Source organism: Callospermophilus lateralis, chromosome 5 (genome assembly GCF_048772815.1).
Source record: "Callospermophilus lateralis isolate mCalLat2 chromosome 5, mCalLat2.hap1, whole genome shotgun sequence".
In the NCBI taxonomy this organism is placed as follows: domain Eukaryota; kingdom Metazoa; phylum Chordata; class Mammalia; order Rodentia; family Sciuridae; genus Callospermophilus; species Callospermophilus lateralis.
This window is the reverse complement of record NC_135309.1, coordinates 124,216,116-124,360,294: the sequence shown is the minus strand read 5'-3', so window position 1 is coordinate 124,360,294 and position 144,179 is coordinate 124,216,116. Positions and strand designations below refer to the sequence as shown.

At 40.5% G+C, this 144,179-nt stretch overlaps 1 protein-coding gene and 1 pseudogene across 1 annotated transcript; one reads left to right on the top strand and one right to left on the bottom strand.

Moving 5' to 3' along the window:
* Positions 1-36,563: 36,563 nt before the first annotated feature.
* On the bottom strand, positions 36,564-92,304 carry LOC143400502 (chondroitin sulfate proteoglycan 4-like). Its single transcript, XM_076857699.2, has 10 exons — positions 92,286-92,304; positions 89,541-89,704; positions 84,606-88,166; positions 82,670-83,140; positions 78,668-78,844; positions 66,603-66,801; positions 62,651-62,782; positions 53,217-53,389; positions 40,175-40,361; positions 36,564-39,542 (listed from the first exon to the last, which is right to left on the bottom strand). The coding sequence occupies exons 1-10, from the start codon at positions 92,302-92,304 to the stop codon at positions 37,489-37,491; spliced, it is 7,137 nt and encodes a 2,378-aa protein (XP_076713814.2). The 3' UTR covers positions 36,564-37,488.
* LOC143399434 (acylphosphatase-1 pseudogene) lies at positions 88,347-88,646 on the top strand (annotated as a pseudogene).
* Positions 92,305-144,179: the final 51,875 nt, after the last annotated feature.

Genomic DNA, 144,179 nt, shown 5'->3' with positions numbered 1-144,179 from the left:
ATAATCTAAGAACCAAGAAACCAAAAGGTTTCTGTATGTTTGAAAAATAATGACCCACCTGTCCCTTCCCCTTTGGCCTTCCCATTCTCCCCAAACCTAATCTCTTATCCCCCCACCTTTTTTTTTCCTGATCACTTTATAATACTTGTGGCAAAAAAGAAAAAAATGGCAATGCTTCCTGAGTTAGTCATCTTACCGTTGCTGTGGTGGAATACCTGAGATAATCCACTTATAAGGAGGAAAGATTTATTCTGGCTCATGGTTTTAGTCTGAATGAAGCCGTGGTTGCTGGGTCGTACTGTTTTGAGCCTGTGGTGGCACAGTGGCAGGAGGAACTGCTCACTTCATGGCTGCCAGGAAGTGAAAGAGAGAAATGGAAGAGATAGATGAGAAGGGGCCAGGGTGCCAATATCCCTTTCAAGAACACATTCCCTGTGACTAATTTCTTGCCATCAGGCCCCACTTCCAAAAAGTCCCAACACCTCCCAACAGCACCACTGACTGGAGACCAAGCCTTCAACACATGGGCTTTTGGGGATTCAAGGTCCAAACTACAGTGCCATCTTAACCAAAACCAAGTGAAGTAGGGAAGCTTGAAAAATAATTTTGGAGAGGGCCAAAATATATTTTTTGAGCTGGACACTGTGTCACTCACCTGTAATCACAGGGACTTGGTAGGCTGATCCAGGAGGATTTCAAGTTCAAGGCCAGCCTAAACAATGTAGTGAGATCCAGTATCAAAATAAAAGATAAAGGGGCCAGACTCAGTGGTGCACACTTGTATTCCCAGCAGCTCAGAAGGTTAAGGCAGGAGGATCTCGAGTTCAAAGCCAACCTCAACAAAAGCAAGGCACTAAGCAACTCAGTGAGACCCTGTCTCTAAATAAAATACAAAATGGGGCTGGGATGTGGCTCAGTGGTTAAGTGTCCCTGAGTTCAATTCGCGGTTCCAAAAAAATAAAAATAAAAAGGGTATTAGTTCGATGGTAGAGCACCTCTGTGTTCAAAGTAATGCAAGTGCATGCTCACGTGCACACACACACGTGTATGTATTTATAAACTTAGTGGGCTGGAGTTATAGCTCAGTGGTAGAGCCCTTACCTAGCATGTGTGAGGCACTGGATTTGATCCTCAGCACCACATAAAAATAAATAAAATAAAGTTATTGTGTTCATCTACAACTAAAAGTAAAATAAAAAAAAAAACTTTAAATGAGTGATTCTAAAGCATGGTGTGGGGATTGATGATTATTTTAGAGACTACTGGGCATATGATAAAGCACAGAGATCACATACCCTGTTGACTAGATCAGAAAATATGTTTTGTCCCAAAACAGCTAAAATAGCTAAATTTCAAAAATGTCAGGACAAAATATCTCTGGTAATGTTATTTTTCTAGAAGTTGTCATTCTACTTCATGGGAATGGGAAGGGAGAGGAATATATAGGCTGTATATACATATACATGTTTTCACATACACACACTACATGCCACACACACACACACACACACACACACACACACATTTTTTAACTGCAAAGGAAATAAAAAGGAAGGTCCTTTAATAGGAGCTTCACTTACTTCCTCACAAAATTTTTGTCTCCAGCTAGGCATGTGTATGTCCATAATCCCAGTGATTAGGGAAGCTGAAGCAGGAGGATTGCAAGTTCAATTACAAGGTCCTAAGCAACTTAGGGAGACCCTGGGGATGTGCCTCAGACATAAGTGTCCTGGGTTCAACCCTTTTTTACAAAACAAAAACAACCTATTAAAATAAATTAAATAGACACAAAATTAGTATGTCTGTCGTCAGTTCCCTTCTCTCCCACCCATCCCAAGTGATATCATGTGCTGTGCTAAGCCCCAGGCTTCCTTCAGTGAACCTACTTTGGATATTGTTCCCTGACAAAGTGTAATAGCTTTCTGTTGCTCTGACAAACTACCTGAGACAATAAAATTAAGATTTGATTTTGGCTCATTGTTTCGAAGGATTCACTGCATGGTCGCTTGTCTCCAATGTTTCTAGGTCTGTGGTGAAGCAGGGCATCATGGCAGGGATCTCGTGGTAGAGCAAAACTGCTCATCTTATGGCAGCTAGAAGCAGGGCTGGGGCAGAAAGAGAGAAGGTGATACTGCCTAACACCTATTTCTTCCAACTAGGCCCTCTCTCCTAAAGTTTCCACTACCTCCCAGTAAGCTATGATGAGTCCATCTATGGATCAATGCACGGATGAGGTCAGAGCTCTCATAATCTGATCACCTCTCAACAGTGCACCCTCCCTCCTCCGCTCCACCTCCCAACACTGCAGCACTGGAGCCAAGCCTTCAACAAACAAACTTTTGGGGAACATTTCGGATCCAAACCATAACAGAGTAAGAGGTCCAGAGCCAGGGCAGGCTTGAGTGCTGGGCACCGCCCCACAGGTATCCTTTGAAGCAGCAGAGCATCAGGAAAAAGCAAGTAGTGGAGTTTGGCTCTCTTTCTACAAAGATTATCGTGAGCCATTGGGCAGGTGGTTGCTCTTAGGGATCCCAGGCCAGCGAGTTCAAAGCCAACCTCAACAAAAGCAAGGCACTAAGCAACTCAGTGAGACCCTGTCTCTAAATAAAATACAAAATGGGGCTGGGATGTGGCCCAGTGGTTAAGTGTCCCTGAGTTCAATTCGTGAAGACGAACCCCAGCTTTTACCCAGAGCTGCCTCTATTCAGTGCCAAACCAGGATGAGTCTGAGTTACCTGCTCTTCTGCAGCATGGAGCCTCCTGTAGAGAATACAGATCTGCTGATTTCTATCAGCTTCCCAATAACACCGTGAGTCTGGCCTACAAGATTAAATGGCCCAGGGCCCATGTTTAGAGGGCAGCAGTCCCTAGTCTTTTGACATGGTTTTTTAATTTCTTTAATCCCTCCTAAGGAAAAAGGGTGATTCTCATCCCAGTTTCTGATTTTCCCTTCACAGACTTGCTCTCTGGTCTAACTCAAGGGTTTCCTGTGGTGTCAGTAAGAGAGAATACACAGGCTTGCAGAGAATATCTGGTATACTGTCTTCCCTTTACATGACGGTTAAGGACACTTGGGAATGCCTCTTGTTATTTGATTTAAGGACAGTAAGTCAGGGTTAAGGATAGGGAAACAACTATTTTGAGCCCAGAAGAGTTTGTTTTCACTTGAGTTGTCCCAGGAGATGAATGTCCTGTGAATCAGATGTGTCCCAGGGAGAAGAGGCCAGGGGTTAAGCTACAGGGACTTGCATGGACAACACTGTCACCACCTCTGCAGGTACCACTAATGGGACAGGATCCTGGAAACATGGTGTGCGCATCTATTAAATATTTAATGAACAGATTTATACACAATCCATAGAAAGTGCTCAATTAATATTGCCTTTTACTATTATTACTTTTTTTCAGTCTTCACAATGACCCCATATGGTGAATGCTATCATTTTTCTCATTTTATAGGTGGAAGAAATAGGTTAGGCTACTCTCCCATAGCAATACAGATAAGGTGTAGCTCTCAGCCTCCAAGTGGTGCTCCACAGAGCAGAGAGCAGTCTGAACAGCGACCTTTATTCATCGAAGCATCAAATATTGGTGATACTGTTATGAGGAAGTAAGTTGGTAGAGGTCGAAGATTTCTAGCCAGGGGCACCAACACCTAGAGACGAGGGAGAGCAAATGCCATGAGATATATGAAAAATGAGCTCTTAGCAAGCAAGTTCCTCCCCAAGGGCTTCCAAAACTCATCAGAGAGTATATAGATGGAACATAAGCATTCCGTATCTTATATTAGTTAGGAATAGATTTAGCTGAAAGTACAAAAGACTCCCAAATATCAATGGCTTACCCGAATCCAGCCAAGTGGTCTAAAGTTGACAGGGCAGCTTCATAATGATCAGGGACTCAGGCTCTGGTATCTCATTGTCCCATCATGCTTAGCATACCTTCTGTCTCATGGCACAAGATGGATGTTTGAGCCTCAACTGTACATCAGCATTCCAGCCAGCAACGAGGTGATATATATGTATGTATTTATGTAATATATATTCCACATATATAATTTTAATATATTACATATGTATTATATAATATTATATATGTATATATACAATATATATATGGTTGGCAATGTAGCCCAAAGGTAGAGTGCCCTGTAGTGGGGGGAAAATTTAGAGGAGATGTAAAAGAAGAGGAAACAACCATCCCACCATGCAGCATGAACCAGGATCTTACCTTCTTTACGTTCAAGAACAATGCTCCTGTCCTGTGATTTGTTCTAAGAAGGTGGCTTGGGGTTCCTCTCTCAGAAGCAAAATCCAAAAGCTGGGAATGAACAACAGAATGAGCAATAAAGAAGACTTATACCCGCTTCAAGAAATTTATTAGTATTGCTTTAAATATTCCTTTTACTTCTACTCTTTTCTTTGTAAAACATTAAAAATGATTCTAGAGTTAAAACAAAGTGAGAGAGTCCTCTATATTTTAATGGTTAAATTAAGTAGAACCCCATTGTATGTCCTGGATCTCACTTTCACTTTGTATCTTCTTTCAAGGGAATGGTGAGAGATGGGTTGTATAATTTTGCAGGACTTACTTCTTTGTTGAAGAACTGAACCATAGATGTTAAACCAGGAAAAAATTTTTGCAAAAATAAAAGGTGAACATGTCTACACAAAAGCTCAAAAAATGGGTATGAAAACGTTTCTACTGACAAGGTAAAATTTTGTGGGGGTGAGATTTGGGTCAACTCTCACATAAACATTCATCTGCTGTAATCTCTTTCTCTCCCAAGCTCAAGATTCCCATTGTTCTGAAATAGTTTGCTGCTTACCATCCTTTTCCCAAAGCAGTATCACCTGGATGTGCCACTCTTTTTCAGATGCCCAAACTTGAAGCCTTCTTCAGTCACTAAACGTTAACAACCAATCTCCATACCCACTGCCGAGTCAGTTGGCAAGGCTTCTGCCAGGCTTCCTTGTAGTCATTCCATCCCTGCGCTATTACCCAGTAGGGTCCACTTCAGAGGAACATACACCATAACATATCAACTGGTCTCCTTGCCTCTGACATTGATTTATTTTACCCATCTACACCCCTGTACCCCTTCTTATCTCCTCTCACATGGGGAAGAAAAAATAGCTGTAGGATTGAAACTTCATTCAGAGGATTTTGGTCAAGGGCAGGGGCAAGCATAAGGGCTTTAGGGTAGGAGGGAAAGTGTGTTGGATGGATCTAGGCTAGCTAGTCTGAGAATGAGGCCAGAAAGTCTTAATGACTGGAAGAAAATCAAAGAGATCAAAGGATTAAGTGACCTGTATGAGGCTAAAGATCAAGGAATGGGGAAGTGAAGAGAGAAGAGAGCTGAAAATGTAAGACACCGAAGTAGAAGGGTTCTGGGTGATGATAAGAGCCAGGACGTGTGGGTGGGACCAGGTGGGTTAAGTGGAGCAGGAATGATTTGCTGTATTTGAAGAGGTCCAGAAACTGGAAGGAAACATGAAGAATGAGTCACCCCTTTACCCCCCTGACATCAGCAAAGAGGATAAAGGTGCAAGCTGGTGCTGAAAGAACCATGAGCTGGGCCCCAAGAGGACAATGAATCAAGGAGTTAACTGGGCATTTAGTAGCTGACAATGGTGGGAGGGACATCACAGGTTTGGAGGAGTGGCTTTTAAGAACTCATGTGGCCATCAGAGCAGAATGGATTAATGCTGTCATCACCGGAGTAGGCTCTTTTAAAAGGACAGGCTCAGCCCCTCTTACGGTCTCTCTCTTGCCCTTCTGCCTTCTGCCATGGGATGACTTAGTGAATTAGGGTTTTCCAGAGACACAGATGGGTGGAAATATAAGAGGGATTTATCAGGTTGATCTGCATGATCAAAGGCTAATAGTCCCACAATGGCTATCTGAAGTCTGGAAAGCTGAGGAAAACAGTAGCTGTTCAGTCCAGGAATCCTAAAACCTCAAACCCAGAGAGACCAGTGGTGCAGCCCCAGATAGAGACAAAGGCCTAGAAGGGCCCTGGAGAATAGCTGGTATGAATCTTTATTCAAAGCCTGAAGAATCTGGAGTCTAACTTCCAAGGGCAACCTCAGCAGCAAGGAAGCACCAGAAACAAAACCCATTCAACAATGTTGTGCATGCTTTAACATCAGTTTCCCCTTTCTTTCTTGTTTTTTGTTTTGTTTTGTTTTGTTGTTCCATCTGAGTCCCAAGCCTCTTGGATGGTGAAGCTCCCATTCAGGGTGAGTCTTCCACACTTAATTTGCTGATCCAAGTGCCAATTATCACTGGAAATACCCTTACAGACACACCCAGAAGTATGCCTTACAATTTTCTAGGCCTCTCTCAATTCAGTCAAGTTGACAACCAACATTAGCTTACATACACAAGAATAGCCTGGGATGGAGATATAGCTCTGTTGGTAGAGTGTTTGCCTTGCATGTACAAGACAAGTGGGTTCAATCCCCACTACCACCACCATCACCACCACCACCAACAACAACCAAGAAAACCAGAACCATAAGCCAATAACTTTCCGTTCATTAGAAATTACCCAGTCTGTGGTATTCTGTTACAGCATCACAAAATAGACTATGACACCATCCTTAGCCTGAAGGGGCCAAGCAAGGAAGGCCTAACCCAAGCCACAATGAAAAAGATCCTATCAAGGATTACAGGAAGAAGGAGACAGGAACCCTGCAGGGCAGCAGCTGAGGAATATGTTCCTCAGACTCACTCTCCTCCCTCCCTTTACCCCTTCTTCCCTCCCTCTCTCCTTCTTTGTTCAGGCTCTGCATCAGCTAAGCATAGCAAAAGCCAGAGGGTGAGGGAGGCTCTTGATGGAGCCCGTGCAAGTCAGCCTTCCTGGGCACAACTGGGCAGAGAGAAGAGGGAAGTGTGGAGTCAGCATTCAAGGGAACAAAATAAAGATAACCAATGCACCTCTATTGCTGTGTAGTATCCCATAATGTCCTTCTCATTCCTCTTTCAGATAATATTCCTGAGCTCAAGCAATTCTCCCGCCTCAGCCTCTCTAGTAATGGGGACTACAGGCATGTGTCACCACACTGAACTTTCCTGGACTTTCCCCCAAGCCTTGAATGATTTTTGTAGAGAACGTAAGGCTTGGATTTTAGCCACAAAAGGCTGTTGACATTTCCTTAATTTTAAGCCTAATAGGGACTTAAATCTGTAACACTTGCAAAATTTTTAAAGTTGGTCCTGACTTTATACTTTGTTTCATTGTTTTATAGCAGGGCTGAAATAACCCTCTGCCTTGGGGCATATTAACAGTGGTTTTATTCCCTGGGGTAAAGTGAGAAAATGCATAATGCTCACACAAAAATGGCCCTTTTGGTCACATAATGCTATTTTTTAAAAAAAAAACTTCTGAGATCTATGACATTTTCATGAAAATACATAGAATTCTTGCTTAATGAGCATGTTAAACTGAACACACATGTTTTAAGGTTTCATTCTCAGCTCACCAGGAGAAAACCAACATCTAGCTTAGACTTGTACCAGGATATTTCTAGGAGTTTCTGTATTGTCATGAAAGTCTGAAGAAATGACTGTTACATTCTGAATTCTGGCATCTTGGACAAGAATTTGCTTTCTCTGGATCTCAATTTCATTCATCTATTCATTCACTCACTCACTTGTTCAAGAAAATGTATCTGTCATTTATACCAACAATAATGGTCCAAAGCATAATTAGACCCAAATGTTGCCATTGAGTAAATTCATAGAATAAGAATATTGTACTTTTTGATGACAGAAATTCTTCCCAGTCTAACTTTTGAGAAGTGGAGGAGTGCCTGAGTGGACTAGGTTGAGAGTGTTCTTTCTCTATCATGCAAGCTTCCCTGAGATGTGGTCTTACTCTACCTAGGAAGTGGAAGTGGTAGGGAAACAGCAGTGATGATGTTAGTGTGGATGTTCTCTTCTGTCCCCGGTGGTCATTTTGGGCTTTGAACTCTGTGCCCTACTCTGACCAGTCTGCATCCTCTCCTTTACTTGCTTGCTAAACAATTCTACTGCAATAGGCCCTCTCCCCGGCAAAACAAAGGTCAAAACACAACTCACCCAAACAGTTTGAATAAATAGGCAAGATTCTACTTCCTTGTCTGAGGGCTGGCTCCTCCCTCTAAATGGAGACACACAACAACACGTGGGTTTTCAGTAGAGTGTTAACATATTTCTGAAGGGATGCAGTTTGTCGGCAGGACATCTGAAATCGGGTGCAGATTAAAGAGTGCCACATGCAGCAGCATCTGCTTCTGATTATGTATTCCAGAAAACCAAAATGCAGTCTTACGCATCTAAAAATACTTCTTAATGTTTGCCAAAGATGCATTTATTCTTGGATTTATAAAAATGCAGGCCATGTGAAATATGTGGGGGGCATGCACTCTCATAAAGGGAAAAAAAATTGACCAAGAGGAGACAGACTTCAAATGAATTTCTAAAATCCTTTATTGAAAGGAGTGGGGTGGAATGGTAAGGCTTTGGAGTGTGACTGTGAAGCAGAACTCAGAAGTGTTGCCCCCAGGGAAACGATGTTTCCAGGACCAGGCTGCCCTGCATTCCCCACCCCATCGCCAGGAAGGCCCTGAGCATCTATGGGCCAGGCCCTCCTACTTCTGCCCACTTGGGGGGATTAGTAGAGACAGAATCGAGGTTCTGTCACAACTCATAATCTTGGCATTGTGGTCTGAGTGGTAATTGTCAAAGTGTCGGTGAAGATGAACCAGTTTTTTTTTTTTTTTCTTCTCCAATCCATGATTGGCCAGTATCTTTTAAAACACTATTTTAAGACTTATTTGTTTTTTAAAAGAAGTAAAATTGACATGTAAAATAAACCTTCACTTTTAAAAATTATATTAGCTGCAACAGACATAAAGTTATCTTTCAAAGTCACAATCAGAACAGACATAGGAAAAACGAAAGAATTCCCCCAAAAGTTTCTAACTACTTAATATGTGTGTGTGCTGCCCTGTGAATCAGTGGCAGTCATCGAGCACATTTTGAACAATGCTGGAGCTCACAGAGTAGTGGATCTGAGCAGTCCGAAGTCCAGCTCTACAACTCACTAATGGTGTGCCATGTCCTTTGATCCCTCTGACCCTCTGATATCTTTTCTGTAAAATGGGGTGATACATTTTATAAGGACAAGGAAGGATAAATGTTAGAAGGAGGTACTAAGGAGGTGCAAAATCTATCATCTGATTACCAACTATGTGAAAAGATGGTAGTCCATACTGATTAATAACCAAAGCACAAATGTGGTCTCTTTTTCCCTGATTCTCTTTTAAAGTGTCTCCACTTGTGATAAATCTGAAACTAGAATTTGGGTATTTTCATAAGCTACTTTATTTACCAATCAACAAAAATGTATTGAGTAATAGTACTGAAGAGCAGGTTGGTGGAGAAAAGAGGTCTTTGTCTTACTCAATATTTTTATTGATGACTTGAGTGATTTTTTTTTCATAGATTAGTCAATAAGGAAGTCAAGGAGAAACAGGACAAACAATTTAGAAGAAAATTTTGGCCAGAAACATTGGCTCAAAAATCAGTTATTTAAGCCAGGCGCACACCTGTAATCCCAGTGCTTTGGGAAGTTAAGGCAGGAGGATTGAAAGTTCAAAGCCAGCCTCAGCAACTTAGTGAGGCCCTAAGCAACTTATCAAGACACTGTCTTAAAATAAAAAATAAAAAGGGCTACGGATGTGGTTCAGTGTTTAAGTATCCCTGGGTTCAATCCCATGTAGAAAAAAATCAGTTATTCAAAAGCAATCAGGTTAATTCAAGGATATGGTTAAACGACAACTTGGTAAGGAGCGACTATTTCTGACTGCAGACCTCCTTCCCCAACTGGAACAGAGCCACTTGGTGGAACACCATAACATATTTTAAGAAAAAGGGAGCTCCCAGGTGTCCTCTGTGCAACAGTCTCTTGGAGAAGCCATAGTCCCAGCAGGAAAATATCTGGCACCCCTGTAGGACCTTGTCCCCTTTCCCATCCCAGTTTGTTCAGCAGGCCACTGTGACATTATGCTAAGTACAATCAACCAGTCACAAAAGTTCAAATACTATATGATTCTATCTTATGTGGGGTGATAAGAGGAATCAAATTCATAGAAACAAAAAGCAGAATGGTGGTTGCCAGGGGCTGGGGTGGGGGAATGGCGAATATGGTTAACAGACACAGAACATTAGTGTTGCAAGATGAAGAGTTCCAGAGATGGATGGAGGTGGTAGATGCACAGCAGTGTCCGTCTACTCAATGCTCTGAAAGGTGCACGCAAAATTGGTCAAAATGGTAAATTTTATGCTATTTTAAAAATCTAGTACTTAAATGAGCCCCAAACTTGCAAAAGATTCACATGGCAAAATACTCTCAACACAAGTTCAGAAAGCACATTTAGTCCTGCTGAGTTATGGGCTGGGCCATCTCACTTCTGTTTTCCTATAGATTTAGATGACAAATTTCCCTTAAAAGAGGGACAGAGCAAAGCCTGTTTGCATTTTGTTGGCAGCACTTTTTTTTTTTTTTTTTTTTTTTTTTTTACCAAAAAAAGTGGTAAAGAGAGGCAGGGAACACTTTCAATTCTTGTCCTATCTCCAACCAGAGAGCTGGAGGTCAGTGAACTTTACCTTTTCTCTCTTTCCCAAATCCTGCTTTCTCAGAGGCACAATATTTCAACGCCCACTTTCTTACTTCTTTTCCACAGTTGAGTCCTCATGCAGGTGGCTTTTTTATTTCATAACTCAGCTCCTGAAAACAGTCTGTGGTCTCTCTGGCAGCTGTCATTTAAATTGACTGCAGAGAGAATTTTTTTTTTTTTTTGAAATGTGGGGTAGAGCACATTTTCATTATTGCTTAATTTACAGTGCTTCCCTTTGTGTTTTACAGTTTTCACAACTGATCTAATACATAGGGGAATGTTCATCAGACATTTATGGAAACAATTAACCACAATAAACTTTGAGAAATATTTGGGAAAACTATCTTTTAAAAAAATATCAAAACTCAAAAACATTCTGGGAATTTCCAGAAGGCATACTTTCTGTTGTTGACGAGGAATTAAGGTCCAGTCTGCCATTATGCAAACTCATCATGACACAGTGCAGAAAAATGAACATGTTTCTTGGATTGCTTCAAATTGGAGCAAACAGTGGAGAATTTTGCCAGGAATCAAGTCTTGAAAGTGGTCTCTCAACCCTGCTCGTGGAGGGCCTTTCCTTAAGACCATCATGGAACCCCTGTCCCAAAGCAGTACTCACGCTCAGAGCCTCCTAGGTTATAAACCTGAAATTCAACCTGTCCCTAAAACTTTCCTTGTAACACTTCTGAAATCTCATTTATTGTCTAGAATCAATGCCTAGACAATAAATCTGAGAAAGGAATGTAGATTACCTCAACAATAATGAACTTGTTCATGATGTAGAAAAAAGAATGACATAGGAAGATCTTTTCCCATTTTCTGTTCATAATAATGACTCTGGCTTGTTTTTATACGTATAAGTAAAAATGTGTATATATTTGAAAATATATTTTATGTATGCAAACATGTATGTATGCATCTTCATATATACAATCTATTTCCTCTTGGTGACATTCATGGGAAATCAACTTATTTTAAGATAATTATAGTGGATTTTAGTGTCTGTTCATCTTATCTACCTAGCAATATTTCACATTTTTCTTCTTCTTCATTAACACACTTGTTCCCCTGCCCTATGGAAATATTGTTTACTACTGCTGCATAGCAAATTATTTAAATTTTATGACTTAAATCATAAATGATTTATTTTCATTCATGGGTGCTGTGAGTCAAGAATTCAGCCAGGGCAGAGCAGCATGGCTTGCCCTATTTCACAATGGGTCTGCCCCAGCTGGAAATAGCAAAGACCAGGGGATGACATCATGTGAAAGCTCCATCACTCACATGCCTGCTGGTCATTGGCAGGGTCACCCACACATTACCTCTCTGTGGCCTGGTGTTTCTCACAACCAGGAGACTTGGACAAAAAGAGGATGATCTCAAGAGAAAAAGTGTGCATGACATTGTCTCCTTTTTATGTCCTGGCCTCAAATATCCCCAATTTCTTTGATACTTTGGTTGTGGTCATCATGGTCCCAGAGTCAAGGGGAAAGAACATCTCTTGGAGAGAAACGTGTTAGTCACCCTGTAGGAAGAACATATGGACAGGAATAAATATATCGATAGGCTGTCTTTGGAAGACACCATCTGCCATAGTTGAACACGTGACCCAAGCGTGTGCACACCGCACTCTCTCTTCCTCCCCCTCTACCCCCCCTTTCTTTCACTGTTTTTAGCATTCCTAAGCTGAAGAGTGTAGATCCAGCTTCTCTACCATATATAAAGAATCTAAATACAGACCACAGACCAAAGAAAAAGAAGTTGAGATGAGAAATAGTTCAAGAGAAAAATCTGGAGCATTATCTTCAGCATCTGGCACAGTGACTTAGTAAGTGATGAACAGTATTTACTAAATAAATAAATGAAAATCTTAATAGCTGGAATACATTCGAATGTGGGTAATATCATTTAAAGTGAGAACTCAAAATACTGGCAGCGATTATTAATCTGTGTTCCTTTTCGTGGGCATGTTCTCTTTGTCCACATATATCCCTGCTCCTTGGGTCTAATACTACCTCTAGCCTTTCTGTTTTACATCTACCAGTCTTTTTAGAATGGCCATCTCTACTTTTGTGCTGCAGATTTCCACCTAAAACAATTTATGTTCCTGGGATCTTAAATTTCATCCTTAAGGGTAGTTCTGACACATACATATCCCAGCTGAGAAAACTGGCAAAATATGAATCCCCTGCATGAAAATCACTTTGCTTGAACTGTATAAAATGAGGGTCCTCGATGCCCTTCCTACAGAATTAGAATATTTGACATACAGTGTTTGTATTTATAAAAAGTTCCATTGGTTATTTCAGTACATAGCCAAGAACCACTGGGATTACAGGATACTTGGGATTAGAAATACAGATTACTTGTTGACCATGGGGTCTACAATTGCCCCATTCTCAAACCTCTACACCTGTGTACAGCTACCATCCTTCATCCCAAGGAAGATGGCCTCCATCATCTCCCACAGGACTGGGCTGGGAGTCCCTTGGAGATGGTCCCCTGAGAAGTCTGTGTATTTCTGACCAGTGGGGACAAATGGGCTCTCTGAAGACCTGGTGCAAATATGATTATACTTCTTCCTTTTCTCTTCCCTTTCCAGAGTGAGCCTTTACGCTAGATTCCTAATATTCCACATTCCACCAAGGGGGTGAGGAGGCACAACCAAAGCCTGAAGCAAATACATATTAGGCAGAAATAGCTAGAAACCAACTTTCCAGGGTTGTTTCTTAGGACACCAGAGGAAAAACCCTTAGCTGGCCAACTCTGCTCTAACCAGGCAGAGGTGGAAGAATCATGGAGAGTCCAGAGCAAAAGCAGGAAGGGCATTTCATTTAAACTTTAAAATTAAACTTTAGACTTCCTTTTATTTTGTGGGGACTGAAAAAGAGCCAAGTAGGAAATAGACTTTTTTCCCCCTCTGAATATGGCCAAGGGAACTGTGGGTCTAGTGCAGCTATAGAGGGAATTGGGCATGCGCAGTGCTTCAGGGGCAGTTTGCACAGCTGCAAATGGGAGTTTTCTGGATGCTTACTCTAGGCTGAGGTTGCGAGGGGGGTGCAGCTGGACATCAGCAGTGCCTCTGAGCATGGAGACAAGTCCCCAACCTCTTCCAGGACTCACAGAGCCCCCTCCCACTCCACCCTGGCTTCTTGTTTCCAGACATGGAACCTTCTAGAAGGTGCCAGAGTTCTGCTTATGAAAAAGAAACCATTGCACTAGAGGGTGGGGCATGGCATTTGGGCCTGGAAGAGAGACACACTGGTTCACGTTGCTGAGCAGACTTTGAAAAAGACGAACAGACTCTGTGGTGGTTGGAGTTTTGGCATAAGACTTTTGTTTCCATCTTTTCTTTGAGCTGATTTAGAAAGTTTCTCTTTCTTAAATAGGAATATATTTTAGATGTGTAAAATCTGGTTACCATATTCTCTTGGCCCTATTGCTTCCAATACAACTTCAAAAATCTACTTTGTTCTAATTGTGCCAGTTTGTAGGCCACCCAAAGGTCCACTTTCCCAAAAGATGCAAAGTTGAGTAGACAGAAACATCTCGTTTCAGGTGAAGATTTTCATAGCAGGTAGATTGTGAGTTTACTGGGATAATGTAATTCTAACTTGGCAGCATGCATAGTGGTAAGGAGGAGACTGTACCCCCAGAATCACAGTATAAGCATACATTTCTCAACCTGTTCTGTTAGTTCCCAATTCATCTGTTAACAGTTCTGCCACTAATATTAGTTACTGTATCTAAACTTAGCAAGTCATTTAAACTTTTAGAAACTCAATTTTCTCATTTATTACAATGAAGATGATAATTTCTTTTCCATGACCAGGTTGTTATAAATTTAAGATGCTATTGTGGGAGTGAACATGATCTACAAAAGTTAAACATGCTAGACAAATGTTTAAAAGTATTCAGGGATGGACAAATGGAGATCATGAGGAAAATTCCAAGAAAAGTCAGGAGTTCAAAAGCACCATCTGCTAAATACATGTTCCCTACAGAAACATGCTTTCAGACTCCATGAACCTGCAGAGAAGTGGAAGGTCCAATTAGACCTGCTGTAGAAGGGAAAGGAAAGGTGTTAGGAAGGGCATCACTTTTTTTTTTTATGATTTTTACTTTACGCAGCTCACAGACAGGAGAATATAGCACCCCTTCTCTGAGTCTGGGTCTCCTTTGCTCCAGTTTGCTCTGTTCCCTGCATCAAACCAGAAACGATTCTGATTCTAGAAGTCAGGAATTCTAGACTGAAAGACATCTGTGAAATCACTTCCTAGGTAAGCTGGTCGATTTGGGGGCACACTGCTAACACTCTCTCCATACACCAGTGGCTACCCCAGATAATTTCTACCTTTCATCATCTGAAGCCAATTTTCTTATCATTTTCCTTACCAGTCCTATGCTACAAACTGAAATAAAGCCTAATCTTCTTGCTGTGTCCTTACTTGGCAGAGAGAGAGAGAGAGAGAGAGAGAGAGAGAGAGAGAGAGAATGCAAAAGACAGCCCTCTGAATGTCTTTTTTAAAAGAATGCTAATCCTACCTGATAACCCTATCATGATCTCATCTAACCCTAATCACCTCCCTCCCAAATGCCCAAATGCCTTATCTCCATCTATCATCACAAAGGGAGCTTAGGGCTTTAGCATATGAATTTGGGGAAATGGGTATAACAGATGACTATGATTTAGAAAGGTGGAAAGAAAAGAGCAGTTACAGGTGCACAGAATTTTAAAGCAGGAAGAAAGTTCAGAGTTTTTCCCCATCCAGTGATTATTAAACTTCATTTTGCAGATCACTGGGAGTTTCATGGAGCATCCTCTTTCAAACCCAAGGTCATGTGAAGGCAGGTGGAGAGTTAGGGTAGGGAGAGCTCCAGTATGGGAGAATCTACATTCTATATTTGTTATCAATGGAAGTAACTTATTTTAAAATCTGCTTTAAAAGATTTCATTTGAAGAAATGTTTTTTAAGCCAAAGACAAGCAAATGAAGATTACAGAATCCAAGGATATCAAACAGAAGGGGCCATTGTAAAGGGAGACATTTTGGTCAAATCAGAAAATTTTCCCCATATCTTTCCCCTGTAACTCTTATTCACTTACTCTGCCTTGAAGTTCTTTCACCTTTTTTTTTTCTGTGATTCTAATTCTGATTAATGCCCAGATATGGAGTTAAAAAAGTTTCAAAGGTGGGTGTGGAAACAGAGTTGGCAAAATAAAAGAATGAGACACCAAAATGAACAAAGAAACTTCCATGTAAGAGAAGATAAAATAAGGCTCTGGCTACAACAGAAGAAAAAAATCAGAGAAATATTTCAGAAAAAATTTCATTCTAAATTTCAGGATGTAGACAAAAGGAAAAAATCCAGAAGGAGTTATCAAAATTTGGGATAAAATGAAGATGTAAAATGTATCAGATCAAAGCATTTGAAGAATGTAAACTTTCTCTGCACCATTAAAAAATAACAAAATTGGTTGACGTACTTTATATGGTAATCTTTTACGTTGTTTTAGGCACATAAACTGATGCAAGAAGCTATATAGACAATGTCCTAGAGATTGTTTTCATAATTTTAAAAAAGGCATAAACAGAGAATTACTAGAAGGAGGGATAACTCCACTTATATTATCACATTAAAAATTTCTTTTATGTTGTGATATTCTCAGTGGAGAGCAGAAAAGAGTTCAAGTAAAATAAGATGACACTTCTCCTCCTCTCTCCCCTCCCCCAGAGTAAATGCTTTTCTTCTGTGTTCCGAATGAGGATGTCCACAGGGAAATTTTTCAAAAATGGGCCAGCATTATACATACCTGACCTGAATTAACATCATCCCCAAAGGAGGTCCCGGTTTGATGTTTAACTCTGTGTTCCCCTTAAAGAGAGAAAAGGGTAGCAAAGCAGAATCTGGGAGGAAATCCTCCCTTACCAGAGGCACAACCTTTCCAAACAATATTTCCAAATTACTCTGAACAGAAGGTAGGGGTCATTTCAAAGTGTTTGCATGGAAAGCCTCACAAACAATAATCCATACGTACTCAGTAAGGAGAAAGCTGCCTCTAGACACTGGAGCTGCCTATATGTAGGTATTTGCACATAATACTCACAGCGACATCTAAAATGAAGACTGAGAATCATCTTAGCTGTCAAGTCTTAGCTAGAAGAGCCTGGTGGACAGCATTTTTCTGAGTACCAGGAGCAGTGTTTCAGAGAAGGGAACCAAAATTATAGAGAGGAGAGATGGAGGTGCGGTACCCAGCCTCCAAAATGGTACTCTCCAAGATGATCTATCATTTCTGGTAACCACGTCCTTGTGTAGTCTCTTCTATATTGTATTACAGTTTGTCTTTGCAATCAATAGACTATGTAATATTCTAGTAATAGAATATATAATGCAAGCAATAGAATGTGACTTCTGAGGCTAGGCCACAACAGACATGTGGTTTCATTCTCCTTTGGATTACTTAGCTGGGAGAAGCCAACTGCCACATCATGAGGACACTCCAGAAAGCACTATGGAGAGACATATATGGTAAGAAGCTGAGGCCTTCAGCTAACAGCCACAGGATTGATCTTGGAAGGGGGTTATTCTAGTCCTAGTCTTCAGATGACTACATCCCAGGTCAATATCTTGATTCTAAACTCATGAGACATCATGACCCCCAACATCTAGCTAAATGGGTTCTAAATTTTTGACTTACAGAAACTGAGGTAATAGATTTTTATAGTTTGAAGTCGCTAAAATTTGGGCTGATTTGTTGCACACGATAGATAACCAATACAGAGGAGCTCCATGGCCAGATAGCGAGGAACTTATCTGATAGGGATTTGACTAGAAGTGATATTTTAATTTTTTTTAAAAAAGAAATATGATTTGGAAGGTTATTTAGAAGTCAGCATATCTCTTATACTAAAATCCAACAAAAATAACACAACCAAGTACAGAAAAGTCTCACTTAAGAATATCCAAGCCAGGTACAGTGGAGCAATCCTGTAATCCCAGTGGCTTAGGAGGCTGAGGTAGGAGTATATCAAATTCAAAGCCAGTCTCTACAACTTATCAAGGCCATAAGCAACTTAGCAAGATCCTATCGAAATTAAAAAATAAAAAGGGCTGGGGATGTGGCTCAGTGGTTAAGCACTCCTGGGTTCAATCCCTGGTACCAAAAAAAAAAAGAATATAAAAAAATATAGTGAATATGATATCAAAAAGTAGAATTAATAATGCATAACAATCATAATTAACTAGGGTTTGCTCCAGGAATGCAAAGGCATTTTTATTTATCTATTTATTTGCTCAATACATTTTTTAACAAATTAATTAATTAAATGTATTACTTTTTATTACTAAAGAAATTGTATGATTATCAGATAGATGTCAAAGATGTCAGTGAAGTTTTCAACATCCATTTCTGATAAAACCCACATACACATAGATTACATAAAAATTTAAAAATAGATACAGAAGTAGATTTGTCTATTTTGAAAAAGAATTACCAAACATATAACACATACTTAAGTGAAGATACCTCAAGTGTTTTTACATTTCAATAGAAAAGGGTAAATATGAACAATATAATACTATTATTTATACCTTATCTATATCATAATATATATATTATCTAACATTTTTCTAGAGGACATGGCAAATTCAATAAAATAGTTATAACTATTGTGAGAGAACGGACTGGTGATCATTATTTGAAATATGATTATGTCTCAAAAACAATTAGAACTAACAAGGAAAAGTTTAGGCAGATGTTCATATAAAAGATAAGTAGTAATCTAACATTTTTATACAGATGCATATTGGCAATAATTTACAAATTTATAGTTATCTTACGAAGTTCCAAAAATAGTTTTTATGTTATTATAAATGGTTTGTTTATTAATGTAATTAAATCAAATCTTTCAATATGAGGGACCAATAAAAAAAGTGTTATGATATATTTTCAGCATATATCATAAGGGCTGATATTTGTAATATATAAAGAATTATAGGGGCTGGGATTGTGGCTCAGCTGTAGAGCACTCGACTAGCACATTGGAAGGCCCTGGGTTTGATCCTCAGCACCACATAAAAATAAATAAATAAAATAAAGATATATATATATATATATATATATATATATATATATATATATATGAAATATATTAAAAAAGAATTATATTTACACACACATATGTTAAATAAAACAAATGATAATGGAGAAAAATCAATTAGATTTTTCTAATTGATTAAAATTAAATTAAAATACAAATAATTGCTATTATCTGAAAAGATGCTGTTTAAATTCAGTAACAACCAAAGAAATGCAAATTTTGTAAAGCAAATTTTAAGTTTTTAAAGCAATAGGAATGGTAATAAAATATGCTAATAAGGGTGTGACAAAACAGGCACATGTTAATTGGCGGGAATATAAATTCTTGTGTCATTTCTGGAAGACAATTTTAGTTTGGAAATTTTGTTGTGCTTATGTTTTGAGTTAATATTTCTAATTCTATTTATTCCAAACACAGGACAGGTATGCAAACATATACTATATAAAGATATTCATTAGAGCACTGGTCATAATAAAAAATGAATAAAAATATCCTAATGTCTAACAGTGGAGAACAAAGACAAAGACCATGGGTCATCCCCATAGTTGTACACTATGCAGATATTTGAAAAGATGAGATTGATCCTGCTGGCATACAAAATGTTCTAATATCTTAAAATGAAATAAAAATGGAAGCTACAGAAATATATATAAATGCATACATATGTGTGTGTGTATATATATATATACACACACACACATATATATATAGTATGATCCTACATTGTAAGAAATATGTAGATGTATATAAGCATAAAAATGTGGAAGACTATATGTCAAACTGTTCATCTGTTAGATCTGAAATTAAAAATGACTTATTTTCTATCCTATTGCTTTAATTTTTACAACTAAATACATTAGATTTTTTAAAAAGGGAAATTTCAGGAAAATAAAGGTTTGCCACAACATTGCTTTTGTTTTATATATAAAAAGTCAAGCCTTGGTAGATTTGCTAATCTCATCATGTGTTAAGACATCTACAAGAACCCAGCGGAAACTGTGTTATTACTGGTGACAATGGAAAAGGTCAGCCCTATTATCGGAATTTCTCGTGTTATCTGTGTCTACAATGACCACAGAACCACCATCCAGCTGTATCACGTCCTGTCTTCTGAAGAGTCTACATGCAATGAAACCACTAACTACAACTATAAGTACTCGTCTTTAGCTGAAGCTACATCAAGTATGGGCATGACACCCAGGATGTATGTCAGTGACAATCTACTGGGAGTCTCTCTGAAATCAGACACCAGCAGCAGGAGAAAGACATGACACTGGGTCTCCATCAACGCACCATTCCACAGTGGGCATGCCAGGCTCATTGCCAGGAAATACAATGACATCCAGGTCAGTTGACTAGAATTCAACATTAGGCCAGCAATCCACATATTAATTTGAGGCCCCAGACCCAGAAGTCACACACTGATAGCCACAAAATCAACAACCCAGCAGAGAGGATGTGCTGCCTTTCCTCTGTCTTATTTCAGAGTGCTGTCTGGAGCTACAGCTGTGCTCAGCCGGGGAAAGTGGTGTGAGTTCAGAACCAGATCCTGAAGGCCCTCTGTAGGTGGGGACATGAAGTGGGGTCTGGAGCAGAGGTTTCATAGAGAAGTGTCATGGGTGTCAGTTCCTCCTATCAGTTCCTAGAACACCTGATAGAGGGGAAGCAGCTGTGCACAGACTGAAAAGGCAATGTGACCACAACCCCTCCCTGGATATAGAAAGAGAACTGAGATACAGCACACGAGAGCTGCCTGATCCATGGGGGATCTTACTTTCTAAAGAAGAATAAAAAGGTATACTCAACCAGAAACCACCATCCTTGTTTCCATCTCAGAACTCCTGCCTTCTCTCAGCTCTTCTGCCTCTGAGTTAAGCAACAAGGGCCCAAGGATGAGTGCCACGTTCCTTTGACTTTTTACAAATGGCGGACTGCCATTGCCAAGACTTGCTCATTAGATCTAGTTTAAGCAAACTGGTTCAGAAGTAGAAACCTGTCAATTTGGGTTAGCAAATACTAGTTGTCTTGAAGGTCAAACTCCTGGTACCTCTGCAGCTTAAGAATACAGTAGCATATTTCCTGCTTGTTTAAAGCCTCACATGGGTTGGAAGGCCTTCATCCATCTTGTAGCTTTAACATGTGCTCCATCAGATCCACGGATGCCACTGCAGGGCCTGTGAGAGAGTGAGGAGGAACACCAGTCTTTACTCACTGGCCTGGAAGATGCATGCACTTCGTTTCTATTCACGATCCAATGGCAGGACAGTAATGGGATTCCAATCAAGGTACAAAGGAAGCTAGGAAGTGTCAGGAACACATGGAATAGTTGCGGTGGCATGGCACATTCATGTACTAGAAATGCTTTATGAAATTTTAAAACAGGAGAATAGAGCTATAGAATTACCCCTTGAATGGCAGTCCAGGCACAGGGTTTCAGAGCTACCTCTGTCACTGATTGGCTGTGGAAATCCTCTGCTCCTTCATACTCCAGTGTCCTCAACTACACAAGACAAAGTGGGGTTGTGTCATCCACAGTGCTCTTTCCAGTTCAAAAAGACATAATTCTCTGAGCCTGTGGCCTGGGAAGACAATACTAATTATCTCTCAGCATTTCCCCCAAGGATTCCACACCTAGAAAGCCCTGATAGACCAAGAAGTGGTGGCTTCCATGCTTCTAGTGTCTGCCCTTTGTTGAATCATTTAGGAGGCTCTCACTTCACAGGAGCCTGACTTTCACTGAGCTTAAACTCATTGGAAAATCATAGAGGATCTCAATTCTTCGGGTCAGAACAGCAATAAATCTCTCCTTGTGAAAACAGATGAGACTAGAGAGAGAAACTTCTCATTTCCTAGACTTTACACACATATATGCGGCCTCTCTGTTCACAGAGTATCTGTTATGGGCAAGATTATCTTTTTCAAGATTATCTTTTTTTTAAAAGAGTATTATGACTTTTAGGCACTAACATGAGGTTGCACTACCTGACTGTTAAGGTCCCTTCCAACTTGAACAACTATCCCTCTCTTGAGAATCAGCAGAATTCACTGGAGAAGAGCCTGGTTTGTGGAGCCAGATGGTCCAAGCTCAAATTGCAGCTCCAGAACTGTCAAGGCTCATGTTCCTAGGAAGCAGACTCTGAGTTGAGGTTTAGAGTATGGGAGATTTACTAGGGAATACTCAAGGGATTCGCTGCTATGGAAAGAGAAAGAAAGACATAAGATGGGACAGAAGGAAAAGCTGAGTTGCAATGTGATCTCTTGCAAAGATCCCTTGGGTACTCTGAGGCTGAGATGGATCTTCAGAATTATCCTGAGATGGAATGATGGGGCTGAACGTTTGCACTTCTAGGTGAATCAATTGTTGGATGTGAGCTGCCCTTGAAAATGAGCATAGCCTGGGCTAGGCAGCAATCTGCAGCCAAGGCCATTACCAAGGAGAGCTGACAGCTGAGGTCTGTCTTCCAGCCACACTCCCTACAACAGGAGCTCTTCCTTCCAGAAAGGAAAAAAGATACTTAGCCTTTTTATCTAAATTTGACAGAAGAGAAAACTGAGGTACTACTGAGCAGCATCTACTTCACAGAGTGTTTGTGATCAAGAAATGAGTTAACACCCATAAAGTATTTATTAAGTACTAAATGCCTGTCACTGTTGTGAGTGCTAGCTATTATAGGCCTCTTATAAGTTCCTCGAGAACAGGAATGTTTGGGGATTGATTGGTACTGTGGAGTCTTATGGGAGACCAGAAAAGGAGGATATGCCCTTCAGATGCCAGGGTGGGCTTGCTGCCCAGAGGCCAAATTACCCAGCAGAAAGGGCTTTACATCAGTTCACACTCATGTCTAGTATCAAAAGCAAATAAATAAATAAATAAATCCCCAGGAAAAATATAATTTTATCTAAAAATGTCATTTTTAATGCTTATGTTGTTATTTTAAAAAGTCACCCCCAGCTTTTCTAGTCCACAGCCTATTTTGTCATCAAGGCATTTCAGATGGAAATTTATTTTCAATGGAAACCTCAACTTATTTTCCTTTCTTCTAACCTATAAACCTTGTTTTTCCCTTGCCTTGGCCCAACTACTGTCTTCCCTTCCCCTTACCAAAACTATTTCTCTCTACCCGCTCCTTGATTAGTTGCCAAGGCTGGTTCCAACTCCCCACATATTTCAGTAGAAGCAGAACAGTTGTTTTCAATTACATTCCAAAGCATAGGAGAGAATTTCTGAAAGCGGCTTCCTAGTTTTCAATTGACCATGGCAATAGCAGCCTCAGAGAAGAAAACTCTTTCCAGGAAGAATGCAAACCTCCCTCTGAAAGCAATTTGAGGCTTCTTTTTCCATTGCACCAAATATATATCTTTGGAGGACTTTCCTGTGCTCATTAGGAGGAATTGCTTGGCAAAGCTCTCTATCTAGAAGCAGGGCCACCAGGGATCAGGATGAAAGGGAAGCAAAATAGACTTCAGGCTTCCAGAACTGGAAGGTAACCCAAGAAAAGCAGAAAGGATTCAGGTATTTCTCTTGTGTAGTGTTGTGTAAAGTGCAAGCCAGAATGGGACCCTCACGGTGTGCAAACTGAGCTCCCCTTCATCTGAATATGGAAAAGGCAGCTTGGAGTAGTAGAAAATAAGAAGGTGGCAGTGTGATAAGGTGAAAAGAGCATGGTGGCCCAAGTCAGGAAAGTGGGTGATGAGGCAGCCTTAGTCACACTTGTGCCGGACTCTGCTATGTGTCCCACCAACCACCCTTCCCCGTGCTGCCTGCTCTGGGGGGCTGCTCTCTCTGGACTGAGTCAAGAGCAAGCCAGCCCTCTGGCTTCTGCCTGGATTCAGTCAATGAAAGCCACTGGCAGAAGATCAGAGGAAAGGATGAGAGTGAGATAGGAGTGTTGGCTCCCCACCTCCCTCTCCTCAGCTCTCTAGGTTCTACCTCTAGCTACTGAAGGCCATGGATACCATCAGGTGGCTCTGGCCATTCAGCCACCCTTTCCAAGTTCCAGGAACCAGTCCTTTCTTTTGTCTTTTTTTTTGATTCAAGTTCTCCCTGCTATTGCTAGCAGAAGGGCTAGCCTGAAATGCTTACTTTTCCTGAACTGCTCACATCTGCTCACATCTCTATAGACTTGGTAAGTAAATGGATCTCAACTACCCAGTTTGGATGTGCCTTCTGTTTCCTGCTACTATATTCATCTTTATGATATTCTTAGGGCAGGGGCTCTGAGTGATTCTTGTAGAGGAAGATGATGTGTGAAATCTCCAACTGTTCATTCTTCAACTTGGAAACCAAGTTGAAGAGACGTAAACCATTTACCTGGTCCACCCATGGAGGAGATCTTGGCAGCCTCTGCAGAGTGGGTAGTGAGGCGGAGAGGTTGACATGATACGCCCCCTACCAATGCTTCATTCAACTAGTGTTTTAGTCAGCTTTTTCACTGCTGTGACTAAAGGATCTGACAAGAACAATTTTAGAAGAGGAAAAGTTTATTTGGAGACTCACAGTTTCAGAAGTTTTAATCTACAGATAGCAGGCTCCATTCCTTGGGGCTTGAGATGAGGCAGAACATCATGGCAAAAAGAGTGTGGTAGTGGAGAAGCAGCTCACATGATGATCAGGAAGAAGGGGGGGCGGGGGGGGGGAGAGAGAGAGAGAGAGAGAGAGAGAGAGAGAGAGAGAGATCCCCACTTTCCAGATAAAATATATACCCAAAGCCATGCCCCCAATGCCCATCTCCTCCCTCCATACCCCATCTGCCTTCAGTTACCACTCAGGTAATCCCATCTGGGGATTAATTCACTGATTGGGTTAAGACTCCCACAACCCAATCATCTCTCCTCTGAGCCTTCTTACATTGTCTCATACATGAGACAATGGGGGACACCTCACATTCAAACTATAACAACTACTTCAGCTCTACTTTATCTACTTAACAAAATTATAGGTAATACTCCAAAATTTTAGAGAATGAAGAAGATACTGAAGAGTGTACTGAGCAGTAGAATCCATATGTGGACTTTGAAATAAACATAATCTCGATGTTACTTTGTTATCCCAGGAAGAACTGAAGCAAACACTCTGTACAACAGGACATTCTAATGTGCTGACCCACCGTGCTCCTCTTTAGAATGACACCATCTTAGAGTTCTGACAAGGTGGGGATAAGGCCATCATACGTTTCACAAAGTAATTCCATTCTACTTCTGGTCACAGTAATTGGACTCAAGTTGACAACTGGCCCAGAAAGAATGAATCTGTAGTTGAAGCTGAGAAAATGACTTGCTTTCTCTGAAGAATTTGCACTAAGTAACCCATAATTGTAGTTGGATGGTGTTATGTCCTGGAGGGACAGAGTCATGAAGCATGGGACAGAAGAGATGCTCAGGCTACCTAGAGGCTTCAAGCTAGGAGGAAACTGAAACTAAGAACTTTGTGGCAGAAAAGTCTGCCACAGAGAGTGCCTCTTATTTTACCCACATAGACTCTTGTCTCAGTTTCTAATATCACTCAGGTTCCACCGTGCTGGTCATCTTTAATGCCATTGGGTTCCAATGTCCTTTCCTTGTGCTAGACTGAGAATTGAATAAATGAATCAATGAGGGAAAAGGACAAGTCTTTCTTGAGAAAATTTTTGAGTATGTATATAGATAGATATGCCCACTCTTGCCTGTAGTAAGAGAATATGGAAAAGAAAGAATAGCAAGTTTATAGCAGAAAAACTACTTTAACCAACTGATCAAGGTTAACATCACCATTGATAAGTCAGGTGGATACCATTTACTCCCTGATATAATGTGATAAGGATACTTGCCTCTGTGGTATCTCCCCCAAAATCCATAACTCCAGTCTAATAAAGAGAAAACAAAATAGCCAATCAGTACTATTTAAAATATACAAAGACTGTAAGAAATCATCACAAATTAGAGCAGACTAAGAAATGGCAAACAAAAATAAAGTGGTAGCCTGAATTAGATTCTGGAACAGAAAAAGGACAGTGGTGGAAAAATTGAAGAAATCCAAATAGACTGTGCAGTTTAAATGGTATTATATCAGTGACAGTTTGTTAGTTTTCATAAATGTACTGTGATTATATAAAATGTCAACTTAAAGGAAGCTGGGTAAGTGTACATAAGGACTCTATACTACTTTTGCAACTTTTTTGTAAGATTAAAATTGTTTTTAGAAAAAAAGACAGCTTAGGGGGCTGGGTTTGTGGCTCAGCCATAGAGTGTTCACCTAGCACAGGTGAGGCCCTGGGTTCAACCCTCAGCACCACATAAAAATTAATTAATTAAAGATATTGTGTCCAACTACAGCTAAAAAATAAAATATAAAAAAAAAAAGATAAGGAAAAAAGACAACTTAGGAGCTCACTGAATCTCCAGAAGCACTGAAGAATCAGTTTTGAACAAAGTCAGGAACTGTTGCTAAATTCATTCTGCACAACTGGTCAACAGAGATTCCATGGCTTCTACTGGGCACTGACATTGTGTAGGCTTCCCCACCAACACCTTGCAGCATTCTCTATCATTGCTGCCCCTGGAAACTGGATGTGGCTTCTGCTATTGCCACTTGTCACCAAACTTGGCTACAGATTTGCACATTAGCTTCAGGGAGGTTGGGATATGAGTGCCTGACATTTCAGTTTCTATCCCTGAATGTGGGCTCTGACTCATACAGAAGAGATTTCCCAGACATTGAGGAGGTGGTTCTGATATTTAGAGGCCAAAAAGGAAAAATGTCCATTCTGGTGAATGAGGCCACATCTAACTGGGGTAGTCAGACAAAGGCTCCTTAAGGAAAGAGAATATAGATAGATTTGTTTTGTGAAAACAAATTTGAAGTAAAAAAGGCATCAGCCTCTGGCACTCAACCCTTCAGAAGAGGTAAGATTCTGAGAAACAGAAATGCATCATTCTCATGTAAACATTATGTTGAACAAGCAAGACATGGAGTGTAAACAGAAAATTACTTTTTCCTCCTGCTGTCCCTTTCAGTCAGCGGTAGGGCCACACTTCCTGTTTTCCATCAAGGTCAGGGGAAATCCTTACAAACTTTCTGGTCACACTTGGGTAATATTGTTCTAGGGTTACTTTAAGTAATAATAATTTCAAGTTAGCCTTAAAATGTCCAGCCTCATGTCGTTCTCAAAATTTCGAACTTGTTTTTGATTTGATGTACCTCTCCCTCATAGAGTTTGGGCCTGAAGTTGCGGAAGGAAAAGGTCTCTCTTTCCTCGTGTTTGTCCTTTCTCCTTTGGCTAATGATGGCTTCAGCATAAGAGAACAGGTTGGGGAGCAAAAATGTTTCAACTTCAGCACCACTGCCCCAGGTTTAGATCTCTGTTTTTGCAGATATTTAAGGATGACTTTCTTATAAGTTCTAATAAGTTCTAACACAGTTCTTTGGGGATTTTGGAGACCTCTCATCCACAAATCAAGGCAAATATAACCCTTGTCTGGCTGGTCACTTCCTTTGTGCTTATCCCCTAGAAATCTGGCAGTCCACTAGCTCCTCTCTACTTAGGTCCTAGGTCTCTATATCCCCTAGACCACCTCTTGGATGAGACCTAAGTGACCCCTATCAGATTGCTTTCTGTATCCACAGGACACACTCATGTATTCACTCACTAGCCTGACAGAACCTAGAAGAACTGGCCTCCTGTCCATTATTCACCATTGAAACAAGCAGTAGTTCTCTCTCTCACATCCTTCAGATGATTCTATTTTCCTGAGATGCAGGGGGCATGCATTAAGCTTTCTACAATGGCCACTTGAAGCTTTCATACTTAAGCTTAAGTTAAAGTTCTTGCATTCTCATCCCTTACCTTGAAGGCAGAGGTGGAATAGTACTAATGGCAGAAACTAAATGGCCTTCTCTAAAATTTTTCTTGATCAGTTTCCAAATCCTAATTTTTTTTCTACCCAATATGTGAATGAGATGTTTAAGAGTTATCAGCTTGTTTTCTATCACTTCCTTTGAAAATAGTTTATCATGAAAAAGTTCTTAACTTTGAACTGTGATGTCAGTTTTCTTTGTTTTTGCTCATTTCACTTCCTGTGATGTTTGGATATTCCATACTCAAGGAAAACACACAAACTTGTAAAGTCCTTCCTGGCTCTTCCAACCTGCTAAAACAACCTAACTTTCAACTCTAATGTAGTGTGTGCTGGGATAGGGGAGCAGCAGACACAGCCACCTGATGTAGAACATTACACAGTGGACTCCCTCAGTATAGTCCTGGTAGATACTTCTGCCCCAGAGACCTATTGAAAAGCCAGTGACCCTACCAAGTATGATCTGTGCATTAAACCAAGACAAAATATCTCAGCTCCCCTTCATAAACTCCACAATTTTAGAGAACAAATCCACTCTATTTCTGTTCCACAATAAAACCAACCTTCCTAAATAAAAAGTCTTTGATATCTGTCCAGCACACATTCTTTGCTTGAGCTCATGCCCCTGAAATGAGAGACTTGAATATCAAGATTATCAACAAGGAAAATTTCCTAAAAACACTAGCAAACCAAATCTAGCAATATATAAAAAGTATAATACACCATGACCAAGAGGGATAGGTTGTTTAATATTCAAAAATCAATTAGTGTAAACACCATACCAACAGAATAAAGGACAAAAAACACCTGACCATTTTAATAGATCCAAAAGCTCATCATTGCTTCATTCAAAACAAAACACTCAACAAACTTGGAATGAAAGAGAATTTCCTCAAACTGATAAGAGGTATCTAAGGAAAACCTACAGCTACAAAGAGTGAAAGTCTTGTCTCTTAAGATAAAAATGAGAGAAGGAAGTGTACTCTCACTAGTTCTATTCAACATTTTACTGAAGGTTCTAATGGGTAATTAGGCAAGAAAGTATGTTGTTATATTGTGCATGCATATGAGAAGGTAAGAAGTCACTGTTATGTAGAACTACAATGCACCATTATATATGATATAATGTGTGTGTATATATACATGTGTATATATACATATGCATATAAATATACATACACACATTCTATATAATGAAAAAAGAAAATGAAATAAAAGGCTGGAAAGAAGGAAGTAAAAGTATCTTTATTTGCAGAGGACATGACCTCATATATAGAAAATTCTAACCAATCCACTATAAAACAAAAGTAAAGAAGGTTTCAGGTTACAAGATGTATAAGCAAAAATCAGTTATATTTCTCTACTAACCAAAAATTAATTGAAGAAAACAATAGATTTACAATAGCATCAAAAAAGAATAAAACACTTAGAGAAGTGCTAGACTTGTACATTGAAAATGACAAAAAACGTTGTTGAAAGAAATGAAAGATCTAAATATACAGAAAGGCATTCCATGCTCATGGACCAGAAGACTCAATATTGTTAAAATTTATCTACAGATTCAATGCAATTCCTAACAAAGTTTCAGCTACCTTTTTTCAGAAATTGACAAGCTGTCTAAAGTTCATGTGGAAATTAAAGGAAGCCAGAATAGCCAAAACATCTTGAACAAAGCTAAACAATGAGCTCTCCTTCATTTCAAACTTACAGTAATGAAACAGGATGGTTCTGGCATAAGAGCAGACATTTGGATGAATGGATTAGAATTGAGAGTGCAGGGGGAAAAAAAACAAACTCACATTTCTGAGTTAATTTTTAAAAAAATTTTTTTAGTTGTAGGTGGACACAATGCCTTTATTTTTTCATTTTATTTTTTTTAATATGGTGTCAGCGATTGAATGCAGTACCTCACATATGCTAGGCAAGTGTTCTACCATTGAGCCACAACCCAGGCCCCTGAGTTCATTTTTGACAGTTACAAAACAATTAGATAGTAGAAACTATTTTCCTCAACAAATGGCACCAGAATAACTACATATCCACTTGCAACAGAATGAAGTTGTACTTCCACCTCACACCGCATATGAAAATTAACTTGAAATGTATCACATATTTAATTGAAAGAGCTAAAATAAGAAAATGCTTTAAAGAAACATGAACATAAATTTTCATGATTTTAGATTAGATAAAACAACAAAAGTGCATGCAAGAAAAGGAAATAACAGGTAAATTGGACATCATCAAAATTTGAAACTTCTGTGCTTTCAAGAATAGCAAGAAAGTGAAAAGACACAAATAGTGGAAGAAAAAAATTGTATATCACATGTCTGATAAGAGTTAGTATCTAGAACATATAGATGTCTCCTATAACCCCAAAATAGAAAAAGAAATGGTCCAACTTTTTTAAACGATCAAAGGATCTGAACAGTTTCCAAAGATATGCAAATAGCCCGTAAATACATGAGCACACATCATCACCATTAATCACCAGGAAAATGCAAATCAAAACCACATTCAGATACGACTTCACACCCACTAAAATGGAGAAAATAGAAAAGACAAACAACAGCAAGTATTGGCAGGGATGTGAAGAAATGGAAACCCCTGTAAACTTCTGGTGAGAATGCAAAATGTGGCAGCCATTTGGAAATCAGCCTGGCAGTTGCTTAGGTGATCAAACAAAGAGAGTTACCATATGAATCAGTAATTCCATTCCTAGGCATATATCTAAAAGAAATCAATATGTACATAAATGTTCACAGCAGAATTATTCACAATAGACCAAAAAAGGAAGGGAGATCAAATTTCCATTAACTGATGAATAGATAAATAAAATGTGGCATATCCATATAAGACATTATTTGGCCACAAAAGAAACATTCGTGCTACAACCTGGGTAAACCTTGAAAATATTATGCTGAGTGAAAGAATCCAGTTGTAAGTGATCATAAGTTGTATGATACTATGCATATGAAATATCCAGAATAGGCACACCCATCAAGGTAGAAAGTTAGATTAGTAGTTGCTTAAGGCTCTGAGGTCTAGGGTAAACAGAAAGTGACTATTAAGGTGTAGTGTTATTTTAGGAGTGATAGAAATGTTCTAAAATTTATTGTAGCAATGGTTTCACAACTCGATGAATATACTAAAAACTGTATTTTAACTGGGTAAATTTCATGGGATATAAATATCTCAGTATAGCTGATATTTAAAAAAAAAATGCTGACATAGCCTTTGCTTTGTAGAGACATGTGCCACACTGAAATAAAATGCAGAGAAGACTTTCTAGAATACTACAAAATGCAGCAAATCTTGATCCTGCTAAAAGTTGTGGGAAAAGGGTTGCTCTTTCAGGGACCTGACATGACCAGCAGAGAAACTACAGGGAACAGTAAAGAAATGTTCAACCAGAGGGGTACTGTGGAAGCCAGATTACTCAGAGTGACTCCAGAAGCAGCCTTGGGTCAGAGCCTCCCAGGAGCACTAGCCTGCCTCACTTCAATTGCAGACAGAGGGCAGTGCCTTCAGCAGATTTGAGCTGCAGGAGATAAAAGGCCTATGGGGTGGGGAACCCTGAAGGCAAGTGATGCTAAGGGACATACAAGAGCCAGGAGGCAATGGACTCCTGACCACAGGGCCTTTAGGCCCTGGGCACATAACACAGGGAAAATGTGAGCTATTGCCTTAGTCTGGATATCCTCAAAAGCAAAGAGTCATCTGTAAGGGACAATAAATAGGTTAGGAAGAGTCCACATGCTGGTGTAGCATGCTCAAAAACCTTCAGATCTTTCTGAGACCTTCATAGACGCCTTTTTAGAACTATTTACATGAGAGATGAATGAGGAAGCATTTATCCTATCCATAGGATCCACCTGCTGTTCCATGGGGAATGAACTCTCCCTCCTCAAGCATTGTGCAAGCACAAGTTTCTGCAGGCAGGCTCTGGAGTCAGAGGAGTCCAGGGATGTCACTTGGGTGGCATGCTACACACTCAGTTTTAGCTGCAAACATGCTTGATAATAGTAGTCAAGCTATAGCTAGAATAAGAAGCAAAGTTGAAGTTGAAACAATGCTTAAAATGTGTCTGATGCAACTATCAACTGAATTCTGTCAGGACTCAACTGGCTACATCATTTATGGAGTCCAGTGAAAAAGAAAAGGTAGGGCCTGCTGCTCAAAATTTTTGGACTTTCAAGATGGTGACACCAAATCCAAGGAACTTCTGAGAACAGGTCCTGTGTGACTTCACAGGTAGCATGCCCACAAAGTTGGCCTCATTTGGACACTTAAGTAGCCAACTTACCCCATCCCCATATCTTTCCTAATACAACACACACACACACACACACACACACACACACACACACACACACGAGCACATACCAGGGCTCCAGACCACATCTTCTCAAGGAGTACCAGCACCGGAAGAGTGAGTTCCGCTCTTCTCCAACCTCTGCCTCTGCTCTAACAAAAACACCCACAAATACAACCTCCAGAGCCCCCCACCTGCCCCCACCCTCCCCCTTGCCCTCCTCCGCCTCGAATTTGTGGGGGCCAGGGATTTCCCTGGCCAAGGTCAAATTGAGGCAAAAGAGAAAAATTTGCATATGGGCATATAGGGTTCTTTTTTTTCCTCCATAAGTTTTTTATTCTAAGACCTGCCTTCACTTTGAAAATGAAAGTATGGTGATGGTTGGTAGTCTTTTTTATTTTGTTAAGGATATTTTAAAATTTTTGGAGTGGTAGTCTTTTGTCAACTCTACAATTAAAAAGAAGCCAGGCATGGTGGTAAGAATTGCAAATTTGAGGACATCCTGAGCAACTTAATGACCTCCTGTCTCAAAAAAACAACAACAAATAAACTAAAAAGTTAATCCATGAATGCCTGAGAATTTGCTGGGTTGGGAGTAGAGAAATACAAGCAGGTTAAGTTTCCAAGTCCAGAGCCTGACATATATACATTAAATCCCTGCCAGAAGAAGGGAATGGTGCAGGGCCTTGTACCAGTGGCTCATCATTCTCCATGAGATAGAGAACTGTCAATCCCTCTGAGCTTCAGTCTGCTGCTTGAAAGTGTTCCTGGAGTTCTTCCCTTCATCCTGTTTCTCACCAAGTCTCCATCCAAGGACCAAGGAAAAGGCCATCCATGCCAGGTATTTTGAGCATCTGGGAATTTTCCCTCTTTAAAACACCTCATCTATTCCTAAATCACCCACTGGAAACTCCACTTTGTAATAGTTGGTATAGTGCCTGATGCACTGAGAATGCTTTAAAAATGTTATCATCCCATGAACATCAGGTGATTATATCACAAAACCTCAAGGTGTGGGTGCCAATATAATTATTATCCTCATTTTGGCTGAGGAGAAGAAACCCCAAGGAAATTAAGTAATCATTTGAAGTCATGTTGCTAGGAAGTAGAGAGCCAGGATCCCAGACAGACCCAGAATCCATTATTTAACCACTCTGGCCTGTCACCAGTGGCAGACACCAAGGGACAGGTAGTACAAGGTTAGGTGGAGAAAAGTACAGGTTGGGAGACATGCCACAGTGGGTCAGCGTGCACCTTAATTCTTACTGCACCATTATTCAGCACACACCTCTGAGCACTTTGGGTGCAATAACAAAATCCTTTTCTAAGTTCTGTTTCTTTTTGTTCTGTTTCTCCTGTACACTCATCTTCCTGGCATGCCCCATGTAATTCTTGAAAAATCACCAAAAAGCTTCTTACAACACAGCATCTTGCAGTTCAGCCCAGGGGGAGAATCTAGTAGTGTCTCAAGTGCATTTCGTGCCTAATAAATGTTTGTGGATCTCTTGGAAAAGGTGGCCTCTTCCAGGACTCCATTAAACAGCCAATGGTGCTCTAAAGAAAGCATCCAAACCAGAGGACCCATCAGTCAGCCAAACAGTGGGATCTGTGCCCACTTTCATCTCTCATGCCTCTCCGTATTCAGGGCTGGACCTCATTGTTAATTACAATGCCTTTGAAAGATGGAGAAGATGAATAGCCCACTTCCATCCCCCAATTCAGGGATTGTTACCCAATATGTATTATCACCTCCCATTCCTTTCAATGTGTCTATTTCAGCCCCAGAAATCTAAAGAACCAGAGGGTAGGATGTGTCACACCAATCCCACCTAATTAATGCAAGAATATGAGGAAATGCATCCAGGTGTTCAAGGAGGAACCCTAAAAGAATTTGCCAAAACCCCCAATATTAAAAATATTAAAATTTTGGAGGTAGGAAAAAAAAATAAGAAACCCTCCACTCCAAGCCCACCTCAAACAAAAGTCTCCTAAGCAAAATTAGCCACTCTTCTGATTCTAACTTCTAGTATGCACATATTAATTTACCAGTCATTTGTTAAGCATCAGTGGATTTATTATGACAAAGAATTGAAACTATTCAGTCATAGTTTTGTATATGGGAGAAACCATCTCAGACTGATTTTCAATTTCCAAACTTGAATTTTTAATACTGCATAAGGCTATGCCAAAACTTTTCATTTTATGCCTTCTTTGAGCCAGCACCAAATGGTAGACATTGTTTCCTTTTAATTGAACCCATCTGCAAACCCGTAGAATATTCCAGAGTTTCTGGGAAAAAAAAAACTTTCCAAACTCTCTATTAATTACTTGATTAATCACTGAAGTTTGACATCTGGGTCTCACACTGTTCTTGCTCTAGCAAACACTCAGAAACAAGAATGTGAATGACTGTCTTAAAGTGTTTGGGTATGTCTCCTTCCAACATGAGCAACAATGTTATTTGTCTGGAGTTGCAAAAAATCAACCGGAAAACAGAGGTGAAGAAATCAGACATTTTTGTTTGGCCAGCCTTATACTCCTAGTTCCAAATATCTTATGACTGAAGCAAGAAAGAAAACAACATGCTCACAGAGCCAAGGATGACTGGCTCTTCCACAAAGATAAGGCATTCTCCTAATCGAGTCAAGAGGGAGCACAACCCATATACTGAATGCTAAGATGCTCTTAAGCCTTCCCATAGTGTGTGCAGAAGCCAGCACACAGCCATTCTGTGCCCTCTGTGGGCCTGGATTAGAACAGGCTCAAGAACAATTCTGAGTTGCACACAGATAAAGTAATCTTGATTTAATACTCTATTTCTTCCTCTTTTCTAAAAACAAAAACACTGGGGATACAGAACTTATAATTCAGAAGTTCAAACACACAGGAGAGGAACCCTTTTGGAAGAAGAGTAGAGAAGTTTTCTTCAGCATCAGATGTCCATGGCCAGGAACGTGGATCTAAGATGTGGGGGGCTGTCTCTAGGCTCAAACATGCTATGCCTATTCTCTATATTGTGAAATCTGTTTTCACAAGAGAAGTTAAAACTGGGTTGGGAAGGAAATACTACTTAGAGTAGCAGAAAAGGAAGATGGTGAAAGAAAGAACTTTCTGTATGAAACAGATCAGAGGCATCAGACTTCTGGGGACAATTTGACCTCATCCTTTGGAAACATCCTATCTCGATTTTTTTTTCCTCCTGATGTGTTCCAGACCTGTTAACATAGGCAAAATCTTTTCCTTGGACAAAGGATATATAGAAATGAATCTGCTGTCAGGTTTTGTTTGGTTTTTAAGACATCCTCTTTAAAAAAATGTTCGTGTGTACCATTAGCCAGAGTTTAAAATCTACTGTGGAATTTTCACACTTCATTGTTTTTAAAGCAAAATTTTTGCCCAGAGTCTATAATGAGCTTATTAAACCTTCCCTGGGTATGCAAGAAACTCTTCAGTATGACTTAAGCCAGAATCTCTTGTCTTGGCATCCTTGACCCTTGGGGCCAGATCATTCTTTGCTGTCTTGTGCATTGTTGGATATTTAGAGCCACTAGCCAGTAGATGCAAGAAGTTCCCTTTCCCAGCAGTTTTGGAAATCAAAATTGTCCCCAGCCATTGCCAAATGACCCTTGGGAACACATCTTCCCTCACACTCACCCCCATCATAGTCCACTCCACCTCCAGCCCCACACCTGGAATACTAGCCTCTGGCTTCAAGAAAATTATTAAATGAAAAGGAAATATTAGAATCCAATTTGAATGGTCAAAGTTTTTGTTTCTCAGGTATTTTAATACCCAAAAAGTATTTTAATAGACATAATTCACTGGCAATCTAATTGTGATCCCCTTCATCCTTCTCTAATTACACCATGGACTGAGCTAGTGATCCACTGATCTCAGATGTGGTGGACTCTTCTCTCAGGCCCAGCAGAGATGATCAGTCATGAGAATCTCACTTCCTTTTGCTGGTATTTGGGACGATTGGTGGAGAGTTGGAATTCATGTTGCTGAATTCTAGACAATGAGCCACAAAAAGAATAATAAATGATTGGGGAGGAATTCTCCTTGTAAGATTAAAATAATAATACAAGTAAAATAGGAGTCTCTCTAAAAGAAATGAGATGGACATTATTATCCCAAGTACATGTATGAAGACATGAATGGTGTGACTCTGTGTACAATCAGAGTCATGAAAAATTGTGCTCTACATGTGTACTATGAATTGAAATGCATTCTGCTGTCATGTATAACAAATTAGAATAAATAAATAAATTTAAAGAAAAATAAGAGTCTCTAAGAAAAAGTCATTTTGTCCTTTCTCTCATCCACTGTAATTTGTCTTGAATGTGCTTGGAGTTTTGGCAGCCATCTGACAAGCACAAAGAATTGGACAAAAGAGTGAGATGCTAAGGAAGGCATGATGCTTAGGAAGGTAGGGCAGAGGGAACAAAAGAGCTTCCGTCCTTGATAACACCCTTGAATTGCTGAGCCAGCCTTGGACCACACACTTCCAGAACGCTAATTGAGATATTCGCATATTATGGTCTACAGGGAAAATTCAAGAACTAAGGATTATTTTTATATTTTTCAAAGGCTGATTTAAAAAAAAAAAAAGGTGAATGAATAATAGAGACTGATTGGGGCCCACAAAACCAAAATGTTTATTAAGTTACTCTTTACAGAAAAAAAAATTGCCAATCTCCAACATAAACCACTTATACTGAAGGTCTTGTGACTGGAAATCCAAAGCAAGTACTCATACAAGTACTAATATATTCTTTTTACAGTTACAGAAACTAGTATTTGATCAGTGCAACAGAAACTAGTATTTGATCAGTGCAATTAGAGAATTCAAATACAAATTTGTCATTATTTCTATTCGTTAAAAAGTAAAGCCAAATTGAAGGTCCACAAAAGCATTTAACAAACTTTTTTCTCTTAGAGCTTCCAATAGTATTTCTACTACTGTTAGGCTTGATTTCACAAGTCAGAAAAGATAAAATCTTTGGTGAAATATAAAGCATGCAGTGAATATCTTCAAAGGAGGATCCACTATCTGGATCATCACCGCATTTTCTGCAATAGGAAAACAAACCTAGGGACCTCATGGAGAAGGCACTGCAGAAAAACACCACATAAACTCACTGGGGTGATAAATTGCCTCTCCTATTGCTGAGATGGTTCTTGCACTTCCTGCTGACTCACTCAGAGCAAATCCTCAATGAAAAATATTCAAAGCTGTAACTCCATGTCCCATTAAGACTGCTGCTTTTCAGTGGGGCCAATACGTTCAGTAGCACCTTGGTAAAGGGTTTAAATATTGACAGAAGCTTGTGAATCATGTCCAGCAGAGGACATACAAAACCTGCCGTGGAAAGCCTATGAGTGCTGTTCAGAAGTTCCAATAAACACCCACCAACCATAGGGTCATGACAGTGAGTGGCTAGCAAGGTCAGGTTGGTTTCCTTCCTTCTTCCTTCCTTCCTCCCTCCCTCCCTCTCTCTTTCTTTCTTTCTTTTGTGCCTATCCTAGTACCTGGTACATGTAGGTGGTCAATAAGAAGCACAGCCCCCAATCTAGACCCAATACTGGTTGTGCTTCAGCGTTGGGTTGGTTTGTCGGCAGAGCTTGATCATGTCAGGATCCAGGTTCATCCACGTCTCCCAAGGAGCACATCTTTCTGTTGGTTCAGCCACTGGAGAGGCCATTTGTTCACATGGAGGAGTCCTGAAAAGACTGGCTGGGGGACTGCTGGAGCTTTTCATGAGGGGTGTCACTGTGACGGTAGGAACTGTTATACTCCTTTCTGGCCTACAACTTGGGGTTGTGGGTTCTAGGTTGGCCTGGGGCGCAATAAGAGGTTTTGCCTTTTCTTTCCTCTGGCCCAGCAGCCACACACACAAGGCCACCACAGTCACCATTAGCAGAAGGAATACTGCAGCCAAGGGTATAATGACGATCAGCGGGTAACTGCTTTCTCTGAGCTGAGTGGGTGCCCCAGAGCTGGCTTTGGTAGTAGCTGGTGGCCAAATGCTAGTGGTAGGAGAGACCTTGTCATCCAAACTTGGCTCTTCACCACTGAAGGGTCCCCAGGGATCTGCTCTGTTCCATCTAGTCTGAGTCAGCTTCCCCAGAGTTTCCATCTGTGTCAGGGCCACGGGTCCTGAAGAAACCACAGGCTTTTTCTGCAAGAGAACTGAGGTCACGAGGTTATCACCAGTGACTAGTAAAGGAACATCTGATGTAAGAGTCTGCAAAAGCCAGGGGTCAAGTGGCATGATGGTGAAGGGGAGGTGACCAATTGCTGGCTGTACATGATCTGCCCTGAGCAAGAAAGTGAAGGAATCATTCAGCATATCAGTGCCTGATAGATTGGCATGTGGATCGAGCATCAATAGCCCTTGGTCAATGTCCCTCTGAGTGAATAGAGTTGCATCTTCCATTATGGTGCTGTGAATCACTCTTCTTATAAGTCTTCCGTGGACAGGGGGTTCTGTCACTTCAAATTTGGGATCACTGTTAGTCATGTTAGCAAGCTCAGTAGCATCAAGGTCCTTTCTTCTCAGCTGATGAGCCACCCTGTTGGCAATTTTCAGATTTGATGTAACCCTCAATAACGGCTGCACTCTGATACCCAGGGTTTGTCCTGTCAGGTTGCATTCTGATGTAAACAGTGAAAACCGTAACTGGTCCTCTGAGGCCGTGAGGTTTGTCATGTGGTAGGAGAGTCTTCCTGAATCCAAATCCTCCTGTCCAAAGCTGGTGACCACCTGGTTTCCCATCAGCAGGTGCCCATGTTGGAGAGGCCATGTTATTCGGTAAGTGATCTGGGGACTCCTTCCATTTGTCACTGCTGACAGGTGAGCATTGGTGATGGGGACCGTTGTCTGGCCTTGTGGGACAAGAAGGTCTGTGAGGTTCATGAGGGAGATGGAAATGGGAATGACGTCCAGGTGGAAGAGTTTGTATAGAGGGCGGTGTTCACCATCAGTCACACTGAAGTAAAACACTCCAGAGGATGGGCTTCCATCTTGTGTAAACCACACCTGAGAGTTATCGATGTCAGCTTGGGTGAATTGATGAACAGGTGTGTCTGGAGGGTAAGTCATTGCCAAAAAGCCATTATTGGGGTTACGGATGATCGTATATCTGATCTCATCTGGAGGGCTGTCTAGATCTTCCACTTTTAGGACTTCAGGACCTACAACCAACCTACTGCCTTGCAGAACTTTCAACCGAAGTCCTTTTGTCTTTAATTCTGGTGCCTGGTCATTCACAGGAGTGATGGTGATGTTAAACATCTCCTCAATAAAGTCAGCCTCTGGCTTGGTGACAGACTTATGCTTTTCATTTGACCAAACAGCAAAGGTGAAACTATCAGCCAGTGTTTCAGAGTCATCGTGGAGGTATGTGATTTTAAGTTTATTAATTAGAGACTGGGAGAAATTAGGTTTCCCTTTGGTAAGGTTTCTTTCTCCAACCATAATGGTTCCATGATAAGGAAGAGATATTATCTGGAACCAAATTTCACAGGAAGAACGCTGGGATTCAGGTAGTTTAAATAAGAGGTTGGAAGCATCTAACTTAGATTGGTCAATTAGAACTTTGTCTCCCTCTTTTACAGCAGCTCCTGTTAAAACATAAAGAACAAAGTGACATCTCATTAGAACATTCAGATGATGGCTGTAAAGCACTTTCTCCTACTAGATTATTCTAAACACTTGGTTGTTTATGTATACCTAAATTAACATTTCTACCCAAGGCATGTGAAAAAAAATAAATTTTAAATACAAACCCACAGGTACACAATTAGGAAAACATTTCAGGCAAGTAAGCCCTAAAACTTTAGATTCACTTACTAAATGGTAATTTCCTAACTTATCTACTACTGGTCTTTCTCTTGCTATGGAAACAAATGCAGCTTTCAATACCTCTTTCCTTTCAAAAACTTACCTAAATTGTCATTTTCGTTTCCTATCAACAGTTTTCAGTCACGGGCATTGTGAAGTCCCCTTTCAGGGGTATAAATAAAATTCTTTAAAGCCAAGTTGCCATCCTTTCCCCAATACAGCCATTAAAGTTATGAGAGAAAATAGAAGAGGCTCAGAGAAAGAGGACATATAACAAAATAACAGACTGTTATAACTGTATTAGTTTTATTTCAAAGTTGGCATCATAGCATTGACAAAAAGTGAAAGATTTCTTTCCCAATTGTTCCTATTTTAATATAGGTAAGGTACTGACCATATCCAGTAGCATTACCTGTGTTGGCGAGCAGGCAACTCTGCCGACCAGGCTCATGAACTTCATATGAAATGCTAATGCGAAACTCCTTGGGGCCTAGAGCTGCGGCTGGTGGGGAGGACGCTATGAATGTGAAAGAGTCTTCTGCAGTCCAGCCTGTGTTCACTCGATCCACATGCTGGTATAATATCAGCCCTTCACTGACCTAGACAAACAGTAAGAAAAATCATCCCCTAGCTTCCAGGGTGATGCAAGGATTAATATGTACCCTACCTGGAGGACATAATATCTTTTCATGTCTTACTCTATTCAGGCTCAAATAATTGCACATATCCATGTAAAGCAGGGACACAGAAAAGGTGGTAACTTGTTTTCCAAATCAAGGGGATTCTAAATTTAAGTGGGTCTCATTAGTGCCCAGGTCAAAACTGCCCAGGATAAACTATCATATAATTTACAGAACTATTGAGTCTACTGCATCAGTCAATATATGAAGTCTGACTCTCTGAATATGTATTGCTCTGGTTCAGTGCTAGTTTAGTGGATATATACAGAACCAGAGTTCTAGGAAGTGAGTGTCTACGGAAGTTAAGCTCCTTGTCCCAGAGTGCCCCAAAACCGTTGGTGAGGAGATTCTTGTTCCTTAAACTATTCAAGGATGAGGCAAGGATGGTGTAATTGGGGGATTTTAAATGGGGATGAGAAATCACCATCTCTCCACATTTCCTCAGAAAGGAACAGATTGCTTATGAGAAATTGAATTACTCTGATTAAAAGAAATCCAATTTGGATTGGAAATTGGAAACTCTATTATCCTCTTCAAAGATGGTCATTTCTGGTACTAATAGCAACTCAGCTCCACAGAAGTTCCTGGAAAATGAGACTTCTTTATTTAACAGTCCTACCATTTCTATTCCTAGCTTCAGATTTGTGACAAAAGGTCATAAACATATTCCTCCTCCCAGAAACAGGAGATTGTGCCATGAATTTTGGACCTGAGGATGTTCCTAAAAGGTCCCTGTTCTGCTTCATAAGGCAAAAGAAATCCAATTTCTTTATTTTTTAAAATATTTTTAGTTGTAGATTGACACAATACCTTTATTTATTTATTTTTATGTGGTGATGAGGATTGAACCCAGTGCCTCACACATGCTAGGCAAGCACTCTACCACTGAGCCACAATCCCAACCCAAGAAGTCCAATTTCTTATAATTGTAAGTAAACTAGTATTTTAACCAGGAGGAAAGATTTTCTTGAAAACTGGTCACTCTTGTCCATTAGTACTTAGATGTAAGTAATAATTAGCTTTCCTAAAAACACACAAACACACACACACACACACACACACACACACACATATATATATATAGAGAGAGAGAGAGTTATTGAAATAATAAAATGTACCAAGGAAAATAACTGGAGAAGTGTCCTAGACATGGTTTATATTTCAAGAGTCTAGTGGAGAAGTCTCATCAAAATTCTATTTTTGAAGAAGTATTTCAAGAGTGAGAAATGAGATGTCAAAAACCAGTTGACTCATTTTGCACTGGAGAGTGAGAGAACTGAATCAGAGGGATCTTGAGCATCTGGATTTTAAGACTGGATAGAAAGTGATGAAGTGAAGGGGAATAAGAGTGACTGTGGGATTCCCACTTGCCAGTCACACCCTGAAGGAGGACTGCAGGGGAATTAGAGTCTTTAATGTTGAGAAGAGGGTTTTAGCCTCTCCAGCTTCAGGAGCCGGATTCTAAGGGCTATGTATGTGAGCATGCAGGTTTGCAGGTGGGTATGTGTGTGTTTGTGTGTGTGTCATCAGGAAAGGGCCCAGAAAGGGAGAAGGAGGCCAGGACTTGATGAGACAAAAAGTATGCAGTGAACCTGAGGAGAGAAGGATCTCAGAGAAGGTTGGGGATTTGGTCACCTCAAGTGGAAAAATGGCCTTAGGAACAGCTTCCAACAGCTCTACATATTTCCACTGTATTAAAAATGGATGGATAAGCCACTTAGCTGAATACCTGAGCTCTAGGATTAAGAAGGGGAGGGGAGGTTTTTATTCTCTGAATTTACATTAGCCCAGATATTTTCCTCTTTTAAGAAAGGGTCTTTCTGGAATAACATTAAAACCAATTTAGAATTCCATCTAAGAAACATAGTAGGAAAACAATATGAGAAAAAATCACCATTTGACAACTATAACAGCCATAATGTTTTAGGCAAGATCCTAAAATGATTGCTAAAATAGGCTAAAGCATGATGAGAAAGAGGATTTTTAAATGGTTACGAAGTGTCTCCTCAAGACACTGATTTATCACAATAGGGAGAAAAGCACTTGCTCAATGGAGAAACCCAAAAGGCAGTGCTCCACCAAGCAATGAATAGATGTCTTCACTCCCTGACAGAGTCAACATCAAAGCCTGCTGATAGGAAGTTCTGAGAAGAACCAACCAGCTCCCGTGGCACTCCTGCCCAGAATGCACATGCTGAATGTGATCACAAGGAAACATCAGATAAAATATCAGATAAGATCAAACTCAAGGGCATTTTACAGAGAACTGGCCTGTAGTCTTTAAAAAAAATTTAAAAAGGCAAGATCATAAAAGATAATATAATAGAACTGAGAAGTGTTTCTACTTTTTAAAGGAGACTAAAGAAACTTGACAAAAAATGCTATGTTTCATGCTGTGTGTAATTTCTCTTTTGCTATAAAGGACACTTACTAAAACAATTTGGGAAATTTGAATAAGATCTATAAATTATATAATAGTATTATAGCAATGTTAATTTCACAATTGTGAAAATTATACTGTGGTTATACAAGAGAAAACCTTGTTTTTAGAAATTGTACATTGAGGTATTTAGAAGAGGCATATCAGCTACAGGCTCTCAAAATTCCAGGAGAGAGAGAGAGAGAGAGAGAGAGAGAGAGAGAGAGAGAGAGAAATGGATGTGGGGAGAGAGAGAGAGAAAATTAAAAATTAATTGTGGTTTAAAGCTAACTTATGGAAAAACTGTATGAGACTTCTTTGTACCTTTTTGCAATTGTTCTATAACTTACTACACAATACAAAGTTAAAGAAATAATTTCTAAAGGAACTCCTGTAGTATTTTACTATATCAGCTTCAAGAAAGGACCAATAATCCCTATTCTCTGATGACTCACATATGCAGAGGGACAGAGACCAATCCACAATGCCTTGGGGACTCTAAAATCAATAAGTGTTTTTTTTTCCTATCCTGAGTTAGTCTATCCCCCTCCTCCCAAAACTACCTCCCACTCCTACAGCCTCAAACTTGGGCTAACAAGGCTGTCATCCTGTGTCACCCAGGAATGGGTAGATGTGGATCCAAATCTTAGAACTTCTCAGAGTAATGCTTTTATTTGAAGGGACAATATTACAAGATCCATGGATGGCAGAGATCTAAACCTTCTGTATCTCAGACTGTTGATTTCTAAGGAACCACAAAGAACTTTTGTCAGATATTAAAAAGGGATTTGACTCTAAGGACAGGGCCCTACTGACCTTTCTGTGATGCATTAAAGTTTACAGCTGAGTGGCTGCTGAAGGGTTAGAGAAGTTGGGAATGGATGGACCCTTGCCCTCGCCCCATTGCAGGGCTGGTTGGTAGCACAGATGGGGACAGAAGCCACATCTCCCACATCTCCAGGCACTCATATAGTACTTTACTGAGAGGAACTCTTTGGCTCAAACTGCTTGAATTACTGCTCTTATTCCTAGAAGGAAGAAAAGGACACTTAATATGAAAATGAAAGCAGAAGAGTGTAGTAGATTTTGAGCCTTGGATCAATGAGAGTTAAATTCAAATATAAATGCAAGCAATTTTCAGCTCTATGGTCTGCATGCCACTCATTTAACCTCTCTGGACCTCCATCTGTGCATTAAAATACAGAATAATGTCTTTTAGATGTGCATTTAATTTAATTGGCTTATAACAATATCAGTGCTCAAAATGGCAGGCCTTGGGCCTTCTAGGTCTTTCTAAAAAGTGTCTGAGTCCTCACTGACCAGGTAGCTGCTCACTGGGACATGCGGAGATTTAGTTAAGATGGAAGGCTATACTCATTTTTTGTAGTGAATCCCTACACGAAGATATTAGGCAATCTGAAAGTCCTAAAACATGTCTAATAAAATAAATATTTTTTCTCATAAAAATGAGAATTTGTATAATTTGTAGGCTGAAGTTGTTGCACAAATTCTGGAAGCTTAGTTCTAACTCCTTTGTAATTAAGTATTTTTTTTACCATTCTACTACTGGGCATTTCAATAAATATTTGTTTAATGAAAAAAATAAACTGCTTTTTATAAAATTTTTTGAAATTTAATTAGAAAGTATATATATTTATAATCATTAAGCAGTGGAAATAAGGCAATCCAGGATATTTCTTACACATGGAAAAATTAACAAAAACACATGAAAATACCTAAGTTTTATTGAACCCTAAATACAAAGTCCAGGCATTCTACAAGGCACTTAACGTAACTCATTTTATTTTATTTCTTTTCTTTTGGGTGATACTAGGGATTGAGCCCAGAGATACTCTAACACTGAGCTATATCCCCAGCCCCTTTCTAAATTTTATTTGTTAGGGCCCACTTCACAGATTGGAAAAAACATGACTCAGAAAATGTAAATAAACAATAAATGGGACAGCCTAGTTTTGAACCTGGTCCTATGTAACTCCAGAGTTCATGCTTTTCCCACTAAGAGTTGCATTCACAGTCAGTGAGCTTTTAGGCAAAAAAGAACTTCCCAAGATAAGCTCTCCGACTTCAAGGAGACTAGTAATTGGGAAAGTCAGTGGGTAAAGATGACGAAGGCAGACAAATACTACTTTGTGGTCTGGCCTGGCCAGAACAGTCAGTATCAGCCGGAGGTTGTCCAGACTTGTAAAGATTCAAAGAAATAGTTCATTCTATAGACTGTGTTTGTTATAAGTGGCAAAATTAAAGAAAGGTAGCATTCCAGTTCTTCTACAAGAGGGCCATTTTTTAAATCATAAGACACAAGGAGAAAAAGGGTGGGATGGAAGGAAAAGGATTTTTTCACTGGGGATCATTCCTGTTTCAAGGCCTTCTAGGTGACTAGCAGATACCTGTGTGCAGGAGGCTAAGTTTTTTAAACCTGAATCCAGAGAGCTAAGGTCATGTGATTGTCCTTGGATGAATCCAGTGAGCAATAGGAGCTCAGATACACCATGCGTGATGGAGTCACCATGTCGTGGAATCTGACAATTTCTTTTCTTTTGGGTGATACTGGGGATTGAACCCAGAGATGCTCTACCCCTGAGCTATATCCCCAGCCCCTTTCTAAATTTTATTTTTAGACAAGGTCTCACTAAGTTGTGGGAGCAGCCTCAAACTTGTGATCCTTCTGCCTCAGCCTCCTGAGGTGCTAGGCTTCTAGCACCCGGCTTGACAATGTTTTTCTTTTTTCCTAAAGACATTTTATAGGTCCGTAAAAGTACACGTGGACAGGACTGAGTGTAGAAGAATGGAATAGTCAAACATGCCCAAAAGACAGGGCTGGAATACTCAAGAGAATATCTTCACTCTGAGGGTCTTTCTAAATATAGCTCCTCAGGATCCTGATAAGAAAACCAGAGCACAGGTCTTTTATACTGATCCTTCCCGTAGTGGGCTTAAATGTCAAACATAGCTTTGAAATTCCAATTGGCAAACAGAGTAACCAAATTATCTCAGGGTCAGTCTGGGGATGGGGAGGGAGAGATGGAGACAGAATCCACCCACTTGGTTCCACAACACAACGGCTTTGCCCAAAGTCCGTGTCTCTGGGTAGGATAGTGTCTGGCCAGAGGAGCAAAGGAAAGAGAACTGATCCCCAAATTTCTATCTTGGGCAGGTTTTCTTTCTTTTATTTTTTCAATGTTATAGTTGGACACAATACTTTATTTTATTTTTATGTGGTGCTGAGGATCAAACCCAGCGCCCTGATTGTACTAGGTGAGTGCTCTAACCACTGAGCAACAACCCCAGTCCCCTGGGCAGGTGTTCATAGGGAAAAGAAACTTCAGAAAGCCAAACAATTCAAGAAGATAACGCCTCCAAGGTTCCGTGAGGATTAACAAAAAAACCCCTAAAAGCTATCCCCCTGAAGGCACCAAGATCCTGGGCTCCTGAAAGGTGAGCTCAGAGGATGACTCCCCTCTGTGTGCTCGTTCTCTTTTCCACCAGGACTGGCCCCTTGTGGCTGCAGAAAACAGCCTGGTCACAAAGTTTCCAGAAGAGATCAGAAGTCCAGGACAGCTCAGGGTGCCAAGGGTTAGAGAGTTCCCAGGTATCAGGTTAAATAACTCGGGCTGGGTTAAGACCCAGGAGTGATTACCCCACTGGGAATGGGTAGAAGCCATTTCAGGAAACCTGAGTTCCTAAATGGTTCTATCTGTCTTCTCAAAGAAAGAGCCAACAATTCTCACAGACAGAATCATCTCTGGTGATTCAAAGTCTTTGGGCCAAGACCCAGCAGTTATTTCCAGTTCGAACAATGAGCAGGTGACTAGGTAACAGCACAATAATTATTACACATGGAAAAACACTCTCTGTGTAATTCAGTGACTTGTAATGGCAAAAAAAAGATTGCTGAAACAACAACTACAACAAAAAAAAACTGGCAGAAAATGTCCACAATGACTACTGAGTCTAGCGCCATTGAGCTAGGGGTCCCAATTAGGCAGAGGTAGGGGTGAGGTAGATTAATTAATAACAGGAGACACTGATCCCTCCCCGATAAGCAAATTCAGGGACCAAATCTTAATGAGCCATTAAGTTGATTGCATTCACCATTAAGTAGTAATAAATTAATTTCTATCCCATAGGGAAGGTGTTCACCATTTCTTAAAAATTTTAAGTGTTGTCTGGAGCAACAAACCCAGGTTCTGGGAGAAGTAATTTAGACGTATTCATAACCCAGAAATGATTGTATAATTTTCTAAATGTGGCTCTGGGAACCTGTATCTGTGTGGCAGCAGTAGGAGAGCCTAAGATGGATGAGCTCCCATCCACAACAGCACAATAACCAAAATGCAATTACTGGCTTTGTGGAAAGAGGCCAGGCATCATAAACGTCAACCCCGGAACACTTTGCTTTTTAATGACTCTAAATTATCTCAACAAGCACTGGAATGAAAATCACTCAATTAGCTTACAGCTCTACTTGGAAGAGCTCAGTGCTTTATAAAATTAGATTCTTATTTTGTCCATATACCCTTTAAAAGGAACAATCATTTCTCTAAATCTGTTTTTTAAAAAGCTGTCATTTAATTTTAAAATCTGATGATTTACTCTCTTGGAATGCTCATGTTTAATCCTTCAGCAGCAGATTTTCAGCAAAAGTTTCTGTGGTTTATCTTTTTTCCATCTAGACAGATATAATATGGCAAATAGCAGGAAGGTTACTTATATATCTTGGTAGGCTGACATGGTATGGTTTTTAAAAATGGTGAATTTATTCTGGAATAAGAATATTTTTGAGTAATAACATAACAAAATTTTTCCTCCTGATTTTTTTGCCAAAGTGTGATATTAAGCACACTAGAGCCAAAATTTCTTTCATAAGTTATTTCTATCCAAAGTCACTGATTAAAATGTTCATTTTCAATTATCCATCATAAGCAAGAAAGAAGGTGGGTTTTATGATAGAGTTGTTTTGCCTCCCCTACTGGAGGGGACACATGGAGAACTGGGAACAATTTAATGTTCTCAGGGACAGGTGTGAAAGAGCATGCAACCATCAGTCACCTAAAACACTCCCGCAATTGGCTCTTGTGATTAGAAAAACTGGCCTAGGAAGCCAAACCTAAATCAAATCCATTTGATAACTTAACACTTTCAGAGCTGAACTTATCATATATTTAATTGGTTCCCAAGCACTCCCTTTTTTTGCCAATAAGACTGAAGAAGTTATGAAAGTGCATAGTACATTAATGTGTGTTAATAAGTATCTTCATTGAATATTTTGGAGAAAAGTACCCCTACCACCTCCAGGGCTGGGGATGGAATCTAGGGCCTCATACATCCTGGGCCAGTGATCTACCTCTGAGCTATGGTCTCCAACTCAAGAAAAAAGCGTTTGATCCTCTTCACTACCTCCATAACCTGTCTCAATCAATTCTTTTTTTTTTTTGGGGGGGGGGGTTGAGTACCAGGGATTGAACATAGGGGCACTTGCCCACTGAGCCGCATCCCCAGCCTTATTTTGTATTTTATTTAGAGACAGGGTCTCACTGAGTTTCTTAGTGCCTCACTTTTGCTGAGGTTGGCTTTGAACTCATGATCCTTCTGCCTCATGCTCCAGAGCCACTAGGATTACATGTGTGCACAACAGTGCCCAGCCTACATCCCTTCTTTTATTTCCCAAAATTGTCTGGATAATAAATCTGAGTCATCATAAAATGGTTGGGAGCTAATCTGGGTCATATTGACAGAAGACATAAAACTGCAGACTTTAGGAAAAGATAACACATTCCATATGCCTGTGAAAACGGAGACAGGATCTGGAAAGGGCAACACCAGGAAGACAAGAAATGTCTTCCTCTTCCCAAGTCACAAATAAAAATGTCCATTTTTGACCACACAAGCCAACCAGAAGTGGAATGCCTTCAGATCAGCACTTGTTGTGCTATATTTTCAGGTGATGATCTGCTTTTGCTCAGGAATTTAATGTTTTAATACTTTCTCATTTTATTTTTTAATAATAAGCATGTATTACATTTTATATTCAGAAAACAATGCACATACTGAAACATCAAAATGAGCCACTACCCTGAAGGAGTCAGAGTTTACATTTTGTTTTCTATCCCTCCAGAATTCTCTCTGCATATTCTCTCCCCTACCCACATTACCTATGTTTTTTAGGATGGCCGAAGTGGGAAGAGAGTCAGGGTTTTCCAGTGACATGCAGAGAGAGTTAACAAAACACATCCTGTTAAAATGACTCAACTTGGCAGCAGCAGCTCTTGGTTGCTCCTATGAAGAGTCCTTCCACCATGCCTTTTTTTCTCTGACCACCACTGTGGAGCTCTCCTGGCCCTGGGCCTTATTCTTCCTCCAGCCTGTGCACCATGCAAAGATGGAGTGTACAATCCCTGCACGGGGCCTCTTAGGTATTTCTGAGCCCTCTCCTCTCATCATCCCTTGGGGACATGAATTCAAGAACAACCAGGTACTCTCCCCAAAAGGAAACAATAAATGGGTTATAAGGTGAAGCAAATGTCTTTCTCCTCTGACAACCTCATTCCCATTCACTAAATTACTGTAGCACATTAAAGTAAACACACTGGCCAATCCAGCGTCCCAGAAAATTGCCTTCCCTTGGGAAATTAGGCTTTTAGCTACTAGGAGAAAAAAGGGACTTTTCATATTTCCAAGAACAAAAAGATAATAACATCAGCCTTAGCTACCATTTAATTAGTGATTGCAATTCTCATAATTTTCTATTACCACTCATTTTTATTATCAGTTGGACTTTCTCATACCAGAAGCAGGGCTGAGACACCATTGACAGAGTCTCTAGTTTTACCCGCTCCCCAGCTGATCCATGTGGTCAACCTAGTTATCCACCTTATGCAGCTGCTCACTGGTAATCAAGAGACAGGCTGTTCCTTTAATGCAGCCTGCATGACTACCCCACTGGACCTTATGCCCCACATAGACTGAGAAAATATGCCACCGTAACCACTTTTCAGTCACTCTGTGACCTCTTGGAATTTACATCTGCCTGCTTTAAACCCACCAATTAAAATTCCCTTAGGAAACCTGTTTGAAGGACTCTGAACATAGCAGAAGCATTGGGGTCCTTTTCCTTCTTCGTGAGCTTTTTGCATATATAGCTTCTGGGTGTGCCATATACTCCCCAGGACCTATAAGTAATAAAATTTCTATTTCCATCTAGTATCTCTCCTAATCATGGGAGAGGTGCTCTCCATTTAAAGACCCTAACACATCTATTACCTGTCTTATTCCACACTTAAACACCAGGAGCAAAGCAGGGCTTTGTTGACAGGAGCTTGACTTAGAGTTGAGTCCCTGAGTTCAAATCCTGTCTCTGCTGCTTAAAAACTGTGACCTGTGGGCAAGTTGTGTAAACTTCTAGTGGTTTACAATCTGAGTCTCTAAATGGGGAAGCAATACATTAGAAAGCTTAGAACATTGCTTAGTGCATAGTGAATGATCAAAATGGTTTCAATGATCATTACTATTATATTTTCCATTTTACAGATGAGAAAACTGAGGTTTAAAAGAGATGTAATTTGCCCTAAGTCAAGAGCTAATCTAGATTTTCTGACTTTAAAGGTCAGTCACTCATAGTGCTCAGTCACTAGTTGTCAGCAGTAAACATCTAATAGGTGCCAGATTTTGAAATTAGAAGCTCTCTCTACATACCACATGCCCAAAATGCAGAAAGCATGAGCTGCTGTGCTGTATTTCTATAGACTGCAAATATATATGATATATTGTTTTAGGGAAAAAGGAATTGTCATATCCAGAGTATGCCTTGTGTAAAAAGCCTGATACACAGTCCTTGTACCCAACCCTGCATACAACACAACAATCTCTCCTTTGTCTTTTGAGTCAAAACACTGGACCAGGCACTGTGTGGCTGTGTCTGCTCAGAAGAGGAAAGGGCTGTGCAGTCAGAAGCCGGCTTATTAGGGAAGGAGGGTGGAACTCCTCTCTCACCACCCCTGACTTGCAGGGTGGTCAAGTTGTGCTTGGAGCTGGAGCCTGCTCCAGTCTCCACAGGGACAAAGGGCCCTTCATTTCAGGAGCCCCAGCAGGACGCTTCAACAGTTCTGGCCAACACCTGTCCTTGCTGTGTTTTTCTGGTTACTTGCCTCTTTGTTCGTAAAGGAGAAGAAATTACAAGGGGAAAAATATGAGACCGTCATGTAATGACATTTTAATCAATCAAAAGTTTGCTTATCCTGCGGCCTTATATCTAGCTTGAGGTATTAATTTCCTGTGTACCAATATGTTGTATTGTTAAAGGTGGTTTATTTTCACAGGAAAATGTACCCTGACTTCCATTATTATAAACAGTTTCGGATTACCAGGCTAGTCTACTGAGGGAGATTGTCTTACTACCCCAATCATTCAGTGCCCCCTCCCTATAAGATTAAATTTCTACATCCCGTTGACATCAGGTTAGCTCATGTGGCTTTCTTTAGCCAATGAAATGTGAGAACAGCTGACATTTTCGGTCACAAGCTGTAAATCATCACATGGTTCCACCATTACTTTTTTCTCTCTGCCACAAGTACAGAAATGTTCAAGAGACAGCTCCTTTAACTCAGGTCCTGGAACAAAAAAAGATAGTACAGCAGACCCACAACCAACCATAATACAAGTAGTAAATACATTTTTATTATTGTAAGTCAATAAGATTTGGAAGTTGTTTGGTATTATAGCAAAATCTAGTGGATTCTGGCTACTATAACCACTAAAGCCTATTTTGACTAAAATACCATATATTAAATAAAAAATAGTATATTTTTGCAATCAGAAGTCATTGAAAATAATGCTTGCAATGATCATAATCAAAATTTAAAAAAAAAATCAGGACCAGAGCCAAGGCATCTCTACATAATTGATGTAATTCTTATTAGTATTCAAAATGCAAACTGACCTCGGGCATGGGGCATGTTTTGATGCCTCTGGGCACATTCAGGTCCCCTACACAGTGTAATTTTCATCCTAATCCTTTTTTTCCCTCTCATAGAGTGCATCTGTGAACCAGAGAAATCATACTTCCTCTTTTTAGCAGCACATTCAGAGCTTTTGCTAGCCTCATGACCTGTTCCTTTAAATGCATCCCAGACAAAGGCAACTGCAATGCAAAAGCCAAATTCAATCCTGCCACATTGTGTTGGAGAGAAAAGGCTCAAAGGTTAACAAAAGACCTACACTTTACTCTTGCTGTTTCCTCTAAACTGGATTGTGGATGTTTTTATTCTTTAATCATGTAAATCTATAGCCAAATCAACTGTCAGATCCATGTGTACACTGTTTCAGAATAGGAAAAGAAAGTTGAAGAGCAAACAAGAGGAATGGATATAGTCAAGAATTCTATTTTGGAAACATAGACTTTCAGAGAATTAATTAACATAAAGAAAATATGTCTGGTCAATCCAGTTCCTAGCTGGAATATGAAAGAAAAAATAACCAAGAGTTTGAAGGCTTATCTATTTTAATAAGAAGGTAAAGAAGATATGTGGATGCTAGTACTGGTGATAAAGTGCAGTGAAGTTCAAAATAGCTCTGGATGCAGATTACAAACACAACACTCCCACTGGATTAGACAAAGGGGAATTAAGGGAAGGGAGGGGAAATGGGAAGGGGAAAAACAGTGGAATGAATCAGACATAACTTTCCTATGTTCATATATTAATACATGACCAGTGAAACTCCATGTTGTTGTACAAACACAAGAAAGGGAAGTTACACTCCATGTATGTATGATATGTCAAAATACATTCTATGTCATATATGACTGAAAAGAAAACACACACATATTCATATGCCCATGTATACATTAAATTATGTAATGTATGTAATATCATATATTAATTATAAATATACACATACATATATCCTATAGGATTTACTCCAGTAACTACCCTTTGAATTTCCTTTTAAGTTAGTCTTTAATGATAAAAGATCCCCTTTAAAAAAAATTTTTTTAGAGTAGGTAAACACAATGCCTTTATTTTTATTTGTTTTTACGTGATGCTGAGGATTGAACCCAGTGCCTCACCCATGCTAGGCGAGCACTCTACCACTGAGCCATAACCCCTGCCCCAAAAGGATTCCTTTTTATTTATTAAACTCAGAGTTTAAGTGAGTAGTGTTTTCTGACAATTATGTCTCTTCTTGCACTCCTTACAAAGTGTCTGGTTTCATAGCTACAATGAATAATGGCCTGGGCAGAGGGGCATGTCTGCTTGGATTAGTGGGATGAAGACAAATGAGAGGCCCACCCTGCATCCATGCTAAGCCCTGCTCCCAGCACAGACTTCGGAACTCACCAGATATTGGGTAAAAATGGAAACCTTCTCTGTGCTGTTGTCAGAATTCATTCTCAGCAACCTCCCAAGTCTAGGGGAACTTACAACTGTGAAAGTAATAGATCTGTTTCCTGCGTTGTCTACATCATTGGTCACAGCTTTCAGGTCACGAGGTGAAAGAGGCTTCACAGAACCTAAATAAAGATTAAAACGTGAGTGCAAGTATAAAACATAGGAATAATAGTCTTTACAGACCCCTGACATCTCTATCAAGAGCACATGGGTATAAAAGAAGGACTGAGGAATTCAGCTTGAAATTGAGTTGCAAGGGGCTAATGATCCTTGAGGCATCTATTCATGGGCATGAGTGGCTACTGGGGACCCAGGAGAAATCAGCTGCTCCCCTCCCCTCCCTCAGCCCAGCCTTGGTGTCCAACTGATCCCTAGAGAAAGAAATCAATGCCAGGGCACGGATGGCCCCTTGGCTCAGCATATGTGAAGGAAACGCAGATTGCGTGGTGCTGAGAACATAAGAGACAGCACTTCCCCTTGCAGGGTGGAGAGGTCCCAGTCTGATGGAGCTGCAGGTGCTCAATGGAGTGCCCTCCACCTGCTGATACCGGAAGGAGGAGTCGGCTCCGGATCAAACACCAGACGTGTTCATGCATGAGCAAAGGGCTGTGTGAACGTCTACTGGGAAGAACTAGTGACACATGGGTTTTGATGCTATTATACCTTATTGGTAACCATTGGCCAGAGAGGCTTGGGACACTCAGGCTAGAACAGTGGTTTTTCCAATGCTCTGTGGTAAAGGATCAGCATTTTGTTCCCATTCTAATAATTTTATAAAATACAATAAAAAATGTCACATTGTTATTAAAATTTCTATACACTTCCTTTTTCTTTTCATTCTTATTTGCTCACAGGCTAGAACATCCACGGACCACACTTGGAAAAGCAGAGTCTGAGTGTATTTCCCATTACTTTGCAGTGATTTAGAGAACATCCCAACTTTATAGGAGAGGAGGTATAAATCAGATTTACATCATTCTTCTGGCCAGAATCTTACCTCATCTCTTCTGTTTTAGCCCTTGCTAAAGGGTTTTTTCAGCATTAGCCCTCTGAGAAGGCCCTTTATAATTTATGAAGTTGAATCGATCTTCCAGTAGTAACCAAGCTTCCTGAATGACATCTTTTTTTTTTTTTTTTGGCTTTCTTTATTTAGCCTTTATAATCTTAGAGAGAAGGGCCACCAAATGTAGTGTTTAAACCACATTAGGCATTTGCAGGAAGCCAGTTTGAAGCAGGACAGCTTCGAAACTTGCAAGGATTGTTTTGAGCCCTCAGTTTGGAGGGTCCATTTATTTCTTTTTTCTTTTATTAATTTTTAAAAAATATTTATTTTTTTAGTTGTAGTTGGACATAATACCTTTATTTATTTTTACGTGGTGCTGAGGATCGAACCGAGGGCCTTGCACGTGCTAGGCAACCGCTGTATTGCTGAGCCACGATCCCAGCCCTGGAGGCTCCATTTAAATTACCTCAGCCCCTTGAGATAAGCACTAGGTCATGGGGTTCCTGGGGATGAGGGTAGGTGAGTCTGTGAAAGCCAGCCTCAGGAGCATCGTTCCACCACAAGTTTAGGTCTGCCTTGGCACAAGTTCGGTCATTACAGAAAGCATCATGTGATGTTTGTAACTGTCTCCCACATCCCTCGTACTTCATGCTGCTGACATTTTTGCAGTAATTGCCACTTCCTGGTTTCTGGAGCCAAGATCAGGCAGGCCAAGAGGAGTCTCTGTGTCCCTGGTCAGTGCTATAAAGCTCCTCTGTTTCCTGTCAAGGTAGGGTCCTTCCTATCAAATGGATTATGTCCCTACATGTGTGGGTTCTGCGCACTCCAATATCCAACCTCTCCATCCTCAGTTTTTCCTTGGAAAAATTTCCCATGATGCCTTCTTCATTACTTTCTTCTTATAAAGGATCCTAGCTTATAATTCCCTTGTTCCTTTACTCTCAGGGTTACCTCTGAGGCAGGGGCAAAGTTAACAATAATCTTTTTTCTGAAAAAAGTTATTTTTCCGTACAAGAAGATATGAAATCAGTATGGCAAAAGGTATTTACACCCATGTTTATTGCTCTTCAAAATATGTCAAGATATGGAATTAACATAATTACCCATCACTTTATGAATGGATAAAGAAAATGTGGTACATATACACAACAGAATACTATTCAGCCCTAAGAGAAGAAGGGAAGGATGGGGAGATGGGGACAGAATGGTTAAAGCCAGGTACAAAAATAAGTTCTGGTATATTATTACACAGAAAGGGTACACTTGTTCATTGTTGGTGGGACTGCAAATTGGTGCAGCCAATTTGGAAAGCAGTATGGAGATTTCTTGGAAAGCTGGGAATGGAACCACCATTTGACCCAGTTATTCCCCTTCTCGGTCTATTCCCTAAAGACCTAAATAGAGCATGCTACAGGGACACTGCTACATCGATGTTCATAGCAGCACAATTCACAATAGCAAGACTGTGGAACCAACCTAGATGCCCTTCAATAGACGAATGGATAAAAAAAAAAATGTGGCATTTATACACAATGGAGTATTACTCTGCATTAAAAAATGACAAAATCATAGAATTTGGAGGGAAATGGATGGCATTAGAGCAGATTATGCTAAGTGAAGCCAGCCAATCCCTAAAAAACAAATGCTAAATGTCTTCTTTGATATAAGGAGAGTAACTAAGAACAGAGTAGGGACGAAGAGCATGAGAAGAAGATTAACATTAAACAGGGATGAGAGGTGGGAGGGAAAGGGAGGGAGAAGGGAAATTGCATGGAAATGGAAGGAGACCCTCAGGGTGATACAAAATTACATACAAGAGGTAGCGTGGGGAAAGGGAAAAATAATACAAGGGGGAGATATGAACTGCAGTAGAGGGGGTAGAGAGAGAAGAGGGGAGGGGAGGGGAGGGGAGGGGGATAGTAAAGGATAGGAAAGGCAGCAGAATACAACAGACACTAGTATGGCAATATATAAATCAATGGAAGTGTAACTGATGTGATTCTGCAATTTGTATACGGGGTAAAAATGGGAGTTCATAACCCACTTGAATCAAAGTGTGAAATATGATATATCAAGAACTAGGTAATGTTTTGAACAACCAACAATAAAAAAAAAATTAAATAAATAAATAAATAAATAAAAGGCTACTAGGAATTTTGAGTGAGTTTAGCAAGAATGTATGATGCAAAGTAAAATCAAGTATATTTCTACATACTGGTAATAAACAATACAAATTTAAAAAAAAGAAAGAAAATAATTTTATGTTATATAATTAAAAATCCCTAGAGGAGATGATTTGGGATGTTTTCATCACAAAAAAATGGTACACATTTTAGATGATAGATAACCAACGTATCCTGTGTTGATCATTACATAATGTGTAAATGTGCCAAGGCATCACACTGTACCCCATAAAAATGTATAATTATTATCCGTTCACTAACAAATAAATTTAAAAAGCATTATTTCACTCATCGTAGCCTTTTGGAGTAGAAGACTCACCGGTGCTGTTTCAAACCAAGATGGCTTTCTCTCAGCCTGGGCACATCAACCTCTCATTGTCTTCTCCAGCTACCTAACCCAGGAGGACATTGAGGCTTAAGTCAACAACAGTTTGCCCCATGCCAAAACTGCCAGGTAAGCATCTCTTACTGCCCAGCCCAACTCACCCAAAGCCGAGCATTATTTCCCCCACCTGCCTTATTTCATCCGCATAGTTGATATTTCCATCATGGAGTTCCAGGCACTTACTTTGGGAAGGATTTCCACATAAATCTTTATCCACAGAATGACAGTCCCACAAGGGGTAGGATCCTAACAGTGCTCTCTGGCACAGCTGTGGCAAGTCCTTACTCCCTTCGTACTTTTTGGAGATTGGAAAAGCAAATCAGCATGTTAACACCTCTGGGAAACCTCAGAGTAAAGAAATCTGTTTTCTCCTCCTTTTAAACACAGCATTTCTCAAACAACACTTGTATCCCAGTTCTTTGTTTCATTAAAAAAAAACTAACCACCACCAAAACAGCAAGAGTTTCATTATCACTAGACTTAGAGGTTTTATACATTTCTTCCACAAACATCTCAAATACCTAAATGTAAAAAGCCCTACATCAGGGAACAGAGATACACCAGTCTAATCTGTATATCTCTAATCTGAAAATCCAATATCTGAAATGCTCCAAAAATTTTGAGCATCAACATGACCCCACAAGCATAAAATTCCACACCTGATCTCATGTAATGAACTGTGGTCAAAATAAAGGCACATTAAAGATATTGTATAAAATTATCTTCAAGCCATGAATATAAAATGTATATAAAATATAAATGAATTTCATGTTTAAACTTAGGGCCCATCCTCAAGATAGCTCATTATGTATATGTCAATATACCAAAGTCCTTAAAATCTAAAACACTTCTGGTCCCAAGTATTTCAGATAAGTGAGAGTCAACTTGTATCAAGAAACAGCACAGACACAGTTCTTGCCCTTTCTTTTAGATACCATGATAATGGTAAGAAACGTGTAGTTGTTTCATTACGAAGAAAGGATGATAAGCTTGGGGAGACTAAGCAACTCGTAAATCCACTTACAATTGACTCAGAAGTGAGTATAATTTATACACTCAACACTGTGTTGCCTAAATAGTTCTACTTTGAACTCAATGGGTGAAATGATATCTAACTTAGGAAATCCTGTAATTAAGCAGTCAATCTCTCTGAGAGATGGTTCTCTCCACCTTCCAAACACATCCTTCTCTTCTTTGGTCTTCATTTTGCAGCCTGCTACCCTTCCTGGCCTGTTCATTCTAAAGGGGCAGCTCACGGTCTGCCTTGAGGAAGAAGCTCTCCCAGTCAATGGAAAATTCCCCTTCTCTGAATCCATGCAGCCCACCCCATGTGTGCCATTCACTGGAACTGAACATGATATACTTTGCATGGGTACTACACTCCTAAGTTGGAATTCTTATTTCACCAATTAACAAGCCTCTAAGTATTTACTTAAGAATGGAAAATCTTTTCTTACAATTCTTGCTTATCTCTAAGTCTTACAATATTCAGTGTTTCAAGATCCACTGACTGAAAAGATTTTATGAATCTGTGCTCTAAACCCTACAGCAACACACAATAAGTCCTTTCTCCTTTTTTCTCTCCCTTAATTCCTACCACAGAGGATAGATGGGCCTGTTGATGAGATATTATTCCCTTTTTATAAAGACCAGGGACTTGAGTCACAGAGTTTACCAGGAAGACCTTTTGCTGATGGGCTGCTTAACTCTGCATCAATGTAACTTTATATTCTAAATCGTTGTAGCAAAACTCTCAAAGTCAATCCCTCTAACACTCAAGGCCGCACTCCTGAAAAAGAACCATGTACAACTTGGATACACAGGAAAAACTAGATTCTAAGGTCAGAGTATATTCCAACATGCCACCACTAAAGATAAACTCAGTGGCAGTACTCAATGTGAAAAAACTGGTTATAATTTTTTTTTCTGGGAAACAAACTTCACAAAGAAACAGAACTAGTTTTAATTTTATATATATATATATATATATATATATATATATATATATATATACACACACACACACACACACACACACACACACACATATGTACAAAATATACACACGTATGCATGCACACATACATATTACATATTGTACAAACATATATGTACATATATTGTACAGAAATTCCTGCACATTCATATTCAAAATATATATAATAAGTTAGACAAGATGGTGCATGCCTGTAATCCCTGTGCTCAGGAGGCTGAGGCAGGAGAATCTCAAGTTCAAAGTCAGATTCAACAATTTATCAAAGCCCTAAGCAACTTAGCAAGATCCTGTCTCAAAATAAAAAATAAAAAGGGCTGGGGATGTAACTCAGTGGGTAAGTACCCTGGGTTCAATCTCTGGTGAAAGAAAGAAAGAAAGAAAGGAAGGAAGGAAGGAAGGAAGGAAGGAAGGAAGGAAGGAAGGGAGGGAAAAATGTATATGTATGTATATGTATTACACGTGTAATACATATAAATATCTGCATGTATTATCTATAATACACAAATATATATAAAGTGAAATAAACTAAAAATCACACAATGGAAATATACTCTGGGTAGATTTCTTTCTTTACTTCACAGAAAAATAATTTCATTAAGAACTAGCGTCCTTCCTACTTTAAAATAATTGAGTCAAAAACTGATTTTCCAATTTGGCAGGGGATAGAAGTCACGATTAACCTTAAGCATTCACCATGCTACATATTCTAATAATTATTTTGGCTTACCATGCAAATTCCTACAAGTCTCAAGCCAAGGCCATTTTTTAAGACTGAGTGTACAAAGGAGCCAAAACAGAAATAGCCGAAGTCTGACAAGCTAGCAGAAAAAGCCCAAATGGTATGGGACCAATGTAAATTTAATTTTTTTTCATGTTAACTAATGCTAAGTTGCAATATTTCCCTAACCAAAGAGAGTAAAATATACATTTCTACATAATTGTTGCTTTTTATTAAATTGCTATGCATGTTTTCCTGGTTGTGCATGTCAACACATCAATAACATTGAGAAAGAGGCAAAACAAACATTTACCACAGTGGCTCCATTCTCAGGGATCTGACACTCTACATAGGGACAGCCCAGGGAACACAGGCCCACACATAAAGGGAAAGGAAGCGGGCTGCTTGGTGTGAACATGGACTTTTAAAAAGGTTTTTTCTCTGCCAAACAGAGATGGACCAAAAGTAGTATTTACAAACATTATTTCACTTAAATCCTTAAAATAACCCAAGTAGTAGATTAAAGACACAAACAGTATAAAAACACAAAGCATCAACAAATCCAAATGTCCAATCTATAAATGGAATAGATTTTCTACTCCTATAATAGTTCTAAAAAAATGATAGTCCTATAAAAAGAATAGATTTTCCCTGATATTTTAGAACATATAGGTGCTGAACACATAGGTCAGCAACAACTGACAAATGACATCTTAAATCACATGCTGAGGCAAGACACGGCTTGCTTTCCTTCCCTTAGCATGACAATTTGAAGAGGTGGGTGCTGGGGAGGCCTAGGAGAAGAAGCAGTGGGATATCTGTCATCATCACCCCATGATGCTGACACAGCATCAGGGACCAACAGTCCTCGAGTGGCTACTAGTGTGGATGCTCACACTAGGGGATTCTGATACAGAAGGGGGTGGGTAACTGTTACTCAAGGATTTTAGGGTAGAAAAACACCAAGAAAAGTGAACTGAATGATCTGTAAGTCTACCCAACTCTAAGATCTGTGATTCCAGAGTTCTTATTTCCAAGTTCTTCCAAGTGGAGATTTTATCAAATAAAAGAGCAGCCAGTGGAAATATGTGTGAAAATTCATCTTCCTTCCCTCTGACCAGGAGTTGGAGCAGGAAATAAGTCACAGTGTGGGGACAGGGGCTGACACAGAAACCAAGAACATGCACAGAGCTAATGTGTCAGGAGGAGCTTGGAGAAAGGTGCAACACACTTTGGGATTTGAGGATAATATACAAGAAGTGAGTTCTCCAACACACAGAAGCAAGGGCCGGGAAGATGTGAGGCTTGTTGGAAAAGGAAAGAAGACAGCTGCTCAAGGCTGTGCCCAAATATTAAACAGGGAATTATGCAACTGAATGTTTTGCATAATTCTATAAAGAAGAGAAGGGCATTCTGTACATTTTAAATATATTTTTCCTGTCAAACTAATATTCAGTAAAACAGGCTCCAAGAACTTTTTCATTTCTAAACTATAATGATTCTGTCTCTCTCTTAATATAACTGTCTTCAATTATTAAACCAGAATCCGTTTACCCTGAATAGATGAAAGGTACTTAATCTTTTACAGCAACCAGATTTACCTTGATTTTTGAACTTTTTAGAAATAGATTGCCATGTTTTTCAGATTGCTGGGAAATGTAGTATTTTTCAGAATGCCTGTTTCTGAAAACACTAAATGGCAACCTTGAAAAAAATGATCAAAGCATTTTACTTATTCTCAGAGAAAAATTAGAAAATGTTTTAGAATAGAAGAATCTTGGCTACCATATCTTTTGTTGCATTTTGAAAGGGTTTGTTTTTATGGATTCAAATGCTGAAGACAAAACTAAAAATTTCAAAATTTTTTTCCTAAAAGTATTTGGTTGTATTTTTAAATAATTATAAACGAAAAGACATTTTCCTTTAAGTCTACTACAGAAGTGTGTGAGCTCCCTCCACCCCTTACTGACTTACAGGCCAGGGAAGAGTCTTCCCTTAAGCCCCAAAGCCTGCCAGCTTCCCAGGAGAATGTCACCTATCTTGTGTCATTGTAGGAATCTAAGGACCAGATTCCTGGCTCCACTTAGGACCAAATGGTTCTTAAAAAATGATTCCAAACCCCATTCCAGAGACCCTTTCAACTGGTGTGAGGTGAAGCCCAGGCATCACTGTTTTTAAAATCTTAACAGTAGTTAAAACAACTGTCTAGGATTGACCATAACTAATAAAATTATTCCTGTCTTTCTTGAATATTTATGTTTCACTGGTAATGCATGTCATTTAAATAAGCCACAATGTGTACAGATGCTTTTGGTTTTTTTTTTCTTCTTCAACATTCTAGATATTAAAATTTTATTATCTCCTATATTTCCACCTTGGTCCTTTATATTTTTGGAAATAACAAATTCAATTTTTTTCTCCTTTTTTTTTTTGTTGCTGCTGCCATTGGATAAAACTTTCCCTCACCCTGTGATGAGGGTGTTGGGCCAGAGAGGGCTTCTTAGCTCCTGCTAGGCCAGACAGGCTGAGACTCCTGGCAAACAGCCATTCAGAGGCTGCAGGACCCCAAAGCAAGTGCTCTCTGAAACCACTGACAGTCTCTTCCTGCTGCAAGGGTTGTTATATTCAAAATACGAAAATTCCACTGAAGGTGTAGTTCAGTGATAGCATGCTTGCCTAGCACGTGCAGGACCCTGGGTTCAATCCCTGGCACTGCAAAACCAAAACCAAAACAAAAATACAAAAATCCCAGGAAAATAAAACCAGATGAGCACTGCACAGCTTGGCTCTCCATGCTTCTGTAAGGACACTATAAGAGTAGGAAAAATATACAGGGACCATAAAGATGGCTGCTTCTATGACTCCTCCCCACTGCCCTTCACCAGCACGCTCTCTTCTGAGGAAGAAGAAAGGGGAAAGACAGAAGGGCTGTGTACGCTTCAGCTAGATTTCTGCAGAGAATTGTTTCTAGAACTTTATAAATGTTTTTATAGCAATCCACAGGTAAAGATGATACGTTATACCATGCTGGTGGAACTCTCTAAACAAATAGCACAACACTTAAACCAAAACAACACTTGCCCAAGATGAAATCTTACCTGGAAAGATGCTCAGGCCTCTGTTGACTTCTAAGCTAATGACCAAGGCACGGGCAGTGATACTAAAGATTTGCCGAGGTGCAAAGTTCAGACCATCGGTGACCTGAAAACTAAAGCCTCCTGACATTGCTCCTTCAAAAGAAGAAATGACAGTCTGGTCAACTTTGTTGTGCTGCAAAAGCCACCCAGTTTCACCCTCACCCCCCAAGGGATCCTGAAAAAAAAAAAAACCTATCAATTTGTAAGTAAGCTAATACAGCCACTGACTTCACCAAATCAAACGCATCATGTGTCACCTAACAATGCTTCAGACAAGAGACTGCATAGAGAACAGTGGTGCCATGAGATTAGATCACCAGAGGCAGTGTAGCCATCTTAGTTGTGTAAGGACAATATAAGATGTTTGCACAGGGACAAAACCACCCGAGCACTCATTTCTCAGCCCATGTCCCCATTGTTAAGTGATGCATGGTTGTGTTGCCAAAGACATAGAGTTAAAATGTATCAATGAAGGTCTGAAATGCGGACTCTCCCAACCCCATTACACACTGAAACAAAGCAAAGATATTATCTTGGGAAAATTTTTTGAATTAAAAAGTAATTCATAACCTGCATTTTATTATTGTGGAAGCAATTTATACCAGTAAAGTGATGCAAGGCTGCAACATCACACCCACACCCCTAAACACACACACACACACACACACACACCCTAGTAATTTCTGAAATATGTATCATACTTAATTGATAATACTGAAAACCAAAACTGGGGTTAATTAAATAACACTTATTGCCCCATTACACTTTTAATTATGTATCTATGTCAAGTTAGCTGTATTCTGCCAAGAGTGGGAAGGGGAGGGAAAGGAAAGACCCAGCCTTGCTTTCGTTAAATTTCTGAAAGGAGAGAATTACACTCTGACACGCTGTCAAGGGATTGGTGATATGAGTAAAGTTAAAAATTAACTTATGTGCATAAGTGAAATTGAGATGGACTCTCATCGATCCAGATCCCAGGAGTGATTTACTAATCTGACTCACAAAGCACCAGGCAAGATCACCATGGAGACCCCGATATTCATATCCCTATCACTCTTTGAAAATATTTATCCTGCAGTAAATTGGGAGACCCACAGGTCTTTACATCATGTACTGAGGAGAAATGTATCTTTGTCATCCTTAGGGACATGTGGTAAGGAACAAAGAAGACATGGTCAGACTCTGCAATTAGGTATCAGTGCTGCCTTTATAACGCAATTTAATAAAAGATAGGTGGCTTGTTTGACAGGCTTTAGGGTCTCTGTTATCTAAACAAATAATGAGAGTTCCTCACCAAAAAAAAAAAAAAAAATGGCTGCAGATTGTTAAAAATTTCCCCAAACACTCAAAAGTCACAGATTCTGAATTTGCCTAGTTCAGAATCAGAGTCCACAACCAAATGTTGCTTTGCATTTTTTTTTCTAGAAACAGCACTTTGAAATGAAACACAAAATTAAGGAGAGAATGGGGGTACTTCAAATATTTCATAAATCCAGAAACAAAATGAAAATGGAATCAAAGGATATACACCAAAATAAATGTGAAATAACATATGAGGGGTGCCCTAATAGACTAATTAAGACCAAGGAAAGATAAGGAAGGAGATGTGGAAACAGGGTTGAACTGTGGATCTACTATTGTATGAGCTCAGATTTTTCCAGACAGTACTTCCAGAAGGTCAACCTTAAGTGAATCACTTAGCCTCTCACATCTTGGTTTTGTCAACCTACTTAGGTTGTTATATGGAATAGGTAATTAGATTAATGGTGGAGCACTTTGCACATATAAAATGCTAAGAGAGACTAATTAAACCTAAGTCTTTGTTTGGGACTGATGATGGACAGATGTGCTAGGAGAGAGCCAGCTGGTTTCAGCAACAGATTCATCTGTAGCTGGGCTCTGGACATTTTGAGAGTTATTAGCTTGCCTCAAAGTCCATTTAGGAAATGTAATGGCTCCCACATCAACTTTGCCTTTAACTCTGCTTCCTGCTTATCTAGGAGAAATTATTTTCTCTACTCTCAAAAGCAAATATTGACCCAGTAAATGACAACTCAATTAGCCCAGAGAGCTAAATTTTGTTTTAATCCTTCATTGCAGATAGTAACTTCAGTTCTTCAGTGGGTTGGAGCTGGCAGAGAGAGCCCAGTTTTAGGGTGAGACCAATTTAATCTTCCTAAACTTCAGTTTCTTCATCCTGAAAATGAATGAGGTCATTACTCTCTACTGCTCAGAGGGCTTCTGAAGGTGCCTGACTCGTGGTAGAGAATCACTGACTGCTTCCCTATGTAGACTGGAAAACTTTAGAAATTCAACCCCGCCCCCCACCCACAAGTCTCTAGAGAAGTTCTCTCCATTCCAAAAATACGGCAATCCTTTCATAAAAAGAAAAAAAATATTTCTAAGCCCTTACATAATAATATTTGGACTTTTGGTATCCACTCTCAAAAAAATATGTCACTTGAAGAAACCTCCTACCAACTCAGTGCCTCTTTAAATGAATTGTGTTTTATTAAACAGCACATCTGTACATATTTTAAAAATGGAAATACATATTTGGAAAAACATCATCCAGTCTAGAAGCAATGTTTTGCCATGAATGTGGGTGGATCTGGCATAGTCAATAAATCTAACACCAAAGCATCCCAGGCTTAAGTTTGGAAGCACTAGGTGAGAGAGTAATAATTCACAGAGTAAATTATTTTCAGATTCTCTTTTTGGAGAGAAGGATAGCAGGGATTGAACTCAGGGGCACTAGACCACTGAGCCTCATCCCCAGTCCTTTTTGTTGTATTTTTTTATTTAGAGACAAAGTCTCACTGAATTTCTTAGTGCTTCACTGTTGCTGAGGCTGGCTTTGAACTCTAGATCCTCCTGCCTCAGCTTCCCAAACCGCTAGGATTACAGGAATGCACCACCATGCCCAGCTTATTTTCAGATTCTTTGGGAATCTTTTGCATTAAATTCAAAAGTAACCAAGATATTACTACATTTATATTTAGAAGGTGTCTTATCTTTATTTTCTTTACTGCATCTTCAAAGAAGATAACTCAAAATAACTGAATAAATATGACATCTTAGCTTTCTGATTGTGTCCTCCTGGCTCATGCCTCCTCACAAACCACCCACCCCCCGCCCCGCCCTGTCCTCTGTTGCCTCTCTCAGTCCACTGACACAGCAGCCTGGAAACAAAGCCAGGATGCCCTTGCAAAGTGCTTGGGCCACCCTTTCTGCAGACTTCCAGGATCCATTTGGCATATTGATTGATTGATGAACAAGGAGAAACAGAAAAGGTCTTTAACTATCAGGGCCTTTTAGAAATTAGTTACATTCATTCATTCATTTGTTCCTTGAACAAATATCTGCTTTGCTTGCCAGTGCATCCTTAGCATCCAGAATATTATTTCTGGTATATAATAGGTGTTCAATATTATTTCATTCTTTCAGCAATTTTTTATTTATTGAACACCTACTGTGTGTTACTGTTCTAGGAGTATAGATTCAAGATTGGTCCTGTCCTTACTGTAATTATACCAAGAGGTCCTGCCCTTACCGTGATTATACGGGGAAGACAGGCAACAAATAAATGTCCAAATTAACCCACATTATGCCAGGCAGTGAGGGAAGAGGATGGAGAGTGACAGAGAAGACATGCTATGTTAGTGAGTGGTTAAGAAGGTTATAGATGTAACATGACATTGAAGTAAGCCATGTAGGAGGAGTCAGGGTTACTCTCTCATGTTTGCTATTGTTAGCCTTATTAAATTTGTCACTTAAAAAAAAAAAAAAAGTTGCAGAGTTTAGAAAACTCCCAGATCTGTGGTTTTCCGCCAATGACTCTGAAGTCTGACTACCATATTAACCACTGACTGAAACACATTTCAGCTTTCCCCTGCTCTGCTCTGTGACTTACCAGAGTGTACAAACACTAGCTGGCCCTTGTTGATTTGAGCCTGGGTGAAGTTCTGGATGCTTCTTCCAGGAAAGGACTTGTGAGCCAGATGGCCATTGCTGGGTGGAGTGACCCAGTAGACCAGGTCCTGTGGGGAGGAGTCCTCATCTTCTGCACAGAGTTCACCTCTGGTCACCTCTGTGACAGAATTCACCCATACCTGAAAAAGAAGAGGCCCACAAAGCTTTTGAGGATTAATTCTGATCTTATCACATTAGTAAACAGGATAGGCGGGACACTCAGGCCCCTGTACAAGGATTTAAAAACTATACCCATTCACCAGAGTTTTTAAAAGAATGAGTGTTCTTAATTCAAAACAGACATATAAAGCCAGATGACATTCAAGGCATGTAATTTATGAGGTTTTAATAAAAACAGTATTCAAAATTATTCAAAGTTGATTATTTAAAATGCATATGAACTTACATAAAATGTAATAATCATAAAAGCTGATAGTTACTAAGCAGCTTTTGAGTGCCAAGCATATGCTAAATACTTTATGTGTCATCTCAGATAATACAGAACCTACCTCATCAGGCTGGTTTAAAGGTTTCTCTTCATCACTTTAAGAAGCAAATTATTTAGTCTGCTTTTAAATTGTTGAGGGGAAAACAGACCCCCTGGACAATTCAAATTCCCCTTTATTCTACATATTTTATAGGAAAACAAATATCTGGTTCCTTTGTCCTTGTAATGTTTGTTGTACCGATAGCTCACATTTACAACTATATCTAATAACTTGTTGTTTTGCACTTGTATTTAAAACTATTTTCATTTCCCAAACATTTTAATTCAACAAGTCATCAAACATTTATTGAGCATCTACTATGTCCCAGGCAATGTTCTGGGTACATATAAAATGTTTTCTTTTCTTTTTTTTATTTGTTCTTTTTAGTTATATATGACAGTAGAATGGATTTTGACATATCATACAAACATGGGGCTGCATATAAAATATTGATAAATAAAAGAGTCCTGACCTCTTGGAGTCTACATTTCAATGGAGGAGAAAAAGGGACACAGAGAAGAAATAATGGGCATAAGAAAATAAATTATGTATTGTTTTAGAATTTCACAACTTTATGGAAGAAATAAATAAGAAAAGGTTCAGGAATGGAGAAATGGTAAATAGGAGGCTTCTTGGAGAAAATACTGGAAGGAGATGAAGGAGGGGGCCTGTCAACATGTGAAAACTCAGGAAAGGTCCCTCCAGGCAGGACAAACAGCCCTGGGGTGGGAGTGGCCTCCTTTCTAAGAGAAGCAGGAAGAGGTCAATGAGGCAGGAGCAGAATAAGCAAGATGAGGAGTAAAAGGGGATGGATCAGCTTGTCCCTGAGTGCGATGGTAAATCCATCTAGGGCCCTTGGCAAGGAGGGACCTAGTACAGAAAATATGCAAACCTTTGGCTTCTGGGTCAAGAACAGACTGGGCAGGGGAGAAGCAGGGAGACCTGGCAATGGGTGACTACGATAATCCCACAGAGGGATGAAAGACATTGCAGAAGTGGTGGGAAGAGTCCAGTTCTGGGTGTCCCCTGAGGGTAAGGCCAGGGTTTGAGGAGCTACAAGTGGGGAGGTGTGGAGGACGGAATGACGCATGGTTAGGGTGGCAACAGCTAGGAGGAAGGAGTTCCCAGCCCTGAAGTGAGAAGACTGCAGGTGGAGTGGACTTGGGGAGTAAGATCAGGAGTTCAGTTTTGAATGTGTAGAGTTTAAGATGCTTAATTTGGACCCTGGATCACATCTGATGGAATCAGGCTGTTCTGGGTTTCCGCAATCCTACATTCCATATTTCACTAAGACTAAAAACAAGTATTTTATCACTAAAGTGTATTTTTTTCCTTACCCACAGAAACACTATGAGCACATTCCTGAGCATTCTTTGCTCTCTGACTAGAACTTAATCTTCTTCTATGCTTTTTACCAACATGTTTAAAACTTCAGTCCTAAGCCATTTAATGGATAAGCTCCCTGGTTAAAGGGAAGCATTTTCCTCAGTAAAGTAAGCAGTTTATGAAATAACTCAGTCCATGCTCACTAATCACCTTGTAACTATTTAAGCAAAATTTGAGACATGGAAATCAGAAAGTATATTAGATCCCCATGTTTTTAAATCAGGCATGATGGGGCTAAAAGATAAAAACCCTTACTGATTCTTTCTAATGCTCCATCTACTGATGGCACAGAAAAACTACTTTGTGAATCGTCCCTAACATTTTTGAAAGCTAATAGCTGAGCTTTCAAAAGTATATAGAAAGTAGTTGTGTATAAATAAGTGTTCGCACTCTCCACATATGCATGCAGGCATATACACGCACACACGTGTGCATACACACTGTAGTTTACACGTCCAAATGAGTGTTTTCCTCTTCAAGGTGACTGTATAGAAAAACAACACATGTCAATAACAAGGGCACTGCTCGAATATTTTGAAATTATTTTCAGGTGGTTCAAGAACATGTTATTTTGTTTTGTCTAGTGCCTGATGGGGTTCCAGTTACTTCTCAGCTATGTAAACTTAGCCACATTTATTCATTTCTCTGTGTCTTCTTTTCCTCATCAGCAAAGTAGGAATGATTGGAGCTATTATGTATCCTGAGCGATTTGATCTAAATGATGTATTAGAACAACTTTTTCTGGCACATAGTAAGTCTTCAATAAATGTCAGCTTTATGTTGTTACCCATCTTCTACATCAGACTTGGCTCTGAGGATAGATTTTAACGGGTTTGTTTGCTATACCATTTAGCTATGACCCCAGCCCAGATGTGATTTTTTGTATATCATTTAATATCAATATCAATGTTATTTAAAAGTCCTTCTGATTGTGAAGATTACTACCACTGAGGCTGTTCTAGAACACTGTCTGAAGATTTTGTTTAATTCTATAGCATCCACAATAAGATGATTAGTTTATCTTTTTAATGACTGTGCTATCAGCAGATGCTCCTATATCTTGCCTTTTAGAATATGGCCACTGAAGATTTTCAGCATTAAGCTCTAGGACATCAATTTTTTAACAGCTACCAGAAATGCTAATCAACTTAATGTTCAAATTATAAGGTTTTAGCCTTCATTTTACCCTTTCAAAGGCTATAGTCTGTATGAAATATACAAGTTGGCCTGTTTAACAAAATGCCAAACCCACTCATTCCACTTTCTCACTTTTTACACTTAAAAAAATCTTTCTATATGTCTTATTCTCATTTGTTTAGGAACTCAAACTGACTTGGCAATGTACTACCACTTCTCCTCTGTAACTTGTAAACACTCGTTGTTTCCAACACCAGGCACAGAAGAGCAGGAGGAAGCATGTTTTCTACGGCAGTTCCTCTACAGGGGAAAGCTGCTTTCTCCTCCCCGCTCTGGAATATACCATCTTGCAAAACAAATGGAAAACCTGCCACTCAGAAGGAGAGCTAGCACCCTCATGTCTTCACTTATAAAATCAAATTCTCTTTAACTAACAGCACCATTGTTTCAGGGAAGGCCTGGTTAGCGCCCCATGCTTGGTAACAGAAACTTCAGTTAGGTGGGGAGAAGAACAACAATGAATCCGAACTTGAGCTCAAATTTAAAAACAATCTGAAGCCAATGAAATAATCAACTTGGAAAAAATTTTTTAAAACATAGCTCCAAGAGAAAGTTAGGGGATTTATTAATTTAATCCAAATTATGATCTTAATATTTAAAGACTCAGACCTTTCTTTTGAATTTCATATGAAGGATGTAAAATGTTCATGAATTCATTATCCCACCATTTGACCCCCTCAGGACTTCAGCTGTCATTTCAAATTTTGCAGCTCCAATTTTTCAACTATGCCTAGTTCTTGAAGCTCTTTTTAGTATTTATCAAAAGCAAGTAGGGCTAGGGAGTGCAGCTCAGTAGTAGAACTCATGCCAAGCATGTGCCAGGCCCTGGGGTTTAATCCCCAGCAACAACAACAACAAAAAAGAAAGAAAGAAACAAGAAAAAGCAAATGGTTCTAGTTTCAGTGTATAAACAAGAAGATGAAATACATAGTATTTCTCATAGGAAGAGAAACTTGAAAAATAGGAAAATGAAGCCCCCTTGTGGACACACATATCTTCTATCAAATATGCTTAAAAAAATCACTGATCACATTTGAATACAAAAGTATTTAGTAAAATATATTTCAGAGTAAAAGGCAAAGGATTCACACAAGATGGCCTAACTTCATTTCCTAATTTCAGTTTGTCAGGACACAGACGATTCCCTGTCTCACTGAATGGCGTTACAGATCAGCAGACAGTTCTGTGGTTTAAGGAAATGTTGTTTTCTACTTCAGGAGAAGTAGAAATGAAACGCTGGAACTGATAAGTTCACACTCAGGTCTGGCTTTGAACTCCCCTCAGAGTCTGAGATGCCATCAGGGGCTCTATCCCCCACACTGCCATCTCCTACCCTCAGGTAGACTGCAGGTTGACTTTGTCACAACCTCCCCCAGGTCCTCATGATAAGCAAGGAGAGCAAATGGCCGTGAAAGATCATATGATGAACTTGAGAAAATTCTGGGTCCAAGTCAGGGACAGCACAGTATTTAGAGGCTTTATGGGATCTGCATTTGCGAAATGGCCTTTGCCTCAGATTCTGCCTGCCTCTGTTTAACTCTAATTCTGCTATTTTAGGCAAATCTTTTAAGATATCTCTCTCCCCGCCCCCCAAGGTTTTGCACATGCGAGGCAAGTGCTCTACCACTGAGCAACATCTCCAGCCTCTGTCAATCTCTTGAGCTTTAATTCTGACTTCTTAAAATGAGAATAAGAGCAACACTGGCTTTATCTGCTTCCTCTGGTCCTTGGGCTCCTTCACTGTAACTGTGAAGGAAGAAGGAGCAGAGCGCTGTGGCTGAGTTCAGACTCCCATCCTAACTGCTGCTTACTCCCAGAAGCTCTCACTCGTTTGACTTTGGCCAAGTGTCTAACCCTCCCAGTGCTACAGATTCCTCATCTTTAAAATAAAAAATAATATCACATAGAGATGTTGAGGATTCACATGAAGTGCTAAGAACAATGGCAAGCCCAGGGTATGTACTGCGTCAGTCTTAGCTACCAATGTGACTATGCAGATGGTTTTATTATCACTGACAAATTGCTCTACAATAAGAAATGCCACTGGATAGAAACTTTGCCTGGATAGAAGTAACTAGTAACCATAGCTTTGGAGAGACTATTGGTTATTGGAAAAACGTACTCTCACAGTTCTACTATTTTGGCGAAAAAAATGCATATGCTTTATGCATCAGCTTTCAGTAAAACGTTAACAAATCTGACCACTTTAGTCGTATTCAAGGATATCAATTCATGAAAACTCCCTGCAACATAACAAATACACACAGTCTTTCCAGAAAGTTATCTATGCTTATTTGCCATTATTATTCTGTAGTCTGGTGGTTAAGACAGAGATATGAAACTCCAATGTAAAAAAAAAAAAACAAACAATAATAGTAAGGGAAGAAAGTAAAAGGATATCTTACATGTCATCCATTTCCTACACAGCCTTTCAAAATTAGCAAGACCAATTCCTAGCTGCTTCTAGGCTCTTTTCCATCAAGTGAAAATTATGTTGATTATAGCATAATCACAATGCCTATTTTATAAAATTTCAGTGCACAAATGACATTATTGGAAAATCCTCAAGGCAAATTCATTCACATTACATGATATATAATAGGAAAGTAATATAATTATAAGCCCTCATATATATTCCTTTGTCTTAGAATATTTAAAACTTTATTATTTATTTTTTTCCCTTCATTGCCATGATTTTTGGACCACGACAGCAGTCCATAAAGTGAATCAGCCGGGTGTGTAGACAGTGTATCTGTCCCTTCCATCCCAACCTCCTTTACTGCTGAAGAGAATATAGCAGCTGTGCAGGGTGATAGGCAGGCAGGGCTATGATGGGAAGTTGCAGGGAGACTCCAAAACTAAAGGAAACAATCTGACCCCTGCCTAGAACACAGAGACTCCTTACATGCGGTAAACTACCCTGATGGAGTATTTGAGGAGCCAGGTGTGGGTTGTTCAAGGTTCTATCAACTCCATTATAGCCTTAGAGCACCAGTTTCTAGGTGTCCTGGTGAATACAAGGAGTTCAGTGGATTTGATTCAATCCATGAAAGGAGAGGTTATCCCAGAAACAGGAAAAGGGATGGGGGAAAAAAAGAGTCATCAATATAAAATTATCTAGCTTTGCTGGATCAATGACTCACAGATTTTTGATTAACATCCAAAGTAAGGAATATATTCATGCAGCAACCTAGTACAAACACGTATATTTGTGTGTGTGTGTGTGTGTGTGTGTTTTATCTATAATTGTAGCAAAAGTGTCACAAAATAATATTTACTTTCAGTAATCACAGTGCACTTTGAAGCTACCTGTTCTATTTTGTTCAATGTAATTTGTTTTTAAAATATTGGTCCTGACTCATAGGTTGTAACCTGCGCTTGTAAAACACAGTTTAAGAATACTCCCACTATAGATTGCAGAGTGTGGCTGCTCTGCTCAGACCACCTGGGCTTAAATTCCACTTTTCTATTAACTGCACAATCTTGGCCAAGTGACTTGGTCTTTCTGTGTCCCAAATCAACTGCAATCTCATCTCATTTGAGTCAAGAGTCATTAAGAGAATTAAATGAGAATTCATCTCATCATTTATATCATCCTTTTAGAACTCAGCTTGACTCAAGCAGGAACTTGAAAGATGATGGCTGCTTCCCCATTATCATCCCTGGAAACTTGATGGAACAAAACTCTGTGGTTCAGGGAGACACTGGGAGGTTCTTCTGGCCAGAAATCAACTCTCACCAGGGAGCCTAATATCTCTCACTCTCCTTTTCTCTCCATCTGGTCTACTTGCTCCAAGTTTTTCCTGCCTTCAGAAATGGCAGGCTCACTACAGACCTGCTACCTTTGTTCTGGGATATTCCTTTTCCAGGAATACTCTCCCCTATAATATTCATATAAATGAATCATCTGAACACCCCAATTCCCCACCCTCACTCCTATTTAGAAAATAGTTAACAGCAGGCTTAAGACTGCCTTCCTTTAAGGATTGGAAAAGGGAAGAATAGTAGAATGAATCTGACCGAATTTTCCTATGTGCATGCATGGATGTGGTATGGTGGGTCCTGGCATCAGGTGTATCCACAGGACACTAATTAAAAAAAAAAAAAAAGTAAACTGTAAATGGATTGAAGAGGGATTGGTGAAGTAGAGAACGGGGACGTGGGAGAGGGTGCTGGGGACTGATGATGTCAGATGTATCTGGATGTTATATATAATTAAAAAGAATAAATTTGAAAATGTTTTAAAGATTGCCTTTCTCTAGGTCGGTTTGCATGTAAGGTTGGCCCTCAGCTGGGAACTTGACAGTTAAGCAGTGTTCTACACTGATAGTAAATTTTCCCTGAGGGACAACAGGGGTCAATGTGTCTAAACTGTTTGTACAAACAATGTGGTTTATTCTGGACACTGGCTTTCCTCCTGGAGTCTGGGATTTGGGTACATAGTAGGCAGAGGGCACCTACCTGAACAGCTTTCTGTAAAAATCTTGGGCATTCAGTATCCATTGAGCTTCCCTGATAGAAAACACTTATGTGTTGTCACAACTTACTGGAGCAATTAAGTGCATCCTGTGTGACTTCACTGGAAAACCACTCAGAGCTCGACCTAGTTTCCTCTGGACTTCACCCCATGTGCCTTTTTCCTTTGCTGATTTTGCTTTATATTTTTCACTGTGATAAATGGTAGTCATTAGTATACCAAGTCCTGCAAATCAATGAACCTTAGAGAGGTCTTGGGGCCCCTGAATTACAAGCCTCACAACAAATGTTCCCTCCACAGAGAGAGACCTTCCCAGACCATCCTCTCTGAAATATCAGTATTCTCCAACCTCAAACCATTCTCTATCTCCTTAAATACTTTACAAATATATATATATACAGCAGATCATCACTCCATTTATAATTATTTAATTGACTTTTCCACTGACTCTAAGCTTCATGAAGGCATTCATCCATTTAATATTTATTGCCCCTATAATGTGCCAGATGCTGTGTTATACTCTGAGGATACAACAGGACAAATACAGGTGAAGTCCCTTCCAAAGGGAGATTAGATTTATGTGAGGAGACAGACAATGGATTGTTTATTTGTTTAATATCAGAGCGTAATGGACACTAAAAATAAGAAAAAAGTAGAGTCCCAAAACAGAAAACAGCCCAGTGCTATTTTGCCTGTGATGTAGGAAAGGTCTCTTTGAGAACATTTCCAGCTATAAGCCTGGGTTGCCATAGTCCAATCAGATTCCTGGGAGCAGTAACATATCCGTTTCATAGACAAAACCATTACAGAGAAGCCCTTTAACTAAATTCTGTATCATACAGCTGGAAATCAACAAAATCCCAATAGATTCTATTTGTAATAGTTATAAATCAAACAAAGGTAAAACCTTATTTGACAAATGAACCAAAGCCCTTTGATATTAACTTTCATTGAACAGTGCACCAAGATTACTGACTACAAGTGAAGAAAACAAATTCTTGGGGTTTCTTCCATGTTAAGCCAAGCTTGTCCTGCTAAAACTATTTCTACATCTTTAAATAATTAGTTAGCATATCCTACAGTGTACCTGGTCACTTTCAGATGGTAGAAACACTAACTTTAAATCCAAAACTGTTTATGTTTCTCAGCCAAAAAGAGGAGAAAAGGTTTAATGGTTTTAAAATGTAAAATTTCCACTTAATCCAGCCTAGATTGAATCAAACCAATATAAAATTGCAATGCTACAGTTTCTCCATCCGTCCAAGTCCAGCCAAACAAGACCAGAGCACCTCATGCAAGTTTTACAGTCATATAATCAGAGGATTCAAATTAGGAGGAACTGAGATCACCAAGCAAAACAACTCCTCCCTACAGTTTTGCTAGTAAGTGTTCCTGAAGTTCAAGTGGCCAGTTTACAAACCTTCAACTCCAGTCTCCTAATTTTAATCTGAAAACTTCAAAACCCAGAACAAGTTTCTTTTACAGGCAAATAAATGAATAAACTCAGAAAGAACCGGACTCAAATGGCCTGGATCCAGACTACCAGAGATAAGGTAAGAATGAAGAAAATGATCCTTGCCCCTGCTACTCCTCATTCTCCCCCAACCCCTTGAGATAAAACACTTTTGAGTCAAGGTTGGGGGAGGCAGTGTGGGCAGACCCCTGGAACAACCCCACAGACTGTATTTCCCTAATTTTAGAGGAGGACAGAAACAAAGTCTAGGGTATTCTTTTTCTCCCTCACATTTAAGTATTTCTGAACATCTTAAATTGGCAGATGCATTTGGTATGACAAAGATGTGATTAAGTTGATATTGCATCCTATAACTGAGGGCAACTTGGAGCTCAAAGCTGAGCTGGACATGAGGTTTCAATTCCTTTTCATAAGAAGGCCTAAGCATTGACCATCTCCTTCCTTGGTTCTCCCTTTCTTCAGTTGACTCCAGCCCTTCTCCCATAGCTTTCTAGATCCTGACCGCCCTATTGCCTCCTCTGGATCTTTTACTTTCTACAGTTCTGCACCATGTAGCAACACGACCAAACCCTCTACTACTTTTCCTGGGCAAACCCACTCATTTCAACACAACTGCTGTAGAGGTAGTGGCATAAAACCCACTGCAGCAAGAGCAAGAGCAGATCTGCAGCCTTTTTTGCCTTACCGGGGCGGCGGGGGGGGGACTATTCCTTGATAACATGATGTATTAAAAGAGCCAGAGTGAGACAAAAGTAACAGGGGAATGTGGCAGAGCATTGATGATGAGAGTGTGGGATGTGGACAGATTAGTTTCAAGTCCACTCCCCTCCCTTGTGACCACTCTGCACCTCAATGTTCCCACTTTACAAATAAGGTTAATAATCTCAGCAGTTCCTCTGAAGGGCTATGGAAATGACACTAGTTACTGAAGACCCCCAGTCCTCTGTAAAAACACATGAGATATAAACTTTCATAATTGTTCAATGATGATTGACAGCTAAGATTCCTCACTCTAGCCAATAGCCCGCTTCTTAGATGACTTTGCAGAGAGTGGCCTCAGTAGGAATCATAGCCAAAGTTGTGTGGAAAGCATAAGAAAAATGACTGAAACAGAGGAGCTTAACCAGTTGGCACATAACATTCCTGGGTTACCTGGGTCATGTCTGTGAAGCAAATTCCAAAGCCACAAGTTCCAAAGGCATATTATTAATTTTAATTAACACTGTTAATTTTTCACATAAAATGGAGACATAGAAAAATGAATCAAGTTTTAAGATCACTAAAAGAGCTCAAAAGTCTATTCCTAGATCTAATTATTTTGAACAGATAAACATTAAAACCCCAGTGATCTTTTACAAGGTAACATTTGTTCATTAGATTAGCCCTTGGTGGGCTCCTGGGTATGCCTGCACTATCATTTAATTGGCCCTAGGGTGTTTCATAAATTAAGGGCAAAGGTTAATGCTTCATGTTTCACTGCTATTTGCCTTACTTTCTTCCTGTCCCTCCCTGAGACCTAGCTGGCCTCCACGCTCACCAAAGACCCTTTTCCTATTTGTGTCAACTTTCATCTATTGATGCTGCATCTGCTGCACCATTCTGTGACTTGGTGGTCTTTAGACCACTTAGAAAATAAGCTTTAGAGCTGAGGGTGTAGCTCAGTGGTAGAGTACTTGCCTGGCATATGTGGGATCGATGACCAGCACCACCCCCTCTCCTCAAAAATCCTTTAAGATATATTGGGTTAGACTAGCATCAACAATAACCACAATTTTGTTAGTTAAAGTGGTTTATTTTTTTAAATACCCCTCTAAAAAAAGCATGATGAAGAAAGTAGGATGGAAGAATTCTTGGAATAGAAATCAAAAGAACCTACAAGCTACTGTTCTGAGGACCCTGATTGCTCCCTGGGCTTTAGTTTTCTCCCCTATAGACACCAGGTAAGTAAGGGATACAATATTTATATGTTTAGATGCATTGACATGTATACAATATTTACATGTTTATATGCACATGTACATATAATAAAGTCCTTAGAAGAAGGAATATAAAGAAAGTATAAGTTAAACCCGAGAGAATCTATTAAATGGAATTTTTGAGATGCTTCCGTATAAACTGGCATCAGTGAGTTCACCAGCACCTATGTTGCTGTGTGGCAGGAAATGTGCCGTCCATGCCAGGAGGCTTCCGGCACATCATCCCCTTTGTGTAGGCAGCAGAAACCACATGGAGCTGCTACCTCAGGGCAATCTCCACAAAAGAACAGAAACAAAATGGCTAACACCCCACCAGCTGAGAGATGAGTACCTGAGAGTGCTTGAGAGCTACCCCTGGGGGATTTTCCAGGACAGTGAAAGGGAGCAAAGTTCCCAGATCCGGCAAAATACTGTCACATGACTTCTTTTACCCAACTGGTGTGAACTAATTTTTAGGAATAATAGCTACTGTTTATTGAGTCTAACTACATGGAAGCACTGTGTGAGAACCTAACATCATCTTATTTAATCCTCTCACTCTTATTTAATCCTCCATCCTAATGAGAACAAACTAGGGAACCAAATAACTTGCTCAAGGTCACATAGCTAGTAGTGGGCAGCCAGGGCTTCCTCCCAGATATGTTGGCAACAAAACCCACCACCCGCCTAGCAGTGGCTGTCCATGGGCAGACACCTTCCTAACCTGCCTCCAAAGACCAAGCCTCAGGGAGCATCACAGCAGGTTCATTGGGATTCTTTATATTTTCCAAATGGCACCCAACAGAATGTCCTGGTAATAACTAATATTTATTTAAAACCATGGGATTATATCAAAATATGTATGTGTGTGTGTGTGTGTGTGTGTGTGTGTGTGTGTGTGTGTATATATATATGTATGTATTATGTATATTCATATGCCTTCTTATTTAACATTAGAAATAATAAAATAGAAAACCAACTTGGAAGCCCTAAGGTTCTCATGTTAAGTCAAAAGCATGTAGCACTTACCTGGAGGATCTTATTGGCTGTTATTACTGGAGCTTTGTCATTTACAGATTCAACAGTCACAAAAAGTGTTTTGGGCAAACTCTGTTTTCCAAGCTCCGAGCTATTTGCAAAGATGGTGAAATTATCAAGAAGCTCCTCACTATCATCATGAACATAGTAAATCAGTTCCTTTTCCACCTATAACCAACAAACAACAAAATCACTAATTTGCTCAAATGTGACTTTCAAAATATGAATAAATTGCTATAAAAGAAATTCTGATTTTAAATATCTTGCTAAAGCACAAAAGCATGTCCTCATCCCATGAAGTTTAAGTCCAACAATCAGCAAATTGTGCTGGATGATATATTTTCTAAATTAATACTTTATCCTAGAAATAAGTTTAAGGAGAAAAAGAGCAATTGAATAATGTGATATACAAAGAGAATTCTGGACTGGTAATCAGAAACCCTGAATTCAAATGCTATTTCTAATACCCAAGTGTGGTAGGAGGGGCATATACAGCCTTCCCACCAATGGAAAAACACAATCAAATACAGACAGTACTTGCATATTTAGAATGACTAATTTCTGAAGTTGCTTATTGTTTCATAAAACAATGAAATTTCTCCCCATTGGCCGGATATTTCCTCTTTGGAGACATATGGACCAGGGCAACTATTAAGTTCTCTCAAATTTCTCATTTGTAAGCCAAGTATGCATTGGTCCTTTAATTATTCTTTGTATGTGAGATTATACCTGCTACCTCCTAATCCTATTCCTTCTCCTTCAGAATAATTTTTGTGTGTGTGTGTTCATCTCTTAAGGGGTGCTACCAATGATGAGCTAAAATGCATCTCCTATCATGAAATACATTGGAGTCAAATTGCAAATATTTACTTTTATCCTATAAGATTACATATTTTTAATTAATTCTGAGGCAGTCATCCAATGACTTAGTTTTTCCTTTTCAATTTATAATAACCAAAATTTTGATCAGAATGTCTCTCATGTATCTAAGATTCAGGTAGAAGACGATAAAAAGCCCAGGATCAAAATTAGAGACCAAGAGAATTTTAAAACTTCAATGAGTCTGTGACCCAAATAGACAATGGCAGAGAACTTCCAAATCCCAAATGGAGTTGTTAAACTTCTGAAAAGGTCTCTGAGGTTGTGTTTGTTTTGATAAAATAAAGCCAAAATTTTTAGCAGTTCAACTTCGCCCATTCCTGTGGCGTACTTCCTTTGAGCAAAGTCTTTTGATCTCTCAGAGGTGTTTCTGACATGGGTTGAAAAGTTCAGGAAGGGTCTCAAGGGAGAGTTGTGGCCACTCATACACAGGTGCTATAAGAACTTCTTTGGAGCTCCATGAGCTGAGGAATTCCAGATCACAGGCCTGACCATGGGTTCCTGGAACATGCTATTTTAAGTTACTTTAAAACAAACATGGAAGGTGACACTGATCACAAGATGAGAGAAGTCTCAACTTAAGGCATTTCAGGATCCCAGCATTTACACAACAATCATCTCCAAGGTATTCTTCCTAGAGAAATACATCATTTCTTCAGTAGAGTATCACTTCCCCAAATTACATGTCATTTCATAATATTAATCTGAAGTCCAGGACGGGGTGTGTTAGGGATTTGTAAATTCCTAGACTGAAAACTAGAAAAATGTGACCTAAAATTAAAGGATGAAACAAATTTCCAGAAAATATTGAGAGTCTATGGTCCCCTGTCACTGATCCTGTTCAGGGATATATTGAGTTTTTCCTCTGCTCACACCTTCCTATCCCCTATTGCTCCAGATCTTGCTTCTCACTTCAGGTCAAAAGTCAAATCTCTTCCCTGCCAGCACGTGGCTCCCATGGTGCTGGACCACACACTGCTCCTCACCTGGGAGTCCCTGCACTTGCTCATCCCTCTGCCTGAAAGCTCTTTCGGATACATTCGGCTTGTTCAACTAACCTCCTCCTGGTGTCTGCCATGTGCCACCTTCTCAATGGGCCTTCCCTGACTATATTAGAAATTGAACATCAACATGCCCAAACATGCATACTCACAACCCACACATCAGTAAATGTCCCAGCACTTCCCAGCTCCTTTCCTGCTTTATTTTTCTCTATAGAGTACTAACTTTCATTCGACATGCCATTTGTCTCACATTTATTTTATTTATTGTCTCTCCCTGCCTCCCACTTCCCCCCACAATTGGAACAAAGTTCCATTGGAGTAGGATTGCTGCCTTAGTTCGCCACTTTATCGCCAGTACCTAGTCCTGGCATCCCAGACTCATAACAAACTCAAAAATACTTTCTGAATGAATAAAGGGCAAATTTGAGCAGGAACTCCTTATCTAAGCCATTAACAGCTAGAGTCAGGGATTAGTGTCACTTTAAGAGGAAATGATGATCTCAAAAGCTGGAGAACTCAGGAGTCACAGAGAAAGGGACTGGATGAAACGGTCATCTGGACACAGACTCGTGACCTTGACTCTCCCCTGTGAACAAGCTGCCTGATGACATAGGTGCCTCAGGGAATGCTTATATCTCAGTACACAGATTTCAATCAACAATCCTTAAAAACACACCTCCTGTGAAGCACAGTCCATAACTGAATTGACCAAAATGGTACCAAAATATAGTGCTTGGGCTCTCACCTAGAGTACATGAAGTGCAAAGTATTAATTCAACTCACCCTAGAGCAGGTGGTTAGTATGCAGGGGCTTGGTCTAGCCTTGACTGAGGTCTCTCAAGCCATGATTGAGAGACCCCTGAGGAGGTCACTGAAGAATCGCCCTCCCCGATCTGATGTATAAGAGCTTTTACAGGCCTCAGAATTCTCTGATTCCCCCAGAGCTTCCTAATGCCACCTGAAAAATCTAGCCCCCATGACATGCAATTTAGGTTACATCTCCTATGGACAGGGGTGAGGGCTGCTCCACACTCCATCCCCAAGAAACTTCTGCCACTCCTCAGCCTGTGGAAGACTCCTCGTGCTCCCAGATCGCCCTTCCCTTCAAGGCCTCCATGCCTTGTGCCACAAGGCTGCCTTGTTGCAATGCCAGTCTCTGGTTCATCCTCTGTTATCTCCTCACTCTTCCTCTCCTCAAAGTCTAGGTGAAACATCACTCCTTCATGAAGGCTTCCTTATGCTCTTCCCTACGCCCTTCACTTAGAATCAAATGTACCAGTTCTGTCCTCCTGTCGCACCACTGTGAAGATGCAATGGGAGAGGCAGGAAGAGAAAGCAAATCTGACAATAACACCATTTGAGCTCAAAGCAAAGAAACCTGATAGCAGCCGGGAGTTGACCTTGGTTATTTTATCCTGACTGGATGCCAGATTGACAGTTAGGTCCAGTTCCCTGATTGCAAGGACTGGGAACTTTGAACATGATAGTCTTGGGCTTGGCACAGAGCACAGCACTGAGTATATACTCTGAAAGCATCTGTTGGTTGAACAAAGGAACAATGACTCTAAAATATCTGCCCATGCTTAGAACCTCTGTGTTGCCCTGATATCCTGAGAGGGACAGAAGTATTTTGCTCATCTAGAACTGGGAAGCCAGGGTGATGCAGGAAACTCAGGGCATATAATCACAAGTTGGAGGAATAGAGATGTTTAACCTAAAGAAGATAAAATTCAAGGGAATTTGATAAATGTTTCTTTCAAATAGTTAAAGAACTTTCATGAAGAGAGTTATGATTTATTCTGTAGGATACTAGAATCAGGATCCAAGAAGTTTCTAAGTGGCAGATTTCAGCTCAGCCCAAAGAACTAAAGTTGGCAAGCTTTTAGAGTAGAAGAACCCATCTCAGGAAGTATTAAGTTCCCCATCACTGAAGATGTTCAAGTACCAGTTGGACCCCTCTCTATGGGGGATACTGTAGAAAAGTCCCTAGCATCTGATGGGAGGCCAGACCAGAGCCCCTCCAAGGTCCCATCATCCTCCAAAGCCCATGTGTATAAATGATAAACAGTCAAATTTTATCTAACATGACCAAATATATTAGAGTTATTACCTGTTTCCTGGTAAATTTCATTAGCTTTACTCTTGGAAAATCAGAACTTTGAATATAACCATGTTTTGGTGATTCGAGTAGAATAAATTCACAGTCAAGTCCCTCAAAATACTTGCTTGGAATTTTGAGGTCATCCTCCAGAAGTGCTTTGGATCCACCTTCTTGAACTGTGAAATTCTGTACCTCCAGAGGAATCCACTTAGGGATGATATCCAACAGAATTTCCACTGCACTCACCACTTGGGAATCATTTATCACGTCTAGGGAAAAACGATCCTGCTGTTGGTCGGGCGCTGTCTGCACATAAAGAACCCTGCCATCATCAAGATCCCGGTGTGTGAATCTCAAAGCGGACTTTTCATCTGCACCCAAGCTGCCACCTTCTGGTTCAGATATTTGGAGGTATCCATGCCTTGATGGAGAACTGACTATGAACTCTGCCTCTGGAGGAATATTGGCTTCATTTCCAGCCTTGAGCCAACACACCACACACAAACACACACAAAACAAAACAAAACAAAAAAACATGTTACTGTGTGTAAGAGTCAAGACTATTGATGACCCTAATTATTTTCTATTCATGTCCACAAATGGTTTAAGTTACATTCAGGGTTCATACACAGTTAAACCTAAATCTGATCTAGAGTAGCTCAAATGTACTAACAGATCATTACACATAGCAGAAAAAAAAAAAAAAAAAAAAAAAAAAAAAACAGGATTTAGAAGGTTTAAGTGAAAGAAATAAATTCTATGAGAAAGAATAAGTGACTATGGAAGAAACAGTAGTGGGATCACTAAAATTGCAAGACCTTAGAGAAAAGGTTTTTTTCCCAACCCCACTTTAACCAGCTCAGCATTTTCCATACATTTTTAATTTATTGATTCAGCAAAATCCATCTCAATACTATGCAACTTATTTACAGTCACTGAAGTGCACATGCCCCCTTGTGGTGGAACATATATTAACACCCTGAGCTCTTGATAAAAATTTGAGAAAAGCTAGGAGGGGCCCTATATTCCCTTAGTCAGAACATCTTATGTAGAAAACTGATTTTTCACTTCAACTCACTTCTATTTTGTATTATTGGTTGCATTTGTAATTTTTTTTACAGTCCTGACATCAGATTAAGAGGAGCCTGCACTTGTGGCCAATTATCATTAATCACAGCTCATTCTCCCACACACTTCATACAGGACACCTTCAGAAGAACACTTCCTCTAATTCTGATGAACAGGGCGGGCCCCCCTGGAAGTTTCCAAATAGGAGCCTGAAGAAATGGGAAGGCTGTGGCCTGAGCCCTGGTATTCCACTGGTCTTAGCCAGTTTTATCTATTCATCTCCAGAATCTAAACAAGGCCACATTCCAAACTAAGGAAATAAATTGTGTAATATAATATCCTCTGCTGTTTTAGGACTCCTTTTTATATTTTTTAAATTACTACATCATAATATTACTCAGGTCAAATTAAACAAAAGTAGTTGGCCATAATATATACATCCCTCCCTTATTCCCAGTTCATACTATACTAAATTTACACAAGCACATGAATACATGTGTATGGACTTCAAAATAAGCTTATGTCCCATTTCCAACTAAAGGAAATTGGCAGCATCAAAGTCATGAAACCACTCAGCTTTTCTTCTTAACGGCTTCTTTGAGTTTTTTTAAAGTCACCCACCCGCTATGTCTCAATCTGCAAATATAGTGACGTGTCATTACTTTCCATATAATCTGTAAAGTTAATCAATTTCAACTTCCCATGTTGAGGACTCTTGGTGATTTTTGCATTGAAAGATCTGATTGCCCAAGGTTTGAAAAATAATTCAGATTTTATAATTAATTTCCCTTCATTAACAGGAGATAAATCTACATAAAAAATAGCTTTCAGAAGTAAACAGAATATCCACCATACTTAGTGTTTAGATGACACCCACCTGGAGCCTTTTTCTACTCAGTTTCACTGGTTTTCCTTCTTCAACTACAAGGGTGTTGCTGTGCAGGACCTGAGTGTGAGGCTGCTGACCTTCTGAGCACACCTGAACACAGACACCCACTTCTAAGTGTGTATCTTTCACTTTCACGGTCAGGTTGAACATGTCAAAGTTGCCACTGCCATTATGCCTGTAAACCACTTGTCCTCGCTTCAGGTCATGCTGGGAAAACGAGTAGGACACAGAATTGTTGACCAGGACTCTGCCATGTTTTGGAGGCCGCACAATATGGAATTCAACCTCGAGATCTGTTCTGACATCTTGGTTTGTGGTGACACTCAGGTTGGCTGTGGTGAGGCAGCTGTCCTTTCCTCTCTGTACAAGCAGCCCTGTGTTGTTGGCTATCTGGACATAGGGGTCTGACACACTGACCTCAAGAAGGGACGACGTGTAATGGACACCATCAGTTACAAATAGCACGAAGCGGGCAGAGTCCGCTCCCCTGTGCCTGAAGAGCACATGTCCTTCCTGCAGGTCTTCCTGCCTGAACTGGTAGAGTTTCTTTGTGGGGTCCTTGGTTCGTACCAAATCCCCATTTGGGATGCCCCGCCGGGTGTAGAGCAACTGCCCATCATCAAAATCTAAGTCAGGGTCATGGTAACAGAGATCTTCCAGGGTCAACAAGCGCTGGCCATTCCGCACGACATGGAAGACCTTATCTACCATGCGCACTGGCCTCTCATCATTCTTTAACTCCACTGAAACAGTGACTTTGATTTCTGTAGACAATTGCTCTGAGTCAAGATCCCTGGCCACTCCCTCTTGGCCCGAATCTTTGGCAGAGGCCACAAGAAAGAATTCGTCATACTGGGTCTCAGAGTCATCATGAATATACATCAGCCGTTCACCCACTATGTCTTGATCAGTGAATGTAGTGACACTGTCATTACTTTCCAGAGAATCTGGAAAGCTAATCAATTTCAGCTTTCCATGTTGAGGACCCTTGGTAACTTTGTATTGGAAGATCTGATTGTCCAAGGTTCGAACAAATAATTCAGATTTTGTGATTAACTTGCCTTCTCCTTCTTTTACAAGCAATCCCTTGTTTGTTAAAATAATGTGTGTCCTATCTGTTTTGAAGTTTATTCTGAAAGTATAGTCATTTGATTCTATGTGTTTTGCAATAATCAAAAACCTAAAAGTATCCTGGGAGTCTTCCCTTGGCCTCTCCTGAGGTTCATAACTTATCTTGGAGTCAGTAATATCTTTTTGGCTGAAGGTTGAGTTTGTTTTGAGAACTTTATCGCCGTGTAGCAATTTTCCTTTCTTAGGTGGGGTCAGTAACTTAAAAAGTAGCTCCCTCTTGGCTACTTCCACACCCCATGCTGCAGCCTGCAAATGATCAGAATTCAATATTTGCTGGTTTATGTTACTGACCTCTAGGGGAACATTTTTCAAAAGTGCAATTTTCAGCAATTGTATGGTCACAGGAAATATGAGCTCTTCGCTGACTTTTCCTTCTATGCTAACTTTAAATTTAAAGTGATCGGTAATATTTTCTTGCTGCAGTTCTTGGAATGTACTATGGTACCGGACCCTGCCCCGATCAATGGAACGCTGAGAAAAGGTCCTAACTTGTTTCCATTCTCCACTCAACCCTCTACGCTGAATCTGGCCAAACTGAGGTGGGTGAGTGATGTCATAGCGAGCCTCCATCTCATGTCGTTCACCATTAACTTCCACTGACAAGTTACTCCCTGTGATCAGAACGGATCCCCCTTGTGACACAACCACACCAGTCCTATTGGCCACTTCAAAGTCCCAAGGAACAGCCATGACCCGTAACACGGCTGTATTGCTAACCAGCTCACCATCACTTGCTCTCAGAACAATCCTCGAGTTGTGGTGACCCCTGTGCACATAGAAAATGTTGCCATCTCTTAAATCCTCATGTGTAAAGCTATTAATGGGTCTTCCAGGATCATTGGCATTTTCTAAAAATCCAGCATCTGAATTGAAGCTGCCAAGAACTGAAAAACTAAGACGTGAAGACACTGTGTCAGGGTCTGACACCTGTATTATATTTGGGGTCAGTTGTTTCTTCGAGTTTTCAAACAGGACCAGCAAATTTCCTTCCTGGAGCTTCAAGTATGGGGGATCATTCACTGGAATGACAATAATGCTAAACACGTGTGGAACATGGTTCTGCAGGTATGACGGAATTTCCTTCTTGCTATGGAAAGAGATGAAAAATGTGAAATGATCCGTAGGTTGCTCTGAACCATCATGCACATACCACACTTTTTCTTGCCACAAATCTAACAGAGTAAAAGTCTTCTCCATTTCTGTTTCAGGGAAAACATCTAATTGAATGAATCCATGAACAGGCATTTCTTCTATTTTAAATAGTAATTGAGAATAATTGATGTCCAAATCCTTAAATTCTTCATTTACGTCTACATGTCGTGGTTCCAATAGGGCTCGTCCACCTTCTTGGACCTCCAAGTTATTCACAACCAAAAAATGGCTACTTTCATCTTGGAAGTTAGTCACAGGCACTACAGTGGAATGGGAAACTTCTGACTGAAGCAGGGTTTCCATCACTGTTGTAGAAGGATTAGCATTATCAATGCTCTTGATTTTGCACCCAGCAGAAATATCTTTGGAAATAAGGGCGTCCCTTAATGCTCTCTTTTCTGAGTTGGTTTTCAAGTCTCTTATGCACCCTTTCAAAGAGATTCCTCGAGCAGATTTTCTAGGCACAGAGGCCAGTTCTAACCTCTTCACTTTTTCCCACATTTGAGTATCAAGACCTCCCACCAAGAGGGGGCCTTTGGACACAAATGGTTTGTTTGGCAAAGGCAGCAAAGTCCTCACCCTTTGTGCATCTACCACTAAGTCCATATACCTCTCCCTGAGTTTGAGTTGAATAACATGCCACTTGTTGTCACTAACGAAGCTAAAAGAAGAAAGCTGAATTTTGCTTTCATTTCTTCCTCCATACGCCTTCAGTAGACCCTCATGTATTTCCAAGGCAACAAAATCCCCTTCTCTTCCTGACTGAAATAAAAGCAAGGCTTGTTGGGTTCCAGTTTGCAATGCAAATTCCAATAGCCCTTCCCCTTGAACCTTCCATTCTGGAAAGGTGACATAGGATCTAGAGCTAAAGAAATTGATGGCTTCATCCTCTCCTGCAAAAAACTCATCATTGCATCCTAGTGAGACCTCAAAAACCTTCTTAAAACCAGGATAAGATCTAAGGGACATAAGGATCTCTCGCTGGTTAAATATGACATCCTCCATACATCCACGGAAGTTAGGAATATTTCCATCTAGGTAAGGCACATTGAGTCCCCCGTGGCCTCCTATGTAGATTCCGTGGTGAAAATTCAAATTATGCACCCCACCAGACATTTGGCTAGTTGTCTCATAATGTTTGTCAATAACCAAGAGAACATTATCCTGAACATAATACAGTTTCACCGAATGCCAAACCAAGTTGTCCATATGAACTCTTTGCTCAGAAAGGAGCACTTGTTCACCTGCACCCAAATGCATTCTCACCTGAAAGAGAAAGAATCATGATTAATAAATCTCATCTCATTTCTCCAAAGTATTCTATTATGAAAATGGGACTGGTACCCTAAACTTCCGGGAGTAGTCATTTGTGTGGCTGGGGGCAGTTGGCTTTGTGGTTGCTGGTGTGATTCGGCCCCTTGTGGGGAAGACTAAGAGGGTTTGAGCATGGCAGAAGGGGACACCTTGGTATCAGTGGATTACAAAATTTTGAGGAAGGTGCAAGGGGTGCTTTTCCACAAGTACACTCAGGCTGTGGGTAAAAAGCTAGGATTGGCAGGCTGGGTCCAGAACACTGACTGGAGTCCAGTGCAAGGACAATTGCAAGGTCCTATCTTTAAGGTGCGTCACATACAGGAATGGCTTGAGACAATAGGAAGTCCCAAATCGCACAATGACAAAGCAAATGTCAACCATGAGAAAATCACCTTGAAATTGGATCACTCTGATCTTGAAATTATGAAATAATGGCTTGAATTTAAAATTTCCAATAAAAACTTAGTTTTGGTTTTTATTATTAATAGAAATAGAACTATTCTGTGTTCAATATTAGAATTAGTTATTTTTGTATCAGATATTTGTTACTGTGTGTTCCATGTGTGATGGAACACAACTTCACACAATTCTAATAAATAAAAACACATTAAAACAAAAGAAAAAAAGAAAAGAGAACAGGACTGCTATGATTTGAATATGGTTTGTCTCCACCAAAACTCGTGGAGTTAAGTCCCCAATGCAGCAGTAGAGAAAGTTGTTGGGGACTTTAAGAAGTGATCAAGTCATGAAGAGGGATTAATGCTTCTCTCAAGGGAATGAATCCTCACTCTTATGGAACTGGATTAGGTATTGTAAGAACAGATTGTTAGAACAAGTTGCAAATTGGGGGGGGGGGGGGCGCGGGTTGTTAAAAAGCAAGCTCGACTCCTCAGCTGGATCTCTTGCTTTCCCTCTCACCATGTATCCCCTTCACCATGAGGCCTCACTAGAAGCAGAGCAGATGCCAGAACCCCGTCCTTGCACCTCTAGAACCATGAGCCAAAAGTACAGGTATTTTGATAGAGCAACAGGAAATGAACTAAGGGTCCTCACACCAAGAGAAAGTGAGAAAGAGAGAGAGAGAGAGAGAGAGAGATATGAAAACTCTTCTTACACTTATAAATTTCATATTGAAGTTTGAAAATTTTAGAATCAGAATATTTAAGACATACTGGCAAAACTGAAGATTTCCCTCTATACAAATATCTCACTTTGTTCTAGTGAGATAATAATAATCGACAAATATAGATATATTTTTCTCTTTCTCTTTCACTTTTCTCTCTCTCCAGTAATCCATATTTTAAGGATATATTTTTTAAACCATACCCGTAAGGTTCCTGCTAGAAGTTCTATTATACAATAGTCATTTTTTCCAGCTGCAAGAAAAAGTAACCCCTGTGGCTTGCTGGTTTGAAATTTTAATTCAAGAGATAGCTCAGAGGAAACTTCTAGGATGTTGAGCTCCACATAGCTTTCACCATAAAAAGATGCTATGGGGGGAAAAAAGCATAAGTTAGTAAATTTATTACACGATGACTATTTTACAGTATGCGATCATCCCTTTCAGGAACTGACCCTGCTAAAGAAAGCTGCCTTGCCTAAGGCCACCTGGGTTTTCTGGGGTGGCCCACAGACCCAACATGGGTGTATAAAGTGTTCATTACTTATTATTCTCTCACCCTAACTCAGGACAGTGACAAAGGACATTTCTTCTTCAGAACACTCAAGAGGAGCAGCCAAGGCTTCCACTGCAAGTAAACTGTAATTCAGCTTCTCCCTCTATCCAAGAAGCTTCCCCTCCACGAAGATTGATTCTAAGAGCTCTGGCTAATCAACTTCCCACATGCTAAGTTCCATCTCAGATTCTTCTTCTCCAGGAACCTGACTTGTGACCATTGGGATTGGAAGTAGCCAGAGAAAGCAGATGCTGGAATGGGATTTGGAGCTGAAGCACCCACACCCAAATGGTGATTAGGACTCTATCACCAGGGATAGGTGAATCACAGAGAGCCCTGGCAATGATATAATTTCGCTGGTGGCAATCATACTGGTATGGTGTATGAGTGTAAGGGAACACATTAGCCCAGCTATAAAATGTTAAGCTATGAAAAATATAGAGCAAATAATAACTATGAGGACAATGGAAGTGGTTACTTCCCAACAAATTTGAATGAAACTTTGGGAAAAGATGAGGAAAAGCTAAAACAGATTAGTTAACAATTACTAGTTAAGTGTGAAATCCAGAAGGTGTCAAAGGGAAAATGCAATGTCCTTCTCATCTACAGCAGGAGGGCAGAAAAAGGGGAAACTCAGGAATTGACACCAGATACAGTTTAAGTCCCAAATGGGACAGGCTTGTTCTGACAAGGCAAAGTCACTAGTTAGGAAAAAATGGGACCCTGACACAAGGAATGGGAACATATGGGTTGCTGCATTCAATCATTTTGAGTCCCTAGGCCCTCTTGTACCCTTTGAGTCTGCAGAAGTGGCCCATTTCCCTATTAGGGCCAGTACTCCCCACTTAAAGAGGATGCAGAAGACTCTCTTCACAAAACAACATGTGGCCTGCAAAGATAAGACCCCATTTCTCTCCTCCTGGCCACTAGACCAAACACAAAGGTTAATTTGCAATGTAACCTGGGTGGGGACATGTTAGACTTGATGCACAAGAGCTGAGCTCCTAAAGGAGATGCAAAACCTACTCAAAATGAACTTCTAGTATGGGGGTAGGAGTAGAGGAGGGTGGAATACACATGGGACTGAATGTATCTGACAAGGAACAGGAGTATAAGGTTGATAAGGGCAAGTTTTTAGATTTTGAAGCACTCTTGACAGACATGATGTACAACATATAACACCCTAGCAAAGTCTCCTTAAAATGATGTGAACTCATGCTAAGATGGCTCCTAGAAGCATGAAAAGTGCAATGGACCGTTATAAATGAGATAGACATAGCATTGTCAGGGCATATGGTGGGAGAAGAGATTATAGGGATGAAAGTGGTGCATCCTAGATCAAGCAAGAAGAGGACCAGAAGTCATAAGCAAATTACAACAGATGGTTCCCCAGATCTTATGTCATCCACCAGTTTTGTGCCTGTACCTTTCTCTCAGCTAGCATAATGCGTAGAAAGATTCCTCACTACTAGCTAACGAAGGAGCAAAACACTTGGCTTTGAACGAGTCAGCTTCATCTTACAGACAAAAGCAAAAAAATGGGCTCTAGCTGCACTACAGCTCCTTTCAGAGCAGCCACGAAAAATTCTAGTGAGGAAAATTCCTCCAAATGAATAGAACTGAATGGTACACCTAAGTGTCCACTTACTATGGAACGAGAAATGTTCAGAAGTTAGAATATACAGATTCATCAATAGTGGCAACTGAACCAGCCACATGGTCAGGAGCCTAAAATGAGAAAGAGTGAAAGATCAGGAACAAGAAGGGCTGAAATAGATATGAGCATGATGCAGAAAGAGTTTTATATTGCATGGTAATGCCCACCAGAAAATTCCTACTACACAATTTGTATTGAACAACCAGGCAGAAAAAGTGACTTGGCCTGTCGACATCACCCAGCCATTATGCCACCCCAAAGTAGGTGCAATGGATGCATAATGAAGTAGCCATAATGGAGGCAAGAGTGGGGTCTATATATACACCCTGCTTTATGGGCTCCCTCTTGTCAAAGCTTTCCTACCTACTGCTACTGCTGAATATCCAATGTACCTCCACAAAGATAACACTGAGTTCCCAAGATGTCTCCAGTTCTTGAGGAGATCAATTGTTCACTGGGTGGCAAGTTCACTGCGATCCAAACTTTCTCTTTGGCATGGCCAGTGGTTCATTTTGACAAAAATAGACACATATCCTAAGTATATGTTTGCCTTTCTATTCAAAGCATTGAAAGGAGGGGAGTCTTCCACACTTATTCTATAAGGCAAGCATTACCCTGATATCACACCAGGTAAGGATATAACAAGAGCAGCAAAAGAAAACTATAAACCAATATCCCAAGAATAAGAATGCAAAAAAATCTCAACAAAATACTAGCAAACCAGATCCAACAACATACCAAAATGATCATTCACCATGACCCAGCTGGATTTATCCCAGGGCTGCAAGGATTATTCAACATATTCAAACCAACAAATGTAATACATCATATTACAGAATAAAAGATGAGAATCATACAATCACCTCTATAGATGCAGTAAAAGCATTTGATAAAGTTCACATTCCTTCATGATAAAAATCCTGAACAGATTAAGTATAGAGGACCACACCCCATATAATAAATGCTATATATAACAAATCCACAGCCAACATCATACAGAATGGGGAAAACTGGATGTGTTTTCTCTAAGATCTAGAATAAGCTAAGGGCATGCACTCTCGCTGCTCTTATTCAATATAGTGCTGGAAGTTCTAACCAGAGCAATTAGATAAGAGAGAGAATTAAAGGGCATATGATTGGGAAAAGAGAAATTCAAACAATCTTGTTTGCAAATAGTGTGATATTATATATAAAAATCTACAAAATTTCACCAAAAGAGTATTAGGATTGACAAATGAATTCAGTAGTGTTGCAGGATACAAAATCAACATACAAAAAAATTCAGTAGCATTTTTATAAACCAACGACAAATTTTCTAAGAAAGAAATCATGAAAGCCATCCCACTCAAAATAGCTACAAACACACACACACACACACACACACACACACACTATGAATGACTTTAACTAAGGGAGTGAAAGACCCCTGTAATTTTCACCACAAAACACTAACGTGAGAAGTTGAAGAGGAAAGGAACGATCTCCCATGTTCATGGATTGGAATAAACCATATTGTTAAAATGTCCATACTATCCAAAGCTATTTACCAATTCAATACAACCCCCTTCAAAATACCAATGATATTCTTCACAGAACTAAAAAAAGAAAAAGTCTTAAAATTCATAAGGGAACCAAAAAGATCCCAAATAGCCAAAGCAATCTTGAACAAAAAGAAAAAAGCTAGAAGTGCCACCACACCTGATTTCAAAACATACTATGGTCTATAGTAACCCAAAACAGCATAGTATTCACATAAATACCATGACACAGACTCAATGGAAGAGAAAGGAGAACCCAGGACTAAATGTAGGCATCTACAACCAACTGATTTTTTAACAAAGTCACCAAAATCATACATTGAACAAAGGACAGTCTCTGAGGAAAGGTGCTAGAGAAACTGGATGCCCATACCCAGAAGATTGAGATTTGACCCTCTGTCTCTCACCCTGTAGAAAAATCAGCTTATATGGATAAAAGACCTAAATGTAAGTCTGAAACTCTGAAACTACTAGAAGAAAACATTGGGGAAACACTTCTTCAAGACATTGATATAGGCAATAAAATTTTGACCCCAAAATCATAAGAAACCAAAACAAAAATAGACTAGTAGGATTATACCAAACCAAAAAGCTTCTGTATAAAAGAAACAATTAACAGAGGGAAGAGACAACCCACAGATTGGGGAAAAAAAAATATTTGCCAACTATTTGGCAATCTGACCAAGAATTACTATCCAGAATACAAGAAACTCAAAAACCTTAGCAACGAAACAACTAGTAACCCAATCAAGAAATGGGCAAATGATCTGAATAGACACTTTCTTCTATTATTCAGAAGAAATACAAATGGCCAATAAATAGATGAAAAAATGCTCAAAATCATTAGCCAACAGGGAAATGCACATCAAAATTACAACGATATACCTCGTCTCATCCCAACTGGAAAGGTTATTATCAAAAACTAACAAATGCTGGTGAGGACTATTAGTGGGGATATAAATTAGTACAACCATTATGAAGAACAGTGTGAAATTCCTCAAAAAAACTAAAAATAGATCTACCATGTTATCCAACTATCCCACTTATATAGAAAGAAAACGAAATGGGCACACCAAAGAGATACCTGCACATCCACGTTTATTGCAGCATTGTTCACAATAGCTAAGATATGGAATCAGCCTAGGTGCTCATCAACAGATGGATAAATAAAGAAAAATGTGAAACATTATTCAGACAGAAAGAATGGAATATTATTTTACAGCAAAATGGGTGGAATTGGAGGACATCGTGTGAAGGAAGACACAGAAAGATAAGTATCACATGTTCTCTCTCATATATAGAAGTTAAAAAAAAAGTCAACCTGAATGTAGAATAATGATAACTCAGAAGAGGGGAGGAGGGTGGATGAAGGAGGCTGAATTTCATCAGTGCATGCTGTATGCATGTATTAAAATATATTGACCCCTATTAATGTGCAATTAACCTAGAATAGTCAACAAAAATTTAAAAGTCAATCTTAAATAAATAAATAAAGCCATTAATGATTAAGCTTATTAAAGTTATAATGAAAAGCTAAGATCATTAAAGAAAAAAGCAAGCAATTACAAACCCACCATCTGAGTTTATCCTCTTGGTCTTCCCATAGCAAATCTCCCCGCCTCAAGTTTGACATGCTTAGAGGCTGTATTGTTAAGTGTTCAAAACCAGGAAATGTTTTCTAAATCATAAAACCTACTGCTGAGAATGAATAAGTAACATTAATAAACAATATCCCTATATTTTCCCACGTTTCAACTCTCTGGCACTAAATCAATTCCAGTCCCAGCTGGTGGCCAGAAATTTCCATTGCTTCAGGAGAAAAACAAGGAAGTAGATTAAAAACTTCTGGTTTGACAGCCTGAAGTCTCTTCACTCACAATACTTCCAAGTTGACCCTAATTTGCAGCCCCTAATATGTATCTCAAAATAACAATAAAGGGGAAATACAAACACAGGTGAAATTGGCTCCTGGGAAGAGAAAGGTGATCCCCACCTCCAATGAAGGAAAGAGTGTGGCTTCAGTATCAGTGGAACAAATCAGGCTGAACAGAAATCAGAGATGGCATCCTGGTACTGTGCTGAATCAAAAGGTGGAATGGCTGGATGGAAACTAGAGTTTGTAGCAAGGTAGGTAATTTACTTTTACAGGAAGGTGAATGTTTATATTGACCTGCAGTTTCTCCCAGGAGGGTGGTTCTTTTGTTCATTATATTCACCTTAGAATTAGTTCTCATTCCTTTTTCCAAACTAGATCTTTCTGGGTTTTTGTTTGATTCGAGTTTTGCATTTGTTTTGGCTTTTGATTTACTATTCATTGAGCATTTACAATGTGTAGGTGTTGTCAGGAACTCGGGTACAGAATTAATCAAAGAGGCTTGCTTTCTATCAGAGAACACTGCTCAGAAAGAAGAGTGCACCTAAGTAAAGTCAGGGAGTTGATAAGAGGAGCTCATTTGGGGCCAGCTAGGGTATCATGCAGGGAGCAATGGAAATGTCTAGCAGCTCTCCCAGGCAGGCTGAAGTACTTCCTCCCAGGTACAGGTTATTCTGTCCACAAATGAGGCTGAGCAGTTTGTACTAAGGGTTTAAAAGTGAACACAAGAGACTGTTAATCCAGCAATTACAGCTGCTTGGTTATTAATTGGGAAATGTAGACAGCAGCAGAAGTACTAGGCCTAGTCAAGGGGGGTGGAATGAGTGGATGTCAGCAGGACAGTGGCTACTGAGAAGACCTAGGTGGGTGGAGCAGACAGGAGAGGAGAGAGAAAAGAGAGAAAGAGACAGGTGAACAGGAGGAACTGAAGGTCTGGTCCACAGAACACAGTAGGAGGAGGGGGCAGTTACAGTTGAGGCTGCAGTGATGTGAAGGGTGAATGGAGCAAAGAATCGGAGGGCAAAGGCCACCTCCTTCCATTTAGAGTACCCACAAGTGCGCGTGCACACAGGCACACACATACACACACACACACACACACACAAATGCAGCAGCTGTCTACTCAACTGACGGCCCTTATAATCCCGGTTTTCTTTACTGGCTTTCTTGTTTAATATCCAGGCTCAGTACCACCTCACCCCAAAGTGAATGTAAGATCCTGAGGTGGGCAGGATCTCGCCAGTCTTGGTCATCACTTAATTCTCAGTCTAGAACAGTGTTCTGCAGATGTCGATAAATATGGCCTTGGAAACTAGGTGAAAGAGTGTGGACTCTGCAAAGAGGTCCAGGAAGGAACCAATAGGTAAATGCCACAATCAGATCCCAAGTTAGGAGATGACTGTGGGTAAAACCAGACTCAAAGGAGTGACGGGTTGCAAGGAAACAGAGCAGAACAGGGTAAGATCAAGAGATATGTAGGAAGTAGGACTGTAGAGGAGGGAAAGGGGGCAATCCAAACTGATTTCCAGATTTCAGGCTTGAGATCCACTTACAGGATGGGGAAGCTGGGAAGAGAAGCTTTGGTTCTATTTTTATTTGCATTTTCGATGCATATGTGACAAGAAATTCTCAATGAAATTTTGGAAAACTAACTACTCACTCACCAACAAGATTCCAATGGGCAGAGGGCTACTCACAGAGGGCCTTAAGGAGGCTGAATCCTGCTATGCACATAACTGAGAAGCATTAAATAGCTTTCACTGGAGAGAGACAAGTCAGTTGTAGGTTTTAGAAAAATCTATCTGGTGGTTACTCAAGGGGAAAAAAGGAGTGGGAAAGAAACAATTCAGGAAGTTTTTCTGAAAAATATTTCAGAACAATTTGCTTTCATGGAAAAAGATAATATAATATTTATATTATAAAATTTATATTGTACCTCTTTATGCATTCTCAATCCTCCAAATATGTTATAGGGCTATTACAAGTATAAAAGCTTATTTTTAAAATTAAAAAGAACAAGAACAAAACTTCTCTGCGAAACTATTTGCATTATGCAAAGTCTTAAGAGGAGAACTTACTTAGAAAACAGCTCTCACACACGCAGTTGAGATTCACAATGTCACTTGGAAAAGAAAATCACATTTTGCCCTACAAATCTATTCTTAAGACTTGGCAGAGTGTTTTATTATGGTGTCAGGGTTGTATGCTAACCAACTGAAGTTGAGTATTTACTCAAGAGATCATTAACATTATCTCGAACCTCTGAGAAAGCAGAAACCTACATGGACGAAATAACTTAGCACAAACATTCAATATGCTCTGGGAGACTCACCCTCCTTTATTCATCAAAAGTTAACTGCAAAAAGAAAATTTCTAAAATTCCTTGCCCCAAAACTTGGGTTCTTTACATTTAAGTCAGGATAGAAAGTCAATGAACCAAGATATATTTGCTCCATGGCCACAGGGCAAGTGGTTGGCCAGAGGTTCAGTGGGCTGGAGTGAGGGGCAGCTCTGGCACCACATCCCTTTACTGAAGGAGGGCAGAATGTGGAGGATAGCAGGCCAAGGCCCACTTTGAGGATGCAAATCTTGAGTTTCCAGATAGAACCAGAGCAATCTATAGCCCTGGACTTCCTGCTACAAAAGAACAACCCACCAGGCTCTCAATTATCCCTTCATTATCCAAATAAAAACCTCCACCCAACTGCTCTGGGTTAGGACCTCAGGTTGTAAAGGTAGCAGTCACCCATTCCTTACCCTCTCTCAATGGAGGATTCCCCAGCGCACTGTGAATGGCCATGCAGACTGTTCCCAGCACAACTCCAGGGGGCACTATTCCTATAGTCTGATGCTAGCAGCACCCCCCTGGGGTTATCAGGGAAGCAGTCCTGGTGCCCAGCCTGCGTGCTTGAACTGACAATTTCTCCCTTAGAGCTACAGAGCCAGTGTCCTATCCTGGATGCTCCATGTGCAGTGTTTGTATGTCTCTATGTTGGCTCCCCTGATAGGATGGGAGTTTTTCAGGTTCCAGGCTCAAGCATGGATGTCAGTGCTGGAGCTGGACTCTTTAGGGAGAGAAACTTCTCTGAAGTACTCAGACTGAAGTTGACAAATCTTCCCACCCCTGATTCATTTCTGATGGCAACTGCCATCGTAGGCCCCTGTCAGAGTTACATGGCCCCTATATTATCTTTGACTAGTACAAAAACTCCCTGAGTACGTTTCCTATTCTATTGCTATAGCAAATAACTGCAAATTTAGTAATTCAAAAGAATACACATTTATGGGGCTGGGGTTGTGGCTCAGCAGTAGAGCGCTCACCTAGCATGCGCAAGGTGCTGCATTCAAGCCTCAGCACCACATAAAAATAAATAAATAAATAAATAAAAGTTTAAAAAAAAAAAAGTACACATTTACAATTGTACAAGGTCCTAAAGTCTGAGATAGGTCTCACTAAGCTAACAGCATGCTGTCTGCCTTCCTTCTGAAAGCTCTTGAGGAGAATCTGTTGTTTCCTCTTTTCCAGCTCCTAGAAGGCACCTGCATGTCTTGGTTTGCAGCCTCCCATTAGCAATCACACCACTCCAACCTCTAACCTCCGCTTTCATTGTCTCCACTCCTCTAATCACATTTAAGTCCCTCCCAGATAATCCTAGGAAAATCTCTCCATCTCAGAATCTGTATTTCATTTACATACGCAAAGTCCCTTTGCCACAAAATACAGCACATTCACACACTTTGGGAATTAGGAAATGAACATCTGTGGCAGGGCAGGGAGGTTTGGGCCTCTCACACTCCCTAGAGGCATTCTGCCAGTCACCTATTTTATTGAGGTTACTATTTTTTGTAGGTTACTGGAGTAAGTGCTGGGAATACAGATATCAGTAGGGCAGGATTGTTGGTAAAGGGCCACAGGACCAAAGGTTGTAGGGTTTTCTGTTTTGTATGCCCTATACAACCCTGTTTAAAAGGAAAATAATTAAACCATATTTACAATAAAAATCTGAACATTTTGGCTAGAAAAATCAGCCAGGCCACTCTAGGACTCATTCAGCTTCAAGGCACAGCAGCCACAAATGTGCTGTGGATGCTCTAACCACAAGTCCCCACCCCTTTGTGTCACCTCTGCCACACCAGCTGCTACATGGCTCACTATGACTCACTGGCTCCTGCAAGCATTTGGATTTGGACACTCACAGCTTTAGGGCACAGATGATAAAGGAGGTGACAATATATTTACTGCAGAGCCAAAAGAAATCATTAGGACTTCTAGGGTGGTTATCATTTTTAAAAAAAACAAACAAACAACAAACAAACACAAGAACTTGGCCAGGAACAGTGGTGCACATCTATCATCCCAGTAGTTCAGGAGGCTGAGGTAGAAGGATCACAAGTTCAAGGACAGCTTCAGCAACTTAGTGAGATCTTCAGCAACTAGAAGAGCCCCTGACTCAAAAAAAAATAAAAATAAAAAATAAAAAATTGAAAAGGGCTGGGGATGTAGCTCAATTTTAAAGTGCCTCTGAGTTCAATAAATAAATAAATAACCAAGAATTTAAGTTTTTTTAATCTCTAATTTACAAACAAATTAGTGTCCCAGCTAGTCTGGCATGTGAAGTGACCATCTGTCTCACCTGCAGTAATGCAAGTCTCCCAAAGGAAGATGGAGCTCCACAAAGCAAGGCGACACAAAACCTGCATGCTTGCCTGGTTAACTGGGACTCGCAACTACATTATCTCCCTGTGACTAAGCCACTCTGCACAAAAATGCTCAGGTTTGCTATGGTCTGGGTGTATTTGTCCCCAAGGGTTCATGGTTTAGAAGCTGTGTCCTCAGAAGTGGGGCCTAAAAAGAGGTCATTAGGTCATTTAAGGCATGACCATCAGAAGAGATAAAGGTAGTCTTTGTGGGACCCCAGTTAGTTGTGGAGAGAGAATTGTTATGAAAGAACAAGACAGGCCCCTCACCAATTTCTCTCTGATTTCCTCTCTCACCATATAATCTCTTACTCTAGGACATGCTCTCCCATGATGCCAACTGCCTTGAAGCCCTCATCAGAGTCAGCACCACAATCTTTGAAATTTCAGCCTCCAAAACTATGAGCTAAACAAATCTCTTTTCTTTATAAAGTATCCAGCCTTGTATATTCTGTTATAGCAAAAACAGACTAATACAAGGTGCTTTTAAAATTCCTGCATACAAATCTTAAGATATATTCAAATAACATAAGGAACAGTAATGCAAAAGAATGGGCAGTGCTGGCAGTTTTCTTCCTGGTCAAAATCCTTTTCAGCCTGTTACAAGGCAAAAGTAGTAATATACTAATGAGATCTGATAGTAAAGTAGTCAAAATCAGAAATTACTGAACTACTGGTAATATGGATCCAGCACTCTGTGTATACTGTACCTTCAGAAAGTGGCTAGTGACGATGTATTGATTTACAAACAAACATACAGTGGGTTTGTGATACAGATATTTTTACTGAGACATCTATTTGCCAGACAGGTGGCTTCCTGACATAGAGACTTGCCAAGCTGAAGATAGAGCAGTTTGTGTCCTTCAAGGACTGACAGCAGAACTCATCAAAACTGTGGAATAAGCAAGAAAACTAAATTCAGACCACACATCTGCTTACTCAAGAAAATATTCTTCCAAGTACCCCCAAAGCAGACGTTGGTAAGACTTTGGCATATATTTGTCACGTGATCAGAGCCATAGATAAAGAACATATATGCTAAAGTTTATACTGTGGAATTCTTTATTCAGTAAAGCTCCTAACTACATTCTTTCCCTCTAACTGGATCTCTAACCTATTGGCTCTTCCTCAGTTTAGTTGCATGGAAAGGCAGGAATGGAGGCTAATGAGTAAGAAAGAATGGAAATGAAGGTTTATTGAATGTTCTCAGGCTGTCAGTCTGTCTTTCACGGTATTATATTCAAGCCTCTCTCAAGAAGTTATTACCATCTCAATTTTATAGAGGCAAAATCAAGACTGAGAACTCGCCCAAAGTCACCAAAAATATAAGACAACACCAGGATTAAAATCCTAGACCATAAGACTCCAACACCATGGCCTTCCCATCACCCTACACTGCCCACCCACCACCAATCTGTCCCCAGAGGTCACTCATTGCCCTCCAGGATCTCCTACAACCAAATCTTTCCCATCAAAGCCACAGTGACAGCAGCCCCAAGTCCTTTGGCCTATCTACCCTGGGAACCAGGCAGGAAAGGGCAGAAGAAGGGGGAAAGGAGACCTAGAAAGGAAGAAGCAGAACTGGGCAAAGAATCGTCCCCCAACAAGAAGAGTGAGGAGTCCTCTACTTGGGTCATGGCTGGAACACTTCTCTAAAGCTCCTTAGAAAACTATCAAGCAATTGTGGGCAGCAAGGATACTATTTGGCTAAGCCTAAAATACAGTGTAAGTCTTCAGGTTTTTTTTTTTTTGTTTGTTTGTTTGTTGTTGTTGTTGTTGTTGTTTGAAAGTGTTCTCTTTAAATGAAAAGTCCAGGGTCTTTTGTTGAACTGAATTCGATTTCAAAGATTCGTGGAGGGCAAGAAGGCCCAAGTACAGAGGCGCAATCATATTAAAAAAAATCTAAATACGTTCTTACTAGAAGCACCACAGAAATATAAGGCTGGTCTACCTCATTAGGCCCCCAAAGTTTAAGCTCTAAATGGGGGGGGGGGGGGGGGGGGCTTCTGGGACAATGACCCAGTAAACAAAGAATTCTGGGAAGTTTCAAGGCCCACAAAGCCCCGAGGGTCACGTGCAGCCCAGTCACTCTGGCCAGCGCTGGGGAAGGGCAGAACTAAAAAGGATCCGAAGGGAGGACTACAGGAGTCGCTCATTCTGCTTGTTCAAGTGCACCCGGAGGCCCACTTTAAAACCCAAATCCTAGGGGTCGACCTCGGGGAGGTGAGGAACAGACCCCGACTGGGATCGCCCTGAACCGGCCCGGCCTGAGGGGCGCGGGGCTGAAAGTTCTCCGCGGTGGCGCCGAGGCCACAAAGCGGGCCCAGCCGTCTCCTCCCCGAGCCGCCCAGCTCAGGAATGCGGCCCGAGAGTCGAAGTCGGGGTTGCTGAGGGACGAACGCGGCCCGGCGCTTCCCGGGGACCCCGAGCACCGCAGCGGGCTCTCTGCCCCGCGCCGCCCCCTGCTCGGCCACCCTCTCTGCACGGGCTCAGGCGCGCAGCGGGCCGGGAAAGGGAAGTGGGGGCGCGTACCTCCGAGCGCCCCGCGCGCCCCGCAGAGCCCCAGGCAGGCAGCGAGCAGGACAAGGCGGCGGGCCCCGAGCCGCCCCATCCCGCCGCGGCGGCCGGCGTTCACTCCCAGGCTGAGGCCAAGCTACCTGCACGACCCCTCCCCGCCGGCCCCTGCGAGCGGAGCCTGGCTTGGGGACCCGCCTCCTACCGCGCGGGGGCTGGACGGGGGCGGGGAGAGCCTCCTGCTACCCGCAGCTGCTGAGCCCCATCAGCGCGCGGGCCCCAACTCCAGGCTCCGCGGGGCGGGCGGGGTCCTACCCGCCTCCACGATTGGTTAAATCTAACGCGGCTGGGGTGGGATCCATGGCAAAGGGGGCAGAGAGTAGGTGGCCCCTCGCCCTGCCCGCGGTTCTGCCACGGAGTTAAGTGTGCTTGTGTCAACAGGTGACAGATATAGTGAGGAGGAGGCGCCAGCTGGAGGAGTTAGTGGGAGGGAGAAGGATTCCTGCTGGAGGTGGGATCCTGGCCCAGCCTTGAAGGAGCTGGTTACTTGAGCAGGTTGTGCTACAGGAGGGGAGAGGGTCTGTTTGCTGTTTTCCCCAGGTATGCCTTGTACACAAACGTTTGTAAATGTCTTAGACGAATGAGAATGGGAGAGGAGAGGGTAACCTAATCCTTCCTTCTTAAATGTGAAACTTTAAAATAAATAAATAAATATATATATATATATATACAGTCCCTAAAAATTAGATCACTGAGTTTTTGAACTATGGGAAGAATTAATCAAGTCCTAAGAATCAAAGGGTGGTGGCTGTCACCTCCTGCTTTTGGATGCATGACCACAGATCATGGAGAAGAAAAGCCTTTATCCATATCCTGGACTTCTGGTAAAAACTGACTTAAGCAGGGCCTAAAGAGGTAGTTTTAGGAAGAGAAACCCAGGACTCTCTAAAACTATCTTCCCCAGCTGCATTTCTTCAGCTCTAGTCTCTGCAACTTTGGTCTTAGTCAAAATATCAATTAATATGCTACCAAGACAATCAATGCTAGTGGTACTTAGTTCCTAATAAAATAAGTGTTGACTTCATTTCCCTTCATTTCTTTTTTCAGTTCTGTAATAAAGTGCTCTTTAAGCACATAATCATATATTCAACTTTTCCCTTGCAGATAATCTGCAAACCACTGTTTTAGTTCTGAGCAGATGTGTTTTTTTCCTACCCAGCAGCCCTCTGTTCTCATGGGAACCTCACCCTTCCTCTTTTGGGAAACTACTTTCCACTCCCAACCCCACCATATGGGGGAAATGGAGGCTGGCATCCTCCTTCATGACCTTTCCAGTCACAGTGGTGGGTCAGGGAGTATACAATTGACCTAAGCAGGGCCAGTCAGTTCCAACCTGAAGAATTTCAGAGCCGGCTTCTAAGGGAATAGGATCCACTCCTGTATGGAGAAGGTGCAGGGAAGCTATAGTATGCAAGCTCTCTGCCTTTTCAAAGAAGTTAACACACAATTAGAAGAGAGCAGAAATAGAAGTTTGCAGTATGGGCCTGGGATCTATCATCTCCATTCATCCCAAAGACCCCATGTACCCTAATCTTTTCTGGGATTGTTTACATGAGTCAGTCAAGTTACCTCTTAACCTAAGCTAATTCAGATTCAGTTCCCTATGTGTCTCCAAAGAACCCTCTCAACTTTAATCCAAGCATGATTTAAATTTTGCCCACTCTGGTTTGTGTTCTGCAAGCCACACATTTGCAAGCCCTGAAACAAAGGAACAGATGTCGAATCTGAAGACTCTAGCATGCATGTTGTGGACACTGTATTCCTAGTCTAGATCTCTGTGGTACTTACATGTTGTTTACTTTTTCCTGCAAGCAACTTCAGTTCCCTGCAAGGCTTGCTTGACCCATATATACCCAATGCATAGCAGAAATAAATACAGGAGCAGCCCCTTACTACCAGTGAAGAGAGTTGATGCATAAATATCTAAGCTTCCTCATCCTGGGATTGGACAACTCCAAAGTGGGTTCTAAACAGTCTCTTAGAGGATGGAGCTCTAATTGCCCACAGCAGTAATCTGCTTATCAATGTGGGTGCATAGCAGTATCACTTCCTTACTCAGTCAACAAACCAGAAAACATTGGTTTTGGAAGGAGCCTCTGGGACTGATCTGGAAGCAGCAGTGTGGTGATTAAGAACTGGCCCCTGGCTTTGCATCCCAAACATACTCAGTGCCTAAGGTGAGGTTAAGTCCCTTGGCTTCTCTGGGCCTCAGTACCATGCTTATCACAAGATTTCTTTCTTTTTTCAAAATGGACATAATGATGGCTCTTTCCTCAAAAGTTGTGAGGGTTAGTTAAGATTTTTTTGAATGGAGCCAAAAAGGTAGAGAAATCCTATTAAGATCTTTGATGATTTTGTGTCTAATATAGGTAAGTCCAGCTCCCTCAAATTATATAACTCCTTTTTCTTCTCTGGGTTTCAAGAACAGTCATAGCAGCTAAAGAGCTTCAAACCAAAGTATAACAGGATTTCAGAGTAACTTTATTAAAGAGTCTGCCTAGGGGTCCCTAGACCCCTGGCAAGAATCCTTAACACTTTCAGGACAGCTGGAATTCTACCCTCGCCTTCCCATGCTTGCTCTTGTCTTCTAATTCCTTTCAGTCCTTTCCCCTACCTCCAAAGGTTGTGTACTTTATCAGTGTCATCCTATTGGCCAGCTGATTACTCATTTCTTGACCAAAAGGCGAGAAATGAGTAATCAGCGGGCCAATAAGCAGTTAAAAGGAGAACCACCACGCAAGACAAATTAGATTTTCCAGGCTCCATGCAAATCTGTTACTCTTAGCTACTGTGGTTTCCCACCGTTGATAGCTCAACATAGATCAAACACAAACTGAGCTTCTGTTTCTTCCTTCTTAAAACATAGTGATCACACCAGATCTCTAGAGTCCTTCCAGTTTTAGCATTTTAAAGTTTATATTTAGAATTAAGCACAGAAGCTGGCCCCATCCCAGGCTGACTCTGTCCTACCAATCGCTGGAGGTACAGTTTGTGATAAGGTCAGCCCAGGGAAAAGCAGCCAGTTCAGCTCATGCTGATCTAGGCATGAGGAATTCCTCCTGGCAAGATCAGGTGTCCACATAAATCTAAAAGCACAGGCAACACAGAACAAGATTCCTGGAGAGGCCCAGCCTGTCACCAATGTCTCCCCAAGGGGCCTCTATTCAAATATCATCTAGAGCTAAGAAAATGGGCTTAGTGTCCTAAAAACCTAGTGAAAATCCTATCTCAGATCCTAGTGCAGATCCTAACAAGTGACACTGGTATATGACCTTGCACATATCACTTAAATGTCCCAATTATTCTCTATGCGTAGAATGAAGAAAATTGTGCTAATTTCATAATGTGGGTTATGTGGTTTAGCAAACTCATGAGGATTAAGTATTGAACATGGTACCTGACTCATGGAAAGAATGTTCTGGGCACTATTGTACCTGAGAGCCCTGCCAGGCCTTTGGGGATCTTCTGTCAGCCTCTCAGCTTCCCTAGACACCCTAGACATCCTTAGACACACACTTCTAAAAATGAAGTTTCTGTACCCTTTTGGTTATCTTTTGGGCTCCATTCAAAAAATCTTAACTAACCCTCCCAACCTTTGAGGATGGAGCCATCATTATGTCCATTTTGAAAAAAAAGAAAAGAAATTCTGCAGCAGGCATGGTATTGAGGCCCAGAGAAGCTAAGGGACACTGAGGTATGTCTGAGATGCAAAGCCAGTGGCCAGGTTCTTCTCTATCCTGAAGGATAGACAAGGACTCTCTAAAACTATCTTCCCCTGCTGCATTTCTTCATGGACTTAGCCATACCTACTGAAACTTACCAAGTTACCCATGTTAGTAATCTGTAGCATCCACCAGTTGCCCACAGTAGTGTTGGTTTTCTTGGGGTTAAATCTAGGAGGGAGCTGTTGTTTTGGTCCTAGATGTATAAGTTACACACCCTGCACTAGCCTGTTTTTTGCCCTGTAAAATGAAAGAGGTGGATGAAATGATGCATAAATTCATTTCAGACTCATCATTTTATGATTTTAATTATCATTGGTATCAGTATAACTCCCCCATTTAAAAAGTGCCCTTTTAATTAGCACATAGGGAGATTTTAAATGTTTGGATTTCTTTACACAAACCAAGGCAGTGATTGCTAATATACTTGAAGTTTTTAATTAGAAAAATTGTTCAAAGTGTCAAAAAGAGAAGACTAGGAATTATCACCCTGTGGAGCACCATTTTCTCCTTTTTAAAAAATTACTTCTAATTTATCAAAGATTGAATGTGGTCTCTGGCCATTTTCCATGGCATTTAAGATGACTGTAGAATAAAAGAGAAATTAAGATGCTCAGTTGTTAATGAAATCCTTTGTTTATGGTGACTTCAAGGCTTTTTTTTATAATGTCTGGTCAGGAAACCCACCCACATAATGATCACACTCTAGTCATTTTGACTGGCACTAACAACAGCAATTGTTCTGTTTAGCTACTGGCCTGAATTACTGTTCACCCCAGAAATGGTGAGAATACAGAACAAAATAAGGATGTTCATTATTCCACAAATTCTCATTGGACTCTTCTAAATGCAAAAGTTACACAAAAGATGTCACAGTGCATACAGAGATCAATTAAATCCTCTGCTTTCAAAGAATTACAATATGTAGAGGAGTATAAGCCAGGTACAGGAGTAATTTTACCAAAGGTGATTTAGAAATCAGGTCATGTCTTTGAGCCCAAAACTCTGTCATGGAATGGTCCAAAACATGTACAATGATGAATGTCACCAACTTGAGCAACCACATCAGATTTATATGACCTCCCACTCTCTGGTCCTACATGATCAGGCCAATGTGGATTCTAGATCTAAAGGTGCATGACTCTGTAGATCAAGAGTGTCAAAGTTGATTCCTTCTCAAAACTTTCAACCCAAAACCAAGGAATGGCATTATTTGGTGGTAGTCACAGGACCAATAAGTGAGGTGGAGATGACCCCTTCATGAGCATCAGCTGTGACCCATGTCCACCCAAGGACCATGAATCAGCAAAGAAAGCCACTGGCTACTGTCTCGGCCTTTAGCAAGAGGAGATTGGCACCACATCTCAGAGAAAAACTGATAGCAAGAGACAGAGCAGCAGCAGGAGCTTCTTGTTGGCTCTCATTCTTAGATGCACCTTACAAATTTGTTTCCTTGAGATTCTTCTGGGTTCTTTCAATAACCACACTTTACTAGAGCTAGTTAGTATGCAACTCTAGTGTACAGATTCAGATATGCACAAGGTATCTCTGTCTTTCCAAAACTCAACTTGATTTCTCTAAGTCTGCTATGAATACAAATCTACATGCCAGTCAACTGAGGATTTCTCTCCTGCATCCCCTCTGCCAAGTTATGTTGAAATTCAGTTGAATTTAGGTGGTATCAAGACATTAGGGGGGACTGGAGAAGAGATGTGCCAGTTCTCTGCTGTAGGACACATTCACCCTGGGGTACCCAATGAGATATCCCTCGCCCATTTGGTCTTTGAGAGTCTGTCCATGCAGACTCTGTAGAGAGCTTCATCCCTCTCTGAGTGACTCCTCAGGTGCCAGCAACCTTTTCCACTTCTCCCAAACCACTTTAAATGCTAACCCTAACCCTAATCTTTGAATCCCACCCCAACATGGGAACTCTGTGAGCCTGGCTACCAACACTCACCACAGAGGCGTTTTCTCTTCTGGATCTTACTGTCTTCCTGGAGCTCATTAATCTGGATGTGGGGATTTGGAATACTTTCATGGGCTCCGACTTTCTTTAGGGCCTGTCAATGTCATCACTGAACCCACTTCCCCCAAGTTGTCCTGTCCCCCAACCCAGGAAATCCTTTACTTTTTAACTGTTGGAAGATGAGAAGGGGAAAGACCAAGATGAAGTTGTAGACACTCAGCAGAACAAGGCATAGACTCATCGGATTGATTGTTGAAAAATAATGCTATCATTCACATAGATCTGAGTTGTGGACGGGGATTTGTATTCGCCATGGTAAGAGGTCTGTCCAGAAATGCTAAGAATTCTCCCTACCCTACTCCCAGACTCATTAACAAATGTTTGAGTTGGAGCCAATGTCTTTGAGTTAATGGCTGTGAGCTCAGTGAAAAATGAAATGAACTGTCAGAAGTCAGAAATACCAATCTTACTCCTCAGGAAATAACCAATAATTAATAAATGGATGGCATCAAATTAAAAAGCTTCTGCAGAGCAAAGTAAATGATTAAAAGAATGGAGAACCTAGTCAGAATGAAAATTATCAAGAATACAAGTAACAATAAATGTTGGGAAGGATGTGGGAAAAAATATTCATTCATACATTGCTGGTGGGACTGCAAATTAGTGCAACTGCTCTGGAAAGCATTATTTTGGAAAACTTGAAATAGAACCATCATTTGACCCAGTTATCCCACTCCTCAATATATACCCAAAGGACTTAAAATCAGCATATTATAATAACATAGCCACATCAGTGTTACAGCTCATTTCACAATAGCTAAGCTATGAAACCAATGTAGGTTCCCTTAACAGATGAATAGATAAAGAAAATGTGGTATATATATATATATACAATGGAGTATTACTCAGCCATAAAGAAGAATTAAACTATGGCATGTGCTGATAAATGGATGGAACTAGAGACTATCATGCTAAGTGAAATATGCCAATCCCAAAAACCAAAGTCTGAATGTTCTCTCTGATATATGAATGCTAACTCATAGTAGGTGGGGTGGTGTTGGGTGGGGAGGGTTGTGGGGGAGGTTCACTGGATTGGATAGGGGAATGGAGGAAGGATCTAAATAGGAAAGAGTAGAATAAATTAGATATAACTTTCTTATATTCATATATGAATTAACAACCAGTGTAACTCCATATCATGTGCAACCACAAAAATGGGAAGTTATACTACATGTATATCTAATGTGTCAAAATACATTCTACTGTCATGTGTAACTAAAAAGAACAAACCAAAAAATTTTAAAAGAGAATGGAGAGGGCTGGGGTTGTGGCTCAGCAATAGAATGCTCACCTAGCATGTGTAAGGCACTGGGTTTGATCCTCAGCACCAAATAAAAATAAATAAATAAAGCCATTGTGTTCATCTACAACAAAAGGAAAACAATCTAAAACAAACTTTAAAAAAGAGAGAATGGAGAACCTACAGAATAGGAGAAAATCTTTTCCCAGCTACTCTTCTACCAGAAGATTAATAACCAAAATATATTTTTAAAAGATGCAAAAAAATACCGCCAAACAATAAATACTCCAATCAATAAATGGGCAATTGAACTAAACAGATATTTCTCCAAAGAAGAAATCCAAATGGCCAGAAAATACATGAAAATAATGTTCAATATCTTTAGCAAACAGGAAAATGCAAATAAAAACGACACAAACTATTCCAGTTAGAAGGGCAATCATCAAGAATACAAATAATAATGAATGTTGGTGAAGAAAAAAAAAAACATTTATACACTATTGGTGGGCTTGTAAATTAGCACAACCATCATGGAGGCCAGAATGGGGCTTCCTCAAAGAACTAGGAATGGGATCACCATATGACCCCAAAATACCGCTTCTCAGCATTTACCCAGAAAAATTAAAGTCAGCCTACTACAGCAATTCAAACATACCCATGTGTTTAACAGCACAATTCACATTTATGGAACTAGTCTAGCTGCCATCAGTAGATGAATGGATAAGGAAAATGTGGTGTATGTGTACAGTGGAGTTTGAGTCAGTCATAAGGAAGAGCTAACATGTCATTTGCAAGGAAATGAGTGAAACTTGAGAATGAACGTTATGTTACACAAAATAAGTCAACTCAGAAAGTCAAAGGTCTAGTGTTTTCTCTCAAAGAAAAAAGGGAGTAGATTTCTCATGAAAATAGAAGGCAGACCAATAGAGTCGAGGAAGATGTTTTAGTGAGCTTTTTGTCACTGTGACCAAGACAGCTTAGAGGAGGAAAAGTTAATTTTGATTCATGGGAGCAGAGGTCCAGTCCTGGGATGACTGATTCCATTGCTCTGGGTGCGAGGTGAGGCAGGACATCACAGACAGAAGGGCAGGGTGGAGAAGCGCTGCTCTGCTCCTGGCCTGCCAGGACCCAGGGAAAGGGGCTGCAGGGAAGAAGAGGACTCCCAGGGCATGTCTTCAGTGACCGACCCATCTTCTGTTACCACCCAGCTCGTCCATTCAAAGTTAGATGCACTGATTAGGTCTCAGATCTCAATCCAATCACTTCACCTTTGAACATTCCTGCAAGAACAGGAGCTTTGGGGCCGGGCCTCATGTGAGAACCATAACACAAGGTAACCAGGGGAAGGAGGACGGAGGAAACGGGGGAAGTACTGGGGAGCAAAATTGGCCAAATTATGTTATGTGCATGTATGAATCATGAATCCCACTAATATGTATAAGTATAATGCATCAATAAAGAATTTTAAAAAAGAAATACCAGTTTTTGAAAGAATACCTTGGGAGGCTTTCATTCTCCTGGTAAGTCAATAAAGAAAGGGCAGAAACCTGAGCACATACAGCCCTCCTTTTTCCTATGAGGCCAGAAAGTTCCCAAGACCAAGTTTAAAAGCTGCAAGGAGGAAGGACTAATGCAGCTGGAGAGCAGTTGGGGTAATAGCCCCATTATTTAAGGATGCACTTTTCCACGGAAGCTCTGTAAGCCCTGATTGTGGGAGTGGTGGGAGATTCAAATCCCAGCTCCACCACTGGACAAGGCAAGTTGCTTCACTTTTGTGCCTCAGTTTCATCATCTGAAAAACAGGCACAGTGTAAGTATTTCCCTCCACAGGGGCATTGGATGGCTAAATAAGATCACCTATAGAGTATGCTTAACCCATGACAGTAGCCAGCATTTTGACTCTTAACCTACTGTTGCCTTTAAGCAAAGTAAGATAGTAGTTCCTTGAAGATTATCACTGAAAGACAGGCCAAGACCAAGAAGGAAAGGGAATCGTTGGGTGTGGAGAGAGACGGGGGTATGTTTCACTTAAAAATATTACTTCACCTTATTAGTTTGCTTGCAAGGAACAGAACCCCACTGAAAGGGCCTCACCTGGAACTAAAGTCCATACGTGAGGAACAGGAGGAGAGCAAGAGCCTCTCTTTTGGTTTTAAAGCTGGACTTCAAGGAGGGTGTATTTGGAGATGGGATGAGAGGCCTGGACTGAAGGAGGGAATGAAGACCTGGTTGCTTCCAGCTCTTCTTACCTCCTTAGGAGGAGGCTTCCAGCTCCCAGGACAACAAGAGGAGGATGGAGCTCTGAGCAGAGAAGGGCAGCATCTGAGGATATCGGGACATGTAGCTTCTCGAGTTTGTTCAGTTTGTCCCATCAAGAACGCACGTGGGTTCTTCCTCACCAGCAGCACCTTCATTACCTGTCTAGTCCCCCCATCATCTGTGAGCTTGTGGGTATCCTAGGGAAAGAGACCATTTTCACTAGGGAGCTTGGCACGCTGGGGGCCTGGCTCAGGCCTTGCTTCATCACCTCGTGGGTGATTCCTTGGTAAGAGCTATGCCCTCACTGGACACCAACAGAAGGAACGGTGAACTTCATCCAGAGCACAAACAGGGTGGGTTCTCTCTGATGGATGGGAGGGCTCCATGGACCAAGTCTCAGCCCCCCAGCCCCCCCCTCTTTTAATCTGGAAAGAAATCTACTCTCTGCCATCTACTTCAAGTCATGCTTTTAGTTCCTTGTCTCACGAGGGGATGTGGCAGAACATAGAGAAATGACTGTGACCTGGGGAAAGCCCGTTGGGTGGTCCTGGCCAGCCCGGGAACATAATGGCTTGAGGAGTGTTTGTGCAGAGAATCAGGGCAGAAGTCAGTCGGTGATGTGTTAAGGAGGAAGTGAGCAAATACTGGAAGCTGGTGGTATGTTATACATTTGAGGAATTTAACTTCAAAAGCCTTCATATCTCACCTGGGTGTCACATCTTGTTTTGCCTTCAGCGATGAATAGCTTACCACTGATGGAATGTAAAAAGTTTTGATATCGTGTGACTTGAGGCAATTACAGAGGTCAAACCACCATCTGCATTTCAAAAGCTTTGTTCAAAGGAGAGGACTGGGATAGCTGGTCCCTGTGGTCCCTGCCGGCTCTGCCTTCCATGAGGCCTGCAACATTTGGGCCATCATGGATGAAACTTTACAGAGCACTTTCAATAACACAGGACACACAAAGATGACTCTTGTCTTAGCCATGATGGGAATTCTTGTAAAGTCCCCACAACTGGAGATCCTCTGCTTCCCAGCCCCATCTCCTGATTAGCTTCCCTCAGAATTGAGTCTTCTCAGGCCACAGACTGTGATGTGAAGCCACCCACCAAACAAGGAGGGAGACCACAGAGCCAGCTCTGAGCAGTAAACTGCTCCCCACAAACCCACCCACGAGATTTGTATGGAGTCAGGCCCCACTCAGAGGCCTGTGCCCAGTTCCAAATCTCCAGGGTAGTTTATGGCCATTTAACGTGAGGAACTTCTCAGCGACTGGAAACCCAGAGACTGACTCCGCCTCCTTCCCCACTGAACAGCCGGAGGCTCAGACATAATACCAAGAGGCACCAGGCTTCGTTAGAGGAAGAGACACTTCTGCTGAACTTGCATGTCTGACACAAAGCTCCCTTCTGGTAAGAAGCCACAGGAAACTATTTTGGGCTATCTTAGAACTACAAAATTGATTTCAAATTGTTGAATTCTGCTTTCCAAAGAACGATTTACTGCTGTTCTGCTTCCCCCTTGTGTGATTTACACATGACTCAGTGCTACCTTCTCCCCACAACTGGGTGGGACGTGAACACAAGTGTGTATGAAAAAGACCCTTTGGCCATGTGGCCCCTTGATTCCAGCTCTTGGCATTTTCCGTTCAGAAACAAAGCGCCAGGCTGGCTGTTCCAGAGAGTCTGCTGGGCCCACTTGCTCATGACCCTGCGACACTGGTGCCATCTGCAGGAAGTAGAAACAGCCAAGTATTATATGCCTTTGTGTGATCCTAGTTCATGGTAGTACTGGTGGTGACTGATCACAGATGAACAGCCTCAGAGAGGGACCGGGGGAAAGGAAGGACCAGCTATGTGGGGGATAAGAAGTCAGCAGTGTCCTCTATAAATGCTCCACAATGTAGATGTCCCCAAGGGAAGTCAAGCAAGTTGAAGATGAAGACCACTAATGGTGTGAGCCATCGGGGGCACAGAGCTAACCTTGATGAGAGCAGCTTAGTTAGCTTGGTGGAACACAGAAATTTTACTGCCCAGAATGGATGGGGTGGAAAGAGAATGAGACATCCTGTGCAGATACTGCTCTGAAGGGTCTGGGTTGCATGAGTAGGAGTGAAGTTAAATTATAGAGTGAGGGTATCCCAAGGTCAGGAAAGGGCTTGAGGGAGGATGGTGGGGTGGCAGGAGGGCATAGAGTCCAGATGCACATGGAGGTTTACCTGGACAAGAGAAGGGGGAAGACCATTCAGGCCAACGTCAAGTTTCTAGCTAAGAGCACAAAAAACTAATTTTGGTAGCCTCAATTTTCTCTGTGAAATGAGATGTAAGGATGTCTGCCAAGTGCAGGGGACATAATCTAGGACTGCAAGGTCTGAATTATCTTTGGTTTGATCTTCCTTCCCTTCCCCTCTGTTACACAAAATTGTTGATAAGTAGATTGACCATTATATCTAGTGCGTCTCAAGCAGTTCTTGGTTATGCCTGTTGTAATCATTCACAGTACCAGGTCACTCTCATCAGTGTCCCAGCTGGAACAATAATTCATATGATGACCACCTGTATGTGTGTGTATGTATCCGTATGCATATGTGTGTGCAGTTATCCTTTGGTATCTCTGGGGGACTTGTTCCAAGACCCCTCCCGGATAACAAAATCTGCAGATGCTCAAGTCCCTCATATAAAATGGCCTTTGTATTTGCATATAACTCATATGCTTCTTCCCCTATTCTTTATTTTTGTTGTATATATATATATATATTTCCACTAGTTTTGATTGACACATAATATTTATGAGATACAATGAGATGTTTTGATTTATGTATACATTGGGTAGTGATCAACTCAGGGTAATGAGCATATCTATCACCTTATACTTTTATCATTTCTTTGTGGTGAATACATTCAAATTTCTCTCCTCTAACTTCGAGGCCTACAATGTATTGTTGTTAATTATTTTCACACTACTGTGCCATTGGACACAAGAACTGATTTTTCTAACAAATAATAGCATTGTGGGCTGGGGGGGGGGTGTAGCTCAGTGGTACAGCGCTTGCCTAACATGTGTGAGGCACTGGGTTCGATCCTCAACATCACATAAGAATAAATAAATAAAATAAAGGTATTTTTAAAAATGGCATTGTACTTCTTGATCAATATCTCCCCCTTCCCTCCATTCTACCCAGTCACTGGTAACCACTATTCTGCTCTCAACTTCCATGACATCAGCTTTTTTAGGATTGTACTTATAAGTGAAATCATGTGGTGTTTCTCTTTCTGTGCTTGACTTAATTCACTTAACATCCTCCAGGTCTACCCAAGTTGTCACAGTGACAGGGTTTCATAACTTTTTATGGCTGAATACTATTCCACTGTGTATTTCACAGCATATTTTCTTTATCCATTTCTCTGTTGATGGACACTTACATTGACTCCAAATCTTGGTGATTTGAGTAGTGCTGTGATAAACATCCTCTTTTATATTTTAAATAATCTCTAGATTACTTATAATATCTAACACAATGTAAACGGTAGGTAAGTAGCATATGGTAATGTTTAGGGAATACTTACAAGGAAAAAAAAAAAGAACCTGTGCATGTTCAGAGAGATGCAATCTTTTGTTTTTTCCTGAATATTTTTCGTCTGTGGTTGGTTGAATCCATGGACACAGAGCCTGGATATGGAGACATATCAACACACAAAAGTTACACACTTTCTCATACAAACTGCATCAACCTGAGACACCTCCATCACCCTTTGAGAACAGCTTCATGCACCACGTGGGGGTGAAGGAATTTTGTTCTAAACAGGCGGGGGTGGAGGAGCATGGTGATAGTCAGGGAAGGAGGAATCTAGGGATTACCCGCGGATGGGAAATATCATAGTCCTAAATTAGCAAACTTCAAAGAGCCATACTGGAGGGTTAATTACGTGCTTTTGTTAGTCAAACATTAGCAACCCTATCATTTCAGTTCTTTTTTCTAAATAGCAGTTTGTGAAACTTCTTGAAGCCTTGAAGAACAAAAAGAAGCTGAATATGTCTGCAACGGAAAAAGCCGACCCCGGAACTAGACAGGCACCCATTATACATATCTCCTTGGGGTCGTCACACTTGCAGCGTCCTTTGCCTAAGATGCTCTGAGGTACCCATGGTTCTCCCCTCGCTGCCTTTGGCCTCTGCTCACAAGAACTTTCACTGGTGTCTACTGGTGCTTTCCATGGTCACCTGTAGAAAATAACTTCCCTGTCTTGCTCAGCCGGCTTTGTTTTGTCTCCACTGTATTTATCATCACTGATTACATGTGTTCTTATACACATATGTTTGGACCTCAAATGTGATCTCCATGTATCTGGACTTGGTGTGGTCACTGCAGTAACCCCGGTGCCTAGAACAGTGTTTGAGCCATAGTTGTTATTATTTGTTGAATGAATGGATGAGCGAATGGACACTGAGAGTATGAATGCATTGTTTGTTCCATGGAACTTTGGTAAGTCTTCATGATCAACTTGGGGAGATATTCTAAAATCAACATCACAAAATGAGTAGGGGAATTGCCTCCGTTTCTCTCAGGAGAATCCATCAGGCAGCTAAGCTGCACTTAGTTCCCTGAAATAAGGGTATAAAAGGAGTGTTAATATTTAAAGAAAATTGGAGTCAACTTGTACACAAAAAATCACAGCATTTACAAATTATGGTTGGCTTTTTGTTTATTTGGCTGTGATTATATGTAGTTAAGGTGTACAATTTGATTTTTTTATACACAGTGAAGAAATTACGACAGTCAGGCAATTAAACATACCCATCATCCCCATGTAGTTAATTTTCTTTTTTTTTTTTTAAATCATGGTGGTAAGAGTACCTAACATCTATCTCTTATACAAATTATTTTAAATAAATTAATCCATAGACAATATAACATTGACCCTCTGCTGTTAAAACAGGAGAAAATCCTAATGTTGTTCACTTATGGGAAATCCTCATCTTCCTTCTAGTATAAAGGTAGTTAACCTCTCTTTATACCACACACACACACACACACATACACACACACATGCTTTCAATAACAACAGCTGTGCACTCCCAAGAGGACGCCCTTTTCTCTGGTTCAGCAAAACTTGATTTAGTTAATTTTGTTCTCCAAGCAGCATTTTGCAGAAACAGCCAACAACATGAATGCAGGCAGCTTGGCTGTAAAGTTCAGAAAGTGTGAATGTGGTCTCTGTGTGAATTTGAGGTTTCCAATTCTTCAGAAGGCACATGTGAAACTGACACTTCCCCCCCCCCCACAACCAAGACCCCGACTCTGACATTGAGCGGCAGCTGCTTCCTGGTAATGTAGTAAACCCCAAGGGCCCACAAGAAATGCTGGGCATACCCTTCCCCTCCTCAGTCCCCAGAACCCTCCTCATTAAATCAATGTGTGGGGAAGTCACCTCTCTCTGCCTGTTACTTCCATACACTGTGCTTTCCTCTGCTTTCCTTATGTCCCACTGAGTATCCCGATGACTTTTAGGCCTGTGACTTTATTAATTTTAAAGTTATGTCTGACAATCTAGATAGCCCACATGGCTTTCAAAGTGTAGATAACTTCGCAAATATTGTTGCCATTTTGCCTGTAGCTTATTCATTTATTCAATGATTTTTTTGGACTCCATGGAATATTCAAGGGTGGACTTGAAAGGGAGATTAGTTATTTATGACTAAGCTCTGCTCAATGAGTGCTTTTGTTATTTGTTTCAGGTATCTGGATATTACATGGAAGTTAGAGATTGAAGGTTGATTTATTTACTAGGCTTACACTGCGCCCTCTTTTGGACCATTTCCTGATTTAAAATGTGTAGATCCCTCACCTCAACACCATAGCTCACTGTAGGAGTCCAGATGACAAATTCTTAATGTAAGTATACAAAATGCCTCACCCTCTGTAGCCTGTATTCTTGGAGGAGACTGTGAAGAGAGGCAGTCAGGGTATATAGAGAGAAGGTGGGATGTGCATCTATATCATATCTGACAGTCTTAATCAAAGCCAGCTTGGCAGGGATCCCTGAATCTTGGGTTAAATTAAAAAATCACTCAAGACTCTTGTGTCTTTTTAAAGCTAAACAAGAGTCTTTGGGGAAAGGAATCTCAGCTTTCTAACTAAATGGACTGACTGATACCCAGATCCAACATGTAGTACACATCTGGCTGTCAATCAAGGGTGATTTTGCTTCCCCAAGAGACATTTTACATCTCAAAATACTTTGAGAAGTCAGAGACTACAGTTGTCTTCGTGGCTAGAAGCCAGATGTGCTGCTCAACACTCTGCAACACACAGGACATCACCCTCACCACAAAGATGCGCTAGCCCAAGACGTCAATACTGCTAAAGTTGAGAAATCCTGCAATGCCCCAACACCTTATGTTCAAGGATGCACCTGTACTGCTGGAATTTGATCTGGGTTTCTGGGCACTGATAACTGTACAGGGGCGCCCTCCAGTGGCCAGTGTGAATCATGAGCCTAAATCTCAGCAGGTCTCCAGGTGTCTCAGTTCCCACTGTCTTTTCCTGGGAGAGCTAGTAGGCATAGCCTATTCTTTAATGCGGTTCATTTCCCCTGACACAACATGTATGAAAACATGGAGCCTGAGCCTGAGCCCTTTGTGATGAAAGACCTCTAATCTTCCAGTCTATTTTAACTTTGTGGAATCAACTTTGTGAGGCAAGAGAAAAAAAGGGGGTGGGGGGAGAAGGCACAGGGCTCCCTCCCCTGAGTCACAAGCCTGAGAACCAGGGAATTCTTTCTGTTTCAGGTTAACTAACACACCTGAATTTGAATTTTCTCTGTTGGCTCTTTTCGGCTTCTTTCCATCCATGACACCAGTGTGACCACCTGTACAGTCATAGGCAGCAGAATGATATAGTCCCTGCTCTCCTGGGAATAGGAATGAGTTTAGCCACATTAACAAAATCCTTCTAGTGTCACCTAAATCCATGCACCTCCTTTATTGTGACGAAATCTTCATGGCATCCTGTTTAAATGGGATTCTCCATTATCAAAGCAATGAAAGGACATTTCATTTAAGATTTCCTTTCTCGTGCCCATACTTTTAAAGCTCTTAGATACTTGAACACAAGACCAAAAACTAGTGGGAAAGTGCGAATGTGAGACCACATTCTAAGTGGCTCCCATGACTGATGCTGTGTGAAGCAACTTGCCTTCTGAGACCCCAGATGGTGTCGGCATGTGTCAATTTTGATCAGACCACTCAGTCTGGTTGAGTGAAAAAAGTTCATTCCCAGCCTCTTAGGAAGTGGATTCTTTGTCACAAGTGGCTAATAAAACAATCATGCAAAAGATATTGGACTATCCAGCCACAGCTCTCATCTGCCCCTCCTCTCACCTTAGCCACCTCAACTCTACTGCACTAGAGAACATGAGAGGTCTGGTGAATGGCTTAACTCGGTGGGAAGATAAACCCATCTATCTGGAATGCTTCAAAGAGTTTATGTTCTAAGACAACCTTGAAAAATAATGATCAAAGTGGTCCACTCATCCCTCCAGTAACTTGACCACTGACACTTCAGAGGAAACCAAGAAGTTCAGCACTATTTACCACCTTGTAAAGTATAAATCATTGCACCTTCTTAAAACTCCATGTGTAGAGAGGGAGGATAAAATACTCTGAGTTTCAAAGCATTTACCTATTTTCTTAAGTCCCCTCCATTGCTCAATCATCTCAGCGGGAATCATTGATTGTAAGAGTGAACCTACCCTTCCCGTGGGAATGTTCTGAGAAATCATCCATCAACCATGCTCCATAGCTTCAGTGCATGCATCTAAGTTTCATTCTCATGGCAGCAAGTTGCAGGAAACATCTCAACTGCTCCAGGAGTAAAGTCTAATAAGGGGAAATTTGCAGAGTCTTCTTTTAAAATAATAAACATAGCTGGGCACAGTGGCACATACTTGTAATCCCAGTGGCTCTGGAGGCTGAGGTGGGAGGATCACAAGTCCAAAGCCAGCCTCAGCAACTTAACAAGGCCCTAAGCAACTGATTGAGACCTTGTCTCTAAATAAAAAGTCCCTGGTACCAAAAATAAATAAATAAATAGATAGTCTTAGTGGCTGAGGTATAGCTCAGTGGTACTTGCTTGCACAATACTTACTATGCACAAGGCCCTGTGTTCGATCTCCAGCAATAACAACAACAAAAACAATAATGATTCCTGATAGCTTTGATTATTGAAAAAATAATTTCTCCAGCTTCTAATAAACAAAGCTTCTGAAAAGCCTGCCATGCAACTTAGGATTTTGAAATGGAATGTGCCACTTGGGGACACCATTAAGTTTTAAGAAAAGAGCTTTCTGCTATTTAAGAGTGTCATCTTTGGACCTAGTCCTATGTCCAATAAGCTCTATGAACTAAAACTGAATTTAGATCTCACTTCTAGGAAAAGGAAGGGAAACAGTAATCACGTCTCCTTAAACTCAAGTGGGACTAACCAAGGTTCAGTTGACAAGCTCTCAATTTCCTTGTACAAAGCTGCCTTTACCCAGCCAAATGAAATAAAAAGGGATATTGTGTGAAAAGATGCCCTGTATATTTTTGCAGAAGAGAAAGTTGCTTAAGATCAACATTCCAATGTGAAATGAGAAAAAATAGTGGGAACAAATTGCATAATAGGAATCTCCTGACTTAAAACTGGAAATCTAAGCTGTTTGAGTTCCATGGGGAATTTTCTTTGCTTTACTTGGGTGTCTGAAACTCCTAGAGAAAAGAAAAACTAATAATTGTAATGCAAAAATAAATAAATAAATTTTAAAAAATTATCACATTGTAAAAAAAAGAAAAGAAAAGAAAAACTGATATGTGACCTCAGCTTCTGGATCGGGCTTTGTTTGTCCAAAACAGATCCTACCTTCAGCGAGGGATAGTAGAAAATGACTGGGAGGGTTGAAATTTCCAAATACTCAGAGCTTCTGCAAAAAGGAGGCACAGGGTACTCTCCCATGAATTTTTAAATACAATCTAGTATTTAAAGAAGCTAAACCTACATCAATGTTAAGGCAGAATTTGCCAAGTGAGATAGTCAATGGGAAGATAGGCTGCACCTGAGAATTAAAGAAAACAGAAGAGAATATTATTGATCCAAATTCGGAATTTTTCCTCTCCCCACCTTCTACCTACTCCACTGTGCCCAATCTCTGGGACTCTGGGTGAGTTCTGTGATTCCCTTAGATCCTCCTTTTATTTTTCCAAGTGATATTTTTATTTTTTAGATTTTTCTCTTGCAGTTATATTGTTTTATTTGTTTTCAATGAATAAATCCACTCTCTTCCATTTGACTCTCAGAAAGCAGGAAACAAATATTATATTTTTATTATCTCCTATTGTCCAGCCCAGAGACATATTAGGCACATAATAAACATTTGCAAATGTACTTATTTATCTAAAGATAAGTAAAAAAGCCAAAGAAAAATCCTCTTCCATTTGTTTGTCTTTAAAAAAAAAAAAAGGACAAGATGATTTCTATTAGTGAAAAGGCTTACGGATGCCAAAGACTTAAAGAGGTGTGGGCTAATGTTTGCTAAACACATCATGTTCTTGAGGCATTTTATGGTAAATGACCTTGCAGACAATATACTAATTCATGACCTGAATCTGGTGGCACAGTGAAAGGATATTCAGAAGGGGGAGAAATTGGCATGACTATTTATTGGAATGCTGACTCCATGCAAGTCACATCATGTGTATTGCCCTTCAATGCCAGGAAACCTGCTTGGAGAGAATGGAGCAACTCACTCAAAGGCTTGGAGGAAATGCATGGCAGAGCTGAGAATCAAGACCTCATTACATAATTCCAAAGATGGGGAGATGAGATTCTCCTACTTTAGTAAGTCCTATGTCAGGTCCAAGCCGTAGGGTTGCTCTTTGTGACCAGTTAGGCACTTTCCTATCTCACTAGGATCTTATCTCATTACTAGCTAACCACCATGAGAGCTGGGGCTGCCATGTTTCACTCCTCTGTGGATTTTCAGCAGTGCCTTACCCAAAAAAGGTACTCAGTATTTGTGGAATGAATCTTCAAGAGGGAGACAAGGGAAGTCCAATCACATTTATGGCCGTAGGATTAGAAGAAAGTATGGATTTGAATAATATTGTGGAAAGAATCTTTAGAATTATCAACTATTGTGGAGTGGAGAGCGAAGAAGACTTTCATATAAGCCTAAGGTGTTATGTCTAAAAAGTAATTACAGGAGAGGTAGGCTGGGGTGGAGGTGGGGAACGAAGGCTTGGGGCATGATACAGTTGAGCGCTGCAGAGATGTCCAGGTGGAGCTGCCCAGAGGCAGTTTGCAACTGTGGGACCAAAGCTCTACAGAGAGGCCACTAGGAGATGAGGATCTGGTAATAGGTCCTGCCCATCCTATAAATTGACTTATAATCCAGAATCCGACAACTCTTCATTCCCTGATGCTGCTACCCTGGTCCAAGATAGCATCACCTTCTGTCCTGATTGCCACGGATGCCACTTAACTGGCTTGGCTGCCAAAGTCCTCACAAGGGCCTGCACAGCCCCTCCTGGTGGTGCTGACCCCAGCTCTGTACCAGCCTTTCATTCCCAAACTCATCTTGCCCACTCAGCTCCTGGCTGTGCCACAAACCTGCCTGGGTCATCCCTCCTCCGAGCCTTTCCCTCACTGCCTGGAGCACTCTGCTTCTTCCTGAGCCTCATGGTTCACTCCCTTCCCTTCTGTAGGGCTTTGCTCTGTGTCCTTTTCTCCTTGAGGCCTTCTCCAACCCTTCTCTTTAAAATGACCTTGGTCCCACCCTTCACTGGATCTCCCTCCCCTGCTTGGTTTTCCTCCTCAGCCCTCATCTCCATCTGACATTCTGTATGTTTAGTTTTGTTTGTTTGCTTAGCTGTGCGTGGACTGCCTCCTGCTTCTCAAAGCTCCATGAGGACATTAATGTATGTGTGTGTGTGTGAGCGTGTGCAAACACACATACATGGTGTGTGCATGTGCCTGTGTTCGTGCAAGCACTGAAAAAAGTGCCAGACACACAGTGGGTAGTTAGGCAGTATTTGCTGAATGAATGCTAAATGACTGAGCCTGCGCAGACTATTAATTACAGCTGTGAGATTACCAAGGGCAAGAATATGGAGGGGAAGGGCACCATGAACAACCTTGGTGCCAGAGAGGCCACGTGGACCAGGGCCACACAGCTGAGCTGGAGGATAAACACATCTTCTGACTCCTCTGCTAGTCTTTGGCCAAAACTCCAAGCAGCCTCATCTCCCAGCAACCAGGATATAGTGAGAGAGACCGAGAGGCCGAAGCAAAGGACCACATTAACCTTAGGGAGCTCATGTCAGATCCTAGGTGGCCTTGGAAAAAGTAGAGGATTATTTTTCAATCTGTAGCAATGGATGCTGCTAATGGATCTGGTGATCCTGCTTGTGGGAGCCAAGATATAGATTATTATTTTATCATCACTCTGGCCCTATTATACCTTCTGGAGAAATGAAGGCTGATCTCTCCAGATGTGACTTGTAACCAGAACATTAGTTAATTTATGGGAACATTTTAATAGCTTACTAAACTGCTCCCTGGCAGCATCAAAAACCCCATATACTTTCTCCAGGAGCTTTAGTTGCCGCCAGAACTGAATACCACAAGTTAGTTTTGCTTGATGATGTCGTGACTATCCTGTTTCACCTGGCTTTTCCCTGAGACTCTTCTGGTTATTTGCCTGGAAATCTGACTGTACAGTGAAGGTGGCATGTGTCTTGAATTATGAAATGTGGCCAATTGTCCCCTGTCCAAAGCCACAATATTGTTTCACAAGACATCAGCCCACCATTTAGTCCCTGGAAAACTTGTTCATTGAAAGAGAGATGTGCAGTGAATTGCCTGTGGCACTCCAAACACAGCTGTCAGACTCAGTGTTCAGCCAACCAGCAAGATTCCACTGTAAACATCTGCTGATTGGCTCTGCAGTCAGGCAGTAAATTGGAAAACCAAAAAGTAGGGCCAGATAGGTGGGAAATAATTGCCCACTCAGTAGAGAATCTACATTTGAGAAGACCTCCCAAGAGCATCATTAGAAGAATGGCTAAATCCTTGCAATCTTCAACAGCACTTGCATGCACCAGCCTTCATATGTGAGATAGTCAAGCAGCCTAAGGAGCTGAAAGTCAGAGCAGAGCTAGGACTGGAAGGGAAAGAGAATTGGAAGAGAAAGGAAACAAATACACAGCCAATTCAAGCTCCCCAAAGGGACTTGATTCTGGAAAAAGAGTGATAACAAGGAATGCCTGGAAATGCAAACCAGTGGAAGGCTGTGACAACAGGTTACCCCAATCCTGGAGAGCTGGATCTCACTCCCTCAGGCACAGTGAAGACCTTTGCTGATCTTCCCATTGCCTCTGCCTTTGCCCTTCCACCTGCCTTTGCCCTTCCACCTGGCTAAATTTCATTCCTTACCCAGTCTCAACTTAAAGTTTTCTTCCTCAGAGAAACTGTCTCAAATTTTGTTCCCTGTACCTCCCCTTTTATGACATTCAGCATATTTTTTACTTCTCTGGCTTCCCTGCTAGAGTCTAAGATCCATTAGAGCAGAGGTCCCCTCCCATGTCCAGGGATGTGCCAAGCTCCTACTACAAAGGAGAGGCCCGATAAGTAAATGTTTGAGTTGATTTGAAAGACGGTTTAGGATTCACTTGAATATACTCAGTAAATGCCATCATCAGATGATGTGATTTCAGAAGAGAAAAATAAAATAGGAAAAAAAAAATCTGCACTCCATTTTGGAAGTGCTTCTAAGCTTTGCAACTTTTATTTGCTTTGGTTAACTTTTGAATGTCGTCCTCATTCAGGGGATTAGGATCCAGAATATATGCCAGGTTGGCTTCCCTTCAAAAGCTACTGAGCAAAAACCCCATGATGCACAAAGATTTCTTGCTCTGTAACAAACCCACCCCCAAACTCACTGACTAAAGCAATAATGGCACCTTCTTTGTCCCTGTTTGGCAGGTATCGAGTGAGGTATTGAGTCGGGACTTTGTCAAGCAATTCTCTTCCACAAGGCACTGGCTGGGTCACCGACTCAGCTGACCTCAGCTAGCAGGTAGGCAGGGCTGGCAGTGCCTTAGTGTCCCTCCATGTGGTCTCCCTCTTTCCACACATCACTCCTCCTGTGACAGTCTAGCCTAAGCTTCTCTGTATTCATGGAGTCTGGCTGAAAAGAGAAAGAGGGAAAATGAAAGCTGTCTGACTTCCTTTAAGGTAGAACAGGAAATAGCTGTGCCATTGCTATTGATTCTATTATTCAAAGTAAGTTACAAGAGCATTCGAGATTCACGGGAAAGGAAGTGGACTCCTGGCTTCATGGATGGAGCAGCATGAGCACCCAAGAGGAGAAGGAAGTGGTGGCTGCCATATTTGGAGTCTCCATCCCACCCCACCACACATTGTCATGCAGCTAAGAAATTCTCTACAAGTAAACGTTCCCCTTTCCTATCCCTAAATTTAAGGCTAAATCTAGGTATTGTTTTGGTTTGGGGGAGGGGTTGTTTTATTTTTCTATTTGCCTTTAACTGTCCCTGCTCTAGGCTGAGTCTGGAATGTCCCCCAAGGGCCTGTGTTGAAGGTTTGGTCCCCAGCCAGTGGTGTTATGGGGAGGTGGTAGAACTTTTAAGAGGTGAGCCCTAGAGGGAGTTCAGTGAGTCATTAGGGGTATTCCCTCAAAGGGGATCATGGGACCCTAGTATCTTGATTTCACATCCTGGCCATGAGGTGAGCAGCTTTGCTCTACCACACTCTCCCTGATGTGATATGCTTTCCACAGCCCAAAAGCAGTGGGGCCAACCAGTCATGGACCAAAAATTCCAAAACTGTGAGTCGAAACAAACCTTTTCTCTTTATAAGTTGAGTATCTCAGGTATTTGCTGCAGTAATAGAAAGCTGACTAACATAGTCCTGAAGAAAAATCAAACTGGTATTCAAAAGGCAAAAGTTAAAACAAAAATAAATAGATCTGTGTCAGACACTAAAGTCAAAAGTTCTTGTCTCTGACTTCCAGCTGTTCTGGTCTGATGTGAGGATTCCCTGTGGTATTTCTAAATTATTGGTATTAATACATTGCATTTGAGTTCTTAAAAGAGAGAGAGAAAAAAATCAAACAACAAAAAAATAAGGCCTAAATCACATTTGAGTCAGGGATTGCATTCTCTACCCAGATTATTTTGTATTTCTAACCTGTTTGTGTTACTCAGTTAACAAGACTCTACATAGACTTCTGGCCCCCAGAGATCATGTAACATGGCCACCCTAAACATTAACCAACGTGTGCCTGAACAGATGGAAGTGCAACATGGTCCTGCGTGTCTGTCAGGCCGCTCTCCACCACTTAACAAAGCCTGAGATAACCAACTTGTAAAGATTAAAGTTTTTACTTTGGCTTACAATTTTGAGGGCCAAATGTAAGTTTCTCTAAGCCATGATAATTTGGCTCCATTACTTTCAGGCTTGTGGTGTGTGTGGTAGAACAGGTATTCATAGAGCAAAGCTGTTATGGTTTATATATGAGGTATTCCCCAGAAGCTCATGTGTAAGTTAATACGAAAATTTTCAGAGATGAAATAACTAGATTATGAGTGGTGCATCCTAATCAGTGGATTAATCCACTGATATGGATTAATTGGGAGGTAGTTTCCTGTAGGCAGGTGGGGTATAGGTAGAGGAGGTGTGTCACTGGTGTGTACTTCTGGGATTTACATTTTGCCCCTGGTGAGCAGAGCTCTCTCTGCTTTTTGGCTGTCACATCCTGAGCTGCTGTCCTGTACCACACCCTTCTTCCATGACATTCTGTCTCACCTTGGGCCCAGAGCTATGGAGTCACTCAACATGGACTGAACCGCTGAAACCCTGAGCCAAAATAAACTTTCCTCCTCTGACATTGTGCTTGTCAGGTATTTTGGTCAGAGTGATGTGACACTGACTAAAACAGAAGCTGTTCACCTTATGTGTAACAGCAAAAAGAGGAAGAGGGAGGAGGTGGTATCCCACTATTCCCTTCAAGGCTGTGCCCCCAACGATTTGAAGACCTCCCTCTAGTCTCACCTCTTAAAGGGTCCATTACCTCCCAATAGTGTCACATTGGGGACCAAGCCTCTAACATATGACCCTTGGGGGAAACTAAAGATCCAAACTACATCAGTGCTTCTAGATGCCAGTCCCCTGAAGTACAGAGAATCCTACTCCCCAGAATTGTTTCCTGAAAATTACTTCAAATCACAGGTCGGAAAGGCCTGCATTATCCAGCAGATTTCCCAGCAGCTCAGTCTCTTCTGGGTCCATAATCAGCACCTTCCTAGCAACAGACATACAACTCAGGGTGCCTTGGAAAGCTCCTGAGTCCTGGATTTAAGATTCATCATTGTTGTTTACTAATTGTGTGATCTCAAGTTCATTGTCCTTTTCTTCCTCCATCTGTAAAATGGAGAAAATCATATGGCCTCCTCGTAGAACTGAGGCAAGAATCAAATAAGAAAACAAATGTAAAAAGTACTTTGTAAACTGTAAAGCACTTCTACTCCTGATATTTTGTTCAGTTTAAATCTCTCAGCATGCATGTGCTTTTAGGAGTAGACAGAAGACCTCACGTTTGCTTCTTGTGCACCAGTCACCATGCTAAACTCTAAATATTAACTCATCTATTCCTCACAATAATAATGGAATGTATTGTTATTGTTCCCATTTTATAGATGGGAAAACAGGCATAATGAAGCCAAGTGACTGGTCCATGCATTCCAAATAGAAAATGGTAGTACCTGAACTCTAATCTAGGGAGTCTGACTTCAGGGTTCATGGTTCTAACCACTAATTCAACACCATTTCATTATTTTAGATACTGTACTTGGTCTAGCAAAAGGGCACTCTGATAATTAGAGTGATTAAAATTAACATATGAACAGAGAGAGAAAGGAGCTCTCTCTATATGGAACCAAGTCAGTCACAGCTGACAACAACCACTTCCATTGACCACACAGAAAATCCTTCTGCAGAATGAAGACACCACACCAGGTATATTGGTCAAGGAGGTTACTTATTGTAACAAACATTCCAAATAAGGCTTTTGTTTGTTTGACTGCGTAACAGTCCAACGCCAATAATACTATTTAAGCAACTCACCTCAAAGCAGCAACTCCAAGAGCCATTTGTATCTTTTAAATATTGAAAAGGTTGAATAGCTTTCTGCTGGTCCTTCCACCTGGCACTCTAGATTTGGTTTAGATATACAGTTGAATAAGAGGTGAAGGAGATGTGGGCAGAGAACCAAAATTAGTACTCTTCATTCTCCTCTTTTTGCACTAAGAATGCCTGACCCCAAGAGAGCAAGAAGTTAATAGCTGGACATCCCCTTTCTTGACAACAGTTTGCCAGCTCTTTCCTCTTGCTCCCAAATTCAGGACCCCATCTTCTAATTGCCAAAGGAGGAGAGTGGTGGGGTAGATAAGTCTAAATCAAACACCTCGATTGATTCTGAATCTGTAGAAGCAAAGACACAAAATGATCTCATTACTTCCATTTCTTTTTAACAAACTGCACTGACCCGGTTTCTGATAAAGTAAATGGTGTACATAAGCAACTAAATGTGATACATCTACAGCAAGAGCCTGGGTAAACCCGCTGAGAAACCCAGAGGCAAATGAGGTGAATGAGAGCCTCTCAGCGATGTTGCCACCACCAAGAAGCCCTTCCCTGGGTCCAGGAGGAAATCTGTGGATCAGAAAGCTTCTGGGATGAGCTCCTCAATACCTTTCCTGCTCCAACGCTAATAGCAAAGCTCTGTCTTCTGCCAGACTCAACAACACCAAAGCTTAGCTCAAATAATACAAACAAATCTAGTATCATCTCAAAGATATCAGTAATATCAAAGTGTTTCCAAGGAAAAATATAAATCAGAGTCAACGCTCACTAATTTAGGGGCTTTCTCAAGTGCCAAACAGCTTTGAGGCCATTTGTTTCTTTTTCTCCCCTATTTTACATCCCCAAAATGGACCAAGGGCATTTTTTTTCCCACCTGTGATTCAGCGTTGATTCATTTCTTTGCTATTTCATGCAATTGTCCTTGCTGTTCTCTTTGGCTGAAGCTTATCTACCATACCCCATCTTTTTTTTTTTTTTTGAGGTTTAGACTTTCCTCATTCATTCCCAAATGGCAGTTATTGCATAAATGGCTTGCTTTATGGGACCAAGTTTGAATTATTGGCTGTATTAATTAAACTGGACTCAAGGAAAAATGTGACTCACTGTAGCTGATGAATTGTTCAGTTGGGTTCCAGGCTCCATTCCCTTCCTTCCTCCATTCCTTTAGGATTTTGTGTTGTATGATGGCATCACTAATCAACCCCTTGAGACACTTTGAGTCTGAAAGAGAGAACAACAAATAATTAACAAGCATTAGTTGAGCTACAACAGGTGTAAAAGCAAGACGACCCTGGTACTGCAAGGTGTAAGGTCCTCCAGATATTGTGTATCCTGGGGCAAAATATGGTGTCTTTTGTCCTGGCCTGAATGGCCAAGGCCCAGTCAGGACTGTTAAGCCAGGTCAGTCAGACTGTGAGATTGTCCTGAAAATATTTTTATATTTATATTTATTTTTATATATGCACAGTTTAGACTTTCTAGCATAGGAAACAAAAACCTGATTTATAGGAAAAGCCTAGGAAGTTAAAGAGTTAGACCTGAGGCCAACTACTCCCATTCCTAAGATAATAAAACTTCTTTCTCCCAGGAGCCAAATATTTACATTCTGGAATAGGGACTTTACTCTTTTTCTTCCTAAAAGAATTTATTTCACTCAAAAGATGACAGTTGACTGGGAAGCATAGACTTTGTCCCCTCTCTTGTGAAAGAGGGTGGGAAGGACAACTGTCCTCCTACATAAGTTGACAGGTGCATAACTTGAAGGTCCTCTCCTGTGGTGCAAGAACACCCTTTTTGTGTATATGAAGAGATCGTCATAGGGATCACACAGAATCTGTAGATCAGTCTGGAAAGTATATTCATCTTCACAATATTAAGCTTTTCAACAGTGAACATGAGATGACTTTTTATTTATTTCAGAAATTCAGCAATGTTTTGTAGTTTTCTGTGTACATAAGTCTTGCCCCTTTTTGATTAAATTTGTTCCTAAGGATTTTATTCTTTTTAATATTTGTAGGTGGCATTAGATTCTTCATTTGCATTTTGAGTTGTTCATTGCTATAAAAATGCCACTGATGTTTGTATGTTGGTTTTGAATTCTCCATCCTTGCTGAGCTCAGTTATTGACTCTCATAGGTTTGGGAGGGGGACTCTTTAGGTTTTAAAAATCTCTATCACCTTCAGATTGAGATTGTTTTACTTCTTCAGTTCCAATCTGGATGCCTTTTATTTCTATTTCTTACCATAATTCTGGCTGAAACCTCCAGTGTGGGTTGAACAGAGGTGGTGGGAACAAACGTCTTTGTCTTCCCTGATCACTGAATGAAACTTTCAGTCCCTCTCTATTAAGTCTTTTAGCTATGAGAATTTCATAGATGCCGTTTATCAAGTTGAAGGAATTCTCTAATATTTCTAGTTTGCTAAGTGTGAATACTTTCTTTTTAATCATAAAATGATGTTGGATTTGTCAAATCATATATTTATCTATTGAGATTGTCATGTTTTCATTATTATCATATATTACATTAATTGATATTCATGACAGAGGAAACATTTGAGTCCAACTTGGAAGGAAGGAAAGGACTGTAGAAATGAAGTGGAGGTTGAGGGGCAAGGGCAGGCAGGGCCTTGCACCAGGGCATAAGGTGATTGATTGGTGGTTTAATAGCAGAACAGTGACCGAGCAGGCTCCCCTCAGACAGGGATTTGAATACAACAGTTAATTTGGAAAATGACCCCCAGAAACTCAGCAAAATAGTGGGAAAGTGAGAGAGAAAAAGAAGAAAATCAACTTTGTGTGTCATAGGAACAGGTTACTGCTGTGGATAGTTGGTGCTTATTCCTCCTGGGGGCCTCTGGAAGGCTGTTGAGAGGACGCCACACAGTGCTCATTCACATGGGGGTAGAGAAGTTGGAGTTTCTATCTGTTTACCTCACTGTCATCCTTGTGGGCTATTCTTAGTGGATCAATGCTGGTATTCTGGTCTGCTTTTTGTGTAGGCCCGTCATGCTCTTGGTTGGAAAATTCCTCAACAGAGTCACGATTTCAGCAGAAAGCCACTGATGTTGATGGGGACATTGAGTGCCAAAGGTTACACACCGTAAGAAACTGTGCAAAAAAATTGGGGCATATTTATAGGACAGTAAGTTACACAGTTAGGCAGGAACTAGGACATGAATAGAATTTGTCCACATGTAACTTTAAGGGCTTAGTAAATTATGTAACTAATTGCCTGGAGTAGGTAAGGGACCCACACACTGGGGTTCTCGTGATAGTTTAAAAGTGGGAGCCATTACTCAAATCCAACTGATTATAAGGATGTAAATCCAAGGTTGCCAAAACTCTCAACTCTCAATGCTTCAGAAACTGGAAATCCATTGTGTGTGTGTGTGTGTGTGTGTGTGTGTGTGTGTGTATGAGAGAGAGAGAGAGAGAGAGAGAGAGAGAGAGAGAGAGAGAGATAAATGCCTCAATATTTCAATGTGAACAACTAATTCATACCTTAAGGAGTCTGATAACCAAACCAAGTCTACAGATGGTGAATAAACAGCAGCAGTAAAAGTGGGAGAGTGTAAGAAATATCTAATAAGGTTGAACTGGGGCATATTTTAAAAAAAATTGATTTCCAGACTTGGAAATTTGTGCTTAAATTGGTTTTCACTGGAAGACCAATGAGTAATTTTGAACAGAAAATGAGAATGATAAAACCTCTATTGGAAAAAAAAGATTAATCTGGTGATGGAGTGGAGAATGGGTAGAAGAGGGGGTGTGGAGAGGGATGGAAGGCTGATTACTTAAGAAGCTATCTCCATATTTTAAAAATAAAAGATCATGAAAACCTTGGTACGATTTGGGTAGAAACTTAAAACAGGCATTCAGGGAAAGGAGGGTGAAGCACAATGAAATGTAGATGCATTGGTACAAAAAATCCATTACACTCTTGCTGGAGAAAACATTCAGAGGTCCTAAGTCATCCTGAAAGTCTAAGAGCTGGGTGAGAAAAAAACAAGTAGGGTGTGAAGTGCTAACCTGCTTTGGTTTTGTGCCCCCTGCCCAGCCATGTATGTGGAAAGGTGGGCGTCACCCACACAGATTACCAAAATAGCAAGGGACCAAGCCGCCTAATGATGAGCCAAGAGTCAAAGAACTGAACGAAGTGACTGATCTAAGAGAGAATTGATCACGATAAGGTCAGGAAGAAGCTTCATACAATTCGGCACTATGCACAGTCCCACTCTCCCATTATCTTGATGGGATCCCTGAAATTTAGAAAGACCAAAAGGGTCTGGGCAGGGTCCAGACCAGCTGCTAGGAGTCCTCCATTTTCCTTCTGTCTCCCAGGGTTCTCAGACCCAGAGCTTACAACACTGAAACCTCACCTCAACTTTCAGTTCAACAAGGAGCCTCCTAGCCTTGTTCACGCTCCTCTTCCTCGTGCTGTATCTTCTCTCCAGATCAACTGCTACGTGCTCTCCGCCCTGTTCTTTCATTCTGGTCTAGATCACAGGATGAATCCACTGATGCAGACCCTGCTCCACCCACCTCAAGTCCACCTGTGGCTGCAGAGGACAGTCCTGTGCACTGTGTCCATTCTAGTACCCCTCCTTCTCTCTTCTGCCTGGGGCTTTCTCCTGGGCCATAGGAACTTGTTCAATCCATGCATACAGCATTCTGTGTGGTCCCAGGATTAAAATCCCTAGGAGAAACTCTCTACCGATGAGTGATAGATGCCAGGGGAAAAGTGCCCAGTTTCAAAACACTAGTCCTGCTGTGCATTTCTCACATTTCTTTGGAGGGTCTTCAGCAGGAGGCAGCAAGCACAGTTGCCAACAGCAGTAATTCTCTTTAACACAACTTCTGTTGGCTTTTCTCCCTTCACTGTTTGACTTCCTATTACGTGTTCTATCTGTCAGCAGATCTTTGAGTTATTAGGTTGCACTTTTAAATTATACTTGAGTGCTTACTGATGCTTTTTGGAGAAATACCCTTTACTATAAAGGAGTGAAAGTAGTACTGATGATTTGGGACACAATTATAGACCCATACAGGAGATACTTTGAGACACAGAGTACCTATAAATAACCCTAAAGTACACCACTTAAACTCAGCACACTGATTTTTTGCTCAGTGTGAAGGTGAGAAACGCACAACCATACTCAAATTTACAACCAAAGTGGAACAAATTTGAATTCAGCTTCCTTGCCTGGGCAGGCTGCCTCATTCATTACGCAAAAATATTAACTCCTTTTTCTCTATGAGGATCAAATTTGAACTGCAAATCATGAGTGCTACAGAGATTGAGGAAAGTCAAAATTGGCACCCTAGGGACAATCATTGATTGATGACCTGCTATGAACAAAAATAGTTAGGAAATATTCAAAATGTGTCTATGAGCCCTACAGTTGAATTTAAATGGAAAAAATTTAAAAATCCAAAATCACTTGCTAATTCTCAGTGTTTTCACAAAGAACATCAAATGTAATGTGCAGATAAATCACAGTTATACTCAGTGTACATTATACCCAGAATAGAATGGTACAGAAACCATCAGAGGATTGGCAAGTACATCATTTATCTTTACACAAATTTCTTTTCATGTAATTTCTATCATCTTTTTACCAGCTGGATTTTTATAACTTACCAAGCTATTGCACTCCATTTGTTTATTAAGCATCTGTCATATTAAAGAAGATACAATGTCAGATAAAGAGAGAATGCAGAGGCGAATTATAGAGTGTCCTGGCCCTCCAGAAGGAGGACAGTGAGCTAACATAAAGGAGCTTTCCATCAAATGCATATGAATCAGAGATCTTACCCAACATCGACATTATTAACAATGCAAGGATACAAGGACACAAGCATTCAAGAAGCACAGACAAAGCAGAGGGAGGTGTGTGACATTGTCTGTGGCTCCCCAAGTCCTTCTTCCCACTAGGCATGTGCTTTCTGGCCTAGCATAGATAATGGAGAGAGAAAATGATCACAGCCCAGCTGTGCCAGGTCTTTCCTCTCCAGACAAATAGAGCATGCACCCAAATATCTGCAAAACCTGACAGAAATGAGTAACTATTCTTAAAGGGTCAAGTAGTGACAAGTATGGTATTCAGGGGATGGTAGAGCATAGAAAACTGTCATCAATTTTCATTATGCACATGTTAAATTATATTGAAGTATGGCTTCTACCTAAGACCAGCACATGTGGGGAATCCCTGAGACAAGTTGTGTTCATTAATCGAAGATTTGAACCAACCATATGGAGATATGAAAGTCCAAAGTGTTTGGGGACAGGAGGCTGGGACAGGCAATTATGAGACTAGAATATAGGAGCTGTTAGAGTATGACATTCCTTAAGCAACATCTTTTGTGTGGGGGTACTAGGGATTGAACTCAAAGGCACTCGACCACTGAGCCACCTCCCCAGCCCTATTTTGTATTTTACTTAGAGGCAGGTCTCACTGAGTTGCTTAGTGCCTTGCTGTTACTGAGGCTGGCTTTGAACTTGCAGTACTTCTGTCTCAGCCTCCTGAGCTGCTGGGATTACAGGCTTCCACCACTGTGCCTGGCATTAAGTAATATCTTTAAGAGGTTTGTTTCTCCTCCTTCACTGTCCCTGCTTTTGGTCTCCCTCTTCCTTTTCTCTTTCTTCTTCCTTGTTCACTCTAAGTCCTTGGCAGGAGCAGCAGATTTCTGGGAACTTCAGTCCTGATACAGCAGAGCCAGACCTGACCCAACAGCATCTCCAGCAGGACAGGCTTATGAGCACCAGTGTGAGGATGCACACAGCTCCTGAATTCTGGTTTCACTTCTTCTTTCTTTATCCAGACCACCCCCACCCCACATCCAAACCTCCTCCATTTTTCCTTTGCATTTCCAACCCTTCCAAAACCTATGAAACTTCACTGTATTGTGATGTGCGGTGTTATGGGGCTTGGGGATTTGGGGGGTTCTTTGTTTGTTTGTTTTCTAACTGAGCCTGGTTGGCATGGGGCAAGGAATCAGAAATTCAGTTTTGGACCTGGTAATTTTGAGAAGTCTATTAGAAATGCAAGAGTTAATGTCAAGTAAGAAGTTGGATATATGAGTCTGGAAAAGACAAAGTTACCCTCTTTTCTTGGCTGGAACTATACTTTTTTTTTCTGAGCTGGAATTATACTTTATTTGCACTTTATGTGGTTATATAATGAGGTGACCAAGTGAGTTAGTGTAGATCAAGGAGTCATCCACAGACTGAGCCATGGATATTCCAACATTAAGAAAAAAAAATCCAGCAAAAAATCCTGAAGAGGAACTGAAAGAAAGATGATTGAAGAAAACCATGGAAGTATGTTATTCTGGAGGTCTGTGCTTTCTTATTTAATCTGGCTTTTAAGTTCTGTTTTGTTTTTGAACATTAAAAAAAGTACTAACACTCTCATACTATCCTGAAAAATTATATGCTCTTCAAGGACCATGGAGCCCAGGTTGGGAACCACCATCAAGATGTACTGGGAAAGTGTTTGTGTGAGTCTATATTTCCACCTCTGTCACAAATTTATTTACAAATTTCAGAGAATATTCATTTGGCTTCCCTTTGCCTCAATTTTTCTCAGATATAAAATGAAGATACCTTTTCCACTTATCTACCCATAATAAATGTTGTAGAAGTATTTTTTAAATGATCATTTTTTTAAAGCAAATATTATTTAAAATAATTTTTGGACCAAGGTTTGCCACTTATAAACTGAGGTGGCCACTCACAGGCTGTAAAGTACTTTGGGGTATTACAGTCACTGTGTCCAAATGCCAAAATTCTCTTGGTTCATAAAATGACTGAATTGAATTTATTAATCTTTCTTTTTATTTTTCTTACCTGTAACACGCAAATAATGTCACTGACAGATGGAGGGCAATGAGGAAAAAAAAAATCATGTTTGCCAAGAAGTTAATTCCATCCTCCCACTCCAAGTTCTTAAAAAATCTAGTAGGCAAATGACCGTATTTTAACATCAAGTGATTTCTAAATATAGAGATGATGAAAAGCCTGAATTGTTATAAGGGGAGAAGGCAGTGAACCATGAAATTGCGAACAATGTTCTCAGGAAGAGAATGATAAAACAACCAGAACCTCAATTTGTCTGTTAAACTCAACCCAGGTCATGCCTAACAAGCAGGATCAAATGCTAGACAAAGAAATGGCACCAGTTACCCTGCATTGTCGCCTGTTTGATTCTTAGTGGTCACATCAATTGTACTGTTTGTTTTGAGGGGTCGGATGATTAACACCCCTGCTTTTCACTGTGTGTCTATTGTCCTTCCAGAGGAGATCTTTGATACTAGGTCACTTTTTGGAGGTGTCTCACTTTCTTTGGTTCAACTTGGCCAACCCTGCTTGAAGAGTCTTTGGAAACAAAGGGTCCAAGAGGCTTTTATCTCCTTGCCCCTAAGGTGTGACAAATCTAGGACTTGTTGCCTGCCCTGGGAAAGCCACTTGCTGAACAGCTCATATTTTATTGCTTATACTCATATTGTGGGTGCCCCGAAGAGACTGGGACAGTGCCGGAGGGCTGTGTCAGTTTGCTAGAGTTGCTGTAACAAAGGACCATAAATAGTCTTAAATTATATAACTTCATTTCTCAGAGCTCTGGAGGCTCAAAGCCCAGGATCAAGGTGTAGTTGTTTCTTCTAAAGGCCTCCACTTGAAGATGGACACTTCTCACCATGTCCCCAGAAGATCTGTCCTCTGTGTGTTCACCCCTAACTATTTTTTCAGTCCCTAACTTCCCTTTTAATCCAATCAGACTGGACTAGGATCCATCCTAAATCTAATTTAAATTCCTTTAAAGGTCCTATCTCTAAATACAGTCCCATTCTTAGTTATTGGTTTAGAGCTTTAAACTGAATGTTGGGGGGATATATTTTAGGCCCAACCTAGCTTGGAAACTGGTGAAATAAGATGTCATCAAGACCTTTAAAATATTGGGTGGTTTATAGACAGAGGCAAAAGAGGACTGTTCAGAAGGTAAAATTCTAGGAGTCCTGGCATGTGCCGTCATATGAATTACTGAGTCAGTCTCAGAACCAGGTGTTCTTGTCAAGACAAGATGAACTGACCCTCACACACACAACCCTGTGTGTCCTTCCTGGGCTTACTGATTGCCTAGTACTCTCAGGGAAAAGTCTACTCCTCCAGATTGGATCACCTATTTCTTCATCCATGGTCCTCTCACCTCTCCAGAAGCTATTGATGGATTTGGCAGAATTTAGCCTAAGGAACCTGGAAATTCCCCTCTCCTGTGATTTTTCAGTGGGGGCTAGATGGTGGCCACCATACTTTCAGCTCTGTCAAAACAATGGACAAAGGGCTGGGCATGGTGGCACATGCCTGTAATCCTAGAGGCTTGGGAGGTTGAGGCAGGAAGATCAAGAGTTCAAAGCCAACCTAAGCAATTTAGTGTGGCACTAACCAACTCAGTGAGACCCTTTCTAAATAAAATATTTTAAAAAAGGCTAAGGGTATGGCTCTGAGGTTAGGTGCCCCTGGGTTCAATCCCAGTACCAAAATAATAAATAATAATAATGAACAAAAATGCTGCATCCTGGAACTTACCTTGAAGCTGCCAAATGGGAAACTTGGCGGGGGTGGGGGTGGCTAGAGAGAGAAACATCCCAGAGTCAATTCTGAAAGTAGGGTCTTAGAAACCATAAGAGAAAAACTAAGGAAATGGCCTTTGTGTCTCTTGACCATTATACATTCCTCTCCCTGAAGGATTTTTCTGCTTCAACCTGCTTTGACCTGAGGAGGGAAGTGGTATAGTCATCAATATATATACCCAGAAAACATCTATTACCTAGCTTTCTTTTCAGTTTCTGCCATTCTCAACTCCTTAGAATAGGTTTTTCAACTTATTTTTAAATTTTTTTTTTTGAAGTTGTAGATGGGTAGCACGCCTTTATTTCATTTATTTTACTTATTAAGGATTAAATCCAGTGCCTCACACATGCTAGGCAAGAGCTCTGCCACTGAGCTACAGCCCCAGCCCTCAACCCTTTCTTTAAAAGGTGCCTTGTTCATGCATACTCTTTGAGGTAAGTCATACTAACTACTGTACCAAATAAGCCCCCAATGCCTGCGACTTATCATGTTAGAAGTATCTGGAAGGAGGTGACCTCCCACATGGTCCTTCAAAGATTTAGATGTCTTCCATTCTGTAGTTCTGTCCTCCAGGATCTCAGAGACATCTATATCCACATGGGGTTGGGTGCAGGGGGAGGAGGGGAGGAAGAAGATTCACAGGTAACAGGCTTTTAGGAGTGAGGAAGTCCAAAGTGGCATTCTTCAGACCAGTCACATTTCATCTACTAGAGCTGTCTTATGGGCACATCTAACAGTGAGAGAGGCTGGGAAATATCAGAGATGACTGAGGAAGAGGAGGACATGGTATTCATGAGCACATGTAGGAAACTCTACCAGTTGTTTCCTAATATACTCCCAAGAACTTGGACACTTTATTTATATTAAATAAATATCAAAAAACAACAAAAAATATGAATATTCAATTCTTGATATAACTTGTTGGGAGTGCTCAGACATAATCTCAGAGCAAATCCTTTAGGGGTGCTTTTTAAAGTGCTAATTTCTTATCAATGGGAATTGAAATTTTCCAAAGTATTTGAGCTATGCCTTTCTCATTATGGATTCTCAATTATCACTACAACTACTATTGTTTTTTAATACCTAAAGGAATAATCCCTATTTGGATTTCACCAAAAATACAAATCAAATCAAATAATTAATTTTTAAAAACCCCTATTGTATGTTGTTCCACTTGGTAATTTTAGAAAAATCCAAAGTGACTTCTTCCCCAGGGGCTTATTAACAATTATAAAGAAGCCCAAAGTGTCCTAACATCTGGAGAAGAGCCCATATAATAAAGGCCCCTGGTTGGGCTTTGGCTATCAGAGTGCTTTCTCCACAAACTAAAACCCCAGCTTTCTTGTAACAATCAGTGGTTGCGTTGCTAAGCCCTTCAACTTATCCCACTTAAGCAAAGACTCTTTCTTACATGGCTGCATTTCTGAACTGACCAAGGGACATCATGAATTCAAACTTGGCATGGGCAGGAAGGTTGCCTGAGATTGTGACCCTCAAAAGGCTTCCGGGGCAGGAAAAAAAGGTTCCTGCCAGGCTGAGTCTGGTCATTGGGAAGTGGCTAAACCCAGGGTCCACAGACTTCTAGAATGTCCAAGCAAAAGAGGCCTCAGGCACTATGCTGAGTGTCTCACAAGCTCCCTGTGTTAGTGGGGTGGAAACTGGGGCTCCCAAAAGGGAAAGTGGCTTCTCCAGAATCACACCACTATTACCCCCTCAGATTTTCTGAGAAGACAACCTTTGGATGACACAGACCTAGACTCAACCTCTAGCTCACCACTCTCTACTTGTATGGTCCTGGACCTCAAGTTTCTTAACCTCTCTAGACCTGCAAAAATTTGCACCTGCAGAATCTTGATTTTATTATCTAAAATTGATAATAATGGCTCTTTTAGGTCAAGATTTTTAAAATGATTAAATAAGATCAGCACCATATGAAACACAGCCTGGTGCCATTACCCATGAAGGGAAGCTATGATTATTAAAATAGGTAACAGAACCAGAATTAGACCTTCGTGTGTCTGATATCCAGGTCCAGTCTCTTTCTGCTATGATATTCATTAGAAACAGAGCACTTGATCTATACTGAATAGTAATTCCACCATTCTCTCAATGATTACACAGGTTCAGAGGATGGTGGGGCCCTGGTGAGCATCACTACCTTGATCCCCAGACATATCCCTGCAATATATCGTATGTAACTCAATGTTTCTTTTTCACAAGTTTCAGAAGTCCTATTGCAAGGGGTCCTAGTGAGGGAAGATATTTTCAGCAACATCTGAGCATACACTGAGACCCAAAGAAATGGAAGAAATGGAGACAGAGGAGGCTTTGTTTCCTAGGTATCTACACCCTTCTTTGTTCAGATAGAGACAAAAATCTAATGCAATATTCAAGACCAAAAAATTAGACAGCACTTTTACTGCACTGGCAATAGTGAAATGATTCTTTCATTAATATTAATCAAAAATTATATTAATGAGTTTCCTGGACTCAAAAAGCCAAGAGAAGTTATAAAGGAAGTAGTTCTATAGCAATGGGGTTCTCATCCTTAGCTGAACATGGAATCATCTGGCAGATTTATATGATACCATCCACCGCTTCCACCTAAACTCACTAAATCTAAATCATTGCCTGATCTTACTGTTTTTTAAGTGCTGGCATATGATTCTAATAAGCAGGCTACTATTCTAAAATTGGGACTCTAACATTGAGAAATAATTTTAGAGGTCTAACACTGCATTTCACATAAAAGAGCATTTTGAATCCATATTAGTTTCCTAATGCTGCTTTAACAAAGGGCCATAAACTTAGTAGCCTACAGCAAAACAAGTTCATTATCTTACAGTTCAGTGTGTCAGAAGTCCAAAATGTGTCTTACTAAACTAAAATAAGGTGTTGGCAAGGCTGTGCTGCTTGTGGAGGTTCTAGGCGAGAATCCATTTACCTTTTCTATCTTCTAGAGGTTCCCTGAATTCCTTGGCTCTTGATCCCTTTCTGTATCTTCAAAGCCAGCAGCATATCTTCAAATCCCTTTCTCTTTGCTTCCATTGTCACATTTCCCTCTTAGACTCTCATCAGGACACTTATAATTACACTCTGCCTATCCAGATAACCCAGGGTAATCTCTCCAACTTAAGGTCCTGAATGTAATCACATCTGCAAGATCCCTTTTGCCCTCTAAGGCAAATTGTTCACAGATTCTGAGCATTAGGATATGGACATTTTGGGGTAGCCCATTATTCTCTTTACCACAAGATTTTTTTAAGAACTGGAGAAATGATAGTAGGGATAATCAAAATGAAATCACCTTCAGCCACATAAATGGGTCAATTTTTAAAATGGCCTAGGCCCCTGAAAATGAAGCTTCTAGGATTTTATCTTATCAACTGGAAAATAGTGGAGAAATTTCACACAAGAATTCCATGATGACTCTCTGCTATACCCTACTTCTCTTTTCCAATAAAGCTTATTCCCAATAGATGTTGGATTTTCCTGCAGGCCACCTAACAAGGGACTTAAAGTTTTTTAAATTAGATTTAGGGGAAAACCAGAAAATTGTGGTTTTTACACTTTTATAAAGTAAATCATCATTTACAATAGAGAGAGAGAGAGAGAGAGAGAGAGAGAGAGAGAGAGAGAGAGAAAGGCCCTAACTATGTTAAAGAACAGCCACTCATTTCTTTCCTTAGCTGGTATACATACACACACATTCCAAGACTGACATTGTCCTCCCACTTATATCCTCTTAAATAAGGAAAGGGGAACTTGTTATTCTCCCTCTCATCATTCACAGGAATAAAACCTACCAACAGGTGTCATGATGCAGAAATCCTTTTGAAAATTCTCGAGGATGATGATTCCATTTTTTTTCCACCACTTCTAATTGCTCTCTAGATGAGGGATTCTCTTCCTCATAGAGTCCCACCTTGGACTACTTGCAATTGCAAAGGAGATACTTTGATAGATTACAGATTGTTTTCAGTAGTTGACCTAGACATAACATCACCACTTCCTGATTATATTGATATGTGTTTCTATTATTTGCTTATTTGCGCCTCCAGGAACAATTCTTTTTTGTTGTTTTACTGTAAACAACATTGCAAGGTCTCTGTATTAAATCATAATTATTTACCCATGCAGTTCATGCACCTTTGTCCCTGGGGAATCTGGTGACGTGAATTTACAGGAACATCAGGGTATTTCTCACCAACAGTTTCCTGTTATTGATATGCTTTTGTTTAGTTGTGATCTTTTTATTTTTTTTACTCATTCAATTTCTCAAGGGAAAAATAAACAGGCACGTGACAATTATCACAGTCATGGGATCTCTTCTGGGGACCTCACAAATATGTTTTCATCAAGGACTGGGTTCTCTGGCAAGGCCAAAGGCAGTGGAATTGTGTAGAGGGACAATTGGTTATCATTCATTTGTTCTCTCAGTTTTCCCACGTGTGCTCTAGATAGCTATCTCAGTGAATGCACATGACATTATGTAGAAGAAATTGCATGTCTTGAAAGGGGTATTTACTTTATTTAAGAATAATTTTTTAAAATACAAGAGATTTATCAATGGGACATAATTGATTTTTCTAAATTCTGAAATGCAGAAATTCGAGGTTTGATTTTTTTCATCTGCCAACTAACTCCATTGATTAGAAATCTCATGAGCCTATGGGTTCTTGGCAACTAAGACAGAAGACAGTATTACATAATTACTAAATTGAGACTTTTCAAAACTCAGAAAGATACGTAATGTACCTAATTTTTTTCCATCTTTCTTACTCAAACACACATTGTGATTTTCAATGTCCACTTTTCAATGAAAATTTTTATCCTCAAAAGCACTCAGGAATTCATAGCTGTTTCTATAAATCCTCCTTTCTCTAACAATATGCTATTCAATGTGAGCTAAAGACTGACATCAGCCAATAACTTTCTAGCACTGTGCTCTCTACCGTGGTAGCCACCAGTCGCCTGTGACTATTTAAACTTAAATTAATTAAGTAACAGCAAAACTTCCATTTATTTGTCATGCTACCCACATTTCAAGTACTCAGTGGGCACTGTAGCTAGAGGCTGTCTTAGGGACAGCACCTTTATGAAACATTCCCAGCATTACACTAAATTCTTCATCATAGTGATGCATTAAAATCCAATAAATAGAAAGTCAATCCCTGTCCCTGTCGAGATGAACATTTTGTGGTAGAAATTGTGACTTACCTTTTATGTTTGAAAACTTTTTTTATTTTTATATTTCCTACAATGTCAGTGACCCTCTTAAACTTAACATCTCTTCTCATTTCTCTGCCCTGTTTTGCTTTTGTCCCTGTTAGAAACGAGTTCATAAGGTATAACAGATCAGGTAAATCTGAAAAATGAATCAAGACTAAGCATCTTTATGAAACCACAGTGTATCTTGCATGAATGTGCTCACTAGAGCCATCTGATGGTTTGCCTGATGCTTATTCATTTTCCTCTCCTCCCCTCCTTTTAAAACATCAAAGGGGTACAGGTTCAGGAGGTCAGGTGGGCATCCTGACACGCAAATATGGAGAGTTTTTGAAAATTTTTGTTTTAAAACTTCAAAAATTCAGTTTTTGAAAAGTCCCTTTATGAACTGTTTACCTTTAGCATCAAGCCCCTTCTTTCCATGATCTCCCAAATGTTATTACTCTGTTCCCCATCCTCCGACTCAGCTCCAGCCTGGTGGTTCCTTAAATATGGAAAAAAGAGAAGTGGAGAACATTCTTCAGCTCAGATTTTGAGTCCTGGTTCTTCCACTTACCATGAGCCACATGAGCTCAGGCAAGCTACTTCACTTCTCTGAGCAATAGATTCTCAGGCATACAAAATGTGGGATGGCTACTAAGAACACCCACTCCATAGGGATACTGTGAAGGCCCAGGAAGGTGACAGATGTTGACAGCACCATGGTGGTTGTAAAGTACAACAGAAAGGCAAGTGGTTATTATCATCAGTTATTCTACATTCTTGGTCACATGTCATCTCTGAAGGCCAAAGCACCAAGGAGTCACAGGGAAGGAGAAACTGAATCCCAACGTATAATAAAGTTCCAGGAAAACCAGACTTTTTAACTCATCAACTCTCGGATACTCTATCAACATTGTTTTAGAGACCAAGAATCAACACTCAACATCTAAATGCTTGCCCAAGACACACAAGTCTTGGCCAGTTAGGTCCAATGACTGCACATTGAAATCCCTTATTAGAAACATCCATAATCTAATTATTAAAGTCATCTAATCTGAGAACTGTTTTCAAAATTCTGTTGAATAAAAAATAATACAACATGTATACATCACAAAATAAGCAAAGTCACAGCATAACAAAAAGGAACAGAGAAAAACATTTATCCAAAGAGACTATTTTTAATTTATAACATTTGGTTTTGTTTTTTCACTTAAGCTGCACTACAAGATTCTTTTCCAAGCAGAGAGAAAAAATAGATTTTTTTTCTATCCCTTTTATACCTAGATAACTCAGATTTGGTTCTAAGGAGAAGGATTTCCCTGTTGAGGAAAGAATGTTTTATTTTCAAATAAATGGTTTGCAAGTGGTTTGCAAAATGAATCTCCAGCCAAGACTCTACCAGCCAAAGCAGATCATGCAGCAAAATCTCAGACCGGGCTTCCAGCAAGTTTCTGCTGCTCTTTTCTAGTGTTTAGAGACTTACATTGTCAGGGTGATAGTCAATCCCTGACATCTTCATGGAGCCATGTTCTCTGTTAAATCTTCATACAGCCAAGTTCTCTGTAAAATTGCTCAGCAGTTTTTTTTTTTTTTCTATTTTCCAGTATAACATATCTTATCTGGAAGTAATTAATCTTGCTAGTCCTCAGTTTCTTCACCTGCAA

Bases quoted from the DNA above. Each gene is read 5' to 3' on its own strand.
- LOC143400502 (XM_076857699.2), bottom strand. The intron at 40,362-53,216 runs GTGAGTTCCGAA...CTGTTTGTCTAG, and splicing joins CCATTTTTACCCAATATCTG to GTCAGTGAAGGGCTGATATT. The intron at 39,543-40,174 runs GTAATGCTACTG...ATGTTTTAACAG, and splicing joins TTGCCTGCTCGCCAACACAG to GAGCTGCTGTAAAAGAGGGA.